The sequence below is a fragment of the Diprion similis genome, chromosome 3 (genome assembly GCF_021155765.1).
Source record: "Diprion similis isolate iyDipSimi1 chromosome 3, iyDipSimi1.1, whole genome shotgun sequence".
Lineage (NCBI taxonomy): Eukaryota > Metazoa > Arthropoda > Insecta > Hymenoptera > Diprionidae > Diprion > Diprion similis.
This window is the reverse complement of record NC_060107.1, coordinates 8,885,271-9,018,253: the sequence shown is the minus strand read 5'-3', so window position 1 is coordinate 9,018,253 and position 132,983 is coordinate 8,885,271. Positions and strand designations below refer to the sequence as shown.

The 132,983-nt window shown below is 42.8% G+C and overlaps 2 protein-coding genes across 4 annotated transcripts; both read right to left on the bottom strand.

Moving 5' to 3' along the window:
* Positions 1-1,385: 1,385 nt before the first annotated feature.
* LOC124404408 (iroquois-class homeodomain protein IRX-6) lies at positions 1,386-57,045 on the bottom strand. Its single transcript, XM_046878504.1, has 5 exons — positions 56,799-57,045; positions 38,797-39,243; positions 35,823-35,932; positions 2,981-3,285; positions 1,386-2,385 (listed from the first exon to the last, which is right to left on the bottom strand). Exons 1-5 carry the CDS (start codon positions 56,835-56,837, stop codon positions 1,520-1,522), a joined length of 1,767 nt encoding a protein of 588 aa, XP_046734460.1. The 5' UTR covers positions 56,838-57,045; the 3' UTR covers positions 1,386-1,519.
* Positions 57,046-93,800: 36,755 nt separating this feature from the next.
* Positions 93,801-127,458, bottom strand: LOC124404284 (homeobox protein araucan-like). 3 transcript variants are annotated; one of them, XM_046878307.1, is made up of 7 exons: positions 126,848-127,458; positions 118,704-119,105; positions 110,595-110,728; positions 101,280-101,689; positions 97,772-98,696; positions 97,596-97,680; positions 93,801-94,023 (listed from the first exon to the last, which is right to left on the bottom strand). In XM_046878307.1, the coding sequence occupies exons 1-6, from the start codon at positions 126,893-126,895 to the stop codon at positions 97,641-97,643; spliced, it is 1,959 nt and encodes a 652-aa protein (XP_046734263.1). In that variant the 5' UTR covers positions 126,896-127,458; the 3' UTR covers positions 93,801-94,023; positions 97,596-97,640. The 3 variants fall into 3 exon arrangements, with proteins under 3 accessions (XP_046734263.1, XP_046734262.1, XP_046734264.1); XM_046878306.1 differs by having other exon boundaries at positions 97,600-97,680; XM_046878308.1 differs by having other exon boundaries at positions 97,600-97,680; positions 101,280-101,638.
* Positions 127,459-132,983: the final 5,525 nt, after the last annotated feature.

Sequence of the window (132,983 nt, the reverse complement as noted above, 5' to 3'; positions counted from 1 at the left end):
GAGGATGCGAAGTAAGTCTTTCCAAACTGGACAACAAATCTTTTTATTATAATTCATTTAAATAATTGACAAACAAACAGAAGAAAAATTTAAAAAATATGACTCATTTTACCTCCTATGTCTAATTTTTCTTTCATGCGACATCGCGATTGTAACTATGTAATGTACGGTTAGATTTCATTGCTGATTTTCAGACTGATTGTTTATCCTTGTTGTTAAATTTCTTACCTCGCACTTGTCCTCACGTATCGCAATCTGCCGCAGTGACTATTATTATTAAATCTTATGCGGGCATGTGTGGGTATATACTATATATGTACCTCCTTGTCATGATCGATGCAATCAATTGTATACATATATATGTATGTATATATATATACATATGCTATATATGTTACAAACATTGCGATAACAATAATAATAGTAATAATAATAATAATAATAATCAGAATCATAATCATAATCATCATGATGCACGAATTATGAATCAAATGTTGTTTCAATAATAATAGTGATAATAATATTGATAATGATAATTGTCATGACAATAAAAATAATGATAATAATAATAATAATAATAATAATAATAATAATAATAATAATAATAATAATAATAATAATAATAATGATGTTAATAATGTTACGGGTAATAATAATATTGTTCCTATTCTACATACAATACATATACACTGCTGGATTCTCGACCAGTACTCGCTACTATTTACAAACGCATAAATAATAATATTCATTATGTATAATATTTATATTTATATATATATATATTTATATTTAATATATATATATGTATAATATTTGTTGTTCAGTGTGAATTTCATTTCAATATTGATAATCGTTAAACATATAGTTGTATATAACCGCAGCTATGAGTAGTCAGGTATATATTAGGTATATATACGCTACAATTGTCGTACATTCTTGTTCTTTTCATTTTTTTTTTCGTTATGTTTTTTTTTTTTCGTCCGGCCGTAACGTTACTTATTGTTGTTATTGTTTTACTTATTTTCTTCCCTTTTATATTTCCATGATTATTATAAATTTATTCTAAAGTAGCCGAGATAAATGTCAGATGAATTACTGATAATGATAATTCAGGAAAATAGGGGGCGCAGGAAGGAAGGATGAATACACATTGCGTATATGGGATGGGGTGAAAAATTCTCTCGACGGTCAGTCTCTCTCTGTACACTAATTACAATATTTTGGAGTCTGTTATTGTCAGCCACACACTCTGCAGTCGTAATTATTAAAAATTATTTCTTTTTCTCTTCTTTTCACGCAAAAAAGTAAGCGAGAAAAAGAAAAAAACAAACAAACAACAAAAAGAAAAACAAAAACAACAAGAAAAGAAAAGAAAAGAAAAAAAAGAAAATAATAACAATACGATTCGTATCATTCGTCGCGATCTCCTCGAATTCGATCTCGCGATCCCGGAAGGTGAATCCCCTCCAAAAAACTCCTCTCAACGCTCGCCGAGACCAGGTCTCAACGGGTCTTCGGATCAAACCCTGCCGGGTGACTTGAGTTCCGTTGGGGGGATGCTGTTTCCGGGATGAGGGGACTGGTCGGAGCCTCCGGATGAGGCGGTGGAGGACGAGGACGGTGATACGCCGGATGTCGTCGTCAGGAGGATCCCAGGGCCACCCGGGCCCGGGCCCCCATTCACGGGGAAGGACTTGACGGCCCCGGAGGTCGAGGAAGACGAGGTTAGGACACTGGGGGCGCTGACTGCCGGCATGACGCCTCCGAGTCCCCCGAGCCTCGAGTAAGTCTCGAGTAACGACATGTCCCCCGATCCAAGGTGCGAGGCGCCGTAAAAGTTCCTGTAGAAGTCCGGATGAGGACGAACGAACTGCGAGCCAGGGTGCATCGGGTGCAGCGGGTGGTGAGCCGGCATTCTACTCGCCAATGGACTCACCAGCTTCCCACCCCCGCCGTAAGGCGAACCCAGGCCCTGCAACCCCTGCGGCGGGCTCTGCTGGTCCCCGTCTTTACTCGCCATATCCGCCAGCGACCAGATTCGCGGCTTCGCTGGGCCCCCGGGGCCTTGGGACGAGGCGCTGGTACTTGCGGGGAGGTGGTGACCACTTGGCGAGGTGCTTTCCGGCGAGGGGTGCTGCAGCAGACGACCGTGCGCGGAGGAGAGGTACGCAGGGTGCTGCAGCTGGAGGGGGTGCCGGGGTTCTCGCTGGTCGTAGAGGCATTCGGGACTGTCCGGACCGCTGTCCGCTCGCGATTCGCTCCATTCGCTCTCCGCTCGTCCACCCTGCAACCCTCCTGATACCCCGCTGCTGCCGTGTAACATGTCCAAACGGTGCGCCGGCCGCTCACCGTCCTCGCTTGAACCTGTTCCCGAATCCTTCGAGTCTATGGACAGATAAGAAAGAACCTCTAGGTGGTGCTTGTGTCTCGTAACGGAGGGGGGTGAGAGTTTTTACCCCCGAACTCGAAAGTCGGTCAAATTGTAATGCGATCCTGATAGGTTCGGCGAAATTAAAAGTCAAGTCTTAGATTGAAGCGCTGCTTGTGTTTATCGAAATTGCACTACTATATAATATCTATGATTTACTATTTGTGATATGGAATCGATTTTTACGAACTTTTCAAGCTCCTTAACGTTGTACTCTTATCTCTCGCGTTAAATATCACGCTTGGCGTAGACACGAACATTCATCTTTACTCACACTAGGAAATTGACTTTGCCACTACAGTACTTTCATTGATACATTTTCCTGAACTTTCTGACCTCGTCGAAATAATGTCCTTTGAATGTAACTCAATCCAGCCATGACAGTAGCTGCTTTAACAGAATTCGTTTGAAGAACTAAACAGAGAACGTTACACTAATTTCTGTTCAAACGGTGCTCGCGATCGATTCAATAGTTATTCCCGTCCGATATTTAGGGGGAGAAAGGAAACATTGATGAATTCTCGTCACTTTCGTCAGCAGGGTGTAACTCACCTAGTCGGTCCTTCTCGTCGACGCTTTTCCTGCCACTGTCATCGTCCTCGTTATTGTTATCCTCGTCTTCGACCCTGTTCCGGGGCTCCCAGGTCATTTTATTCTCCTTCTTGAGTCGCCTTCGGGCGTTGGCGAACCACGTCGATACCTGGGTGAGGGTCATCTTGGTGATGATGGCCAGCATGATTTTCTCGCCTTTGGTAGGGTAGGGGTTTTTCTTGTGCTCGTTGAGCCACGCCTTAAGGGTACTCGTCGTTTCGCGTGTCGCGTTCTTCCGCCTCGCGCCGTTCAGGTCCATGCCATAGCTGAAACAGACGAAACGGAGACGAAGGTGAAAATAAGCGAAAAGAGAAGGAGAAAAAACGTGGAGGGAATCTCAAGCTGCCTTGAGCTTTTCGGCTTCCATTGCAAACGCGCGAGGAGAAAAAGGGGAGGAAAAGTTATCCAATCACGGTGCTTGTAACGACCAGACAGTCGGACAAAACTCTTGCGGTTCTCTGCAGGGCGGAAATGCAGCGACCACGCAAAGCGAATCAAGGATCACACCACCGAGTTAAAAAGGACGAATCGGACGGTCGTCGTATTCCTGCTCCTGGCTTTCCTTAGGTCCCCGACGTCGCCCGGGAGCTCTCGCCTTCGGAGGCAGATCTCTATCTAACGGTTTAAGCTCCTTCCGCCCTACGACCCTCGCAGCACCGGAGAGACCCTCTAGGATCCCATTACTAAAAGACTAACCCTTATCAAAGATTAAACTTTGGTATAACTGCTGAATCGACGGGATTGAAATTAAATTTCCTCCCTCCGGACCCGCTTGTGGAAGGAAAAACCACTCTCTCTATGTCTCTCTTTATCTCTATCTCTATCTCTCTCTCTCTCTTTCTCTTCTCTTTTTCTCGCATTTATTTTCTTCTATTTCTCCCTTCTTTTTCCCCGCAACTTTCTTGCTGTACTCCGCTGGCCAGTTTCTTATTTTCTACTTCTAACCAGGAATCCATGGAGATACCCAGATAAGATTAAGATCTGACCTGAGAAGACCGGAAATGGGGAATAAATTTTGTACTGTTGATCATGCTTCATCGAACATTGCCTTAAAATTATAGAAGCTCGATTCGATAATATTGTTTTCATAATTACGCAGCTTTCAATTATTAATGAGGTTGAAATGGTGGAATGGCTGTACAGTAGAAATATAGTAGAAGATATTGAATTTCAACAAATCAGAAAAAAATAAAGAAGTGGAGAATAGTTGAAATGTATTCTCTTAATATAGAAAAAAATATATCCTTTCATTTATCGACTTTCTATATTTCGGATTTCAGTGAATTACATTTTTCTATCCTCGAAAATTCGATGTAGAGACTATAACATATACAACTGTAACACCATACAACTTAAATCTGAGATCGGTTGTGAACAAAAATCTGTTCTTCGCCCACATAAGATTTCTGAGACTGATCATCCACCTTCACCTCGCGTTACTAGAATGTTGGCTTTTATTTCCTCCCTTCCGTGGCACAGAGTCGTCTTCGTATAGGTACAAATTCAAGCATGCAGGCATCACTCGGCTGTGTTACATACGTAGGTGGTAGGTGGTGACTGTAGTGGCGGAAGTGGGGGTGGGGGCAGACCCGGGGGACGCGGCGGCAGACAGGAGATGGGAAATTAATAAAACTGTCACTTATCTGCCCTCCCGGTGCACGGGGGATCACAGCCGTTGAAACGGAGGCGCTAAACATTTCAATTTGGCGTCGGAGTCGCGAACGGCTTGCATCATGTGCGTATATGCTCTGTAGGATAGAGTCGCACGTCACTATCCGCCCTATCCAAAACGAGGCGGACGAAATGACGGAGGGATGAAGAGCGAAAGGGTGAATGGAGGAGAGGCGGGAGTCGGCTTAACTCGGTATCTGTTTGCCGGGGGCAAATGGCCTTCTGCAGTTATTTTAAAATTCAACCTAGCGTTGGAAGGGGAGATCGGATTAAAAAATCAGAGTGGAAGCTTGTTCCTCGTGATAACGGCCAGCCGCTCGACGCTCAGACTCCCCGACCCGGATCCTGGATTCCTTTTCACCAGAGCCGGAATTCCCTCTTCGGCAACGGATGCACATCGACACCCAGAACCCCCTTTTCTCTCATGCGCGAACTGATCGCGCCAAATGCTTGTTTCCATGGCAATTGGCGATTGCCAAGCCTCCCATCGCTATAGGAACTAACGAATCACTGGAACCGTCGCGTCGTCATCAACGGAGTCGTAAACCCGTTAGGCGGTGGTTCACCGAGCTCATCCTGCACCATAGTGCGATGCGCTCTGTCCATTTATGCAGTTGTTATCGGGATTGGAAGCTACTCGGATCACCGTGAAGTTCGTCCGATGGAACATATTGTTGTTATTCTTTCGAGCGACCTGGATTCCTGAATCAGACCACAGCCACTCGGCCCCTCGAATCCTACAGGTTTACACAAGCGGCCAGGATATGGGCAGCAACCTGATTCTTGAAGATTTTTCTCTCCTGCAGGCACAAGTTATAGAAGTAGAGGAAGAAAAAACGAAACTATCCCCAAGCGGAGATTGAATTTCTTGGCAAAAAATGAACCGGTTCGAGAATACGCAGCCTTGAGGTTTCCGCGGGACCCAACGACGTCCAGCCCCTCTAGCTTAACCGGATTTTTCGCCCCTGGTGGCACCGAACAGATACTACGTGCGATGAAGACCCGCGTGCAGTGACCATGGCGAAAATGTCCGCTGGACAGGTGAGAGACTCCGCCTCTCTTACACTTCGGTACACATGGTAACACCCGCTTACACCTCGTTACAGCCAGTTACAGAGAGGGGCATGATGGGGGGTGATATCCGAGTCGCCCCAGTTCCGACCAACCCTCGAGTCACGCGCGCCGCCACCTTTTATCGGAACAGCACGAAGGGTGCCACCCTGGCCACCTAACGTGCAGCCATTCGATGTACCGGTTGGCGCCATCTTTCTAGCTGTTTTCACCCGTAAGAGGACGCCCTGATGCTCGCAATCAGTCTAGCGGAACGCCTTTTGGCTCTCGATGTGTTGGCTGCGAGGTAAAGGCTAGTTTGTTACATGATTCCATTGAATTGAAACTTGTATTGGAAGAATTTGTACGCAGGTTGTACGTATTATGTGATATCGAACAGGATTTAAAGATTGCGTGGGTACTTCGGGTGGGAAATGTCGATTGCATCACAGTGCAACAATTTTCTAAAGCGGAATGTGATTAGTGAGTTTTACGGTACTATCGTGTCGTGGTCTTGTTCACTTGTCAATGATTATCTTAGCGTTAAATAGAGCTTGAGTGATACAAGGAATGTAAACTTGTATGAAGGGAAATTTATAGGAGTGCTTCGATAGTGATAAAATATACATATATTGCAATACTTGCCGTTACGACTAGCCACCTTCATGTATGGAGAGAAACTTATATGAGTGCTGTATGGTGATGAAATATACAGTGTGATTATCTATCGACAGAATGATCCGTCGTCTCCTATGGTTGAATTTGCATGTGCTACAATATGAGCGAATTTGTTTGCCAACATGAACCTGGTCTCAAATATTTTGACACTTGTCGATGGCAGTTCTGTTCAACATCGACAGCTGTCAAAATTAACCTGTCATCTGAATTTATAACTGTTGGTCACTCTGATAAACTACTTCTCTCCAATTTTAGCGCATGTGCGTTAAATTGTAGAAGACGACGATCCTTTCTGTCGATAGATAATCACCCTGGTATATTGCGCTGCTTGTTATTGTGACTATATCACAATATAGTTATTAGGTTACTGTGACCTATATGCAATGAGTAAGCTCTATTGTTAGAAAAACATTGCAATTTGGGTACTTAGTATGTATATTTCGATTCGAAAATTCGAGTACAATATGGTATACCGGTCCTGGGCCTTTATTTTCTATCATGTTCGTTACCCAGAAACAGAATCAAAATTAGGAATTAAGCCATCACAGTACATTTAATAACCTCATTGAATTCTTGAAAGAAATACGATCAAAACGTCGAAATGGATAACAAACAATTGCGATAAATTAATAAAGTATCCCTTTCGGAAACTTACGTTTATCAAGCACGTGAGGGAATTAATTCCAACATTATTCAAACGCGTCAGAATTTGAAGCAAAGAAATGTAAAGTGGTTACCCTGATTTTTGTGATTTTTCTCCTCTACCTATTCAGAAAGCCGGTGCTAATTTCATATTTTTCGGCTGTAAGTTTTAATTCTGAGTTCGCATGGAGTCGAGACAGTCCGTGTCGAATTTCTATCGCAAAATTACGTCGATATAGCATCTCGATCAATTGATTAGAGCACTTTCTGGAAACCTCAAAAACTGGAGCATGAAAATAATATCCTTTCTTTTTTTCAGAGTGAAGATTTTATCGTCTCAGAACCGATTGCAATGATGCTCTCCAGACTTATCGGACCCCAAGAAGTTCAGGAGAGGTATAGAAACCGTCGCAGGAATAACGGTTGGGGACTGATGGAAGAAGCTTGGCATTTTTCGGCTGTGGCTGCTGATCCGCTGTTCGCAGCGGATTCTGACTGAGTGCAATCGGTTCATCGTGTTAAAACGTCGATATGATGCATCAAACAATTTATTCTGACATTATTCATAATTATCAAGATTTTCGACAAACATTTCGATGGGGATAGCGTTACTTTCTTGGGATTTTCGGAACGGAAAATTTTTCGTCTCAGAATCGATTCGTTGACGCTTTCCAGGGTAATTGGACCCTCAGTGACCCGAAAAAGACGTTTTTGAGCAAAAAACCTCTTAATCTATTCAGACGACTCTTCCAAGGCTAATTAGACCTGAAGGATTCGAAAACATGCGTTTCAATTGTCGTAGGAGCGTGAGCAAAATGAATACAGAGAAAATACTGTGAAATTCTATTGTCTATTCATTTTCATCCAGGGTACATGTAATAGTAGCAATACAATATGACATGATATATCGTATCGTGGAAAGGTGCTCTGCGCTTGTACGCAAACCAATACTTGGATCATACTTACTAACTACGATAATGACAATCTAATGTAATATTGTCAATATTCTGCTTGAGATAATATATATTGCAATCCGTTGTCCTGTTACAATAGTCAGAATTAGTATGTACGTTCAATGTTACCGACGAATATATATTTTTTTTTTTCATTTTTGAATTATTTAGTATCTTATTACGTAATTACATTAGAACACTCCGGTACTTGTAGTAAAATTGTGGCATATTGAATAAACCGCTGAAACTTGCTTGCTGTGTGTTTCTGATTTTTCTTCCCTACCATTCTGAAGTCCTAGTGCAAATTTTATGTATTTAGTTGTCACGTTGAATACCCTCTTGGCTGATAAAACCCTCAGTGGGGCGGGAAAGACATCAGTGGGAGCAAAGCTCCAGTCGCAGAATACCTCCAGAAACAATAATTCGTTCTTTGGTGCTGACTTTTAATGCGTTGCTACAAGCGTACTAGTAGTGCGTTTGATCAATTTCGCTGGCGATATTACGTCAGAATGGTGCCTCAAACAATTGATTGCAGCACTTTTCGGAATCGTCGGCATTGTCGCCGGAAATCCAGAGCCTTACTTTTTTGCTCATTTCCGGAGCCAAAAATTTTTCGTCTAGGAATCGATTTGTACGACCATTTCTGGACTAATTGGACCACCAGAAACTCAGAAAACAAGGCAAAAATAGCGTAGGATCAACAGCAAAGAAATGACGATCGAAATCCTTAGTTTTTCGGCTGTAACTTTTCAGCTGTTGCTCGCAGCGTATTGGAACACCGCCTAATCGATTTCTCTTGCAAAGTTACGTCGAGATAGTGCCTCATTGAATTGATTGCAGCACTTTTCAAAATCGTCGGAATTTTCGCCAAAAATCCAAAGGGGTTAGCCTTACTTTTTTGCTCATTTTCGGAGCCAAAAATTTTTCGTTTTGGAATCGATTTGCACGACCATTTCTAGACTAATTGGACCACCAGGAACCCAAAAAACATATCAGAAATAGCGTAGGATCAACAGCAAAGAAATGACGATCAAAATCCTCAGTTTTTCGGCTGTAACTTTTCAGCTGTTGCTCGCAGCGTATTGGGACACCGCTTAATCGATTTCTCTTGCAAAATTACGTCAAAATAGTGCCTCAATAAATTGATTGCAGCACTTTTCAAAATCGTCGAAATTTTCGCCAAAAATCCAAAGGGGTTAGCCTTACTTTTTTGCTCATTTTCGGAGCCAAAAATTTTTCGTTTTGGAATCGATTTGCACGACCATTTCTAGACTAATTCGACCACCAGGAACTCAGAAAACACGGAAGAAATAGCGTAGGATCAACAGCAAAGAAATGACGATCTAAATCCTTAGTTTTTTGGCTGTAACTTTTCAGCGATTGCTCGCAGCGTATTGGGACACCGCCTAATCGATTTCTCTTGCAAAATTACGTCAAAATAGTGCCTCATTAAATTGATTGCAGCACTTTTCAAAATCGTCGAAATTTTCGCCAAAAATCCAAAGGGGTTGTTAGCCTTACTTTTTTGCTCATTTTCGGAGCCAAAAATTTTGCGTTTTGGAATCGATTTGCACGACCATTTCTAGACTAATTGGACCACCAGGAACCCAGAAAACACGGCAGAAATAGCGTAGGATCAACAGCGAAGAAATGACGATCAAAATCCTCAGTTTTTCGGCTGTAACTTTTCAGCTGTTGCTCGCAGCGTATTGGGACACCGCTTAATCGATTTCTCTTGCAAAATTACGTCGAAATAGTGCCTCATTAAATTGATTGCAGCACTTTTCAAAATCGTCAAAATTTTCGCCAAAAATCCAAAGGGGTTAGCCTTACTTTTTTGCTCATTTTCGGAGTCAAAAATTTTTCGTCTTGGAATCGATTTGTACGACCATTTCTAGACTAATTGGACCACCAGGAACTCAGAAAACACGGCGGAAATAGCGTAGGATCAACAGCAAAGAAATGACGATCAAAATCCTCAGTTTTTTGGCTGTAACTTTTCAGCTGTTGCTCGCAGCGTATTGGGACACCGCCTAATCGATTTCTCTTGCAAAATTACGTCGAAATAGTGCCTCATTGAATTGATTGCAGCACTTTTCAAAATCGTCGAAATTTTCGCCAAAAATCCAAAGGGGTTAGCCTTACTTTTTTGCTCATTTTCGAAGCCAAAAATTTTTCGTTTTGGAATCGATTTGCACGACCATTTCTAGACTAATTGGACCACCAGGAACCCAGAAAACACGGCAGAAATAGCGTAGGATCAACAGCGAAGAAATGACGATCAAAATATTCAGTTTTTCGGCTGTAACTTTTCAGCTGTTGCTCGCAGCGTATTGGGACACCGCTTAATCGATTTCTCTTGCAAAATTACGTCGAAATAGTGCCTCATTAAATTGATTGCAGCACTTTTCAAAATCGTCGAAATTTTCGCCAAAAATCCAAAGGGGTTAGCCTTACTTTTTTGCTCATTTTCGGAGCCAAAAATTTTGCGTTTTGGAATCGATTTGCACGACCATTTCTAGACTAATTGGACCACCAGGAACCCAGAAAACACGGCAGAAATAGCGTAGGATCAACAGCGAAGAAATGACGATCAAAATCCTTGGTTTTTCGGCTGTAACTTCTCAGCGATTGCTCGCAGCGTATTGGGACACCGCCTAATCGATTTCTCTTGCAAAATTACGTCGAAATAGTGCCTCATTAAATTGATTGCAGCACTTTTCAAAATCGTCGAAATTTTCGCCAAAAATCCAAAGGGGTTAGCCTTACTTTTTTGCTCATTTTCGGAGCCAAAAATTTTGCGTTTTGGAATCGATTTGCACGACCATTTCTAGACTAATTGGACCACCAGGAACCCAGAAAACACGGCAGAAATAGCGTAGGATCAACAGCGAAGAAATGACGATCAAAATCCTCAGTTTTTCGGCTGTAACTTTTCAGCTGTTGCTCGCAGCGTATTGGGACACCGCTTAATCGATTTCTCTTGCAAAATTACGTCGAAATGGTGCCTCATTAAATTGATTGCAGCACTTTTCAAAATCGTCGGAATTTTCGCCAAAAATCCAAAGGGGTTAGCCTTACTTTTTTGCTCATTTTCGGAGCCAAAAATTTTTCGTTTTGGAATCGATTTGCACGACCATTTCTAGACTAATTGGACCACCAGGAACTCAGAAAACACGGCAGAAATAGCGTAGGATCAACAGCAAAGAAATGACGATCAAAATCCTTGGTTTTTCGGCTGTAACTTCTCAGCGATTGCTCGCAGCGTATTGGGACACCGCCTAATCGATTTCTCTTGCAAAATTACGTCGAAATAGTGCCTCATTAAATTGATTGCAGCACTTTTCAAAATCGTCGAAATTTTCGCCAAAAATCCAAAGGGGTTAGCCTTACTTTTTTGCTCATTTTCGGAGCCAAAAATTTTTCGTTTTGGAATCGATTTGCACGACCATTTCTAGACTAATTGGACCACCAGGAACCCAGAAAACACGGCAGAAATAGCGTAGGATCAACAGCGAAGAAATGACGATCAAAATCCTCAGTTTTTCGGCTGTAACTTTTCAGCTGTTGCTCGCAGCGTATTGGGACACCGCTTAATCGATTTCTCTTGCAAAATTACGTCGAAATGGTGCCTCATTAAATTGATTGCAGCACTTTTCAAAATCGTCGAAATTTTCGCCAAAAATCCAAAGGGGTTAGCCTTACTTTTTTGCTCATTTTCGGAGCCAAAAATTTTTCGTTTTGGAATCAATTTGTACGACCATTTATAGACTAATTGGGCCACCAGGAACTCAGAAAACACGGCGGAAATAGCGTAGGATCAACAGCTAAGAAATGACGATCAAAATCCTCAGTTTTTTGGCTGTAACTTTTCAGCTGTTGCTCGCAGCGTATTGGGACACCGCCTCATCGATTTCTCTTGCAAAATTACGTCGAAATAGTGCCTCATCAAATTGATTGCAGCACGTTTCAAAATCGTCGACATTTTCGCCAGAAATCCAAAGGGGTTAGCCTTACTTTTTGCTCATTTTCAAAGCCAAAAATTTTTCGTTTTGGAATCGATTTGCACAACCATTTCTAGACTAATTCGACCACCAGGAACTCAGAAAACACGGCAGAAATAGCGTAGGATCAACAGCAAAGAAATGACGATCAAAATCCTTGGTTTTTCGGCTGTAACTTCTCAGCGATTGCTCGCAGCGTATTGGGACACCGCCTAATCGATTTCTCTTGCAAAATTACGTCGAAATAGTGCCTCATTAAATTGATTGCAGCACTTTTCAAAATCGTCGAAATTTTTGCCGAAAATCCAAAGGGGTTAGCCTTACTTTTTTGCTCATTTTCGGAGCCAAAACTTTTTCGTTTTGGAATCGATTTGCACGACCATTTATAGACTAATTGGACCACCAGGAACTCAGAAAACACGGCGGAAATAGCGTAGGATCAACAGCAAAGAAATGACGATCAAAATCCTCAGTTTTTTGGGTGTAACTTTTCAGCTGTTGCTCGCAGCGTATTGGGACACCGCCTAATCGATTTCTCTTGCAAAATTACGTCGAAATAGTGCCTCATTAAATTGATTGCAGCACTCTTCAAAATCGTCGAAATTTTCGCCAAAAATCCAAAGGGGTTAGCCTTACTTTTTTGCTCATTTTCGGAGCCAAAAATTTTTCGTTTTGGAATCGATTTGCACGACCATTTCTGGACTAATTGGACCACCAGGAACCCAGAAAACACGGCAGAAATAGCGTAGGATCAACAGCGAAGAAATGACGATCAAAATCCTCAGTTTTTCGGCTGTAACTTTTCAGCTGTTGCTCGCAGCGTATTGGGACACCGCCTAATCGATTTCTCTTGCAAAATTACGTCGAAATAGTGCCTCATTAAATTGATTGCAGCACTTTTCAAAATCGTCGAAATTTTCGCCAAAAATCCAAAGGGGTTAGCCTTACTTTTTTGCTCATTTTCGGAGCCAAAAATTTTTCGTTTTGGAATCGATTTGCACGACCATTTCTAGACTAATTGGACCACCAGGAACCCAGAAAACACGGCAGAAATAGCGTAGGATCAACAGCGAAGAAATGACGATCAAAATCCTCAGTTTTTCGGCTGTAACTTTTCAGCTGTTGCTCGCAGCGTATTGGGACACCGCTTAATCGATTTCTCTTGCAAAATTACGTCGAAATAGTGCCTCATTAAATTGATTGCAGCACTTTTCAAAATCGTCGAAATTTTCGCCAAAAATCCAAAGGGGTTAGCCTTACTTTTTTGCTCATTTTCGGAGCCAAAAATTTTTCGTTTTGGAATCGATTTGCACGACCATTTCTAGACTAATTGGACCACCAGGAACCCAGGAAACACGGCAGAAATAGCGTAGGATCAACAGCGAAGAAATGACGGTCAAAATCCTCAGTTTTTCGGCTGTAACTTTTCAGCTGTTAATCGCAGCGTATTGGGACACCGCTTAATCGATTTCTCTTGCAAAATTACGTCGAAATGGTGCCTCATTAAATTGATTGCAGCACTTTTCAAAATCGTCGAAATTTTCGCCAAAAATCCAAAGGGGTTAGCCTTACTTTTTTGCTCATTTTCGGAGCCAAAAATTTTTCGTTTTGGAATCAATTTGTACGACCATTTATAGACTAATTGGGCCACCAGGAACTCAGAAAACACGGCGGAAATAGCGTAGGATCAACAGCTAAGAAATGACGATCAAAATCCTCAGTTTTTTGGCTGTAACTTTTCAGCTGTTGCTCGCAGCGTATTGGGACACCGCCTCATCGATTTCTCTTGCAAAATTACGTCGAAATAGTGCCTCATGAAATTGATTGCAGCACGTTTCAAAATCGTCGACATTTTCGCCAAAAATCCAAAGGGGTTAGCCTTACTTTTTGCTCATTTTCGGAGCCAAAAATTTTTCGTTTTGGAATCGATTTGCACAACCATTTCTAGACTGATTCGACCACCAGGAACTCAGAAAACACGGCAGAAATAGCGTAGGATCAACAGCAAAGAAATGACGATCAAAATCCTTGGTTTTTCGGCTGTAACTTCTCAGCGATTGCTCGCAGCGTATTGGGACACCGCCTAATCGATTTCTCTTGCAAAATTACGTCGAAATAGTGCCTCATTAAATTGATTGCAGCACTTTTCAAAATCGTCGAAATTTTTGCCAAAAATCCAAAGGGGTTAGCCTTACTTTTTTGCTCATTTTCGGAGCCAAAACTTTTTCGTTTTGGAATCGATTTGCACGACCATTTCTAGACTAATTGGACCACCAGGAACCCAGAAAACACGGCAGAAATAGCGTAGGATCAACAGCGAAGAAATGACGATCAAAATCCTCAGTTTTTCGGCTGTAACTTTTCAGCTGTTGCTCGCAGCGTATTGGGACACCGCTTAATCGATTTCTCTTGCAAAATTACGTCGAAATAGTGCCTCATTAAATTGATTGCAGCACTTTTCAAAATCGTCGAAATTTTCGCCAAAAATCCAAAGGGGTTAGCCTTACTTTTTTGCTCATTTTCGGAGCCAAAAATTTTTCGTTTTGGAATCGATTTGCACGACCATTTCTAGACTAATTGGACCACCAGGAACCCAGGAAACACGGCAGAAATAGCGTAGGATCAACAGCGAAGAAATGACGGTCAAAATCCTCAGTTTTTCGGCTGTAACTTTTCAGCTGTTAATCGCAGCGTATTGGGACACCGCTTAATCGATTTCTCTTGCAAAATTACGTCGAAATGGTGCCTCATTAAATTGATTGCAGCACTTTTCAAAATCGTCGAAATTTTCGCCAAAAATCCAAAGGGGTTAGCCTTACTTTTTTGCTCATTTTCGGAGCCAAAAATTTTTCGTTTTGGAATCAATTTGTACGACCATTTATAGACTAATTGGGCCACCAGGAACTCAGAAAACACGGCGGAAATAGCGTAGGATCAACAGCTAAGAAATGACGATCAAAATCCTCAGTTTTTTGGCTGTAACTTTTCAGCTGTTGCTCGCAGCGTATTGGGACACCGCCTCATCGATTTCTCTTGCAAAATTACGTCGAAATAGTGCCTCATCAAATTGATTGCAGCACGTTTCAAAATCGTCGACATTTTCGCCAAAAATCCAAAGGGGTTAGCCTTACTTTTTGCTCATTTTCGGAGCCAAAAATTTTTCGTTTTGGAATCGATTTGCACAACCATTTCTAGACTAATTCGACCACCAGGAACTCAGAAAACACGGCAGAAATAGCGTAGGATCAACAGCAAAGAAATGACGATCAAAATCCTTGGTTTTTCGGCTGTAACTTCTCAGCGATTGCTCGCAGCGTATTGGGACACCGCCTAATCGATTTCTCTTGCAAAATTACGTCGAAATAGTGCCTCATTAAATTGATTGCAGCACTTTTCAAAATCGTCGAAATTTTTGCCAAAAATCCAAAGGGGTTAGCCTTACTTTTTTGCTCATTTTCGGAGCCAAAACTTTTTCGTTTTGGAATCGATTTGCACGACCATTTCTAGACTAATTGGACCACCAGGAACCCAGAAAACACGGCAGAAATAGCGTAGGATCAACAGCGAAGAAATGACGATCAAAATCCTCAGTTTTTCGGCTGTAACTTTTCAGCTGTTGCTCGCAGCGTATTGGGACACCGCTTAATCGATTTCTCTTGCAAAATTACGTCGAAATAGTGCCTCATTAAATTGATTGCAGCACTTTTCAAAATCGTCGAAATTTTCGCCAAAAATCCAAAGGGGTTAGCCTTACTTTTTTGCTCATTTTCGGAGCCAAAAATTTTTCGTTTTGGAATCGATTTGCACGACCATTTCTAGACTAATTGGACCACCAGGAACCCAGAAAACACGGCAGAAATAGCGTAGGATCAACAGCGAAGAAATGACGATCAAAATCCTCAGTTTTTCGGCTGTAACTTTTCAGCTGTTGCTCGCAGCGTATTGGGACACCGCTTAATCGATTTCTCTTGCAAAATTACGTCGAAATAGTGCCTCATTAAATTGATTGCAGCACTTTTCAAAATCGTCGAAATTTTCGCAAAAAATCCAAAGGGGTTAGCCTTACTTTTTTGCTCATTTTCGGAGCCAAAAATTTTTCGTTTTGGAATCGATTTGCACGACCATTTCTAGACTAATTGGACCACCAGGAACCCAGAAAACACGGCAGAAATAGCGTAGGATCAACAGCGAAGAAATGACGGTCAAAATCCTCAGTTTTTCGGCTGTAACTTTTCAGCTGTTAATCGCAGCGTATTGGGACACCGCTTAATCGATTTCTCTTGCAAAATTACGTCGAAATAGTGCCTCATTAAATTGATTGCAGCACTTTTCAAAATCGTCAAAATTTTCGCCAAAAATCCAAAGGGGTTAGCCTTACTTTTTTGCTCATTTTCGGAGTCAAAAATTTTTCGTCTTGGAATCGATTTGTACGACCATTTCTAGACTAATTGGACCACCAGGAACTCAGAAAACACGGCAGAAATAGCGTAGGATCAACAGCGAAGAAATGACGATCAAAATCCTCAGTTTTTCGGCTGTAACTTTTCAGCTGTTGCTCGCAGCGTATTGGGACACCGCTTAATCGATTTCTCTTGCAAAATTACGTCGAAATAGTGCCTCATTAAATTGATTGCAGCACTTTTCAAAATCGTCAAAATTTTCGCCAAAAATCCAAAGGGGTTAGCCTTACTTTTTTGCTCATTTTCGGAGTCAAAAATTTTTCGTCTTGGAATCGATTTGCACAACCATTTCTAGACTAATTCGACCACCAGGAACTCAGAAAACACGGCAGAAATAGCGTAGGATCAACAGCAAAGAAATGACGATCAAAATCCTTGGTTTTTCGGCTGTAACTTCTCAGCGATTGCTCGCAGCGTATTGGGACACCGCCTAATCGATTTCTCTTGCAAAATTACGTCGAAATAGTGCCTCATTAAATTGATTGCAGCACTTTTCAAAATGGTCGAAATTTTCGCCAAAAATCCAAAGGGGTTAGCCTTACTTTTTTGCTCATTTTCGGAGCCAAAACTTTTTCGTTTTGGAATCGATTTGCACGACCATTTATAGACTAATTGGACCACCAGGAACCCAGAAAACACGGCAGAAATAGCGTAGGATCAACAGCGAAGAAATGACGATCAAAATCCTCAGTTTTTCGGCTGTAACTTTTCAGCTGTTGCTCGCAGCGTATTGGGACACCGCTTAATCGATTTCTCTTGCAAAATTACGTCGAAATGGTGCCTCATTAAATTGATTGCAGCACTTTTCAAAATCGTCGAAATTTTCGCCAAAAATCCAAAGGGGTTAGCCTTACTTTTTTGCTCATTTTCGGAGCCAAAAATTTTTCGTTTTGGAATCGATTTGCACGACCATTTCTAGACTAATTGGACCACCAGGAACTCAGAAAACACGGCAGAAATAGCGTAGGATCAACAGCAAAGAAATGACGATCAAAATCCTTGGTTTTTCGGCTGTAACTTCTCAGCGATTGCTCGCAGCGTATTGGGACACCGCCTAATCGATTTTTCTTGCAAAATTACGTCGAAATAGTGCCTCATTAAATTGATTGCAGCACTTTTCAAAATCGTCGAAATTTTCGCCAAAAATCCAAAGGGGTTAGCCTTACTTTTTTGCTCATTTTCGGAGCCAAAAATTTTTCGTTTTGGAATCGATTTGCACGACCATTTCTAGACTAATTGGACCACCAGGAACCCAGAAAACACGACAGAAATAGCGTAGGATCAACAGCGAAGAAATGACGATCAAAATCCTCAGTTTTTCGGCTGTAACTTTTCAGCTGTTGCTCGCAGCGTATTGGGACACCGCTTAATCGATTTCTCTTGCAAAATTACGTCGAAATAGTGCCTCATTAAATTGATTGCAGCACTTTTCAAAATCGTCGAAATTTTCGCCAAAAATCCAAAGGGGTTAGCCTTACTTTTTTGCTCATTTTCGGAGCCAAAAATTTTGCGTTTTGGAATCGATTTGCACGACCATTTCTAGACTAATTGGACCACCAGGAACCCAGAAAACACGGCAGAAATAGCGTAGGATCAACAGCGAAGAAATGACGATCAAAATCCTCAGTTTTTCGGCTGTAACTTTTCAGCTGTTGCTCGCAGCGTATTGGGACACCGCTTAATCGATTTCTCTTGCAAAATTACGTCGAAATGGTGCCTCATTAAATTGATTGCAGCACTTTTCAAAATCGTCGAAATTTTCGCCAAAAATCCAAAGGGGTTAGCCTTACTTTTTTGCTCATTTTCGGAGCCAAAAATTTTTCGTTTTGGAATCGATTTGCACGACCATTTCTAGACTAATTGGACCACCAGGAACTCAGAAAACACGGCAGAAATAGCGTAGGATCAACAGCAAAGAAATGACGATCAAAATCCTTGGTTTTTCGGCTGTAACTTCTCAGCGATTGCTCGCAGCGTATTGGGACACCGCCTAATCGATTTCTCTTGCAAAATTACGTCGAAATAGTGCCTCATTAAATTGATTGCAGCACTTTTCAAAATGGTCGAAATTTTCGCCAAAAATCCAAAGGGGTTAGCCTTACTTTTTTGCTCATTTTCGGAGCCAAAACTTTTTCGTTTTGGAATCGATTTGCACGACCATTTATAGACTAATTGGACCACCAGGAACCCAGAAAACACGGCAGAAATAGCGTAGGATCAACAGCGAAGAAATGACGATCAAAATCCTCAGTTTTTCGGCTGTAACTTTTCAGCTGTTGCTCGCAGCGTATTGGGACACCGCTTAATCGATTTCTCTTGCAAAATTACGTCGAAATGGTGCCTCATTAAATTGATTGCAGCACTTTTCAAAATCGTCGAAATTTTCGCCAAAAATCCAAAGGGGTTAGCCTTACTTTTTTGCTCATTTTCGGAGCCAAAAATTTTTCGTTTTGGAATCGATTTGCACGACCATTTCTAGACTAATTGGACCACCAGGAACTCAGAAAACACGGCAGAAATAGCGTAGGATCAACAGCAAAGAAATGACGATCAAAATCCTTGGTTTTTCGGCTGTAACTTCTCAGCGATTGCTCGCAGCGTATTGGGACACCGCCTAATCGATTTTTCTTGCAAAATTACGTCGAAATAGTGCCTCATTAAATTGATTGCAGCACTTTTCAAAATCGTCGAAATTTTCGCCAAAAATCCAAAGGGGTTAGCCTTACTTTATTGCTCATTTTCGGAGCCAAAAATTTTTCGTTTTGGAATCGATTTGCACGACCATTTCTAGACTAATTGGACCACCAGGAACCCAGAAAACACGACAGAAATAGCGTAGGATCAACAGCGAAGAAATGACGATCAAAATCCTCAGTTTTTCGGCTGTAACTTTTCAGCTGTTGCTCGCAGCGTATTGGGACACCGCTTAATCGATTTCTCTTGCAAAATTACGTCGAAATAGTGCCTCATTAAATTGATTGCAGCACTTTTCAAAATCGTCGAAATTTTCGCCAAAAATCCAAAGGGGTTAGCCTTACTTTTTTGCTCATTTTCGGAGCCAAAAATTTTGCGTTTTGGAATCGATTTGCACGACCATTTCTAGACTAATTGGACCACCAGGAACCCAGAAAACACGGCAGAAATAGCGTAGGATCAACAGCGAAGAAATGACGATCAAAATCCTCAGTTTTTCGGCTGTAACTTTTCAGCTGTTGCTCGCAGCGTATTGGGACACCGCTTAATCGATTTCTCTTGCAAAATTACGTCGAAATGGTGCCTCATTAAATTGATTGCAGCACTTTTCAAAATCGTCGAAATTTTCGCCAAAAATCCAAAGGGGTTAGCCTTACTTTTTTGCTCATTTTCGGAGCCAAAAATTTTTCGTTTTGGAATCGATTTGCACGACCATTTCTAGACTAATTGGACCACCAGGAACTCAGAAAACACGGCAGAAATAGCGTAGGATCAACAGCAAAGAAATGACGATCAAAATCCTTGGTTTTTCGGCTGTAACTTCTCAGCGATTGCTCGCAGCGTATTGGGACACCGCCTAATCGATTTCTCTTGCAAAATTACGTCGAAATAGTGCCTCATTAAATTGATTGCAGCACTTTTCAAAATCGTCGAAATTTTCGCCAAAAATCCAAAGGGGTTAGCCTTACTTTTTTGCTCATTTTCGGAGCCAAAAATTTTTCGTTTTGGAATCGATTTGCACGACCATTTCTAGACTAATTGGACCACCAGGAACCCAGAAAACACGGCAGAAATAGCGTAGGATCAACAGCGAAGAAATGACGATCAAAATCCTCAGTTTTTCGGCTGTAACTTTTCAGCTGTTGCTCGCAGCGTATTGGGACACCGCTTAATCGATTTCTCTTGCAAAATTACGTCGAAATGGTGCCTCATTAAATTGATTGCAGCACTTTTCAAAATCGTCGAAATTTTCGCCAAAAATCCAAAGGGGTTAGCCTTACTTTTTTGCTCATTTTCGGAGCCAAAAATTTTTCGTTTTGGAATCAATTTGTACGACCATTTATAGACTAATTGGGCCACCAGGAACTCAGAAAACACGGCGGAAATAGCGTAGGATCAACAGCTAAGAAATGACGATCAAAATCCTCAGTTTTTTGGCTGTAACTTTTCAGCTGTTGCTCGCAGCGTATTGGGACACCGCCTCATCGATTTCTCTTGCAAAATTACGTCGAAATAGTGCCTCATCAAATTGATTGCAGCACGTTTCAAAATCGTCGACATTTTCGCCAAAAATCCAAAGGGGTTAGCCTTACTTTTTGCTCATTTTCGGAGCCAAAAATTTTTCGTTTTGGAATCGATTTGCACAACCATTTCTAGACTAATTCGACCACCAGGAACTCAGAAAACACGGCAGAAATAGCGTAGGATCAACAGCAAAGAAATGACGATCAAAATCCTTGGTTTTTCGGCTGTAACTTCTCAGCGATTGCTCGCAGCGTATTGGGACACCGCCTAATCGATTTCTCTTGCAAAATTACGTCGAAATAGTGCCTCATTAAATTGATTGCAGCACTTTTCAAAATCGTCGAAATTTTTGCCAAAAATCCAAAGGGGTTAGCCTTACTTTTTTGCTCATTTTCGGAGCCAAAACTTTTTCGTTTTGGAATCGATTTGCACGACCATTTATAGACTAATTGGACCACCAGGAACTCAGAAAACACGGCGGAAATAGCGTAGGATCAACAGCAAAGAAATGACGATCAAAATCCTCAGTTTTTTGGGTGTAACTTTTCAGCTGTTGCTCGCAGCGTATTGGGACACCGCCTAATCGATTTCTCTTGCAAAATTACGTCGAAATAGTGCCTCATTAAATTGATTGCAGCACTCTTCAAAATCGTCGAAATTTTCGCCAAAAATCCAAAGGGGTTAGCCTTACTTTTTTGCTCATTTTCGGAGCCAAAAATTTTTCGTTTTGGAATCGATTTGCACGACCATTTCTAGACTAATTGGACCACCAGGAACCCAGAAAACACGGCAGAAATAGCGTAGGATCAACAGCGAAGAAATGACGATCAAAATCCTCAGTTTTTCGGCTGTAACTTTTCAGCTGTTGCTCGCAGCGTATTGGGACACCGCTTAATCGATTTCTCTTGCAAAATTACGTCGAAATAGTGCCTCATTAAATTGATTGCAGCACTTTTCAAAATCGTCGAAATTTTCGCCAAAAATCCAAAGGGGTTAGCCTTACTTTTTTGCTCATTATCGGAGCCAAAAATTTTTCGTTTTGGAATCGATTTGCACGACCATTTCTAGACTAATTGGACCACCAGGAACCCAGAAAACACGGCAGAAATAGCGTAGGATCAACAGCGAAGAAATGACGATCAAAATCCTCAGTTTTTCGGCTGTAACTTTTCAGCTGTTGCTCGCAGCGTATTGGGACACCGCTTAATCGATTTCTCTTGCAAAATTACGTCGAAATAGTGCCTCATTAAATTGATTGCAGCACTTTTCAAAATCGTCGAAATTTTCGCCAAAAATCCAAAGGGGTTAGCCTTACTTTTTTGCTCATTTTCGGAGCCAAAAATTTTTCGTTTTGGAATTGATTTGCACGACCATTTCTAGACTAATTGGACCACCAGGAACCCAGAAAACACGGCAGAAATAGCGTAGGATCAACAGCGAAGAAATGACGATCAAAATCCTCAGTTTTTCGGCTGTAACTTTTCAGCTGTTGCTCGCAGCGTATTGGGACACCGCTTAATCGATTTCTCTTGCAAAATTACGTCGAAATAGTGCCTCATTAAATTGATTGCAGCACTTTTCAAAATCGTCGAAATTTTCGCCAAAAATCCAAAGGGGTTAGCCTTACTTTTTTGCTCATTTTCGGAGCCAAAAATTTTTCGTTTTGGAATCGATTTGCACGACCATTTCTAGACTAATTGGACCACCAGGAACCCAGAAAACACGGCAGAAATAGCGTAGGATCAACAGCGAAGAAATGACGATCAAAATCCTCAGTTTTTCGGCTGTAACTTTTCAGCTGTTGCTCGCAGCGTATTGGGACACCGCTTAATCGATTTCTCTTGCAAAATTACGTCGAAATAGTGCCTCATTAAATTGATTGCAGCACTTTTCAGAATCGTCGAAATTTTCGCCAAAAATCCAAAGGGGTTAGCCTTACTTTTTTGCTCATTTTCGGAGCCAAAAATTTTTCGTTTTGGAATCGATTTGCACGACCATTTCTAGACTAATTGGACCACCAGGAACCCAGAAAACACGGCAGAAATAGCGTAGGATCAACAGCAAAGAAATGACGATCAAAATCCTTGGTTTTTCGGCTGTAACTTCTCAGCGATTGCTCGCAGCGTATTGGGACACCGCCTAATCGATTTCTCTTGCAAAATTACGTCGAAATAGTGCCTCATTAAATTGATTGCAGCACTTTTCAAAATCGTCGAAATTTTCGCCAAAAATCCAAAGGGGTTAGCCTTACTTTTTTGCTCATTTTCGGAGCCAAAACTTTTTCGTTTTGGAATCGATTTGCACGACCATTTATAGACTAATTGGACCACCAGGAACTCAGAAAACACGGCGGAAATAGCGTAGGATCAACAGCAAAGAAATGACGATCAAAATCCTCAGTTTTTTGGGTGTAACTTTTCAGCTGTTGCTCGCAGCGTATTGGGACACCGCCTAATCGATTTCTCTTGCAAAATTACGTCGAAATAGTGCCTCATTAAATTGATTGCAGCACTCTTCAAAATCGTCGAAATTTTCGCCAAAAATCCAAAGGGGTTAGCCTTACTTTTTTGCTCATTTTCGGAGCCAAAAATTTTTCGTTTTGGAATCGATTTGCACGACCATTTCTAGACTAATTGGACCACCAGGAACCCAGAAAACACGGCAGAAATAGCGTAGGATCAACAGCGAAGAAATGACGATCAAAATCCTCAGTTTTTCGGCTGTAACTTTTCAGCTGTTGCTCGCAGCGTATTGGGACACCGCTTAATCGATTTCTCTTGCAAAATTACGTCGAAATAGTGCCTCATTAAATTGATTGCAGCACTTTTCAAAATCGTCGAAATTTTCGCCAAAAATCCAAAGGGGTTAGCCTTACTTTTTTGCTCATTTTCGGAGCCAAAAATTTTTCGTTTTGGAATCGATTTGCACGACCATTTCTAGACTAATTGGACCACCAGGAACCCAGAAAACACGGCAGAAATAGCGTAGGATCAACAGCGAAGAAATGACGATCAAAATCCTCAGTTTTTCGGCTGTAACTTTTCAGCTGTTGCTCGCAGCGTATTGGGACACCGCTTAATCGATTTCTCTTGCAAAATTACGTCGAAATAGTGCCTCATTAAATTGATTGCAGCACTTTTCAGAATCGTCGAAATTTTCGCCAAAAATCCAAAGGGGTTAGCCTTACTTTTTTGCTCATTTTCGGAGCCAAAAATTTTTCGTTTTGGAATCGATTTGCACGACCATTTCTAGACTAATTGGACCACCAGGAACCCAGAAAACACGGCAGAAATAGCGTAGGATCAACAGCGAAGAAATGACGGTCAAAATCCTCAGTTTTTCGGCTGTAACTTTTCAGCTGTTGCTCGCAGCGTATTGGGACACCGCTTAATCGATTTCTCTTGCAAAATTACGTCGAAATAGTGCCTCATTAAATTGATTGCAGCACTTTTCAAAATCGTCAAAATTTTCGCCAAAAATCCAAAGGGGTTAGCCTTACTTTTTTGCTCATTTTCGGAGTCAAAAATTTTTCGTCTTGGAATCGATTTCTACGACCATTTCTAGACTAATTGGACCACCAGGAACTCAGAAAACACGGCGGAAATAGCGTAGGATCAACAGCAAAGAAATGACGATCAAAATCCTCAGTTTTTTGGCTGTAACTTTTCAGCTGTTGCTCGCAGCGTATTAGGACACCGCCTAATCGATTTCTCTTGCAAAATTACGTCGAAATAGTGCCTCATTAAATTGATTGCAGCACTTTTCAAAATCTTCGAAATTTTCGCCAAAAATCCAAAGGGGTTAGCCTTACTTTTTTGCTCATTTTCGGAGCCAAAAATTTTTCGTTTTGGAATCGATTTGCACGACCATTTCTAGACTAATTGGACCACCAGGAACCCAGAAAACACGGCAGAAATAGCGTAGGATCAACAGCGAAGAAATGACGATCAAAATATTCAGTTTTTCGGCTGTAACTTTTCAGCTGTTGCTCGCAGCGTATTGGGACACCGCTTAATCGATTTCTCTTGCAAAATTACGTCGAAATAGTGCCTCATTAAATTGATTGCAGCACTTTTCAAAATCGTCAAAATTTTCGCCAAAAATCCAAAGGGGTTAGCCTTACTTTTTTGCTCATTTTCGGAGCCAAAAATTTGTCGTTTTGGAATCGATTTGTACGACCATTTCTAGACTAATTGGACCACCAGGAACTCAGAAAACACGGCAGAAATAGCGTAGGATCAACAGCGAAGAAATGACGATCAAAATCCTCAGTTTTTTGGCTGTAACTTTTCAGCTGTTGCTCGCAGCGTATTGGGACACCGCCTAATCGATTTCTCTTGCAAAATTACGTCGAAATAGTGCCTCATTAAATTGATTGCAGCACTTTTCAAAATCGTCGAAATTTTCGCCAAAAATCCAAAGGGGTTAGCCTTACTTTTTTGCTCATTTTCGGAGTCAAAAATTTTTCGTCTTGGAATCGATTTGTACGACCATTTCTAGACTAATTGGACCACCAGGAACTCAGAAAACACGGCAGAAATAGCGTAGGATCAACAGCAAAGAAATGACGATCAAAATCCTTAGTTTTTTGGCTGTAACTTTTCAGCTGTTGCTCGCAGCGTATTGGGACACCGCCTAATCGATTTCTCTTGCAAAATTACGTCGAAATAGTGCCTCATTAAATTGATTGCAGCACTTTTCAAAATCGTCGAAATTTTCGCCAAAAATCCAAAGGGGTTAGCCTTACTTTTTTGCTCATTTTCGGAGTCAAAAATTTTTCGTCTTGGAATCGATTTGCACGACCATTTCTAGACTAATTGGACCACCAGGAACTCAGAAAACACGGCAGAAATAGCGTAGGATCAACAGCAAAGAAATGACGATCAAAATCCTTAGTTTTTTGGCTGTAACTTTTCAGCTGTTGCTCGCAGCGTATTGGGACACCGCCTAATCGATTTCTTTTGCAAAATTACGTCGAAATAGTGCCTTATTAAATTGATTGCAGCACTTTTCAAAATCGTCGAAATTTTCGCCAAAAATCCAAAGGGGCTAGCCTTACTTTTTTGCTCATTTTCGGAGTCAAAAATTTTTCGTCTTGGAATCGATTTGTACGACTATTTCTAGACTAATTGGACCACCAGGAACTCAGAAAACACGGCAGAAATAGCGTAGGATCAACAGCAAAGAAATGATGATCAAAATCCTTAGTTTTTCGGCTGTAACTTTCCAGCTGTTGCTCGCAGCGTATTGGAACTGCGATTAATCGATTTCTCTTGCAAAATTACGTCGAAATAGTGCCTCGTTAAATTGATTGCAGCACTTTCCAGAGTCGTCACAATTTTCGCCAAAAATCCAAAGGGGTTTACCTTAACTTTGTTAGTGGCCAGAAAATCTTTCCCTCCAGAATCGTCTTGTGCGATCCTTGCCAGACCAATTGGACTTCCAACAAGAAACACAGCAGTGAACTCACTAAGTGAAGACCAGCAGCAGTTAAATTATATCGTGATTGCGGAACAAAAAGTTATTCACCGGCGGATCCACCTGTATTACATTTTCCAGACGAATTGGACCCTGAGGACGAGAAAAAGATACGAAGCAACACACGGGACCAATAGCACAGACATGACGAATGAAATCTTCCCTGTTTTGGCCGTCACTTCTAATCCTGTGCTCACAAAGGAAACCCGTCGTTCCCAAAACTTCGCACTCCAAGGTATGTTTTTTTCTGATTACATAATCTGCAAGCGCCTTTTTCTATTGGCTGATATCGAGACAACTTATAAATCTTTATGGAAATATTGCATTACATTGTTTGGTGTGACTCTTTTCGCAAGCAGAAGGCCCAGGGTTACTTCTACCGAGTACTAAACCTGAAGTTTGTGCGACTTGAAAAACTGTCCTCATATCTAACTGACTGTTGTTTCCACCGATAAGTAGACAAATCCCATAAAAATTAACTCAATAACATGGTTTATAAACAAATTTTGATAGCCTCATCAAATTGTCATATCGTACAGTATGATGTACAGTCATGTTCATCAATAGGTTGCGAGTGACTTACTAATTTTTTGTTCGTTAATCTTTGAAAAACAAAAAGTGATTTGGTAGGGAAAATAATTACACCACCAAGATTGAAACGATAAAATTTTGTTTTATTTACTTGAATCCAAAGATCACACAATTTGTCAATTAAATCACAATCCAAAGTCATTGTCAGTCAGGGTCAATGGTCAGTAACAAAGACATACCCTCCATATACAGAGCTCATAAAATTTTTGTCACACAACTATCAATAATTATTATCTACGATCACACATACTTGTAAATAACATAACCCATCCCACTATCATCATGAAACAACGAAGTGACGTAAAAAAAACTTCACACATGTCTGCTTAACATTTTTAAGCATATTTTCGAAGAAAAATGCAACAAGGTTCACGAATCCCACTATATCCAGTCGTGTCGGCTGATACTTCCGTATAAGTTAGTCATTGGTGATGCGGACACGAAGCCCATCTTTCCCGTTAGTCTGCAAATGCGACAGCATCGGGTACCGAACTTTGGTGAGGGGGATGCGACCCCAAAATGAGCGTGCGTGAGTGAATGAGTGAGTGAGTGAGTGAGTCGTAGAGAAGGTGAAGAACGGAGGTGTATTTGTGGCTAATGACGATACGGCGTCGTCTCGGTCGGGATACATGCATGCACCGGATCCCCGGGACTCTGACGTCTCCCACGGATGATCTACGGCCGTTTAATGACCCGGTTACAGCAGGGGATGCTTTTTGTACCGGTCCTGGGGAGGCCGCAAGGGTTAACCTCCACGCCCGGTAATGCAGCGGGCGAACAGTCTAGTCAGTCACTCAGTCACTCGGTCGTTCGAAAAGTCAGTGACACATTTCCGAGGGCGTGGCCGATCCGGGGACATCATCAGGACCCGATGTCAGACCTGTGGATGACAAGCTTCTGACAGCGGGCAGTCCGTCGACGAAATCTTGGAGACGTAGCGAATGCCTTGGTCTCCACTTTCCATTCGGTTAAGACGAAACATCCACGAAGATGCATCTTGTACGAGGCGTCCAAAAGTTTTACTCCATAAGTTCCAATCATCGTTATTGTGCAATAACGATTTTTCCATGATGTTTCGTTGCGTTAATGTTACCAACTTCAGCCTTTTCATTTCCCTAGTAGGTAGTCCAAGTCTGGGAGGTTCGGATTCCAACATGCACGTCGTGTACCTCCGGGTCTCATTAGATCCGAAGGTCATCCCAACCGGTGCCAAAAAACGCTGGATCTTTATGTGCATTGAATGAGCATCACGGAGATGGGACGACGTCAGGGGATATGCGTAAGGTCAATGAAGAGATTCGCAATGATCACTTACCGCTGTAGTATGAATCTGCAACGTGATCAATAAAGATCGATACAAAGCTGTGCGTAAATGTTCCCCAACCACTAAGCACTAGTGAATCATTCATGCCCGCGACGGGCCGTGAATGAGCATTGACGAAAAGATATTTGACAGACTTAAAAAGTCAAAGGTAGAAACAACGATTGCCAACCTTTCGTAATTTCATTGTAAACTCGAGTTGGGTCAACATCAGTTTCGCTGCAACGAGAAGCCAAACGAAACCCTGCCCATAAGAGCTAAGCAGGCATGTAATCACGCCTACACATATAACACCGTAGTGTTACACGTAGCTATAATATAAGCTGCGGAAGGCATGACGTCGACGCAGAGCTAAGGAGACGACGACGACTGTCCGAGGCTTACGATTATTACGCGTTGCACATATCATAAGAGGGACGAACGGCAATTGCCGAAGGCGATGTATAATACAATACGATATAATACTCGCGGTATGTACTGCACAGGTACAAAGCGTGTATTGCACGTGTAAAAGGAGCTGTCGTGTCGTCGGTTATTGTCTACCCTATATGTCCCCGGAAGTAGGGCCAATCCGCCGGAAAGACGAGACCGTTAACCCGCGCGATCCCGACCTCGCGACCGCGCATGCCGACGTGACTGCTTTCATTCGTGTGCGTATATACGTACACATATGCGTATACATATACATATATATATATATATACATACGTATCCACTTTTTTTGCTTTTTCGTCATTGCCTCCTTGTGCGTCTGTATGTTAATCCGCCCCTCTTGCCCCTTTCTCTCTCTCTCTCTCTCTCTCGCCCGTCTCGCTGTTACCGGACGTCGGCTATAACACAAGCATTAATATGTGTATGAATGTGTTTATCGGTGTCCAATTTCTTGTACTTCATTTCGCACCGCGAGGTGTATGAGGGGGCATCGTATTTATTTTAAATCAGCAAAATTTGACCATTAGTAGACGAGATGTTCGGCGTATGTGTGTATATTGCATATGCCTAACGGATTGTAAGCAGTGTCATGGAATTTTTACCTTTTATTCAATGAATGCCGATTCATTCAAGAATATGACTTTTTTTTGTAATACGATGTAGGCTATGACCGGCGCTAATCCACTGCGATTCACCTTTTCAATTTATTGTTAGTATACCAGGCTTGTGTTACTATAGCTTCAAGAATATCATAAGACAGCTTAGCGATGCGATTTGCACAGCGTACGGTACGATTGTTACGAAATTAATAAGTATGGGTATGACGATTCATCGGTACGTTCGAGCAAGGAACTGTACATTCGTATTTTATGAATTACTTTACCACAATATTGCCTCATTTTCACAACACACACTTCAGTCAAACCTTTGGTAATAGCCAGAAAAAAGTCGAGTAATTTTTTGTTCGCGTTAAAGAGATAATTTTCATATGGGTAATTGAATAACAAAAATCATTACCCATTCGTTGATTAATAATGAATAACGTTTCAAATGCCAGCTACAGAATTGAAAATAAAAAAAAAAAAAAAACTTTTTGCGCGATGTTTTTTCAAGCAATTTGTTTCTAATGATAATAACTTAAATTATATCGCAACATTTACTCTCGAGTATTGAAAACCTATCAGTACTCTATCAGAAATAGAAATAGCAAAAGACCGCAAAGATGTATGTTGAAAAATTGATTGAATATAAAAAAAAAAAGGGTTTCAAAATAGGTGGTAAGGATACTTACCAGTATGACTCAAGGGGTCAACAAAGCGTATCGTCTAATGAAATCGGACCGTCGCGGCGTCGGGCAGGCGTCGTCGGAGGCATTACAACGTCGTCGCATTAGTCACCTGTACCGATTTCAATAAAGGCACGTGTTCGCAGTACGAGGGGCGGCACTTTGACGTGATACGAATGCCCAAGGTTCGAATCCCAGCTACGCGTGTCTTCATCGGCGGGAGATTTCGAGGAGGAAGGGCTCGTTTCGGACGTCGAGTTCCGGTGTCGGTGCCGTTTCCGAACCGGTGCATGCACCGGGTAGGTATAACTGCCATGAGCAATAGCTGCCGACGCGACGCTCGCGACTAGTTCGACTCGGTGATAAGCACCTCCGGACCGCTGTACTACGCGATCGCTTCCTTGCATACGAATCAGGCGTGCCGATCGGCGGAGGAACCCCAGGCAGTTGTCCATACCTAGGGAACAACCGGAAGTGCGTCATGTCTCGAACGATTCCTCGAGGCTACTAAGCCGACGCCACGAAGATACCGGCGACGAAGTTCTGACTGCTGCATTTCCTCCTGATCCTTGAATTACCGATTTTCTTACACCTGTTTGCGACGTGATTATTCTGATTGTCTAATCAGACAATTGGAGAAGAGAAATTGTCTCTTGAATATCTGTATCGGTATTATTATTGTTCATGGTTTTACAGCACGAGATTTTATACAGTTTAATTTTTCATTCAGACAGATAATGTTGTTGGAGAATGTGAACAGTTTGTTTTTTTTAATTACCAATTTCGTCGAGGTAAGTCAGTTTTTTAAATAGTAACTTTATTAGACGACGTTTCGCTACTGGAAAAATTACACAATTGGTATGTCTTCGTTAAAATGTTTAACTTGAAATTATAGAGAGCTGAAAAATTGACATCAGATTTACAGTATGTGTACATTGTAAATTTCAAACTGGATTACTCGTGTTATAAAATTAAAAATTTGCGATGTATGCACACTCTAAGTTAAAGGTCAATTCTTTAGCTCTCTACATAATTTCAGGACAAACATTCTAAGGAAAACATAAGAGTTATGTAATTTTTATTATGCCCAACGGAAACGTTATTTGGTGGATACGAAGAATGTTAACACTTTATCTTTTTTTTAGTAAAGATTTATTTTCAGGTTACTCGAAATCTCAGGAAAATTAGGATGATTCAAGTTCAATAGAATGATGATGAGCCTCATTTATAAGATCATTTTTCACATGTGTTTCCTTTTTCTCGTTTTTTTTTTCTGATTTGTATTATTTAACACATTTTCATCACGACCGAAAATCTTTGACTTCTACAATGCCACGAGGTTGAAAAAATAAAAAAACGAAGTGAATTCCACGTGGAGTTTCTCAGCCTTCGTAATCAGTTCCGCTATACGCATGAGCCCGCATCAGGGATAAATAAATAGTGAAAATAGAGTTTGAACAGAAGCCACCATAAAAAATGTACACACACATATCATACGTACATACGCAGAAAAAGTATATTCTGAGGTCAGTCAAGGGTCGATTATCTACTAATTTATTGAAATGTTGACGTTCCCGGTTATACCGCTTATCTTGTACGTAATACGCGTGAATTCATTTTCTTTCGTGTCGTGTACCTACGTGTGTATGTATTTATATGCGTATGTAGACAATACATATAGTGTAATATTTTTTCGTCTCTCACGCGAGTTGTACGGCTCGGTATATATATATATATATATATATATATATATATATATATATATATATATATATATATATATATATATATACATATTTTATGTATGCACCTATGTAACATGAGCAAAAAGCAGCATGTATAATAATACGTGAATGTGAAGGTTTCACGTTCATGTGCATATCGCGTACAGATACATACTTTATGGGGCGAGCTGTTGGCGATAACCGAAAGGGATAAAAAAAACAACGGTAAAAAGGAGAGTAAACGAGAGAGAGAGAGAGAGAGAGAGATGTACAGAGCTCAGGGGGTAAAAAATGGTGTATCAGTGTGTATCACATGTGTAAAATAGGCGCCGGTCCTAACGATCAAGTGTGTATATATGTGTATACGTATTACGCATGGACACAAGTAACCAGGGAATGAATTATGGCGAGTTAATTATTTCAATACGATTCGAGATAACGTCGTCGAGTCTCCGATAATAACCGAGGTTAGAAAGATATACCTAATAAAGAATCAGGTGTCTACACGCTTCGTCGATTCTGCTTGTATGAGTCGTTCTGCAACATACCGCGTATGATTTTCCGACACGGGCTCATCGGGCGTCCCATCAACCCATCTATCCCTCAGGCAGCTCGCTGCATTCTAGGAATCTATCTGGAAAGGCTTGAGATAGCGGCTCGACGCCTCGACGCCGTTCTCAGCTCGTTGACAAACAACGAAATAATTTAAAACCCGAAGTGACGGCGCCTCATACGTAAATAGAATCGGGTTATAGAGAAGTGGAGAGACCGACTGACGGGAAACTCGGAGAACTCATTTAGCTCGTTGTCTCTCCTCGAGTGCCCGACTCCGGCTTTTCCTTTTTCCAATCCAAGATCGCTCTAATAATCCTTCCTTTCTTCCATTATCCACGAACAAGTATCGCCGCTATTTTTAAGGACAATTAATCTTACAAGGAAGTCAAAACCGCTGCTGTCATTTTTTGCATAGCAATCGTGTCATAGCCTCGAGCAATGAAGCACGTCGGCCTGACCTGGGAACGGAGTCACCGGAGTTAAGAAGCCAATCAAGAATCGCACGTAATCACGAAGTGCAGAGTCACGGATTGCGCGCACCTTAACCTACAAAACTCGTCGATCCAATACGGCTGACAAAAATTTAAAATTCCATCAAATACGGTTTTCGGGGTCGCTGATTGGATTCGCTATACTAAATTTTCAAAATCTCATTTCAGATTCGTAATTAGTGACCCCAAAAACCCCTGGACAGTTGTTTCTCCGGATTCGATCGGGTTTGAAATTTTCATCAGCCATATTGGATCCGCCATCTTGAATTGTTAAAGCCTGTCGCGTGACTAGCCGATTCGATAATATAAATATAGTCCGTGAATATGTTCGCAAAACTACATACATGCATATATACTACGACATTTTGCCATTTGAATATGGTAATCGCACGGATTACACGCGGCAAAACTTTATCCAGGAAAATCGATTCCAACTTGTCGTTGGAGACATTTTTGTGGGGAATTTTAAGGGATAGTAAGAAAAGTGGGGGTTTCGATTCACGAGGTATTTCAACTTGCGTCGAGCTTTGGAATACAAGACTTTTTTACTGACAAATGTTTAGTAAAAATGGCGGCTGTGCGACTTGACGTTTGATTAAAATTCAAGTCGACTAGTTACTAGAGCTGTAACTTGGTTCGAACAAGCGTAGGTATAACTCGGTGACAGGAAGTCAGTGGAGACATTTAGGTTCGCCGACTGAACGTTTGATGAATTACTTATCACATTAAATTTACCGTAAACATAGATTAATAGATGAAAACATTAATTATTTCTCAAGTGATTCTTAATTTGGTCATCAGTTTTGCATATTATCGCAGATATTTAATTGTTTCCATTTACAATTTGCAAAATAAATTTCGTGATTCTTGAGAGGAAATTAGGTCCAAAAGTTCAATCTTAGCATCTGCCAAAGTCATCTTCCACGAAATATATATATATATATATATATATGCAAATGATCGAATAATGTTCATGGAATCAAAAGTCGATATCAGAATGTTGTTTTGAATCCGAAGTAATGAAGATACGAAGGATGAATATTTCGAATCAATGAAATTAAAATTATCTTTTAAACGACTCAAGTTTTACGTTAATCGCAACGAAGCCTTCGTATTTAAATTGAGTGTAGCTAATGAAGTGTACAATTAGTCCAAAAACCTAAATATAAATATGAATCAGCGGGTAAAAGCATACGTACGATTATTCTTCCAATATCGTTTTCCCGACGAAAAATTATCTTTCAAACACGCCTGCAACAACCAAAGCTATTCTGTATCCAGCAAAATTGATCATGCACTTGAAAGAAAAAAATCATTTGTCAAAGCAAAAATATTTTTCTCATTTCACATTAACATGTAATACAGCAAAATATTCGCCCCACATCGCTAGTTGCCTTCTCCAAACTCATATAAAATGGTAGCCGCGATGGCCTTAAACACCTGGTTTTTCCCGCGATGAAATCGTGCTTTCCGCCTCGAGGCGGTCACTCGGCGACCGGGGCGACAAATTTAATAGGCAAACTCTAGAAACAGGCAGGTTTTTTCAGGGCGATATCGAGGAAGCGGGCTAGTTCAGAGATGGAGATAGCCAAGCAGTCAGCAGCGACGGACAAGCGGACCCTCGGACTTTGAGGTGAAGCGAGAAAGGAGAGGATAATGGGGGACGGTGGAGGAGAGGAGAGAGTATCCGACTCCCCGAGTATCGGGACGATCTCCGGGTCGAGTTTTTATGGTTTCCTTTCTCCTCGAGCCGGCCCCATCAGGGCATTACCGCGTCCCAACCCGAAACCAAATCCGAACTCCAGAAGGTAATTCTCCCGACGTAGAACCGATCTGCTCTATTTAACTATCCTAGTCTCGCCGCTTCCAACGGCGATCAATCGATCCGTCAACCCGAGACGTGCTCACTGCATGAATTTACACATGCACTGCAGGAAGCGGTAATCCTGTTTCACCCTTTCAGGTGCCTCCCGAATCGCACTTCTACTTTGCACCGTTGGAGACCAAAGTCGTATTGTACAATCGAAAGGGTTACTTGGGGAGCTGCGATGTCTGCAGGACGTTACATAAAGTGGATCAGGCTATTGTCGATTTGCGAAACTCGATGCTCGGACACTCCGTGACGAATTATTAACGTGTCAATGCTCGTCGTTGAGTGTAACTCCTTGTTCGATTGTTTTTGTTTTCTTCTTGGGCTAAGATATATGTTCTTTTTTAAGGTGTTGATCATTTTTTTTCGGGATGTCTCACAAATCAACTTCAAGTAATTCAAAAAAAAGATTTTTTCACATTTTTATCTCAAATCTAACCTCTTCCTTCGATTAAAAATTTCATGATATCTGGTAAAAATACTCGATTGGATTCAGCGTACCTACTGAATTTTGGAAAGAGTTTCTTCTCCAGATTCGATCGAATTTGAAATTTTCGTCTGTCATATTGGATTTACCATCTTGAATTTTTAAAATGATATGCGATATATTCAATGTTCACGATTTTTTCCATCAATCTGTTTCTAACAATTGTAATTTACTCAGTATATAGTAATGTTGTTAAAAAAAACCTGTTTAGTGAACATTAGTGTTAATTTCTGACGTGAGAAAAAATTCACATTATCTTGTGTGAATTTGAGATGGAAATCTTAAAAAATTATACAATTGTTTTCCGAATTATTTGATGCTAATTTGGGGGGAAGCCCGGAAAAAACTCATCGACACCCTGAATAAGGACTACCCTAACATATATGCATTCATTTATCAAAAAATATCGAGGTTGAAAGTCTGGCCTAGAATTTTACTTGCCAATAAATTACAGTAAGTAACGAGTGGCCATCTGTATATTCCTCTTCAAGCCTCGTGTTAATAAATTCACGTTCGTTCTTCACAGCGTTCAGTATAGAAGTTGGGAATTGTTCTTGAGAACTTATCTCATTTCTCAATGACATGTATAGACACTGCGGTACGGAAAGCATGTGAAAAATTATTCGTTACGTCAAAAGGAAAATAGGGATTGAAAAATTGTTTCTGCTACACAGTAGAGTACAGGTAGAAAACTTTTAGTTCCTCTCACGTAGCAAAGCAACTTCGAAATGTCGGGTTTAAACCTCTTTCCGCCTGATTAGCAGGTTGAACACAAAGTTTGAATTTGAGTCGGACAAAAATCGAGATCATTACAGCCGTTTTATTTTGGCGAGGGTAGAGATACCGGGGGATAATAGGCGACGAGAAGATCATGAAAACAGCGAAAAACTCACCCGTTGAATGGGTAACCGAAGGCCGCGTCGTAGGGATGATAGACCGAAGGATAGGTCCATGCTGCAGCCGCTCCAGCTCCGAGGTTTTCTTTCAACTCAAGACCAGCGGCCTGAAAGCAGGAAGCATAGAAACGTTGGGAAAATCGGTGAGGAAATTTGACTAAAAAATCGGACGGTCGTCGAAACGCTGAGCAATAAAAGGAAATAAAAGGACATAAAAGGACATAAAACGGGGCCTCGATTCCACGTCTGCGGAAAACCCTGCGGTTTGTTTTACGCGTGTGGACGCGTGTACAGAAATGGTAATTACTGTTGTATGAGCACCGTGTGCGGTGCATGTTTGCTTGTTTAACCCTTGAACCCATCGTGCGTGGATTTATAGGCAGCCGTCGCCTTCGTCGCGCCCGGCGGAATATCTTAGTTAAACTACACGATTCTACGGGGCGTTCGACACATAATGCGGGAAAAATTATCTCGGAGAAAGTATTTATGTCATGTTTCTATCAGCACGCGCCCACCCAATGCTATCAATTCTATCGCCTTGCGCCTTCGTCAATTTATAATACCTACGTAGCAGTCTAATATCTTAAAGGCCCACCTTTAACCAACTGTTACGTATAAGCAAGAAAAAATGAACTCAAAAAAATCTCGACTTATTCAAATATTTACATATTTTTTGACGATGCGTTTTTGTGTCAAGACGGAATTCATTTTTCAAGTTAGATCAAGTTTAAGTTCAAGTTCAAGATCAATCAGTCAGTTCGATTCAAGTTGAGAATTCAAAGTCAAGTTTGAAGTTTGGTTTGAAATGTGATCGAATCGAGTTCGATGTGAAATTATATTTAAGCCTGAGATTTTCGTTCACTTATTCGATATCGGTTTCCAGTTATTGCAGAGTTACGTGAACGGATGATAATATTTTTGTGTCATTTTTTACATACTAATTCGAGTTATAAAATAAATTAAATGAGCAAAATTGTTTGGAATGAGCCGATCGGTTGACGTTATTACGTGTACTGAGAGAATTGATAGTCTTATAACAAGTGTAGATTGATTTGAGTGAGAGACGAGAATATTTTATGCAATATAATATAATATAAGATTATCTGAGGAAAAAACACCGAAGCTACGATTACTTTATCTTTTTCAGATGTTAACGCGACGATGTGCATTATTTTTACTATTCATTTCCCATCTCCAGCATATTCATTTCAATAATCTAATAACAAACGTTTCGTTGTTAATTGCTTTAATTGCCGTATCAAGCCAAGGTCCAAATGTTACAAGCGACCGATATATATAACTTGTGATTCAGTTGCAACCGATAAATTTTGCATATAAAACAAGACAGTATAGTGTAATAATAGGATATTGAGTATGAAAATAATCTCCGGTTTATGAGTATCATCGGTTACACTGATTCTCCTCGACAATATCTATTCACCGACAGTTTATACGTATTATGTGATGATGGTAATAAATTAACAACCACCGTGAAGATCTGCGACGAACGAGTACGCGAATTACGATTAGAACTAAGAAAGATGGGGCCGTTTCTGTAGGCCTGCATTATACAGCCGAGGTTATCGGACCACACAACGCGTCTTAACATATGGCAAAATATTGGGTGCCCAAATATATTTAATTCGTGATTTCTTGTTGATACGCAAAAATTAATCCTGATCGCTAAAAATGACTTGCAAATAAAAATAATGCCAATAAAACGTCAAAGTAACCGAATGACTCGGCAAAAATTGCAAAGTTTCATATCAATTACAATAGAATTTTTCTCAAACAATGAGTGAAAAAAATATCGTTTTTTTTATGGTGATTCATTTCATTCTAGATTTCTGAAATTCTATTTAATTAGTTGAATGTAAGTCATTTCGTCAGAGGTAAAAAAAACAAAATGTCCAAGTTAAATCGATCTTGTCTTACTACCGCTGTATGAAATTATTCACTTGACGATATTAAAATGTTTCTACTATCAGGTAATTTTATACAAAATTTCCTTCGCTCACATGAACGCTTCTGAACAGCCAATTTTCTGGCACAGCAAACTGCAGCCGAACCAATTCTCGAAGAATTGAAATCGAGCCAACGATTGAATTGGAACTATTTTGCTGGAAAACAGTAATTTGTTCAATTCTGTATATATAGGTATTATTGCTGATGACCGACGGGATAAAACGAGTTTTATGAACAGTTGAAACCCTGCCTCGCATCGATAATTTTTTTCCTATGTCTGGTGAATAATTTATTATCCTCGAAAATAAACGTGGAAGAGTGAATGAATGTATAGACTCTCAAACTTTTCAATCGAATAGGAAACAGTTTTGATGAATTTAATGATAAGTTAATCTAACAATAAATCACGTCAGGTGTCATGTTTTTTTATTACAATATTTTTGAATCGAATCGATGAAAAAAATTTTACTAGAATGTACAACTCAGTAATTAAATTTCGAGAAATTCATTTGCAGGTATTACCGCATAATTACTGCCAATTCTGGCAATTCTGGCTGATTGATAAATAACTTTTTAGTCAATAGCTTTAAACAAAAACCTCAAGACTTATATTTATCAACGTAAAAAATACAAAATCAAACTCTCTATACCTAGTAAATGAAGATTTGGGTTATTATTTGACGTATAAAATGAAACTTTATATTTCTAAATATAGACTAAAAAAAAAAAAAAAATCATTTCCCTTTGTTGACCTATGATTGATTATAACATTTGAATAAACCTTATTTAAATGCAAAACTGAAGTTTATTTAATTGTTACGTACAATAAATGTTTCGGAAAATAGTCAATCGTTCTAGTTTCTATACAAAAATAAACTTTGTCAGATAAAACTATATTTTCTTGTCTAAGTTACGTGGCAGAAATGAAAATTCAACATCTGCTACCCAGACTCAAAATTCGCGTTGATCGCTCATAGATCGGTGAACGAAAGAGAAGGCTACTCACCGTGGGGGTGTAGAACGGCGCCTGGTCAGCACCGAGTCCAGGGAAGTATGCCGCCATCCCTTCGGAGGCGGCTGCGGCGGCGGCTGCGGCGTAGGGCGCGCTGTACATGGAAAGGGCGGCGGTTGGAAGGGCCCCGAGTCGTTGGTAGCCGCCAAGGAGGTCGTACTGGCAGGAACAGACGGTCTGCCCGGTCAGGGGGTCGGTGAAGATGGGCCTTCCGGTATCGCAGCATCTTCCGCCGGCGGAAGGAGGCGCGTGAGATGGACTGACGGAGGCGGTCGGACTCCCAGGTGGCCTGACCACCGCACTCGTCACCGCCATCCTGCCTTGCAACGAGGAATTACCTACTGCGCTCCCCAACGAAGAGACGCTGCCGCCGCTCAGGACCGGCGCGGATGCCGGCGACGGAGAAGTCGAGGATAGCGAGGGTGTGGCTGTCACAGGGCACTGAAATGCAAAAATACAAACTACCGTCAACGCACAATTAATCGACAAAGTTAAAGCGCTGATACTTTTAAAACTTTTAAAACTGAAATTTGTGAATAAGATGTGATAAAAGTAAATACCAAGTTCAATTTTTTAATGTTACAGTGTATCCGCAACGTTGCGTAATGTCAGGATAGAGTTGTTATTCAGCGAATCTGTTCGTTGTTGTTTGAATTGTTTCAGTAAACTGTATAATATAAGTGAAGAGAAAAATAAAGTTATAATTTGCACACATAACTGTTCTTTCAAGTAATTCTATACTTTAATATTTCGTTGTGTTATAAATGTTAATAATTTCAACCTCACGACTCTTTCAAGTATTTCAGAATTCTGGGTTTCGTGACAAAATCAATTACTCTGAAATTTAGTAAAGAAGTTCAATCGAGCATTCCGCATGGTTTCATAAATCCTTATCTCGTGCATATATATATTCTATATACCGGGACCATCTCTAGAAACTAAACAGGAACTGCGCATGCGCCAGATGATTCAATTTCATTGGTCAGCGAAATTGCCCCGCGGAGTAATTTTCGTCAGCTAACCAAGGCGACCAACGTACACGAAATGTGACAAGGCTCTGAATATCTCGCGCGTAAAGTAGCGTATTGAGGTTATGTTGATATTTATTCCTACTTATCGTGAATTTTCTAAGAAAAGTGTCATTCAGCAATACCGTAGTTGATATTAGCAGATATTTAATCGACACAATAAAGGCGTCAATGGAGAAACAAATATCAAAAGCTACAGAAATTGGATCAGTTATTTATTGAAAGAAGAAAACTGAAATTAAATGTGGAACGTCATCAACGAGTGGGAGTCTAGACAAACTGAGGCAGGTAAGTAAAAATATTGTTTATTTCAAACAGATTCTTTATTTACATAAAATTAAAAATAAATGGATTGTTGAAACCCAGTAGAAGGTTGCTCCAGAGTAGATTTGTTACAGTGCAGTGCTCCGGAAGCCAGTAATCAGTGCCGATGAACATGAAATATTAAAATAAAATCAGTAACAAGGAATAAAAGAAATAGTGTATCTTGAAACACAAAGCTTAGGAGTACAAAAAGTAGCAATTCGTTTTTCTGTCGCAATTTATTGAAAATTAGTGGTATCCAAAACAATTAGAAGCTCTTGTCTGATGATAATATCTTTTAATATTTTCAGGTGGGAAACAACCATCATCGAAGCGAGACTAAAGTTGTCAGGCGTTGAAGCGTGTAAGTAAATTTCTGATGCTATGATATTTGCATATTACAATATTTTCACATGTATTCAATGATAAAATTCGTTTGTTCTGACAGACTTAAAGTTTCAAGTTTGGATAATAGGATGAAAATCATACCTTACCTGATGGTCAAAACGTTTTGGTGGCTAGGACCCTAGTTTCTCGATTGGTGCCACCGTTCCAACCATCGAACCTGGTTGTTCCGTTGTTCCATTAGACAACAGGTATCCGAAGGAATTTCTTCTGGTCATCGCCACCTTCTGAACATCAGTCGTGGCAAAATTGAAGAGCACGACACGCTACAGATCATGGTGTTTGAATATTCCATTATTTTAGATCTATCGAGCCAATAGTAATAAGTTTGTTATTCAACAATTGCTGCTAACTAATTTTACAGAGCAATCATTCCGTGCACCATTGTAATCCAAGCAGTATTATTGGTCCACATTATTTTTCAAATTTTATTATCGGCAGTTTTGATATTTTATTTTTCACTCTCTTGGTATTCAATTCAGATGAATAGTGTTTCAAGTGTTAAATCAGATTCCAAGGATGAATTTTGATGGGTAAACTGAACCAATCTCAATCTAAAAATGTTGGATAACTTCAGTTGAAAATGTCTTTAAAGTCAATATTAATCGACAGTATCATCTGACTAGCTAGTTGCAGCTATCATCCGTGCTTGAGCCTCGTTCAACCCCAGCAAGGTCTAAGGAATGCATTCACTTACTAGTACACGTTACAAATGATCACTTTGTCTACAATAGGACTTACTTGCTGGCTAACTTTTTTATGATGAATCTTTATCAGGGAGTCATCCGGTAACTTATTGAAAGCTTGAAACCAGATTCAATTTTATACTCTTACAATGGTCCTTCATTGAAACTGAGAGTTTGTGAATCTCCATTTATTACAATTAATTCTGCATCCCATGTTAACACTGTTCGAAACAAAAAATCTCATCCTAAGATTGGAAATGGAATCTGCAATGCAAAAGTTATCTAGTGGCACAAGTTAAAAACAAAGAACCTTATAACGGTTTCTGCGACAGAGGGATTCCTTCCGGACATTCATGTTACTGGATGATGTTCGGAGCACTATGAACAAGATATTGTATTGGATTTAGGTTTGAGTAGATATTTTCATGAACTTCAGTGAAAATTAGATATTCATTTGTTTCAAAGGAACAAGGGGTACAATGTTGAACCCGATAAGTCAATATTTTCATATGAATGTTCTGAACATTACTCTAAAACATGATTATCCTTAAAGTTAATTACTGAGGCACATTTTGAAAATGTTGATTTTTAACTTGTGTCACAGAATGTTTCTGAGTTTTACTCTTGGGATTAGATTTCTTTAGATTAGATTTGAAATTGAAAGAAACCGTAAGATCTACAACTTCCTTTTTCAACCAACAAAAGTGGCCGATGATCTCTGCATGTGTCATGAATTGAATGGGAAGAGAAGACATCAGCTAACAGCAGAGATGCTATTATTTTGGCTGTATTTTCTGTTGAAAGAAAAAAATTTCATTGTTATTCTTAATGTATGAAGTAATGAAAATGATTGAATAAATTGTCCCCACCTACCTGCTTCGTTTCTTCCAAGCACCCAACATTTGAACAGATTTCTTGTTTCAATCGAATAGGACGAATTTTCAAAGAGCATCAGCATTAAATTCCGACCGTTCTTTGAACAATCAATTTTCAATAACAAATGCTTCCCAAGCCTTTCCGAGTGACTATCTGAATGACTTGAGATTCTAACCTCAAAAATGCATGTGAACTACATCGCCGACAGAAACAGAGTTTGACAGCAGGGTCTCGGGGTGGCCAGACTGCACGGACGGCGGATTTAAATTCGCGCATGCGCAGTTCCTGTTTAGTTTCTAGAGATGGTCCCGGTATATCTTGTAAAAGCTACCAAACGTTATAAATGCAAGATCAAAAGACATACGAGAAATAAATCCTTCTTCTTCGCAGTTTCTTTGCAGTATAATAACGGTGAAATTTTTATCTCTTTGATTCAGCAAAAACAACTTTCAGCCGCAAATTTAGTACGAAAGTATCTCCAGCTGCCAGGAAACATTAACGGAAAGGATCGAATTAACGATTATGGGAAATGAGAAGTAACCGACGAGCGATCGGAAGTGATTTGGATAAACTATGTAGACCGGATGATCACCGAGACCGGCGAAGAACCGTTCATTGACTGCCGACTGCGAATCCGCACTCATGGCAGATAATCCGTGACAGAATTGCTTAGGAATGGCGAAGTTAAAATCGAACTATTACATCCGGATCTGAGATCAAATGACAGAGAGTGATAATTAACAGCCAGGGATGCATTCGGACCGGTGTATAATTGGCTATAATTTAGTATCTTGTCGAAAGTGGCCTAATGCAGTGTCGAGAACAGGTATCATATTATAAATACGTGTCCGCATATCCACACAACTGACGTGGCTCAAGAAGTGCCGGCTTGTTATACCGCTGAAATACTAATTCATTCCACTGCTCGGCCAGTCACGATTCGGAGACAGGAAGAAGCCTGGCATCCAGTCGTAATCGACAACATATTATTTATGTACACTTGACTTACTGCATTCTCTCGATACCAAATTAGCGTTCCGCATTTAAAGTTTACATATGACATTTGTTGATGATAAGTTTTTTAGTTAAAAGTATCTAAAAGCTTTTGCAACTTGTTTTTTTTTTTTTTTTTTTTTTTATGCACAGACTGAGAACTTGTTTCTTCAGAATATGCATGTATGGAAGTAATTATTTCCTTTCGCAGAACAAGACGAAGGATGGAATATTAAAATGTTCGATTCCCAAGGAAAATCTTGACGCTTTTTTAAACCAAACTAATATGAGGCACTGCAATGAACTCAGTTGGAAAACTTATCGGTACCGAACATGTTTTTTCATCATGGATCAAATATTTTCAAAACAATTTTGCTTATTCTTTTATAAGCTAATCAGAATTCCGAAAATCCCAAACACAGGTAATGAATAATAGAAGAAACGTTCGAAAGTATTAAAAATTCGTTAGACAAAAATGTTCGAGAAGAAACAAAAGGAACCGCAAGTTTCGATCATGAATGCAAATGAATTTCTAGAAGTTGCTGCAAGATTTGTGAAACAGCTGGACCGCTACTGGTTCAGTATACCTACCTATTACTCCACAATTCTACAGTTCCAGAAAGAAGTTGGACGTGAGATGGAAATATGCCATTTGCCCTACGAGTTACGCGTTGGTCCCGAAATCCCGCGGGAGCATCTTTCGTCTCGCGTTATAGGTAGATGCAGTAAAACGCGAAGAGTGAGCGGACGGATAATGGGCTTCATAGGAGTGCAGTTTGGAAGAAGGCTGCAGTGTGCAGGACGCGCGAACGAAACGCAGCTGCTTTTGTAAAAGCTGCACGTTGCAGGCTCACAGTGGTTTCAGAGCGCCGAGGTGACAGGCCCTGGCAACTGTCAGGAGGAACCAAAGTCGGACCCCCTCCCTCCCCAATGGGGTGAATGAGCGTCGGCAAACCTAACCCAACATAACCTTAAACCCGGGCAAATATAATACCTGGGCTCATTAATTCCATATCAAACACTAGGGATAAATAGATTAGCAGCTTGAGTGCCTTTCGCCTACGGCCTAAACAAACCCCGATCAACCCCGTGAAACGCCCTCTTCCCTGGGACACCGGGAAGACAATCCATCCATCCACATCCATCCATCCATCCATCCAGCCACCCATCCATCCACATTTGCTCGTTTGTGTTTCCCCCGACATATTGTCCGCTGGTTGTGCACACACGAGGCCAGATTCTCGTCCCTCATCCATAGTGTGTTCGCGTTATGGTTCCGCCGCGTTAATGCGTGTCACTAGGTGCTGGTTTTTGCTTACTGCAAAATTCGAGGACCAACTGTCGGCCGAACCGAGCCCCTCGTGTTCGATTCGAAATTCAGAGACCCAGGACAAAGAAGCTTGGCGTCGATTGCCTCGGACATCACCTTGTAACAGCCATGCAATGGCGGTGATAATTCTACCCGAGTACTGTAACTTAAACCGTTTCAAAAGTCTAGTTATTTTTTTTTTTTTGCTTCTAATTTCCAAATACTTTTGTCCACCGTATAAATATGTCAGTAATTTAGATAGCGTAGCTCTTTAATTACTCCAATCTCAGAATACTTGACTGACATGCTCATGATGATAAAAAAGCTTGAACTTTGGCGTGGCCGTTCACCCCCAGGAAACCAAGTAGTTATTTAGTGATTTCCAATCGTGTTGAGACCTGTTGACAATCGACGGACACAACGTTGCATTAGCTAGTGAATTACTTGTACGCAGGAAGTTGATTGAATTGAATGGAAATGATTAGCATTGCCGCGTGGAGACGGTCGTTTGGACAGAAAAAATGACGCTAATAATTCATGAGACTAACGATAAGTTATAGAATATAGATGGGCGCAGTCATCGGGCACTGCACTTGTAACTTGAAATGATCGAATCGGCTCTTCGGAATCTAAGATCTTCAGAATATCTCCGAGCAAAAAGAATCAACGCCGAGACAATTAGCGTCTGAAATCATCCGGCTTGCCTAAAACAATTTATCTACATCTCAACTTATATAAATCTAAATATTTTTGTATTGATACGGAGGTATAAAAATCGTCCATAAATAGGGTACACAGATTTCTACACATCAATTCCCCCTCGACTCTAAGAGATGGATACATTCGATTACTGCGGCATGATCCGAAGCATTTTTCTTGTTCCGTCCATCATCACTTCGTTTTCGTTTCTCTTTTTCTTCCGTCCACTTCGAAGATGCAGCCTTTTATCGCCTGACAGTGAGTATAACCTTAACGATGTATGTATACATATACCGGACTCGGATAAGTACTGGAATTCATTAAATTGATCGGTGCTTTCAGTGACACAGATGTAATTGCGGTTAAAAAATGACGATCGACTCCATAATTATCACTAACACTCGAGCCTGCATTGCGAAAACAGCGAGCAGGTATCAGGCGTCGCTTTATACCTACCTACCAACATATGTTATGTCCATCAAATCGAAAATAAAATTAATGGGCTTAACGGGTCTGACTTTATCGCGACTTTTATAATGTATGCGCATACCGTATAATGTCACAGGTACATATATACATATACACATATACACACACATATGCATATGCATATATACATGTACAGTGAATAGTAGAGACGCACAAGAGATCTCCGGTGATTCTCTGCTGCAGCAGCTACGCGGTGACTCGAGTTAGTCGGTCGGATTATAAGCTCGTTTCACACGTATGCGCGGAACATCCCTCCTCTCTGCGGGATATCCGTAAGTGTGTGACGATTACACACAACCGTCGTGCGTTAACCCGAGCCCTATACGTGCATGGATGCATGGTGCAGGGCAAGGGGGCCAGGAGGTTGAACGGCGGGCCGCAAGGTAGCGCTGCCGCAGATAAGGCCCAACGCAACTACGTCACGCAGCGCAGCGAGTTACGCCTCTGCAATCGCATTAGCCACCAGCTAAGTAAGAAAAGCAATAATTATTCTAATGAGCGTGTATACGGCGCGCGAGTTGCAGAGCGGCGACGAGGTATAATCGACGCTAACTTTAGCCGCCTCTGCATTCCCGCTGATCGCTTTTTCATACTCCATTTTTATTTTCGCCGTTTTTTTTACACCAACGACATCTTTTCTTTTTCCTCTTTTTCTTTTAATCATCTCATTCTTGCACAGGCTGCTACTAATTGCTCCTTCCCGCCTCAACTGTAACTGATCAGACCCCGCGCACCTTTACGTGACTTTGCTCGCAACGCAACGAATTTCTTCTTTTTCCTTCTTCTCTAGATGTAGATGTAGATGTACGTCGTACGTGTAATAAACTTGGAAATGTCACTGGTGCAGCTGCTGTCATCGCCTGCAGCTACTTATATTGGAATAATGTGAAACGAGTAACGGACGCGAACATATTAAACGACATATGTGTATATATATATATATTTATGTACATATGTAAAAACTGCGCGATGCAGCTCACCTTTAGCGTGTTACCAATGCCCATACCTATTTCAGTTATTTCCGAGGACCGATATCAACCGGCGATCTTTAGCAAATGAGCCTCGCCTCGTCCTGGTCACTCTGAGGAGTGTTTCTTTCAACGAATGATCTACAGGGTGATTTAGCTACAACGGAAACATTTTTCGTATCTAAGAATTCCATATTGGCAATCTAAGTAATTTAAAGTTATCTTTGAACGATTAATTAAAGATTTTTTTTGTTGAATGTATACGATAAACGGAGAGTTGGAATGTTGGAGTAGTTTTCAGACGATGATTTAATTAAGTTTTGGAAAAAAAAAAAAATGATCACTCTTAGCACAGCTGATTTTTTTTACTCACTTGTTAATTTTGTTCAATTTAGTTTTTGCGAAAGCTGTTTAATTAATGTTAGATCATATTGAGCCTTAAAAACGTTTCCGGTCTATCCGAATCACCCGGTAGATGAACCAGCTAAAACCTCGACTAAAACAGACAACCGAAATTTATACCCACCATTGCCAATGCCCACCGCAGTCTGACCTAACCTGATCTAAGCTGACCCAAACTATCACATGGATCTAACAACCTCCAGCACCGATTTAAGGATTTAGAGCAAGCTGTTGAAAACCAGATCGTTGAAAACTTGTGTCTCTAGAAAAACAGCTGCTGAGAAGTGCACGAAACCGCTCGCCACTTCAGAGAAAATTATTTCCACGGCATAAGGTTTATTTTACTCCCATTTTTTGCCGCACATTTCTGTCTGTAAATATTAATATGTAATATTTTCCAATATTCATATTCAGGTTCAATAAATATTACTTGCCAAATATGTTATCATATTCCTGCATCAAACCTACCGGAAAGTTATGTATATAGTTCAATAAAGATTTTATTTCGCACGAAACAATACAGTTTCAAGAATAAGATCAACGTTCAAAAATCCCACGATAGTCGATCATTGATATTTTCCAGTTATAGTTATCTGAGTATTTCCGTTGTCGAGTAAACGAACAACCCGTAAAACGTTGAATAATTCCACCCCGAAGCCTGAGAAAAAGCAGCGTTTTTTTTTTTTTTTTTTTTTTTTTTGTTCTCTCTCAAACACCCTGAGTATACACATGTAGGCAAACTAAATTCTGTATCGAAACGGGTGTCACACACGGGGCATTATGAGCAGCGTTACGCCAACATCAACAACGATTAATAATCCCGCGAAATGGGCCCTGGGCCCCGTTTACGCAGGGTCATCTGTGCACACAGACGGAAGAATAAGCAGTGTTTGCCCTCGAGGCATTTGTCACGCGTGTCCCGGGCCCGGAAGAACCAAGTGGGACCCGTTCGATCCTTCTTCGGGAATTATGCACACGCACGAAGCGCGCGCAGAGTGTGAGTGAGGCCCCGATGCGGTGGGCCTCATCCCCTCCCCCCATCAATAAGACACCAGGGTGCGCCACCCGGTTACCGTACCGACCGAGTAAATATTTACTCGAGACCAGATTGATGGACCCCCTCGATTCGTTGTGCTTTTCGGCGAGCATGGGCTCCCTGACTTTTTCTCTTTCTCTATCTCTCTCCTTCTCTCTTTTGGGACCTCAGAGGAAGCGACGCCACTCACGGATTTCCCGTAAAAACTTCTGAATAGAAAACGAGTTTCGAAGTATACGGAGAGCCGCTTACGTTAAGCTGGATCATCAATTTTAGAAGATATTTTAAGGTTTTTGTTTGACCAACTAATCGCGTAAGTGCCACCGCGGCTTCGGGTTTTTTATTCTCTGCTCATTGCTGCCCGTTTTCAACTACTTCTGGTTATAATTATTCATTATCATTGACGAAATAACTTATGAGATCCATTTTATCACGAAGTTGAAGTTAATAACGTTATCGTGCCTGAACGAAGTATTAAATAAAAAAAAAAAATGAATTGTTTTGGAAACTACAAAATGACGGAATATGTTTAGTATACGAAATAGGAGTGCATGTTGATTTCGCATAATTTGAAATAACGAATTAACGAGTCTTCCTGAAATAGCATCGTTACATTAACCTCACGAACTTTAAGCTAATATTTTAACACGATAAATAAAATTTAACAGCTTCCTTCTATTTTTATGTAAAAATTTTATACGTCTACTTACAGTTCAAGTTTGACGAGGTTAATACAATTGAAAAATGTTTACTACACTTTCTTTCTATAGTAAATTAAAAATACGTAACAAATGCACGTATTATACGTACATAAAGTACCTACTTAAAACTACCATTTCACAATTACTGACTCTCAAAGTAATAACAGATTGTATAAAATAATTTTCATTCTCTTTGCGTTGATTTTCTAATAAAAATTAAGTCTCTAGCGCAGCCTAGCAGAGAATAAAAAGTTGAACGATCCTCGTACAACGAGGATAATTATAACAGCTTGAATGACAGTAGGACGCAAAGTGCAGCAGCTCTGTAACATTTGATACGACTATTTCCGAGTATAAGTTTATACGGGAGTAGTATTCATCAGCGAAGAATAAGAGAGAAGGCTAAGGTGGAGAGACTGCAGGTTTTTATCAGCAGTTAGTACAAAGTCATATCCGGTATGGATTGAAATCCGAGAGTAACGCGTCGGTGCCTATCTTCATTGTTGCATCGTTCAATGTGTCGCATGTCCAATGAGTGCGCGCAGTCTGCGCAACGTTTTAGCTTTTGGCGCACGGGTAACGCCGTGTTTACGCTCCGCGGCTACCGGACCCGACATGTTGGTACGCCTGCATTTATATCAATGCGTAGCACGTAGCTGCCCGCTTCTTTTCCTTCTCACGTTACGTTTTAGCGTCTCTTGCGAATTTTTACACAGAATTCGCCGAATTCATCCGAGCTTAGAGTTTAGCCGGAGGACACAATTCTGCTGTTAAGAATTCCGATTTCGCAGTTCAGAAGTCCGCTATTTTGGGCCGATTATTTGAAAGGGTGAAAACGAATTTGGAAGATTGTTTCAAGATAAAATCGATTTCTCAGTCAATATACATTCTCCCGTGGTATCTTTGGGACGCTACTCACCCGTCTGGGCCAAATAAAATCCCACAAGAGTTAATATCACAACGAATAACATTCATTAATGAATAATGGGCTCTTACATTTTTTCATATTAAGCGTCTCATTATGAATTGACGCCAGTTGGCGTCGGCCATAGAAGGTTGGTTATTCAAGAGGACATCTCGTACTCAAATGTGTCTAACTTGTCCATCGGACTTAGTCTACCTATTTTGCATTCAGGTTATAACACTTGGCTCAGGTCCTTCTATTCTACCGTGCGCTGCTAGCAGTTGAAATATGAATAAAAAAAGAATAATCCAATTCGTTGAAACGAGTCAATCCAACCATTGAACCAAAGATATTGGAAGGCTTTAGCTGATTGTGAGTTTACCGCGGACTAATAGCCAGACCCTTGACTCAAAAGCGATTCTTAGTTTTTTGCCGGTCAAGAGCCAGCCGGCGGACTTGTCCAAGATAGTAGAACGAAGACAAAGAAAGAAGAGAAAAACCATCTAGAAAAAGAAGAAAACGCGCGCACATGTGTGTACAACATACGTCTCAAGAAGGTTCAACCACTCACACGTCGAGGCTGGGATTCTCCTCTGATATGCACCGCGCTGACCGCGCAGCGCTTGGCTCTTGGCTTTCGACCTGCAAGTAGTCGCTGAGTAGCGAGGAACGGGGCCTGAGGGGAGTTTGCAGGATGAAATTGGAGTGCCGGAAGTCCTCCGTGTGGCTCAGAGTCGCGCAACCGTCAACAAACAGGCAAGAACTCTCGGTACTGCGGCTCCGGACCGCCTGCAGCGCGTGCAGAAGACGATGATACATTTATAACATTGTTACATTTCGCACATGTGGCTATATAGTTCTCTTTCCTCCCGCAGCTGCATTCCCGGGTACAGGATTAAGGGGGTGTCATAGTCGATTTTAACATTGTCACACATATCTTCAGATATCAAAGTCCACGTATTTTAAACGCAAAAAGGACTTAACAGCCCCGTTCTGTATACAATTCTGAAAAAAAGACTCGAATACATTTTTATGTGGTGCAGAAATAAAGAGGTGACGCGAAAACTACGAATATACTATTACGATTTCGTAGTTTTCGTGCCGTTTCTTTATTCTTGCATCAAATAACAATTTATTACATCGACCAGGGCAGCCACTTAAGGATAACGATAGTCTAGACTGATTGTAAGACCGGGATTTGTGTTCGTGATTGTTAAGCTTTAGCGATACGAAACAGAGAAAATTAAAAATTGTCAAAAAGTGAGAGAGAGTGAAGTTCGCAACGTTAATGTAACGGTTCATTTTTAAAAACAAAAATTATTTTGCACGTTTAGACTCGTCTCAAATTGAGTAATAAAAACTACGGAAGCAAACTTTTGACGAGTGTATACATATATTTTTCCATTGTTTTCAGGCATTAGAAATATAAAAGTAATAAACTCAACCCAGGCACAAACGCAATTTTTTTTTTCATTCTGACGTGTGTAATTCTTATATAGAGGGAGTAAAAATTTTGGAGGATCACGATATCGAAATTTCAGAAATTGAAATCTGTTTCATACAATTCAAATTCCGAAGCTGTGATGAATACCAAGCTTGAAAATATACGAGGTTGAAGTTAGTGACTTTATTATCGTAACGAAACCTTGAAAAAAGATCACTATTTTCTTATTTTTACAACCATTTTTAAGGACACTGCAATTGCAAAATATGATTATATTTCGTTTTATTACGGTTTATTGAATTTCAAGCCTTTCAAAAATTTTGAAATCTCGGCTTCTCCTTGGCACGAATCGCGTTACGATAACGTCACTAACTTTAACACGACGAGAATGCCATGTTCGAAATTCTATTACACAAGCCTGCAGCAAATCGGTAATCTGGGGCTGATTTTCGCGCCAAATTCGACAACACGTTTAATCAAGAAGACTCGTCGCGTCGGTCGGTCACGTATGGAGCGCAGCGCGTTGCACGCATGCACGCACGCACGCACGTATTTTCGCGCCAGCGGATCTGACTCAGCGCAGCCGACTCAGCGACCGCCTTCGCGGATTTCTTCGCACTCCCTCCGCGATAACTTAACGCTGCGCGAATAGTGCGCATGTGTGCGTGTGACGTCTTACTACATGCGTAGCCTGCGCAAATGCGAATTGCTAAATACTATCAGCGGCTTGAAGGTAGTTGAGCGTGTAAGTTGTTGCAGGAACACGCACAATGATACCCGACCACTTTAGACGACTAGGTTCGCGCATTCCGAAACCCGCGGACTGCGATATGCCATTCATAATTGCGACTGAATTTATCGCGGCGTGTATAGAACACAAATTCACAACTCGGGGTTTAGTACCTCGATTCTTGTGCGAGTTTTTCATGAACCAAAATCCACGATTTTAACCCTCCGTCGTTCAATATGGACGATATCGAAATTTTCGTTGTTTAACAATTTCTAATAATTAAATAATGGAAAATTTCGCGATGCGAACTATTGGAATATTAACTAGGCCCTGAAACTGATCACCTGAATTTTTTTGAAACTCTTTCAAAGCCCTTAGCGGGAGAAAAAAAGCCCAGGACGAAATCGTACATGTTAACCGACAACATCAGTAAAAGAACACACAACAGGCGGAGGGTTGAATAATTTTGGATTCCGATTTATAACAAATTTCTCTGATTATTATTCTGAATCGCGCTAAGCATTTCCTTATTTCACATTAAGCGTCATGATCAAAAGATTTTTCTGCAGAGGAAACAACTTAATTATATGCATATCACCTCGTCACTGACTCTAAAAGAAACTCCTGAACCAATCAAGTCGCAATTAATAAGAAAGAAAAAAGAAAGAAAGAAATGTAAAACGATAAAAACTACCGAGCAGTCTGTTACGCTACCGTGTGTCCCAGTTTTGCGATAAATGTTAAAGTGGTAGAAATCTGGGATGTTTATGCGAGTGACAAGTTTTCTGGTGACATAAAAAAAATCCTGTTAACATCTAATACATGTCAAGAAAATAAAAAAAACTAGATATCTACTATGTGTTATCTTATTCATTTATTTATTTTCTTTTTTTTTTTCTTTCTTTAATTCTTGTGATCTAGATCGAAACTGCTCTATATTGAGAAAGCTTGTTTTAAAATGTTTTACAACGAGCGAAATTTTATCAGGGATTTAACACTTAACGTTACACACACAACATCACTGCACCCCGCTAATTGAAATAGATTTTTTAGACGGACAGTATTAATGATAAAAATTACACACAACAAGGTAATGTATCTTCAAAGAAAAGATATTATACATAATTGATAACAAAATCAAGGTCCGCGTTAATCTCGGTAGCCATGATTAAAATTCGATTCTGGCCTTTTAATTAAACCGTTATAACGCGAAGCGATTAAACTGCTGGGGGCAGTTTCGTAGAGCGTCGTGTAAACTTGGGGACGCAAACTCGCCCCGAATTGGTGCTATTTCGAAACACTTGCAATAACGTATAATAATATCATGCTCGGGCACGATTCCGGCGTTACAGGAACCGGCAGAAGCATGTGTAACACGGATGTGCAGGGTAGGGACGAAGCGCACACAACATTGTCTCCCATCCCGTCTGCGGTAATGGAAAATGCGTGTTAGAACGCGGTGCGTACGTACTTGAGTGTCGTACGCGGGTTAACTTTCAATTATATACAAGGAAATTGTTGATCGAGCGACTCTGATCGGCCGGAGCCGTCGTCGTTCTGGCAAATAAATAAAATTTCGAGGGGAAAAAATGGAAGAAATTGAGTAAAAAAAAGAGGAAATGGAATATACCAGTCACAGCGCTTTCCCAATACGAGTGTCAATTATTGTAAGACACGTTTCTTCGATTCTCGTTTACATTCATCAACCATTCGAAACGGCTTTTTGTACAAATACCGAGTTCCGTGAGCGGTTATCGGAACCGAAAAAAGTAAAAGACACCGAACACGAGTTTCTTACTATTTCGAATTTTGTCCAATATGTTTTAACGCAATGTGAAGAAAGCCAAGCGGACGACGATCGAGCGACGCTTTTTATAACTCCTTAATTCGATAGAGTTGCAATTTATATATATCATCGTCGGTGTTTCCAAATTCGAGCCAGACAAATATATGAGAATTAAGTTCAGCAGCGGTTGTGGAAGAATCTGTTTTCAAATTGTAAAGATACTGAAAATTAAAGTAGTGTACTTTTCTGCAAGTGAAAAGTATAAAGTATTTATATGAAAAAACATTTACTACGTAATATCGATGTGGACCAATAATTTAATTATTTCATTTTTGTACTGTTTTCATTGATCAATTTTGGAACCAAGAATCGCATCCGTGTACGAAATTCATTCGCACTCGGTACAATGAATTTACTATAGACACTACTTTGGTGATGTTACAAACAAAATTCTTCCCTTTATTGGACAGTGTATGCAATAAATTTATAACTTATATTTTACAGTATTTACAATAATTATAGCAACCGATGGCTAAACTGCTTGTGTAATTAATTAACCTGCATGCCGAGTGATCGAATCACGGGTGATTTTCGAAAGTGGACTTTAACCTGATAGAATCGTCAACCTCTTGCTTGGAAGAGAGACTTTTTACAACTGAAACTGAAGTTTGAATGTAACTTCTCGGTAATTCGTGTGTTCTGTATAAACTTGAACAAATTTTATCCGAGGTTGAAGTTCGTAACATTTGCGTAACGAAACATTGAAAAAGGTCACCATATATCGCAAGTTTAGAATTAATTTATCTGTATGGTACAGAATGTAAAGTATCCTCCGCTTCACTTGCACCGTGATTTATAAAACTTGTTATAATAAAAATAAAGAATTCGATACAAATTCCACACGATTTTTTTCAACGATTGCGTGATTCTGTGCGTGCAGGTTACATGGCAACATAATTGTGCGATTAAGACACGCCATTTTGACCCTGAAACTTTCATCACTGCACAGACTTCAATTATTCAGCTTCGTATGCAACTTTCGTCATTAACAATCCAGCTGTTCGTTGGCTCTGGTTCCGTACTCACCGCTGCTACATCCTCCCAAGAACTCGACATCACGCACGCACGTGTGATGCGTTGGCGCAATCTCTGTATATCATCTCGAGCCGGACTGATGACAGATAAACTGTAATCTCCGCGTCCAATTTGAAACGCGTGTATAACCCATAACTATAACTCACTCAATCCTTCCCCCGCTTTCCATCCCTCCCGATGCTCTAGGATACAGGATTGACTCAATTTGCCAAGTCGGTGATTACGCAGAAGTTTTTAACAAACGTGATCGTCCTTTTCTTTTTTCTCTTGTCTCTAGATCATTTTTTCCGTAAGATCAAGTCGGTGAGACGAACAACAATTTGAAGGAACAGTGATTATCAATTGGCTCTACAAAACACTTGGAGAACCGGATAAGTCGGAACTAAAGTGGGAATAGATTTTTCGACTGCCGCAAGCATGATGCATATCAATTATGAGTGTTGCAATAGAAAACCGATGACCTGATCCCTAGACTTTGTCGTGAAGAACTACGGCGGCGTTACGAGGTTGGAATTTTTTTTTACTCCTCGTTATAACACTCCAGAATGCGAGACACCACCGAGTCTCTCGATGATAAAAGCGTGAATTTATGATACACATTTAATGACTAGATATCGTCGCGTCCAGGGAAAGTATATGTTGGGCATATTGCATAAACAAGCTTTCTATAGATACGACGAGAAAGTCTACGAACTATTATATTTTTCAGATACCAAGGAACAATTTTCAATACTGTACTCTACTAAGCTTCCCACATTGGAATGATTGGCAGGTGCATAATAAGTTCTGACACAAGTATGCACGAGATTTGTTCTATTTGTTCGAAACTGTAGCAAAGTGTACGAGACTGTAGAGTACAAGATAGTCGTCTAGTATTTATCCGCAGCATTTGTCTCTAGTTTTTGAGAGTCGAAGCAGAATTGCAGGATCAGAGATGCTGCGCCAAGATGAGGATGGAATTAGTAAAATAAAAAGTCGTTGACCGAAATTCAGTAAACCGTGACAAACCAAATAAACTTTTATTTTGAAAAGCCAAATCCTTGAAAGTCGTTCTAGAACAACTGAGATAAAGAAATGATGATTTTTTTCCTCGTGTTTCGTTACACCAACGTCACTAACTTCAGCCTCATGCGCCAAGCGAATAACTGGAAGATCGCATGAGCGTACTTAAGATACGCTTCGACGCAAAGCGTGCACGTGCGACACTGAATTCCGACAATTTAGGCCTACCATTGGGCAAATTCGATGAAAGTGTTTCCCTCGATCGTTGGTTTGCGGGGAACTAACGCACTTCGTGCGAATCTCGAGACAATAGCAACTAGCAATAAGCGATTATCAGAGCTTTTTTCACCTTCCTTGTAACTCCCGGTAATTTCACATTCATTTGCACGTTCGCTGGATTTAGACTGGCTGAGAATCGACCTAAAATTGTGTACCGAATAAGCAAATTGCCAATACGAGCTTCACCAAGCGAGCTTTCGATTCTTCCGCCTAATAACCCTCAACTCCGGTGTAAAATAAATTTTTCCTAATCGTTGCTAATTCTTATTTGCAACTATTGACAATAAAATTTATGCGAATTTTTTTTTTCTCTTGGAAAAAAGATTACGAAATTTTTAGAAATTCTTCGAAAATTATGCCGAATAAACGAAACTCACTAGAACTCAATCCTCGAAAGTGACAGGTCGAATAACGATCGTCGTTCATCGAATTGCCGGTTTGTTTCGCGCTTCGCGCAGTCTGCAGCGTGCATTCTGCATCTCGCTCGCACCTGCACCATAATATTTTGTGTGGGTGTGATCACGTGGCATTGAATAGCGGCTGGTGGTGCAGTCTTGGAGAAGAAGGGCGGATTTCTATGATCGGTATTTCCTTAAGAATTTGAAACAGGACTGGATCACGATTCGTCTTGACTAAACTTTATCCAATTTCTCAAAAATTTTCGCAAGCTTCGAGCTCCACGATACGAATGAACGATCATCCCGACTACTACTCACTAGCGAAACGATCGAAACGGGTAAATCGCTCCTATCATTCGGGGGCCTGAACGTCACGTGCGTGCGCATTGGCTGGGGGTGCAGGGTGAATGCACCAACGTGTGTAGGCATGCATGCGGTGCATAACCAAGTCACTCTGACTCACCTGCAAATTGGGTGATCCTCTGAAGGAGAACTGTGACATGTTGTGTCGGCCGACTATGGGCCGTAAGTAGTGAAACACCGCTAGGCTAGCGTCATTCTTTTTTCACTTCGCGGTCGTCATTGCACAGTCCACTGATTATATATATAGGTAGTAGGATAAATCACACTTCACACACTGCGGTAACCAACCAACCCCTTTTCTCCACCTTGTGTATGTACGAGGGGTCGGTTCGAAGAACGTTGCACCTTTGTTTCCTGTATATTATGTGTGTATATATTTGTATATATATAGGTATGTAGGTACGTGTATGTATGTATATGTATATGTATACTTTTTGACGAATTAGGAAAACGCACAAGGGTGTGATGCACCTCGAATTGATCGAGAAAACGTACACTGTTAATACGTCATCGTGTATCTGACTCGTCGCCCAAGTTTCGCCTTATAAACTTTCACATCCGAACCGTGATCGGTGATAATAAAATTCTGGAAAACTGTGTCATCGTGTCAAACTTTGAAGTTCACTGTACAAACTGCACTTTCGATCACTGAACGAATGAACTCGGACAAGTATCCGTCCCTTCGGTCGCGTTGCATACGTAACGACGTACGAAGCACTTGATTAGAAAACCCGAAAATAACCGAACAAATAAAGAAATAAAGAAACAAGGAAAAACCGATCTTTTTATCTCCACCCTAATCGACAACCACTCGCAGCAGTGGAAACGGCACTGACATCCAGACCAGCTGTTGGGGCCGGGCGGCTGCTGCTGCTCCAAGCGTGGTTCGTTGCCGGGGATAAACTGGCCGGAGGCGATGATTCGTGGAGCGCGTAAGTCGGGTGGCACTTTTAACGCGAGTCCGGAGTTGAATTGGTGTTGAGCAGGGCGGCGGGCACCGATGTGCTGCACCGGTGGCTGAGGTGCGAGGCGCGATGGATGGCTGGGTGGCTAACGCTTCGGCTCTCTCTCTCTCTCTCTCTCTCTCTCTTACTCTCCCTCTTTCTCCCTCTTTATATCTCTCTCTCTTTCTCTGTCGTACAGCCGAGCGGTGGCACGGCTGCTGAGCGTCCCGTGCGTCCCGTGCTACCGCCACGCGTGTCGCCGGACTCGGGACGAGATAGGCAGGTAGTGCGGTGTAGCGTAACTCCGGAGCACCGGATGACGTTCGACGGAAGGTTACGGCGCGGTGGTGGAACCTGCAGGAGCGAGCGGCGAGCGAGCTTCTTGCCCACCTTTCAGCTCTCTCCTCTCTCCTCTTTCTCGTTCTCTCGTTCTCGTTATCGTTTCCGTTCCCGTCCTCACAGTGCGCGGCGGTGGTGTCACGGTGGTAGTGGCCAGGTCGCGCTGTCGGAGGGCAGTTGTCGCCGTGGTTCTTTTCTTCCTCAAAAGGGGGCGATTTTTCCCCCCCGAAGTGAGCGAGAAAACGATAAAGCGAGAGCGCGAAACGGCCGCTCGGCCTTCCCTCCTCCTCACTCGGTGGGAGGGGCCTCGACGTTTTGCCCCCGGTGGTGGGGGTCGGTGCCACCTCCGCTGTGTCCCGAGCGATATATCCCGTCCCTCGCCGCGGCCTGCAGGAGTAGATGAGTCGTCGGGTGGCGAGCAGGTAGCCTCCGACCGACGGTGCAGCTCCGACGCGGCAGCCTCCGACGGTTAGCGCTGGCTAACACGCGATGGTAAAATATGGACGAGGCTCGCCGAGCCTCCGGCGCAGTCTCCCCCTCCTCCTCCTCCACCTCCTCCTTCCCGCCCCCACCCCCTCCCGATCCGCTTCTTATCGTCGCGTTTTATCCGTCGGGCAAACCTCGCGCGATCTCGATCACTGACGCGAGCTCAGCGAGCGAGCGGCAGCTACGACGGTGAGGCGCTGCTGATGGTGGTGCTGCTGCTGCTGCTGCTGCTGCCGGTGGTGCAGCTGGTGCCGCGCTGAGTCGAGCCGATCTTCTTCCCTCTTCGTTCAGTTTCGTTTTGAGCAAGGCGGTGGGGATGCAGTTGTCGTCAGCAGGGACGCGCGACGAATGGTGGGGGAAAAACTACACGACAACTTTAGTTCGATAGATAGCCGAGCCGAGTTTCAGCCTCGGCGGCGCTGCTTCCTTGCCGCTCTGACTTCTTGCCGGTAGTTTGTACACCGTCGGTGTCCCCCCGCCTCATCCTCCTTCCCGCCCCCTTCCCCCTGCCCCTCCACCTACTTCTCGCCGACAAACGCGACACCTCCCACCTACGACGAACGTCTCGCCTCTCGGACACGACCGCACACTCCGACAAATCCCCTCCCCTCTCGCCCCCGTCACGCTTCACGATCCCCTGCGCCTCCGACACTTGACCACCCTCAACCCACCGACCCACCCACTCGACCCTCCCCCCTCCCCCTACCGCCCCCCTAGAGCAAAACGTATGATTGCCGCCGACGGTGCGTGTGCTCCTGCAGCTCCTGCAGTGACGACGAAAATGACGACGAGGCGCACGCACCACTAATTTATTATCGCAACGTCTAAGGTGGTTTATCACCCCTTTTCTCTACCTTGTTCCTCTCTTTTTGTGGAGGGAAGATGTTAATTCCTTTACACTATGTTTTAACCTGGTAGTTTTAAGTTCGTCGGTGATTCTCGAAGTTAAAAACCGGCAAAAGATGCTTTTATCAAAGTCAAATCTTCGTGGACCCTCGCGTATACCGGAAGCGGTGTGCTTCGATGTGCAGTACGTATACGAAGCGATCCCGGGATGGGTGCGAATGCGACAGAGACTTCGGAGCCACTAAATAACATGCAGGGTCGCACTTAGGCGGCAAGCGGCGGGCGAGCCCTGGTGGTGCGGGTGCGGGTGTCGGAAGAGGCGGCGATTCGAGAACGTTTGTACAGAGATAGAAACAGATCCAGTGGCGAAAGCGACGGAGACGCCGACGGCGGCGGGTAGGTAGGAAGGTGAGGTAGGTATAAGGTAGGTACGGTAGCGCGGCAGTCGACACTTTCAACAACGTCGTGAAAAAGTGTTGCGCAGTTCTTTCGCTATCATGCCCAGGTTCGCGTTCGCTTGTCCGACGGGTGATCCCCGTTTGCGCGGGGGCGGTAAGGGGAAGTGGGCCAGCGGTGGGGGTGAAAAACAGGCGGGCTGCGAACCGTGAGCGCTATTTTTCTCCTTCCGATGGGTTGTTGCTGCAAAGCAGGGGGAGAAGCGGCGGGAAGATCTCTCGCCTGCATCCCCTGATGTGTGATATCCTCTCCCCCTGCTCCCCTTCCTTAGCGATTTATCGTTGTTATTATTATTTCCTTTTCTTCCACCCAGCGGCGCATATGGGTGAAGGGCGAAAGGGGGAGCAGGGGGAGAGGAGAGGGGATGACAAACGAACCGACGAACGCGGGACCGAACGGATAAATAGTCGGAGTTCCCTTTCCCCTCCGCTCCAACGAACCGTGATTCTTTCGCCGTCCCCCTTCCTGGCCGTTCGTACCTTCGGTTTTCAGCGTTTTTTCCCCTCCGTGGGCGCGGACAAAGTTTGCCTCGCCCCGCCTCCTTGCGCCCCTCCTCCGCACCCCCGACGACGAGGACTAACTCTCTCCCTCCTCTGAGCTGCCGTTTGGTCGCGATCCCCTTTCGGGGGATGTGCTACACTCCCGTATACGATGCCGGATGGCAGGACACGCATACACACGGATCCTCGCGAGGAGGCGAGGAACTCGAGACGGAACTTACCGAGATGTGAAACATCGGTGTCCCGTTTGTTAACACCAACCCGTTACATACACACGCTTATACCCCCGCTCGTGTTAAACTCCAACCTCGGTACCAACTCGGCACTCGTGTTACGACGGTGTATCGTATCCACCAAGCCTCGCTCTCGTATGCTACGTGTAGCTACACGGGGACCCGCTATGTACCCTGTGTATAACTCCCGACGGTGTGATGATAGCTACACTGTATCGCTATACGTCTATACCGACACCGAGTACCATACCTATGGCGGTGAGTACTTGTGGCTTGCCGAGAACCGTAGACGAGGTACACGGGCAATATACCGAATCTGCATAACGATCAGTTACAATTTCTCACACGCTTATGCTACGATATGATATGATATACGACTGCACTGCATAATCTGCAAGCTTCGACCAAATGGATGACATGCTTCTTTTCAGGAATCTGTGTCTCACAATTATTGTCTAGAATTTTAGTGTAGACACTGGGAAAAAAATTCTCCGACCACCCCCGGCGACCATCAAGTTCTACGAGATATCTACCTTTGGAAAAAAATGCCGATATTCTGAAACTCTCGTAGCTCAAAGTACGACGTATCGTCATTGTGAGAAACAATGTCGTATACAGATGTGACGAGAATTAACCAGCCAGGGGAGTAAGTCACTCGCATGGCCACAGCACGCGCTGGAATAAAGAGTCTCGCAGGTGGCAGCACGGGTCGACATAGTTGATCGTTAAAACCTCGTTGGCACCGTCGCGTCGGCGGGTGGGGATGGGCGGTTGGTTGGTACCAGTGGTGGGGGCACGTCACTTGGTGGGGGCCAGGGGGTGGAGGGGGTGGAGGCGTCGTAGGACCTCCGACGACTCAGGGGGGTCAGGGGAAGCGGAGTCTCATTGTCAGGTTGTGTGCGCCACTGCCCCTCTGACTTTGAATACATATGCGTGTGACGGCGCTTCGACAGGTCCGCCGGAGTGAGACGTTTTTAATAATTCGAAGGAGCGACTGAGAAGAGGTGCTTTCGTTCCTAGCCTCGAAGAGGTTCTCTGTGTTTTCGACAGAGTGCGCTACCAACCGTCTCCGTCTGCACGATCGCGCACCATTTTTGAAAGCGTTTTTTCACACGAACGCATGCCACATTCTGAGTCTTCTTGGGAGCACTTTGGAGGATTCTTTACTTCGTTTAACCATCCTCTTAGGGAATTTGGCCGAAATCCAGGGAGGAAATAGGTTCTTGGTAGAGTCTGTGTGGGTTTAGGATTTTTGTTGAATCGTTTGATGAAAGATGTCGAAAAGATTGTGTGAGAATCTACAGTTGATTGGAACTTCCGTTACTTTCAGCCACGCTTCCACGCCTCACTGAGGCTGCGCCTGCGACTGCGCTTTTGCTTCTTTTCAACCCTCTCACGCATTCGCCAACTCGCGCAGCTTACACATCGAAAGTAGGTTTACTATACACAGACGTGCAGGCGAGAGTAGGACAAGTTCGACTGCCAACTAGCGCAGGCATCTGCACTTCCGCAAGGTTCATGATCACGGTTTATTGCTGGTGTTTCACATGTGTCTTCAGGTCGAGCCTCACAGTTTTTTGATTATTCTTCATGATTCTGCCGGCCGACGCATCGACGGTGATGATACCTGAGGTCATTCTGCTGCATGGCTGACTAAATCTGTTATCGTTCTAGCTGAAAACATGAAGTCACCTCGATTACTAAAAAACTTCAGTGTTTTTTTTTCATCATTTTACCAATTGAGTCATATCCATGATTGGTAAACGATGAGAGTAGATAAGCCAGTTGAATGACATGCGCATACATTCACTCGATTTCAATACAATGTAGAATTTTACTGTACGACCGTTACTGAATAATATACTGTAACTGTTTTAATCCCTGTAAACAATTGATCATGATTTTACCCAACTTTCTTTCCGCTCGGAAAAACCTTGTTCGGTGATAAAGTACGATATTACTTTTTCACAGTTGCATTTTTCGATTCCTTTAATCGAAGTGATTATCCATCGTGAATTGATTGAATTTGTTAAAGTAAAGGTATGCACGGATATCAGCTGGCTTCAATTGTCATCTTCAACTTATTGTCCTTCCCTTGAGTGCCCACAGTCACAACGTCAGCGATATAACCCGGAGGGCGGCTCATAAATCAACTCTCCCATGTTAGAAACGAAGTGGGCCAAGAAAGGGGTTGGTTTATATGGAGTGAAGTGGACGGAGGAGGTGCGTGTAAGGCACGAAGTTAAGGCGTAAGGTAAAGGGGTAAACTTGAGTGATTAATCTCAGCGGATTGATAGGGGATGGGGACGTCGCGGCTCCACCCAGCTGGTTATATGCTTCCATAAATTACACCGAGGTATATATTAAGGCCCCCGGGGTAATTAATATAATTAATACACTCCGCATGTAACTCAGCACCACCGAGCGTGTATCAAGTTGTTGTCGCCACGTTTACACCGCCGGATTTTCGGCGCTGGTATATATATATATATATACATACATACATACATATATCCCTAATTTGCTCGCCTAGCGTACACTAATCACGGTACTCGCCCGATATGACAAGAGTTGGAAATGTACCGAGCACCGAGAGATCGTCAGCGAAGAATCATCGGCGAACTATTTATTTCCTCCTGATTCCTGCGATACGCCTTACGAGAGTGGAAAGATGTGCTTGCTCACCAGTCCAAACTACCCGTAGCTGCCTGCGCCTCTGCCTAAATTCAATATGTACTCAGATCGGTTCGATACGTATGCCGAACCTGTCCTATTATCTTCAAAGCGTCGAACCGCGGCTCGATAAGAGGTTCGAACGGAACAGCTCAATCAGGTTGTTACCATCGGCAACTATTATTACGAGATATGTCGGGAGAGCGAGTCGCTCGTGTCGATTTGATACTGATTATTGCTTAACGATCCGGCCTCTGATTACTCGCCAATTTAACGTCACACGCGGGCTTTTCCAAGAGCTGATCTGAACTGCATCACTACGCATATTGAAAACAAATTTCTTCCTTTATTATACCTACTTCTGAGATTTATCGTATGTAATCACTTCCCCTTCCACAGCTACTCTTTCACCTTCGAGGCAGCGCTCGATACACGAATCACTTGATACATTGGCGTCCTTGGTGGGCCGATAAGATTCTTTGGAATCTAAAGATACCATCGAGTCGCGCCGATGGTCACACCACCACTTGACTCAATTGTTGCTCCTTTTTTTCCTCTTATCATTCCTGAAATAGAAGTATAGTAACCAGTTTAGATTTTCGCACATTATTTTATAACCTTGGAGTGGAATGGATGAAAAGATTTTTTGTATATAGGCAGCTTCTCGAAATGGCAATCGGCTAATTTCTGAAGTTCATCTATAGGAGGGTATAAAAACACTTGTCTGATGGACACGCTATCCATACCTAATTATTCACGCGGAGAATCATGCAGCATCGTTGATGATTTGACGGGTAAATAACGGGCATCATGAGGGATCAGGTACCTTGTATCATAACAAGTAAACATTGAGCTGTGACGAACAGCCGAAACATATTGAAAGGAGGAATGGAGCTTGTTGAAGCAACGGGACGCGGCGACATGAAAGATCGAATTCGGCGTCTCGTGGTCGTCGAAAGGAAGTGGCGGTGTATCGCGCTAGAAAAAGGCGATCCAGCATAGCTTCGGCGTTCATTAATTAACCGAAGCGTGAGATTTCCATCCCTTGACCCCGACCGGCTCTCCGAGGATCTCGCCCCTTCTTCCCCGCTCCGTTTGATCTGAAGAGACGCCGACGCCGAATGACGAGATGCGAGTTGACGAGGCCACGTCCCTGCGCCGTTGGATGCGCCATTCGCCCTAAAACTCAATAACGCGTCCAACAATAAGAGTCCTTCGTTGGCCGATCGAACTGACCCACGCCGATCGATCCATAGATCCAGAACGTTCGTCACGCGCGGCGATTTTGCTCAAAGCCAAAATCGATAAAGTGGTAATCCGAGCAATCCAGCGTCGCGACGAGCGCCGCCATCTTGACCTCGCTTCGTATATTCCCCGGGTATCTATATTTATGTATAGGACCCAGGGCTGCACGTTCGTATTTGATGATCGCCTTATCGCGCTGACTGATATAATATACTTACACCTCAAAGCCCGGGCGCAGCTTTTTTATTACTTCTACCACTATACGTGTAGATGCTCACATTCACTTACGTAGAGATCGGCGGTGCCCTCTGTGAACGATCTCTGAATACGTTTGGATCTTTTGGTTTCTATCACACTGCGTTATCGCTCCCGACGAGTAAATACTCCCCTCCTTACCGTCTTCCATAGAAAACGAATCACCCACTGTTTCATCCTCGGACTAAATCACTGCTCATCACTGCAGAGTCAACCCTTTCATCGTGCCAATTCACTGCACCCCTTGGTATTCTCAATATCTGACATAGGCTCTCGCTCGTGCTGTATAGTATAGCTGGAAGTGACTTTACTCGGGGTGAAAGGGTTCGCAGTAACCCAGTCACCCCATCCACAGGGTAGACCGTACGTATTTATACTTATATAGGACAGAGCAGGCATCGATCACAGCCAGACAACGAATTACCCCAGTCCGTTGGTTTTATAAACTTTCCGGGTAGTACGAGCCGGTTACGTGCAAAGGTACAATTAACATTAATGCAAGGCAGGCTCACGGTATCACCAACATACGTAGGTACACGATGCCCCTGGGAACGGAGCGGCTGATAGCGATGATTTCTTGTATCTACTGTAAGGGCGGATTCTACGGCAGTTCTGAAAAGGAAAAGAAATTGAAAAATTTTGATACATTAGAAAACACTGCGAACCGAGAAACCGACATTTTCATCAAAAGTCAATAAAGCACCCGAAACCTAGTCTATACGAAATTTGTCCTCAAACGATCTGTCCGTTATCAATTGGTTGTATACACAAACCAGATTGTACTCGCAACTACAACGTGTATCACACAACATTTGTTCCGATCTGTAGATTGATTTCTACGAAACTTATCCGTACGTGCGTGCACGATGTGTTATACGTATACATTTGATTCAACGTCGCAAGGTTGAAACGGATTTACCGACCATTATCACTCACACTGGAGTTGAACCTCTCAATCTCCCCCATTTTTATATCTTCAAATTATTATAGGACTGATGTGAAATTGCAAAGAATACTTGTTCGTGTTCAAACCGCAGGATACTAAAGTGTAGGCAAATCATCAAATATAAGCGTTGAAGATTACATTTTTGGAAACCTTACGATAATGTTCCGATACTCTGATGTCGTTGTCACAGAGTCGTATTATGGCTGCAATCGATTCCCCAAAAAAAAAAACAAGTTTTAAACTCTCTATGGGGACAAAGTTTACAAAAATTATGCTATAATGGTAAGTATCATTTGCTCAGTTTGGCAGTAATGAAATGGTAACCTAGTTGTCTTCAACGGTTCCACCCTTACCCCGAATTGATTAGTAATCGTTTTCATCGTTGGCACAGGATCCATCGTGCAATCCTACAGTTACAAAAATGCTCACGTGTCACCCGTCCCCGATTCTATTCTCAAGTAATTATTGGCTTGTACTTTATAATCCACTCGATACACAATGTGGCGGTAAAATATGGATCAGAACTGAATTATTTTTTCTGATATCGCTAATTATAGTAAACACTAAAGATATTCTTCAACGTCTATCTAACGACCTACAACAAACATTCCGTAAAATGTCATTGACATAAAATAACCTGAAATTAGTTAATTAAGTACAATATTTGTGAACCTGGAACCATTGTATCTACTCTGCAACTCACCTCCATCATACGTAAATTCTTTGTTCATTCATCAATCGGCATACTCACGATTACAGAATAGCGTTTGCCTCGAGCATTACGGCTTTCCTGTCCGTCACATCTCTAGATCCGTACGCGACCCCTGAAGCAGCAAGAATTCTCCATCACAGCCCGCAGTTCCACTCCGCGATGAGTATAATCGAAGCACCACACGTGGATGGTACCGCGACTTAGGCGTGAGCAAGAAGAAGAAGAAGAAGAAGAAGACAGCGGAAGAGAAGAAGGAGGAGGATGAAGAGGAGTGGCATGGTCCCCGTTGACGAGGATGGCCGCGGCGTGATTACAGCGGACGCGTCTTACCTACCCTCGCCACCCTCGCCCTGGCCGATCCAACGCGTTCAGTCTTCGGCCTTTTTCTCACCTGGCCCGAGTACCGGGGTCCAATCGGGCCGTTCGGGATCCGAGCCACGGCCAATCCCCGCTGATGAATCTCTGGGTCCAGTCCGGAGCACAACCTCCTTTCTCTCGGCAGCCTCATTAGATGGCGACCCCTCCTCCCCTGGCCTCATTCGGCGCTCTAAAGTCCTCCCTCGATCTCATTACCTTCTTCTTATATACTCTGCAGTATGCAGTCGTGCATGGTCTAAGGAGAACCGCAAGGTCCGCCTCTTTCCGATACCTAGTCATGTTTCATTATTTCCCTGGAATCATTAAACGCCTCGAGTCACCTCCCACCTTCCATCTCCTACCTCCACCCCCCGCTGCACCAACACTTCTCGAAACAAAGTATCTACTTCCTCGTCTACACTTTCCGCGGCCAACCGATGTACATCAGTATTTGTGAGTTCCCGCCTTCCCCCCCGACGATGGATCCACCGTCTCCCTCCAAGGCCCTCGCTCGCTCTTTTTAATTCAACTCTCGACGGCAGTCCTGTGCTGCCCCCATGAAGCCAGCGGCTTTAACCGTAAACCTCAACAATTTTCCTGCCACGATACTCACGCCGAGCATACTTAATCCGACATCGACTCCTTTTTATTTGCACTAATATAATTACGACATCGGGTTAATTACACCGCGTTATTTACGGAAGCTCGTCAAGAGGGGTGGAGGTCAAAATACCATATTACCAAACTTGAACATGACGTTCTAATTAACGGAAGTATAAACACTGTAATTAATTCCAACTACATCCGAAGTTTGACCAGATCCGACGAAATCGCGAATTTCAATTTCGATCAACACCCGCCAAAAGCTCGAACCCTCGATCTTATCTACGAGAAAAGCTCCAGTTTATGTCTGGCGGATTCAACTGATGATACATATAAGAATTAACATATACACAGGACTCCGTGATTTGGGAGTGAATATTGTACATAGATATACAGGCAACAATCGGGATTGACATGGGAAGGATATTGTCAGGCACTAAGTGCGACGGGCTGCTCCTTGCGAGGCAGGATCTCCAATTACTCGTTATTGTCCGACGGCGCGGGCGGATCCGCTGATGCTTCTCTCCACGTGTCTGGCTATATACCTACGCAGGCACAACTACTTCGCGCTAATTGGAAGATTGTCAGCTCTGGGGCACACCAAGCCTGTCACCGTAAGTGAATTCCCTCGGGACAATCCAACCTGTGGCTCTCATCTCTCTCACTCCCTGCACCCCCTCTCTCTTTCGCGGCATTTATTCAGTGGATATGCATATTGCACAGTGTCGCTTATATTATTGTAATAAAACGATGCGAAACTTTTAAAATTTCAACTGTATTTTATCCCTTCTTATCGAACACCGGGCTATACACACTCGAAAATCGTAAGTGTCACTTGGAGATCTTGTCGCTTGTAGCCTAGCCCACCTGTTTATCGCCGACAAAGAAAATACACGAAGAGCAAGAGAATAAAAAATATCTAATACATTAATCAACAATCATTGTCGTTATATACTGTGACACGATGAGAATCAGATAAACAGATAAAGTAATTACGTGCTGAATCTCACGGTAAGATGTGAAAATTCGGTAGATTGGAGCTTGAAAGTGTAAAAAAAAAAAACGAACCAAAAAAAAAAAAAAAACTGGCTACGGTACAATGCATACGATACATAATACACGAGGACTGATTCGAAACTTGGATTTGACAATAGATTTTCGTCAAGGATTTAGCCTAATTGCACATCGCAGCTGATTTATAGTGGATAGCGATTTATCGCAAGTCTGAGATTAAAATCGAGGCTTTACCGCAGCCGATGCATGACCGTCGCGCGAACCGTGGTCGTAGGTATAACTTAAAACTCGCACACCGTAAGTACGTATCCCGTATAATAATAATCCGGAATAATCGCGGTACCGTATGATAATTAGCGCCCAAGTGTTTATTTTCGAATAAACGACTACACGCGTTCTGTAGCGAAAAGAAATATGGCACCGCGTCCACCGTCGCCAACCCGTACTTTATGCCTTATGCGCCTCCGCAGCTCCGTATAGTAATTAAGAATTATTGGACGGAACGCGTCGCGACGCCGGAGACCTGAACGGTGTACATCACGCGAATTTACCTACACATACGTATGACTTCCCTGCTCGGAATCGGACACGGACACCATGGTGGTTCGGTTTTAATATTATTCCGATGCAGATAGCAGGTCGCACTGGCCGAGAAACGCGTAACTCGAGTACCGGCTGTAGACCTGCAAACATTTCGATTTACCGCTCATCGTCTTTTCACTGGTCATTTTTAGGCACTCGTGTCGCTGGAACAGACCGAAATGTACCTACTCTGTGTCGCTGCAAAAAATGATTTACCGACATTATAATTATACTTATAGGTATAATTGTTTGGTAACATGAGAAAAAAGTTACAGATAATAATCTGCTAAACGTCGTATGATGAATCTCAACTAAGATATTACAAATTATGAACAAAGACCTTACGCTGGGAAACAATAAGCCATTAAATATAAGGCAGCTATTTATACTGGAATCTGTATCATATCACTACGACACCCTAAAAAAGTTAAGCAGTTTTAAGTAGGATGTAAGTTTGTTGTTGGTTTTTTAATTCAATGTAAGATATCATGCCAGCCTATGTTTAGGCAACAATGTTACTTCTATACAATTTTACCTGCTGGAGCTTCTACACTTGTAAATACTGGTATGAATAAATTACAAAAAAATTAAAAATGAGTTAATACTGGTCTAGACCTGAAATTTCATGTCTGTTTAAGTAAGGACGCAAATTACTGTTACTAGTGTACGAATACACAATTATATCATTGTAAATGATTGTAAGTTGCTTTCAAGAGTTTTGAAACCCTGATCAACACCGCAGTTGCAAATATCATGATTTCCCTCGTTTTCTTCATGCGTGATAATCAAATTTAAAACCGTAAGTGATCGATACTTCACAGGCAGCAAGGGAGGAGGAATTGCCAATGAAATGATTACGAATACTGTAAAATTGTATTTTAGAATAAACTGTAGGAAAATTAATTAATAAACTACATCTGCGAAGGAATATTATGAAGTAAACCATTTCTTTGAATCTAACCATTTCTCTTTTCTGGTGTTTAGACGTATCGATATTGAAAATTTTATTAAATACAATAACAAGTAAAAAGATTAAATTTTCAAACTTTCGTCGTGCAGTTGTTGTCTAATCTCGTATTTTCAGGCAAATACGTTAACCCAGTTTTGAATTTGACTCTGTCTTGATCTAATCGCTTTAGAATATAATTTCTATCATTACATTGTTCCGTAATATAATTCGATAAGGTGCCGCGAAGAACGTCTAATTCGTTCAACAAACTTGCGACTTTTGCAGGTTCTGCCGTCTCAGAATACATATAACAGCCTTTGCGTAGGCTAGGTGAGTTAAACTCGTTGAAAACTAAATGAATTATGCTTAGACATGTAACACAGTACCTAGACTGGTTTCCACCAGTCGTATGAAATCCAGAATCTAGATATTATGTTGCTCAAAGTTGCGCAAAACCGTGCAACTTAGTACCTATTTCCACGAGAAAGTTTCACTCTCAGATTAAATCCAGGCCTTGAATATAATTTTCTTTCACGTGTAGGTACGCAGTCCGTGTCCCGAATTTCCTCCATAAAATTGAATTAAAAATTCTTTCCCTGTTTTGAGTTTGAAAATACAAAAGGTTCGCGAGAGGGTAAAACAATAAATTCAAAAATAATTTTGAAAAAATTTCCAACGTCATTTTTCGCCCAAAAATCCCCGGGATATTCATTTTCGGCACCGAAATCTGACAACTTGCTTTTTTCACCCCCCGAAGAGGATTAAAAACGTTTTCGATGTCCCCGCGGGAGAAATACGCGAATGTATGTATGGCTAAGTAGACCGGCGCGTATCCGAACGGGGCGAAAACTGTGCCCAAAAAATACGCCTCCTAAACACGCAGATTCGGTTTTAACGTTCCACACTGCAGAGAACAACGGCGTGTTCTGCATCTCGCGAAGCATGTTTTGCTCGGCTTATGAATTTATCGAGGGGGACCATTCGTTAGACATTAGAGACAGGGAGGCGGGCGTGTGGGCGTCGAAAAAAGCACGGATTTCGTATGCGGGACTCATGCGTCCGAACATTCGGCCCTCGCCTCTTCGTTCCGCGATATTTGCAGAGAAATTAGGGAAAAGCTGCGGACAAGAGGAGGGGGCGAGAAGGAAGCGCGAAAAACTGTACAAGACGAAAGCTGAAGGGCTGGTTTTCGATAAAACTGGAAATTCAGATCGCTTCAAATGTGAGACGGTTGCAGAAAGCGGCTTATTACGGAAGAAACAGCGAGCAATTTTAGATTGAGTAATTTTGTTTATGTGCTGTTGCAGAATTGATTTATCAAGTTTGTTTCGAGTAATGTATGTTACGAATAAATTAAGTCCAGTTTAGCACAGTTGGAGTGAATTCGAGTTGACGTAGTAAAGAAAATTAAAATAATTCAAATCTGTTGAATGAAATAAGTATTTTCGCAGTCAATTTAACACCGAATAAAATTAACAAATATTCATTTACCACAGAGGTGTGAAATATTAAAACAAGCTACTCGTATATTAAGAAGATATTTATTACAGTCGCTGAATATAACGATATTCAAGCCAATCAAATCACAGGTGTATTAAATGGAATAAATTTGTCAGCCATTCAGCCGCATTTTAATCCAAACAAATATATCGCTTGTTCAGACGAAGCGGTGAGATTATCTGTGACTGAAAATCATCTTCTTAGCCGAAATATACGATGCCGAAACTGGAGAGAGTGGGATTGAAATTCTCAATTTAAAAAGTTGCTAAGGCATCAAATTCCGAATTTCTTGATGCCGAAACTTGGAGTAGAGAAATTAAACTTTGACGAAACATCAAAGATTTGAATGATCCGAAGCTCGACTTTTCAGAACTTTGCTCTATCGTAACTTGAATTTTCGGAACTTTGAGCCATCGACTTTCCGACCATTCGAAACTTTGTTGTCTCGTAAGAGTTTGACTTCTTTACTTCAAGTTCCGTTAACAAATAATTCGGAATCAAGCGCTTTCGGAACTTTTGAAACTTGGAACTTCACCCCGTCCTCATAAGCTGCGCGTCGCGTGTCAGTCCGAATGGTGGCTGGGCGCCAGGCATGAATGAATCGCGTTCCATGGCGAATCGAGCTTGCGATACCTGCGGGCCCATCGGGCCCTGCAGGTTCTGTATAGCTGGTCGAACACACGCCGTGAACGGCGCCGTTGCCTGCCGCCCGCTATGCGAACCCCTAAATCAAATTTGGGCTCGCACACACCAGGCTCAGAAAAGCACGCGCATTTGTGCAGACGACGCCTGAACTGTGTAAGGCTGGCGAGCAAAACCGACGTGTTTTGCCGTAGATGTGTTGGGTGGGATGTGCGCCTTGTTCCTCGTGTAGGCATCTGAAGATTCGTATTTTTCAAGTCGCGCTTATTTCTGTTTACCGACCATCTGAACCTGTTGTGATTTTATTAGCCGATGTACAAACCGCGAACAAACACCAAACCACAATTTATATAAATAACGGGCTTTGCGCGGTGATCGATGTCGAACCTCAGGTATATCGTAGTGTAGGTGGTACATATAGTTAATTTTTCCCTCTTTGCGAATACCTTTGGGTTCTATATAACTTTAAATCTAATTACAGCACCTTGCATAGAATCAACTTCAGAAATTTTGTTCAGTTATCATTTTGCTTTTTCCAATTTTATTGAATTCTTTATCACATACGTCACGAGTAATGAGACATCATCTATATTATTCCTAGTAACTCAAGAACTACTTAGGTACGGCGAAGCTGCTGGTCTTCGGACTTCTGCAAGGTGTTATAAATCCGTTTCAAGAAATCACTGCAAGAACGGAGTTTCCAACAATATATTTACTATATTTCGATTGCTATGATTCGGAACTCGGTAAGACTTCCTATCACCCAGTTCTCATCGTGAGTGTTTCGGTCTAAAATTTCACTCAACCAACTATCTTTCTTTCACTAGTGCCAAATTCCGTCTTGAGTTTCAAGTTCTTATTCCCACATAACCGAACTTTACATCTAAAATGTCCAGAAAACTCGAATATAAACGATGAGCGGTCGGAGAATTACAGACGCCAAAAAAGAACAGTAACAACAAAAGGCCAGAGGTAAATGAAAACGGAGGGCAGGGCCAAAGAGGTTTGGGAATTTTCTACGGAGGATGAATATCGGTGGAATAGAGCGCGATATCATGCAGCCTGGCCGCATGTGACGTGCCAGCGCCGAGGGGCATCCGGGGCCCCGACTCGTGCGGGTAACGTAAATAATATATTAATATAAGATACGAGTGGCGGTGGTTGGCAGGGCACCGGGAGGTAATGGATGCGAGGGCCTGCTGGAAGTGACGGCCCTCGCTGTTCCGCGCTGTTCCTCGGCCCTTCACGGTTAAATTCCTGGTTCCTCTCGCCGGACCCCTGGGGGCCCTGGCCGCTGTCACCACCCCCCGCCAAGACTCCGGGGCCTTAGGACCCCCGCGAGACTCGCCCCCTTCTTGCCTCGAAACGCTTCGCCTCGCGGCTCTGAACCGCGTCGCTGAATGCGCTGCGCCATATCGGTATGCCGCAAGTGCATCGACCATCTCCGCACGAGGAAACTTCGTCACATGACGGCTAAATTAACCCTTCGATTATGTCACGCGCTAATTTGAATGACTTGGAATTTCAACTATCCTCCGTACAATTTTTTATTACAATATCGAATAATTTTTCAGATAACTCGAGTATCAATGAATCCATCATCTTTCACGGAGAGAATAAGAGAGCAGATTTTACTCAAAACTGTAGGAAGAGAGGGAGCAAAATGTAGATTTTACCCTGTAAATAGTGAAAACTACTGTCTGCAGATTAAATTCTGCTAAAGTGATTGTAAAAATTACAGTCAACGTGGATATTATTTACCAAAAATCTTGATGTACTCCACTTTTCCTGTTGTTTGGAGAATATTCTGCTCTTCTCATCTCTGCGTGTTTTCCCTGGCTCATCTGGGGTGTAGAAATAGTTACATTCAAGTCCAAAACGTGCGCATCTAGAGCTTGGAGAGAATGAATTGATAGGGAAAACTGCACTTACAGTATAACAAGATCGATGGGCACTGATGGATATCTTGAGCTACTATAATGTTCCCGTTTCGTTGGTTATAAGGAGACGAGAGACCACCCGCACTGAGAGAAACGTATTGAACTATTCGACACTCGCCTGAGTTTGGCATTTAACCCTAACAATCATTGTTTTGCGGAAAACGTAGTGGCAGTGATGCAAATGTCGAAGTAACATGGAAACCTCTTTCCAAACTGAACGCGAATTGTAAAATAGTCGACAAAACAAGCTGTGCATTATGAAAGTTGATGCAATACTGCTTATCCGCAATCGGGGATCATAACGATCGGAAGACACATCAGCATCGATGATATCCGAAAGAATAATTAAGTAATTAGCAGTGAACAGTTAAAAGTTTTTTTTTCTGAAGTTTGTCCATTTAATTTGTGAATTGGTAAAAATTCACTGATTTTCAGTTATAAGTATTTCACTGGAAAAATCCAGTGTATATGAACTGACGATTAAGTGACTTTTCACCCATATTTCACTGATTCCGTTCAGTGGAACACTTATAACTGATTCACATTTAGAGAGTTTCGTTTGACTACGACTTCCGACTAAAGCACATTGACGGACCTTCAATGTGATCGAAGTGACACGCGCCTACTCTCTTGTTGATTACCAAGTGGAGAGACGCAATTCGCATCTTCAACAGCGTACCCGATCCGAGCGACCGTATGTTTGTAGAGTTGTCAAAACGTCAGAGAAACCTTCAACTCAATCCAGAGATCCATAGAGGAACTGAAACGTCAAGTGTAAAAGAAGAACTACCGTGCAAGCAGCGCACCGGTGCGCTTGTACCTGTAGAACGAGGCGTGAAAAATAAATAGAGTAGGTATACCTACCGAAGGCTGGCGAGGCGTAGATCGATCCTAATGACAAAGGTAGTTCGGTGACAATGAGTGATCTCCGTCACTCTGAAAATCAACACGATTAATTTCTGATCACCGAACGATCCGTGCCTCCGGGTCCGTTCTGACTGCCATTGGAGAAACTAGCGGGATGTATAAATTGGGCTCAGGTAAGGACGGAGGGAACCAGGTCCGGGTTTATCTGGAAATAATTACGAGGACAAAGATCGATAGTCGGAGCAGTTTCGAAGGAAGAAGCTGCAGCGGTTGGGTCCATCCTGCACGCGCGCTGATAGAATCGCCCGGATAGTTGAATGGTGCTGAATGGAGGGTCCATTGACGAAGGCCGGGCAATTCGGCCCCGACTTCTTCTCCTCTCTCCTCTCGCTCTCTCGCTCTCTTCTTCGGCCGGAGGACACGCCACTATCAACGCTCTGGTAGTTCTTCTGACCGCAGACCGAGGAGAGGATACAAGGCCCAAAAGACAGGCACCAAATCGTCCCCAGTTCTCTTCCAAGAAATCAAACGGCCTTTCCGGGACGAATTCCGAGATAAAAAGGGACTGAATGAATCAGGCTCAGCGCTTAACCTCACCTCGCTTTCGTTATTGGGATACCTCGCCGCAGCTTCCTCAGGAACGGATCATCAATTATCCGTACCGTCCAAATTACTGTACACATCAATTTCAACCTACATTCATTATCTCTGATCAGTATATGATAATGTGCCTTCTCCGCCACTTTCATGCTTCGATTTTCGTTCACGGATATGATGAATACATCGTTCAGCTGTAGGATGTATATGTGTATATATAGGTTTCGGTGTATCTCCCGGATTAATTGATCGACGATGTCACACTCGGTCAAACATCGCATCGCAAGTTCTATGATATTGACGAAATCGTTTGAAACTCAACTCCGCATGTTGTTTCCAGTGTGGTAGAACCAATGTACAAGAATTCGTCAAAGTTTATCGATAGAAATTTTTTCTCCCTATAGCTTGCATCTACCTGCAGTTGAATTGAAAACGGATTACGATTCGTTGCACGATTGAAGAACTTTTCTTCCGAACTATCGCTTGTTAATTAGAGAAGCTCGTGACTTTAGGACTATCACGTCGTGTTAATACCAGCGATTGGGACAATGAGACCAGGGGTTTACCTTTTGTCGCGAGAACACGAAGTGGATGTTACACCTACGCGTGATGCACGTGTCTGAGTCACTCCTTCGATCGCTCCGCATGGTGACCGTACTGCACACTGCAGGGTGCGATTAATATTCTGGTCTTTCCGCACCTCCGCGGCGCACGCCACCGTCTGCAGCTGTAATATGGTTGAGGTAAGTGGCATAAGTGATGGAAAAAGAGAAACAAGAAGAAAGAGCAAAAAAGCCGCTCCTCACTCTTGTAATATAATAATATCCAAAGACAGTTTACGCGACGTCAGAGTCCTGCACATTTGTAGATCTGACGACAGGAGGGTCACGACGTACGTTATGCAGTCGAAGAAGACGGAGACGAGGACGGAGAAGCGGAGTATATCTCGCCGATCTACGTGACAGGATGTCGACGACGCGACGCCACGTGCCGTCAGCGCGGGTGAGATGACACGTGCCACCGTGAGTAGTTAGAACGTACAGGTACTGTTCCTAGGTTCATTATGCTTCATCTCGGGCGCCCGGCAACAATGCAGACAATGCATCAAGGCGAGTATTTAAAACACCTGCTAAACGTGCACGCCGAAGGAACAATAGAACTGCGTCGCGACGAGAGTCTACGAGACTGAATCTTTCTGTCGGACTGACTACGCCTGGGGAAAACAGTCGGACAATGAATCGTAGAACGGGTCAGGACTGCCAAGTGAGGAGTTCAATTTTTGGGCTTGTCATGTGTTTTGCTTCACGTTTTATCGGAGACGAGGTAACCGCTGAATTTATAAACCACTCCGAAGTCTGCGAATCGCCATCGCCTTGTCTCCGACATGCAAGCAGGGTGTTTATGCATGCGGCCAGGTCCAATTCGTCGATTCGAAAAATGGCCGTCCGTCCCACCAGCAATCGTCACCTTTCAACATCCACCAAAGAGAAGAGGCGTTTTATTAATGCCACCGAATCCACTCCGCGCACGAAGCACGATTTCGTTCGCTGAATACAAATTAGTTTTGTATTGAAATATGGATAACCTGCAAGTTTCACCATCGCAAAATTACGGACGAAGCAGTCCGTCCACAAGACTCGCAATCGTTCACATGGTAAAACACTCAGCTTTCACTCTGAGTGAGCATCAAATTGCAATGTGCTTGACGATATTAGCTTTCCCACCGACACATGCCTGGAGCTATTATGAACAGCGTGAAAGAATGTCAAGAAGATCTTTTCATCGGTAAAACGAGCTGATAAGTTGTCTTCGCGCGAAGAAGAAAGGAAATGATGCTCATAGTTTCAGGGCTGGATCGTCTGATCAAACAGAGGGATCAATATCGTTTCGTCTAATGAAAATTTTGTATTCAAAACACTTGGGACAACAATCACGGTGTAAAATCAGCGCGCCTTTCGGGAATGCGTATTGTTTTGTTTAATTTTATTTTTTCATCCTCGTTAACCCGCGAATGATCGTCCCGAGGCAAAAACTGACGATAAAACGTGTTCTGGTAGTTATTTAGGCAACGCGGCGAGGTCTCGAAGAGACGAAAAACGAGCGGTCAGTAAAGAAACGCAGGGACGAGAATTGGGGACCACCCAAACGGACCTGGACAAGCGACCAGGGTCACCCTACTACTCGTTATGCATCTTAGATCTCAGTCCACCTCGGTCTCACCTCGGTTAATCTATACGAGCTTTTATTTAATTAAACGCCACCTTCGACTGCTGCAGTGCCTCGAACCCTTCGGTTTTTATTTTCATCCGCCTCTGGTTTTACAACGCGCCTGTGTCTCTCTGGTAATCATTGCTTATATACGATAAAAATTAACCAAAATCAAATCCACTTTGGAACACGATGAGAAGGAGAAAGAATTTCGCTTCAATTGCTTTATCGCAGTGCCGTGCGGAATCCCTAACAGCAGTTGAGGTAATAATTATTGGGCGGTAATAAAAGGTGAAAAGATTCGGAGCCCGAAGCCCGCGACAACCTGTTGAAATTTCGTCGCTTCGGTTGTAATTTCATCGGATGTAACCCACGAGCTTGGGACGACAGAAACGGTAATGACATTTCACGAAGAAGAAGAAGAAGAAGAAGAAGAGGGGGAAAAAGAAATAAAAATAATGTACAAACGTCGGATACTTTGAAGATGTTTAATAGCACTTGGAAAAGGATGTCCTCGCGCACCTGCGGCCACGTTCAGAGGTTATTACCTCGCACCGAGCAAAGCAATGGTTTGCCACTGGCTTATAATGCGGTGTCAAGTTACGATATGATTCGTCGTAAACAAAACTTTAACCGTTCCTGCTCACTCGTTCCGAGTACAGACAAACCGACGAATTATAACCTGAACCCCACACACGTGGGTATCTGGTTACTCGCACCTTCGTCATCCGGCTTGCACTATGTGGCGCACCCATCTAGTGGTCAATACAATCACTGAACGCGTACTTTGTGTCTCACTGGACAGGCTTAATCTGCTGAATTGTCAATGATTTTAAACAGAATTGTCAAACTCGATACTTCGTCGTGGATGGAAACAGCGGTCCTTCTACTCGACATATTGGACTCGTTAAACTATGAAGAAGGCTTGAACAACATGCATACTTTAGAAATCAGCAATACGTAAAGTTCCATGCGACTTAATCGTACATGAGCATTTGGAAGAAAAATGACGATCTTTGTTACAGCCAGATGGTCCAATCATTTCAACAGAATGTAATCAGCTATTTTAACTATAAAGACCAATGGAGCATTGAACACACTCGGCAGTGTCATCACGTTGTATGCTAAAAATATAAACTACTGGTGGACGTAGAACACTATCCTCCGTATATGAATACAGAGATAAGAAAATTGTTGTCAATTTGTCGTACATTATTGCGGTTCTTGCTGCGACACAAACGGCTCCGTAGTAAACATTTACGGAGCAAAGTCCAGGCGATTCATATGTAATCCGACATTTGTTAACACGCATGATTACGTCCTGGCATTGCTAAACTGTAGCCTGTGTACATGTAATATCGCTGGGAAGGATTGAAGCTGCCATGAGTTCCCGCCTTCAGTGTAAACGCGATATTTCAATTGATTATTATTTACTTTTTCTCTCAAACCGCACAGCGAGTGTAAAGAAACTGCCTGCAGGGGATGCTGACGAAGGATTTTTTGGGCCCGTCAGGCCTCGATTAAGTAACGCGATTCGACCCCCCAGGGAATCGAGACAACCAAGATGGCTTCCTCTAAGAAACATGGCTCGCCCATAAAAGCCTCGCAGACGCGGATAAGGATAAGCGACTCGGCTGTATCTCAAGCCTCGCGCGTTATTCTAACGATACTTTGAAGGTGTAAAAACGGCTATGATATAACACTTGTCAAGTCTTATTCGCCTTCCGAATTGTGCATTGGGCTTCGCAACAAGGCTTCAGTATTTATCCGTTAGATGGATTTTCGGTTTTGTCAAAAATTGCACGTACAGTGAAGAAAGCTTGGATATGTTTCGACGCAATAGCGGTATTTATCGACTATCTGATCGTATAAATTGACTCGCCACGTTGCTTAGATTTATACCCGTCATTGGCTTAATTAACATTGCTAAATAAGTAACTGATATACTAAACATATATATTAATTAATTATAAGTGGAGCGAAAGTTCTCGGAGAAGCTTGAAAATAACAAACACTGTTTGTCGAAGTTAGAAAATGAGAAAATTAAAATTGAGAACTAAATGATACCCTTAATATCTTGTATAATAAATTGTGCTGTTTCTTATCTAATTATCGCACGGTATAAGATATGTATGTACATTGAAATGTACTTAAAATATGGTACTCGTTTGCTGCCGAAGAAGCAGTGGAGACTTTGAACAAAAATGGCGTGATCGCACCAGTAAAATATAAAGTGCGGATTTCTCAAGTGCTCATATACGGCGTTATCTTTCAAACGACAAACCTCAACATACACTTTGTAATAAACAACACACACAGCTGTGCGGAGGTGGTTCAATCCGATGAAAAGCCAGGCCAATGAGCACGCTGGTAACTCTGCCGGTCATCAATCATTCTCTTAATCGCGAATGACAGCCCGATAAGTCAGATTCAATCGAAACCCATATCTACTTCATTTATTTCGAGTAGGTTGGTACACAGCCGGGAGGCAGACAGGCAGGCAGGCAGGCAGGTTAACAGATGAGAACACGTTACACATATTATCCAACCAGTCCTCATCGTAGATGTAGTACAATAATTACCCTCGTCAAACTCACAGGAATTTCAACCAATCGACTATAAGTGCAGGACGCTCCTAGCTCGTTGAATAAAAATCATCGACATGCTGTTCCAATTGAAGAGTGATTAGGAGTAAAAAAAAACCGAATAAGACTCGCCCAGCTTTCAATCCATTCAGCTAACGAGACGGGGTTCGTCTAATGCCAACCTCGATCAGGTCTGCACAAAGGTGCACGGGGGTATATCTCTATCAGAATGTGTTTTACATTAATACTTTAGTGTTTTAGTGGCGATTGTCGGACATTAATGCCACTCTGACTTGAGTGGCTAGGCTCCCAACTTTACAAATTTATACACTCCTCGGGACCGTCTGACCCGATATGATATCTACTGACCAAGAGCTGTAACCGCCCGGACCCCCGGTGCTCTCGGGGCTACATTTCCTCCTCCGAAACCCAGATCACGGTTTCCACTTTGCTTGCACACACCGTGAAAAAACGGACCCAAACCAAGACTACTCGCGCCAAGGTCCAAGTCTCGGGAACATTCGGGTACACTGGTTCGCAGATTCAGAAGCAGATAGTGTCCATGACGGTACGACGGAAGCACACTGCGTGGACATTACTGCCTTGCGGCACTTACTGGGATCACAAATCATGCGCATGCATCGGTGAGAGTATGGAAAGTGACGCGATGGCGTCCTGGAAGTATGCAACGTGCAAGTACAGCCAAGCTCGTTTGTCAGCGTTGAGCAAAGGTCAGATTATACGCGCACACAGAAAGTGGAGGAAGAGTGCGTTGCTCGTGGATTGAAGTGGTCTAGGCGACGATGCAGCTCTATAGTGCAGCGATCGTCTCCCTTAGCGAGCGATCGCCAGGTTGGCACTGCCGTCGGTCGGCGCGCTGGTACCAAGGTTGGTACCCCTGGAGCGGGTGTCATCGTTTATCTCGCGGTGGAGAGATCGGGCCCGCCGATACACCGGGACGTTTTAATGGCCGAACCATGTTGGAATTAACCAAAACAAAGACGAAGCATCAATTAGGCGACTTTTTCTTCCACTTCTTCCTCCCTGCGCTGCGCGTCGTCGTTCGCTCGGACGGAGAACCGCGCTTCTTCACCCCCTTCGCATCCCACGGCATCCAGAGCTCGCACCGTGCAAATTCCCCCGCCTGCCTCGTCACCCCGCGATCACAAACTCGCCTCGCCACTTGGCCAACGACTCTTCTCCCCCTCAGGTAGCAGCATTGTGTCGGATAATGGCTAATAAATTGCTGGCCAACGTCGGAACGTTTCGGACCACCGCGAATATGGTGCAAATATCCTCGCGCCCTGGCCAGAAACGCTCCGTCATTCGTTTCGACTCCCGGCTTACGGTGCCCAAACCGTAGTCCCAACGGAATGTCGTCTCTCGATTCATTACTGCAGGCAGTAATTCATCCCACAGGTATATGGCGAACTAAAACCTCCATGTTTACCTTTATTAGTTAAATAATTGCATCCGGGACGAGAGTTGCCGTCACTATCGATCCTAGGTCGGCGCTAATTCAATCACATAAAAATTTGCTCATGGTTTAAACCAAAGTTCGAGACGAAATGGATCGAGCGTTTCTTCTCATCGTCCCCGAGTTTCCAAATCTCGCGGATTTTCCGCACTCCTTGACGAAGACGAAGAGAAAACGTTGGGATCAGGGTTCGACGCGAGAGGTGAAGAAGAGGGTTCGCGAGGAATGCGGAGTAGATCGCATCTGGCTAGGCCTCAGGGTCCGTGGCGCCATCCCAGGGTATCGGTCACCCCTGGACGGGGAGACATCCGGTGATATTTCACGATCTTCCCGAGCGGACAACCTCTTTGGGAGGGACAAACAAATCATCGGGTCAGCATTACACGCTCCTTAGATCTGGTAGTCCTGAAATATTGTATTTTGGCACGAGGACGTGCAGGGCCCCTGCAGCAGGGTGAGTCAACCGCCCTCCCGGGAGTCCGGAGACCGTCGCCAAATAATTAACCTCGGTTACCTGCAGCAACGACCCTCTGAACTGATCGGCACCGATGTCGTCCTGAGATTACGCACCGACTGACGCCGGTGATTCCGGCGAGGCTTAAGAGAGCAGCCTTGACATTTGCGGACCGTGACGAAAGGCGAAAAACGGATCGACAACGGCCTCCCAGTCACTCCTCGGATGGAGGAAGTCGCGGGCACCGGAAACGCGAATGAGTGATGGATTCTCCCTCTCTACGGTCCAGGACAACTCGGTCCAGCGAACGAACGTCGGCGCAGATGCCGCAACTCCAGCCCCACTAATCACCATTGGTTTTAGATTATTCTGAAATAATGATCGCGCTTTCCGCGGTCTCCGGTCGGTGATAAATCGGCCCCAGGATCGGTGGTGACGCAACTGCGGCGACAGGGAGTAGACAAAGACTCTTCCAGGTGTGACTCCGACATCCCTGGAACGTCCTGTTCCACGAGCTATGGGTCGCGGCATGCGTGCGGCCCGCTTTTGACCGCCTAGCGGTGCCGAAAAATTCGACGACGAGGACGAGGACGAGGACCGACTCCTGGTTACGCCACCGGACGACCTGGCCGCATAGCTCGGAGTTCGGCATCAATGAAACGGTCGCGTGAATGAACCGCGGTCGCGTTGAAAAAATTCCGATCTCACGGTTCCAGGTGAATAGGGACCACGGACTATTCTAGCTCTCATTCCGTGAGTGAAAACTCGCCAAATTCCGCTCCTAGGAGGCGGGTGTAAATCCTCGACGATCCGGAGTCCGCGAGTCGGACACCGGACCTCCGCTCTTCGTGAGAAAATATTCCACTAATTTCTTCACAGGTTTTGGATTGCTTGGCTCGCTGGACCCGGTTACGCGCAAAGCATCGACGCCCCATTAGTCCGAAACAATCGCTCTTCGATTAGGTGGAAATGATTACTCGCGTACTACTGATCCGTTAGAATTCACTCCAGCCAGCACTTCAGGCACCCTTTAATAGCCTAGATATCAACCGACTTAATCAAGAATGCACTAGGCTACGCTTGCCTGCCTCGAGCAAATGCCCACGATTAAACAAGACGTCTTGCCTCATTTATTTCCTGCACAGTTAATGGACTCGCTTACAGGTAAATTAGAGAAAAGTGTGTCCTTCGTCAGAAACTAACTGTTGAAAATAATCTGACACGACGTGACATTTTTATTCTTCGTCTAACCAACTGCGCACGAACAAATTTATGGAGAATTGCTTATATTTTTTTTTCGATAATTGTAAGATGTCAAATTTCTCTGCATGAACAAATTATTCAGTAACCATCCAACACGTTTCATCCTCGAAATAACATGTTGATATTGTCAATTTTTGCGGAGGTATGTCTGTTCGAAGTATCCATAAAAGTATGGAGGGTATGGAGGTTTTCAACTGAAAAAGTATCCACCGCAAAGCGACGGATAGTGGATCATCAAGTAGTCACCAGAATGGTGTTAATCACTAATCAGGGTTTAGTCTGAACTTTGCGTTTATAGATGAAGTGAAGTATGTCAAAGTTATGGAGCTAGAGGTGATGCGAAACTTTTGGTATACCAAAGGCATCTTAATTGTACTCCACTTTATGGGCACTTTCCCATACACGGACGTAGTTAATAATATAAATTAATAATAGGTAATCCCTGAACCAAATCATGGTTGGCTTCGATAAATACTTGCAATGAGCAGAAACGCGCGTCCACTGATCACCTTCAAGTTCTACCTGCAGGTGAGATTTAAGTACCGACAAGGAATGCTTGCGCGATGCAGGCTGGGTACGATGCCGAGCTAATCACCACATAGATAACTCGAACGGCGTAGAGCTGTGTAATCGATACGTTTGCGAAGATATTAGCCGTTAATGAGGAAAAGCGAAGTGGGACTCCAGGAATTGCGAGGGGCTGGCCAAGTCGGCTGGCTGTCGGGCTAATCCCGGTACATCCGAGGCTGACTAACCAGCAACCCACCCCGACACTTCCCGCTTAAATGCTCTTTTGTTTTTCCCTTGTCAAGCTCGTTTTCGGGATAAATGCTCTCTCCTGGGAAGAGAGACACCGGCTTACCTGCGACGACCGGGTCCGACGGGCGTGGGAGACACAACCACCACCTACTTTGTACGCTTGGCAAAGAACCAAGAAAAAATAACACCCGAGTCAGAAAGTTTTCCAGCTAATTGCAGCCGTAGCTATATAACTATCGTGTTTCTACCGTTGCCAAAGCACCGAGCTCACACCGGAGACCAATTTGTCCGGAGCTTAGTGTCCGATCTGAAATCCTTAATCAACCAATTTTTTTTTCCCCCCCCTCATGATATATCGACTTCCTGTCGCAAGAGTATATACCTACTACTCCTCGTTAAAACTAAAACGGACTCGTTGCAAGTCGCGAACGGAAGTCTCATAAATTTTGGAACACTTTTATTTTCACATTAGCTGAGAACTTGAGTGGGGTTAAAATTCCACTGAAAGTTTTACACTGCTACTGAAAATGAGGAAAGGGATTTTCAATTTACCTTAATTCCTGTGAAGTCACTCCGGGTGATTGAAACCACATCTGGTTCCCTGACGTTTGTCTAGCCGTGTCAGAATAATTCAACGTAGTTAGTCACTAGTCGTGGATCGAAGTCACGTGAAGATCAAGTCATGGCAATTTGTGCCCAGTGTCAAGGGGCTTGTAGTTATAAATCACACACCAACTATTTTAAAACACATCAGGTACAGTTGGATCATTTCGAACAGTCTGAATTTATTCCGATTTATTCGAACACGCTTGAAATTTTATAGTACGAACTTATTCCAACATAATGCTTAAAAAAAAACAAAAAAAAAACAGAAGACATTTGGTACCACGATGAAAGACAAGTGTGTTTTATCTCTTCAAGATTCTGAAATGATTCCTAATGAGCGACCATGGTGACCTTATATGTAGACGATGTCAAGTTAGTGAAAAGAAATCCTTTGAATGAACTTTCATTTCAAGTATCCCGTAAGAACAAAGACCTCCAAAGTTTCCTGGGGTTAAAACAAACCGGCAGCGAATAATCGTCGCGGAGAGAAGTCAACTTCCCGGAAAAGCTGGGCGTAATTTTGTTTTAAAAGAAAGAGGGTAGAGGGTAGAGGGTAGAGGGTAGAGGGTCACGAACCAGCGGGCATAACTTTTCTTTGAGTTACCGAATGATTGCTCGTATAATTTAATTTAAGTTACGAGCGGCGATAGTGTGACAGTGATATCGCGTATAACCAGCGGCCACAAATCAATTAGAGTGTAGAGAGAGGCTGGGCTGGGCTGGGCTGGGTTGGATCTTTCGGGACGTCCGTATCACCTCGGCAGGGCGATAACTGTGTCGGTGCAGCGTGCTGTAAACATCTTTACTGCCCGATAACCGCACCACTACATCCTCCGGGAAGCCTATATATTCACGTGCCGTCTTATCTCGGTACCATTTTGTACCGTAGATTATTTTAATTATTGGTTCACTCTCGTTATTGGACTGCGAGAGGTGCGGGCAGCTCCCTCGAGGGATTCGCGGAGACCCAAGGTGACCAGCTCCGAGTACCAATTCTGGGCCCGCCCTGAGCTGCCCGGTTACATAATTTCCGTCCCGTTCTGGCCGGACGATCGGACCCCGCGGGACCGTAACGGGGCATTCCAGCGCAGCGAGGGGTCCGTTTGTTTCATTCCTGGTCCCGGGGTCCTCGGGGCCTTAACTCCTAGACGACGGACCCCCGCCGGAGTTTAGTGTTTGTTTTACCTCGACAGTCGTAGCAGCTGGATACCGACAAGTGCGTGTTAATAAAACGAAGACGCGTCGCGCGGTGCGACGACCAAACTTTCGTCGGCGTCCTCGTCCTCGTCGACGGCCTCCTTACTTCGGGACTCTCTTCCCGACCTCCAGGCGACGTCCCACGGCGACGACGATGCTCCGACCGGCGAGGATCCCCGCGCAATGCATCACCCACGTGCGTCGGTGCGCCCGGTGTGCGCCACCATCGGTATTAGTCACCGCGCGAGGAGGGCCCAGATACCAACTGCCGGGCCCAATTGAGTCTTTGCCATAAAATAAGCCGTAAAGGGCCGGCCGTCGAGGGGTGAAAGGGAGGGCCGGTTGCGCGCGCGGACATTCAAATTTATGATAATGCTTATTCCCGGGCCGAGACGGGGTTATCAATATGATTATTATTGTTGTTGTTATTATTGTCATAAAGAACGGAGATTTCATAAACGAAGGGAATCCAATAAATTTGGTCCCCGACCATCGTCGAGGGGTAAAACTAACGGTGCGATAATCTTATATGTATACACCGTGGCTCTTCGGTCATAATCCAGTCATGCATCACGCGGCCCGGGAGCTATCAATTCATAACTTGTTAAACTTCTTTTATGGATACTGGAATAACCGTGGGTATGTATTACTGGGAAAATCTCGTTTACACCTCAACCTGGGGTGTAAAGGTATGGGGCGGGGCTGAAGCTCCGAATTTGAAAAGTTCCAAAAGCACCGAATTCCAAATTATTTTGTGGCAAAACTTGAAGTAAGAAAATCAAACTTTGAAGAAACAACAAAGTTTCGAATGGTTGGTAAGTCGACGGATCAAAGTTCCAAAATGCAAGATTCCAAAAATTCAAGTTACGATAGAGCAAAGTTCGAAAAAGTAAGGTTCCGATACTTGTCGCGTACGTCATTCGGCTTTTATCCTACCCTGGGCAGTAGATCCTCAGATTCAACTATATCACCCTGGCCTGGACACCTGTTACGATATCTTCCCGCCACCCGCAGTGCAGTTTTCGAATCGGAAGAGAATCTCGATCGTTCTTCGTAAAAAGATCATTCAACGATCAACCACACTGATTGTCCATAATCATCAATATCGCATATCCAGATAATTATTTTTCCATCATTTTCATTCCAAGGATACGTTTTACGTATACCGACATTGAGAGGTAATAAATTACGACTCCTTCATCAAACCGCAAGTAAATCTTCGGATTTCTTACGAACCCGAGGAATATGAGAAGGAATATATATATACGTATACCCATACTCCATTTCGTTTAATTCGTTTTAGATACTACAGGGCACATCTTTATTTCTGCGACTACTCCCGACGCAGCCGTTCGAGATCGTGATGCATTAATGCTGCACCGGCCGCGGCGATCCTACAGTATAGACACGGTATAATAATTCTCTGGAAATGAAATAAGGCCGTTGTTAAACATCGTAGTCTTGTAAAGTTCAGTTGCTGGCATCCGTAGCCAGGCTCACGAGTATAATCATATACCTACATACGTATACGTAGGTAGGTATACCTGCTTTGTGCAGCTGTATAGCTACAGTGTACAGGAGATGACCGAGCCCTGCAAACTCGCCTTACCCACCACCGACATAGGTATACACCCTTCGTATTGCAGCTCAAGATTGGCCTTATAGCGGTCATGAGTTTATAGCCATGGCTGGTCGGTCGAAGCGGGATCAAACGCCCTCCTCGCTCTTTGTTTTAGAAGATTGTTGCGCCCGGCGGACTTTTGTTGCCCAATTTATAGTTGTTAAAATTTTAGTATCGGCAATATACGAATTCTTACAGGGTTCTGCCGACGCTGACGCGGTTCCGGCTATCCTCGGATCGACGAGGGTGGCGGGCCGCAGTCATGGTATAATCTATAAAGGTACCGCAATTGATTTTAAGGCCGTGTATAAGAGTGAAAACAGAACAACAAGAGAAAAAAAAAACAGAGCGAGGGGAACTGTAAATAAAAATAGCAGACCAAAACCAAGGAAAGTGGACTCGAAGCGCCATTTCTTTACCCGCGTACCTATAAAACCCCATAAAAAGATGAGGAAACCGTGCGGCTTAAGAAGTAACTCCTGCAATCCTACGAATTTCGATCCAAGTTCCCACTGGCTTTATCACACAACACTTGATGTCACGCGAGACCAAGTCGCGGTGAGCTTCCGTCGACCAACCCGGTTCGTAGTCGGTTCGATACTGAACTACGAATTTACGGCGTTGAACGGACCTCATAACGAATTCCGTTATCTCTTCAAATCAGAGTGAAATAGTGAAGAATAAGAAAATACGTTGTATGCGACATGGCTCGCTTGCTATCCTGGCTCAGGCACTAATGGCATTGAAGACCTTTGTAGAAAAGGGCTTTCGACCTTCTTAATGTATTGTAATTTTCTTCCGGTGTCCTAGGTCAATCAAGAACTAGAGTTTCATTTTACGTTGAACCCTTTGAAGGTGGCCCTTTTCAGAAGGGTGAATAGTTAATTTATAATCACAAAAATTGAACTAATAATTATAATATAACCGTCCAGAGGAAAAACAACTAATCATCCTATACTTGCATCAAACATACGTGAAATAAAGAGTGAAAATAAACGAGTCGTGACACAGATTTGAAAAATAAATCATGTTCGGGAGTGTATTGAGCCAAGTCATTATCTACAATGGTGAAAGAATAAGGTTAGGTTTACAGATCCTATCAATATACGTTCGATTACCAAGAAAGGACTTCAAGTTTTGTTCGAAACATTTTCACCGGGGTTAAAGACTCTAACTATTCATTGTCAGAGTCTTTCGGTGACATGTTGACATCCGCGTTTCAACAAAGTTCTCGGCAACCTCGATAATCGTTACCGGCATTCAAACGTGGCCGTAGAGACAGGAAAAGAAAATTACAAATCAACTAGAACGGAAAACCTAATGTAGACTAATTACGGACCTTTTCATCAACTGCGCGATTACCTGACAGTGCAGATCATTCGCCCGAAATTTAGAACGGAAACGACGAATAGGCGTCAGAATCGACAAACCAAGCTGTTCGATACGCTGATTGGCCAAAGCTTGATTAGACTTGCTTTGACTTGGAGATTCGTTCGATTTGAGTAGATCAATCAATTGGTGCCACGTGAATACATTAGCTCGACGTGGGCATAACCCGCTTCACCTATACTACGACATAATAACTATTATTCACGAGAATATCAAATCCACGTATACAGCTTGAAAACATAACATAAAAAAGTAGTTATCAAACGTTTTGGATACGCACAATTTATTTGGGTTAGGAGAGGTTAGAACACGGCGTACAACGTAGATGGGGTCATTTTGGTCCATGACGTTCTGTCTTGTGTTATTTTAACGAGACATTTTGTGGCGGGGTTAAGGATTTTGCTATATTTTATGGAGTATCATGAAGTAATTTGTCTTTGACTTTCAATGATCGACTTATTGAGTACACTAATAAAATGGATCATTAAAAAACAACTAAAAAATCTCAAACATAACACCTGTGATCCTCAAAATTATGTTTCGGGACGTTATCACGTGGAACCAATCAATTGCGTCGAATAACCGCAAGTATGGTGGCGAATAACGGAGGAGAAGGAGAGACTGACGCTTTGGTCGAGGCACAAATTGGACTTACACTAGTTGGCTGCACCCTGTAAACAACTCTTCTGAGACACGGCGGCGAGAGAAAGAGTAAGAATACCAGTCCTGAGTCCGTGGAAGAGAAGGACGAAGAACTGGATGGAGTCGGACATTAGAATACAATGAGTCGGATCCGGGCGAGCATTGTGCGCGAGGATTATTGCTGTCGCAATTGTTGCAAATCGGGGCTTTACGGTCGACTGTTATTCCTTTTGCACCCTGCGTGCAGGTTGCCGTTTATTATGACCGTCCTGCGCGGCTAATCGTTTATCGAAGAATGGACGGATAAAAATTGTGGTAAGAATCGAGGCGAAGTTTCGAATAAAATAACTACCGGAGGTGAAATTACTTATTTGGTATTAGGTTATTTTACTCATTTTTTATTTTCTTTTTCTCACCGTCGAGCTACCGCGCTTTCTTCTGGCTATATTTATGGGCCTGATCCTTTTCAAACTTTAATTTATACCCAAATAGCTAATAGCCACAAAACCACGCGGCGATGCATCACCTCTGCTCCTTCCTTTAGTTTACCCACTCGATTTATGAGAACGTGAGAAATTTCCTCAAGTTGCGGCATCTCAGAGATTCCGGAGAAGTTCCGTCCGAGAGAAGTTGTTTCGAATCGAATGCCGCGATTGACCATAAAATGATTTCCTAAAGAACAGGAGGCCGATTTTATAATTATTCCCCGCTAATTTCCAATTCGAATTTCAAGTTTTACCGATAATCCATCGATCGATTGACGGCTGACCTCGTTAGGAACGATCGTGACTACCCGTCGACACCTTCGCACCTTTCGAACCAAGTTACCCGGTCGTTAATTCGATGATTCCGTAGTCGAGCAAAGTGTTCACCATAAATCACCTGACGAACAGCCCGGGATATCGCAAATCCGAGTTTCGTACTTCGGCACGAGCTGAGAAGTGCAGTGATTGTCTGCTCTTGTAAGGTATTGAGCATTTATCTTCCGTTTCCTCCTCCACTTTCCATTTTTCATTTTTTTCCCACATATTTTTTACCCATGTAAACAGGCGACAACATTTTTTAATTTGAAAAGCTTTGTAAAGAATTCTCACAGTTTCAAGAGTTTAGTTTTACGAATATAGTAATTATTGAATGTCAGTTAGATTTTAAATTAGATTTTCTGAATAATTGAAAAAATCGAAAACAAACATAGTAAATATATGAAAACATTATACGATTTATCGATGCAGTTCTTTCGCTTGTATAACCAAAAATTTCCTTTCAAACGAGAAACACGAGAGATTTTTCTATATCAAGTTGGAATAAGAAATGAAAGGAAGAAAGATGAATGTTACAAAAAAAAATCGCTTCGAGTCAGAAAGAAATTAATTTCAATAAACACGTGAAACTTAATATTCTCATTTTTAATATATAATAATAATATAACTATATATCTATATTATAATATGAATTCGTAATTGTATTAGACAATAATAACGATAATAACCATAATGACAATAATAATAATAATAATAAAATAATAATAATAACGTATCGTTATATTGATATTAATAATAATAGATATATTTTTATCTATATTCACATTCAGAACTATTTACAAGACGTGTAGGTAATGATAATTTTTTTTTACAATCAAATTCACAATATATGATATAATATGTATAATGCATAATGTATAAGGATATAACCAAATATATATATATATATATATATATATATATATATATATATATATGTATATATAGAAACTATATAATGTGTATAAGTGTATCTGATCTTACGTATCGTATAGTATATCGCATAGTATCGCATTATATTCACAACAAATAGGTTTTACGGGTTGAAGGGCGTGGATGAGGGCTTCGGGACGGGGGAGAACGCAGCGGACCACCGCATCGAGAGAAAGAGAAAAGGAGCGGAGAGGAGAGGAGAGGAGAGGAGATGAGAGGAGATGAGAGGAGAGAAGAGAGACCGAATGCCCGTCTGTCGACTGCACTGACCCTCGAGCTCTGAGCTGGACTGAACAGCTCAGAGATGCTGGGCGCTCTCCACTCCTTTTCCCTTTTCCCCTCTCCTCTCTCCCCTCTCCCCGGCCCCCTCTCAAAACTCGACGGCACGACTCTCCGAGCACATATTTACAACGACGCGTTGCGTATTTCAACGATATTCCGCATTTTCTCTCTTTCAATTTCATATGTTTTCGTACATCATTATCATCTTCCTCTTTTTTCATATTACAGTATATCTTGCTTGGCTTCATTGACTTTAATTACCATGATTTTATACCAGATTTGAAATGTACAGATAATCTGAACCCACCCCACCCCGTCCCTCTTTGTTTTTCTCTCATTCGCGATCTCAACCTTTTGGTTATCTTCCCTTATATCACAGATACACAAATAAATGTATTTTTACAAAACAATGTACAATTTTTTCCTTTCTTGACGCACTTTTCTTCGCCTCTCTCTTTCAGGATTCGGTTAAATTAGCGACAAAATTGATATTCAGAAATTTACTTTGTTACATTTTTGCACCGCAATGAGAAAGAGAGAGAGAGAGAGAGAGAGAAAGAGAAGAAGAAGAGAAACGGAGTGAATGTCTAAGACAAGGAGAGAGAGAGAGAAAGAGCAAAAGAGTTAGGCGAAGAGATCACACTAAAATCAGTAATTATAATATAATATTATCGATAATAATTACAGTTTAATAATATATATCTACGTAACTTTTCAAATTCTGTTAGTAGGTACGGTGCTAATTGAAAAACCGATAAAAATAAAAAAAATTTCTTCAAACAAAACTGAAAACATCTAAAGATTGCTTTTTCAGCTCTCCCCAATTCTCTCGATTATCCCAATTTTGTAATTATAAATAGGGGTACAATACGAACTGCATAGCTGTACGAATAATCTATTGCGTTGTAACTGTGATGATCGATAATTATATATTGTAGATTATGTGTGAGTGTATGTATTTATTTCGAAAACAAATATGATATTTCTTTACTGCAATACCTGTTATAGTTTATTTTCTTTACCGGTTATTTGGCGTAAACAAAACGCAACGACGCTATGCGTTCCGCACATTAAAGTATATAATATTGATATTCTTCGCTATTAATTATGTATACTACATTCTCCACGATCATCACGATATACAAGTACATAAGAAATTTTTATATACGGAATATATCGCGAGTAAACGGCAGTGCGTATATACGTATAGATATTTATACTTCTTATATTGAATTAGAAATTTTACGATCGCCTATACAATGTTACTTATTAGGTACATGTTTATTTATAGAAATTTCATTATGAATTCAAATCTATAGGTAGGTGTAATAGCACGTATGCTCCGCGGAATAGAGGAGAAGTGGGGGGGGGGGGGGGGAGGCTAACGTATCGTACAGTCAACGTACGAACACGGCTTATGACCACTAAAATTTCATATAATATACGTTGATATATTTCAATCGCTGCGATAATAATCTGTAATGATGATAATAATAATAATAATAATAATAATAATAATGATATTGATAAATTCTAATAATCATGATAAACGAAAATGGTAAATATAATAATAATAATAATAATAATAATCGTAGTGACAATTGTGAACTATTTATATTTATCTTCTACTATGTATATTTTAATTAATTTTTTTTCTTCTTCTTTAATATATAAATATATATATTTATAATATATCTACATATATATATAAATATATACATTTATATATGTATATATATATATTTATATTTATATTTATATTTATATTTATATTTATGTATATAAATTCATTTATGGTATATATGATATACCTATGTGTATATTTGTTTATTCCTTCATTTATTTATATACTCTAACAGGTAGGTATTGTTAAGGGTGGGGGTGAGTGATCGTGCAAGTGACGCACTCTAAGATACACGGGATACACCGTCGATGATCTAGAATCTATTGACGTATGATCGGTGTCTATTCGTCTGCGGGGATGACCGTCGGTCTCTGATACCTAGGTACGTATTATATACAACATCATGAGGCGAGAAACTTGATTGGAAAGAGGAAATATGCAGGGAGAGAAACCCCGCGAAGAAGAAGAAGAAGAAGTAGAAGAGGAATACGAATAAGAAGATGCAGATGATGATGAAGAGGAGGAGGAGGAGGAGGAGGAGAGGAAGGCCAGAGGTCGGCGGTCAGGAGGAGGGGTTGGAGGCCACCCGAAACACGCTGCACCCCACGTAATTTTACGTGGTAGATATTTTAGGCGCGATTTGTCGCGCTACATTTAATAATAATGCACTTTGCCCATGCGCCGAGACGTCCTGGAAGGCTGCTTCAAGCTCGGTGTTCGACAGAGGAAACGTGTCAGCGTCTTTGCCCTCGAGGTTATTCCATCCCCACGAGACGATAACGACGATTCCAATTGTCCACTGAAACGACAAAGCAGAAATAACACGGTGAGGACGTGTGACGAAGACTGTGTAGGTACTTGAAGAAGGTCGTTCAAGTCAGCTTTTGCAACTTTCAAGACAAAACAACTTCCTCACGGAGGACAATGGCCGTTTTTACTTCCCCGGCATCTCTACAACTGCAGTTTCATACGACCATGCATCGTAAATTAATCCTAAGAAGCCACTGATTGTCTGACGTCATTAACGATATGGTTGATCAAGATTCGACTGTCAAACTTTCACGACATTAACCAAGATTCGTTAGAATCAAATTGAATTGTACAATTATATAATGAAACATTTTTAAAAGTTGAAAAACCAGCCAATAGACAATAAAGAATATTTCGCAACGCTTATTTTTGCAATTTCTTATTAACTAAACCGATAAAAAGACGTGACATTGTGGAAAACTTATATTTCGTGTGTATATGACAGATGTATCAGCTGTTCCGGAAGTTCTGTCAAGCATGTCGAAGCGAATGGGAAAAACGCGGAGGCTGCTGTCTGGACTCTCCCTAATTGGCAAGCTCTAGGATGACGGGCGGGTAACTTTTACCGATATCCCTCCCCCCTCAGTATCCGGATGTTCGTACCTACACGCGTTCACATGGCCGCGTAGCTGTTCGGAATATGTGTGATCCCATGGCTCGTATAGTTGCATAATTCGAAAACCCGTTCGTCTTGTGCGTTGGTATAAAAGCCGTGATACACGTGTCTAACTGTTAACAAGCGGGCTCGGCAGCTAGGACTTCTGCGCAAAATGAATGAAAAACGAATAGAGAGATGTAAAGAAGTGAAAAAGAAAGATGTAAAAAAATCCCCCTCGGGCCATCGGTTGTATATAACGACCTTTTATTCCTCTCTATCTATTTTTCTGTCTACTTCTGTGAGCAGTATCTTTTTCTTTCAACGTTTCCTCGTCTAACGTGTAGCTAATAAAAAATCGTGTCGTTCTCTCCGCAGGGTACGAATAGAGCGGATACCTATATGGCTGACAGCCAACGGGCTTGAGACGCTTGTTCAAACGGTACCTCGCCATGCCGCAGTAATTCACATAACAAAATGGCCGTCCATTCCTCCGGTACATGGGCCTGATCTCAGCACCTGTTGCATCGCTGTGCCCGACTTCCGCGAAACGTCCTTGTGTGTCTCTACTTCCGGTATGGTTACACGTTACGATACTGGGCTGATTTCACGGAGTAAATCACCAATCGAACGCTCTGCGAAACTCCGCATCAAATCACAATCGAAAGAGTTTTCCTCTTCTCTTCAGAGTGACTGGTGAAGTGAATTTCACTTGATAATCGAACGAAAACAATGGGAATAGAATTCATTAGTCATTTCTAGTGAAGTTGCTCGAAGGTATTATACCCGGTGAATGAAAATTCATTTAACAACTAGCGAGAGAGAAAGAGAGAGCACGACCAGCAGCAGCACCTGTTGATCATTGGCTGACGGTGTATCCGAGGTGTTCAATGAGTACTTTTTCCGCTGAAATCAACGAACGCGGAAAAATCTAAACGAATTCCGGAAGGACTTTTGCAACGGGTAGTTCAGAGACGGGGGAGGAGGGAGGACCACACGTTGGACGAGGAGTAGTCGCCTCCCTTGAGGGTCGAGGGGCTGCCGGCTAATGGCAATTAAAGATCCTCACGCTAATTGGCAATTACCTCGGCATCGAGGATTACTTTTTCAAATCCTGCTGGTGCCGAGAGGCTGCGCGGTTGCGCCGTTGGTCCCCCGGTTTCGTCCTGCGAGTGGCGATCGGCCCAAGCCGAGGCATCCCTGGGCCATGTAACCCGGGCACATATGTGCCGCGGTGTCGCCTATGTACGTAGGCACATACGAACCTTCGGGCGTCCGCTGCGTGGGCCCGACTCTCAACACTTCCAGTTTCGAGCGGCCGCCGGGCCCGAGGACGGGGTCCGAGGTGACGACAGCGAAAACTAGTTTATTTGGGCCTCGACTATAAATTAGGATCAGATCGCCAGGAGATAAGGGAGGCGGCTAACACCCGGCTGGACCGACGCGACGCGACGCGACGCGACGCGACGCGCGTAGCTCCTCAGTGCTTTCCGCTGTTATTCCAAATGCCATCCAAGCCCTCGCATCGTCCTCTTTCCTTTACCTATACCCGTGCGAAATTCCACCGCGATGCACTCACGCCGCCTTTCTACTACACCCGGCTGCATTCGCTCAGCTACGAACCCGGGATAAACTTTCGAATCCGGGAATTGGCGCTAAGAGGTCCTGCATTATTTCCATTTTATTCTCGGCTACCCGTCGTCTTGCAATCCTCCGGACCTTGCGCCGCCTCGTCCAAGCGTGGAAGAGAGAAAAACGCGGAGGGATAAGGAGATTTCCGTGTACTGTTCAACTTCCGGATATTCTGCACCTTCGTTGAACGTGTCCGACAGCAGACGTGGGAAAATTTCCAAGTCGTCAAATTGTGCCAGACATCGACCATTGAAGGAGGCGATTCTATGTTTTCGTCGATCGGAGCTTCGCTCAGCCCTCAACTATCTCCGTCGCTTCTAAAGTCGAACATTAATGGTTCGAAACAGCATTCTTTGGACCGTGATCACGAACACCTTAGCCCACGGTAGTGAAAAAAAACCATTACAACAGAGATAATTTCGACTTGAAACTGACGCACAAGACTCGTAATTTCATGAGACTTGACCAGAAAGATAATTATTGAAGAGTTTGCATCATCGCTTGTCGATCTATGAATCCCACTGACAGAAGTACATGCAACTGATGAAAAAGAAATGAAAAACGAAAAATGATTTGAATGAAAAGTATTCCACTAGATCTGTTGTAAGTGTAGAAGCCGAATGAAATGTGGTCCGAAAGGTTGTCGCCAAGCGGAGGCAATAAGGCGAGATGAATCTAGTGGCGGTGAGGCGATTTGCTGGGCGCATTGCCGCGATGCTAGTCGAAACCAGATTCGAGAGAGCCAAACGCGGGTTTGTGGTCTTCGCTCCCGTGGTGACTAGCAGATATGAGCGAGAGGAATCGAGGGTAGAGGAGATCGGTTGAAGCGAGAAGGAGAGCGCTATAGCGACGGAGCGGTGATTCCATTCAGCGATTGAAATCTCTGTCCATTTGTCACTGTCAAGAAGGTGGCGATAGTCGCTCTCCGCAGACTGCCCACGCGCTCGTGAAGCTCTCCTCCTCAACACGGGCCCCATCGATACATAACGTTGCGTTACTTCGACGCGAGACTCGACTAACGACCAATCGACCTACCGGATATTAATTCGTTATCGATTCTCCCGCACCTTTCGAGTCCGCTCCAGCTTGGTCCCCGAATCTCTTCTCTACCAGTGTTTGTACGGTTTGGGAACCGGACTCGAGTCGCATGTGTGACACTGACGATCAGAGCATCGAACAAAGCTTGTTGGTATGATTTTTTCTGTTGTTTTTAAATGAGGAAAGCCTCCTCCTTTTATACATATATATATATATATATATATATATATATATATAGAAGGAGCGAAATTGGGGTCGTCAATAAAAAGTCTATAATCAAGTAGGAAACTAGGTACCAACCTCTGACATGGCGAACTCCCGCATCTCGGACCTCGGAGAGTTTATACCGGCGAAACGAACCCGCTGCCCATGGATTGCGACCTGTAACAAATTGCAAGAATGCGGTTAGACTGAAGGGACTCCTGACTCCGTGCCGGGTGCGGTTACTGGGATGAAACGGTGGCGGACTCACCCCTTGTAGAAGGGCTTGAAGGCGGTGGTGGTTCCCTCCACAGGAGGAAGGCTGGCGGTGGTCTGCTGATGGATAAGGGAGTTCTGCGACATAGGCGAGAAGTCCTTGTGAGGTGAGTGCTGGAGCCGAGGGCTGAACCCGTTGCTGGCGGATCCGGAACTGGAGGACAGATAGCCGGCCGCGTGGCCTCCGGGGTAGTGGGCAGCCGAGTTGTTACTGTTATTGCCACCAGGGATGTACCCCCCAGGAGGGCCCTGGATCACCCCGTTGGGGGTGGCCACTTTCATGTTGGGTGGTGTTTGGGGCGGCGTGTCCGTCCCAACCTCGGGAAACCCCGCCGCCGCCGACGAACCGTTCGACGATGATCCCGATGAGTTTGGGTTGTAGTGAAGCTGACCGCCGGAAGACGATGAGAGGAAACCGCCGTACCTCGCGGCCGCGCTTGAGTACGGAGCCGTCGCTGCCGCCGAGGGGCTCATCGAGGCCGAGGACGGAAGCGCGAAGGAGGTCAGGCTTCCACCGCCCCCGCCCAGCCAGGGTTGCTGGGAATGGTGGTGACCCTGGGAGGCAGCGAGGTGACCCGGGTGCTGCTGCTGCGCGTAGTGTTGCTGGTGGTGGAGGTACTGCTGGTGGTGGGGGTGGCTCGGCGGCGGGGGTGTCTTGCAGGCCGCCGTGTCCGCGAGGGACCAAATCTTTGGCTTGGTGGCAGGTATGGGAACGCCGCCGGCGCTGCAGTCCGACTTTATGCCCTCGTCCTTGAGGTGCTCGTCCCCGACGTAGCCCTGGTGGTGGTGGTGGTGGGGCTGCATCGAATGGTGGAAGGAGTGCTCGCCTCGGCGTGGATTGTCCTCGAGATCGAGGTCATCGTCGTCGTCAAGGTCCTTGTCGTGCTGGAGATGCTCGGCCTTGACGTGCCTCATGGGTTCTGAAAACCGGAGTGGAGAAAAAACGCTTTTCAACTTATTGTCGAGACGGGTATATAGTAACGCTGGAGTAACGGCGCGCACGGTTTCCATCCCCCCGAGGGAAGAGAAAGGAAAAAAGAGAACGTCGGGAATCCCCGGGGCGCGAAAGTGAGACGCACGGGATATGCGTGTCATCGTAGTGGGTAGGGTGAAATCCCGCGGATGGGGAGCACGCCGGTTATTCCGTGCGGAGGGCGATGGATCCTGCAGTGCCGCGAAAAAAGGGAGTCGCTAGGGAATAACGGGATGAAACGGATAGAGGCGGGAGGGCTGAGTGTCGGTGGCAGCGGGGAAAACTGCGACCACTTTGGGGGCGCGAGAGATTTCGTAGAGAGAGAGCTGTTTTCTACCCCCTCGTCACCCCAGGCAGGGCAGCCAGCCTGCAGCCTCCGAGTCAGTCAGGGGTGAGAATTTCATTAAGAGGTTCGAACGAGTCGGCAGAGGGGTTTAGTTGATGGGTCGTCAACCGATAATTCCCAGGAAGGGGCTCGTCGCAACTTTGCTTTCGGCTTGGCTTGTTGCCTCGCTGTTCCCCTGACGCCCACACCCTTTTCCTCACCCTCAACGCTCTTATAAAGGGAACCTTATGGCTCCGCTAAATAGATACTGCCACCAACCACCGCCGCAAGTCCACAAGTGGCTCTTTAACTTTTGACCCTCTTTTATCCGTAGTTAACCGTATAATCTTCGTGCCATCCGATACACCCGATATTATACCATATCACCTAGACAGCCCAATTCTATCCCCCGATCATTGAAAAGAGTTTACATACTCTTTTTGAGACAAGCTTAGGTAATTCACTTTGGAAATTACTTGCCAGTAATACCTTCAAATCTTGACAAACACAACATGGACATAAGTGAATTAAATCTCACTTACGTTGAAATATAAAAAAATATCTACAGTAGCAATGCGAGTTCAGTGTTTCACGTAGCAAAACCAATTCCTAAACTGTCTCTTATCTTCTCATGACGGTATACAAACAGAATAAATACTAGTACAAATAAGGCTATACCGAGACACCTGTTAGGAAAAGGTAGAAATATTTCGTAAGAATGGTTCCGGAATGCTGTCAGCGTCCAACCGAATGGACGATCGAAGTGAATATTTGCTGAGTGAAAAGAAAAACCGAAAAGAGAGCTTCTTATACCAACTTGTGATTGAGAGTTTTGGGATTGGCGACGTCCGTCTCGTTCTAGATTGAGTCTTATATTGATAATTCGTGATTCGCAGTAGCGTAACTGGTCCGGAAAAATTCTATGTGAAATTTGACGTAGGTACAGTATCCATACGACTAATTGCGGTACGACATCTTGGAAGTCGAGAGCGGTCGCGGATTCGCCGCAGGCGATATGTGTCCCCGATCAAATTCCTGTGGTCCGAGTCAGGTGAGTGTCCGTAGAATTTCTTCGTTTAATTCATCCGCAGGTGGCAATACGTACGTAATAAGGAACAGCCGTGTACGGAGGAGATACACGTAGGTTGGTACCTACGTTCTGAGGCGAGAGGCGGGCCTTCAAGACAGTCACAAATTAACGAATCTTAATTATTTTACTGCCGGTTGAAAAATTTCACGCCTCACAAGACCGCCGCGCGGCGTTCTTATACATCCTTTCTAATAAAACGAACAAAGAGTTTTCACCTCGTAGCTGTCGTTAGAAGGAATAGCTAACCGCAGCTATAGATTGCTGGGTACAAGGTGCGATGTGAAAACGTCCGCAGCCGAAGCCATCGCGACGTGAACGTAAAGTACCGTCGAAATTTAGTCGCAGTTTATTCTCTCCGAGTTTTTGCGTAATCGAGAAAGAAAAAAAAGAAACAAAACGAAAAAAAAAAAACAAAGAATCCGAGAACTTAAACCTCGATAAAACTGATATGAATATAATTTCGAAAGAAACTTTACGAGAACCGGTTTTCTCTCGCGTTTGACTGACCGTGCCAGCCACCTCACGACCACACACTGCAATATAATAGTACCTATACACATACTGTTCTTAAATACTCCGATGAGGAAATGACTTCGGCGACATCCCCAGGTTAAGCGGCTCAAATGACACCTCGCATTTGTCCGACTCGAGCAGTCAAGTACAATAGAAATATCCACAAACACTTCGGGCTTAGGACCCTAGAATTTTTGTCCGACGACGTAAGAGGAGAAGAAATGAAATCTATTAAGAACATGAATCGGTGGAGTGGAAACCCCGAAACCACCCCTGTGACCGGTAACGGGTAAGATGACGGTAGGTAGGTAGGTAGGTAGGTAAAAGGGGCCGTCCATGCACTACGTCACCACTTTCGACCTTATTTTGCCCAAAGTTGGTCTTGTTCCAAAGTATCGTTACCTTTTCGAAGAAAGTTTCATCTTCAAATTCAAATGACACGGACAGTAAAGAAAGATCAGAAAAGTAAAAATTGTCCTTTTTTGCACCCCACCTCCCTCTCAGCGTTACCAACCGTAGGATTTCGCCTGCCCTCACCTCAAAAGTGGCAACGCTGTAATCGTGGACGACCCCTAAGGTATATCTTAGCAAAAACAACTCACCACCATCGTCGAGGGTTCGCCTTGCGTCATCGCCGACTCTGTCCCCCCGTCCGTCACCCGTCAGCTCGTCCTTTTCCTTGTTATCCTCGGAGTCGGATAGAACGGCGTCGTCGTCGTCGTCGGTCTTGTTCTTCGGTTCCCAGGTCATCTTGTTCTCCTTCTTTAGCCGTCTCCGGGCGTTGGCGAACCACGTCGATACCTGGGTGAGGGTCATCTTGGTGATGATGGCCAGCATGATCTTCTCGCCTTTGGTTGGGTACGGATTTTTCTTGTGCTCGTTGAGCCACGCCTTTAGCGTGGCCGTCGACTCCCTCGTAGCGTTTTTGCGCCTCGCGGCCAAATCGTACCCTGCACCGTACCTGCAAATACACGACCACGTTGACCCAGGCTGATCCAGGCTAAACGAGATTCTGCAATCGAAATCTGCAAGTATAATTCTCCCTGCCTAGGCAGCCGGGCTCCTCTCTCGCGCCTTACTTGTAGCCCTCGCGTCGAGGCTTCTATGCCTCTCTACGATACGTACGTTCGTACCCACTGACTATACACCTGCACACCGCCAGGAGGTATAAACGGCCTGTCAAACGGCCCAGGCCGGCAACCTCGGTTCGTGACAACGCTATAAACCCATAGATACCTCATTGTGACAAGATAAACTTTCACCTCAAAACCGAATAAAATAAACAGGTTTAGAATCTCTCTTTCTATTCTCTTTCTTTTCTACTTTATACACACGATTTTACTGGTGTTGTTAACGAGACCGAATCCTTCCAGAAATCCCTCGCGGTTCGCCTAACTCCTAATGTCTTTCGTCTCTGTCAAAGCTCTATCCGCTCATTTATCTGACCGACGATCCATTTATCCACTCACTCGTTTTTCCTAATTCTCTTACATATACGCATGCGTATACCTATAACACAAGTTCTGTAATTCAATCCATTCATCGAGAATAAGACGATCGATGTCAGACAAATCGCTTCTCTTAGAGCAGTAACGGCATAACATAATCTCGTCGCTCGAGTCATTTGAGCCGTTCAAAAACTAATCAACCGAATCACTTGCTGTGCCTCTATGACGTCGTACGAGAACAGTGGTGACACAAATATTCTTCAATGATTTTGACGCTTGTGATTTATTGAGACGCGTTCATGGCTATGCTTCTGCATATCTTAAGAGACCGGGTGAACCGTTACTTCTCTGACAATATTCATTTATGATTATAATCGGTTTCGAGTGACTAAAATTTCGTCGGTGCAGCTTTGGTCGGTGGGTAGGTAATATTGGGCATTAATTCAAGATCGGCTAGGCTGATAGACGTCGGATCGTTAAATTGTCAGTTTGGCGTAACGGGTATAGATAGTGAAACTCCGTATCTGAGCGCGATCCTGTCTCGGAGTTTTTGATCCACTTACCGAGCGATCGACGACCTTCTTACTTATTCAACACAAGGTATAAGGTAAGTAAGTTTCTCGTCAGGTTTTCGACGTGGATATTCGGAGCCGAAATTGAAGCGCGAGCGGCGAAACGCTTTCACATATTATCCAGGGCGACTGCATTCGTCATAACGTACGGATATGATATTCACCATTGCAAGAGAAAACTGCGATACGCTGAGCGTGTACGACGACGACGGCGACACGAGAGAAGTTAATTTCACGTGTTCATTGTCGTTTCCTTTTATACACCAGACTCGACAAACGGTATAACGTACATAAGTATAACATTTACGAGGATTGGTATAGCGGTTTAAGCTCCGTGATGATTATCCTCTGCACCATGCAGCGAGACAAAGAAGAAGAAAAAGAAGAAGAAGAAGAAGAAGAAGAACAAGAAGGAGAAAAAATAAGATGAAAGGAACGCTATTACGAAGAGAGAAAGAGAAAGAGAAAGAGAGAGACAGAGAGGGAGAGAGAACGAGCGAAGCTGAAGGATTTGGTCCCCGGCACCCGGGGTGAGAAGCGAGAAAATAAAAAGCCCGTTTCACCCCCTATTAAACCGGCGTCTATACGCCTTTATAGACGGGGAAAAAGGCGGCGGCAACGGTGTCATACAGCGCAGTGCGGTGGCAGTCCAAGCGTCGGGGCGTTAGGCCGAGAACCTTTCTCAGAGGCTCTGGTTTCTTCCAATAAAACCACCATCCGCGGGCCGCGGATCCGTTCGCTCACTTCCCCAAAATCGTCAAGGTATGGGTACATAGGAGAAGAGAGAGAGAGAGAGAGTCGTGAGGTGAAAAAAAGAGCAAAAAAAAAAAAAGAGAAAAGAATGAAATAAAAAAAAACACCCATCAAGAAGATGAAGAAGAAGCGGAGCAGAGAGATAGAAGAGGGAAAGAATACAGTCGATTGGCCGCCGCCATTATAGTTTCGGCTTGACCTGAACTCCGTGGAGAATCAACGATCCAGAAATAATAACATGGCTGAAGAGGTATCCACCATCAAATTCTCTACAGCCAATGAAACGGACACCCGTTTTCGTTAACCCTTCTTTGTTCATCTTCTAGCCCAGGATCGTTTCTTGGTTTCTTTTCCTTTTCACTTTGGAGAATGAGTAAAAAATCATACCGTTTCGAAAAGAAATTCGTCCTCACCGCGGATATGTGAGAAAAGAATGGTCAATATTGTGCGAGTTTTATCTTCAACGGTAAAAAAAATTAAGAATGAAAAAATACGGAGAACGATTTCAAGCCCCCGCCATTCCCTGACCGAAAAATCTTCCATTTCATCCAGAAATTAATCATCGAGCCTATAAACTTGTATCTGTAATTGTGGGCATTGTGGAACGCCATACGCGAACTAGAGTAGGTATATACTATACATATATTGGCTAATAAGGTGCTCGAGTCCTCGGCATATATCCGCAAGCTCCTGGGATATTGTAATAACGATACGGTGGTGCAGGTTGAAACTAGGCAGGGAGTCTCCTCTCCTATAAGCGATGTCGGATACGAGGTAGTGCCTATGCAGGGCGGATAGCAATAGAGCGAGAGCTTGCAAGCGGCGAAGCGAAGCTCTTGAGCGACTCATTACGGGCTTTGCATATGGCGACGTCAACCTGGAAAGGTTAACCAATATTGGCAGAGCGCCCGTAATTACGTCGCCCGCATCGTCGCTCGGTGGCTTCAATAGCCGCCCCCCACCCACCCCCCGATGGGCAAACACCCCCTCGGCCTCTGTGTAAGTACCCGCGGCCCTCGTACGTCGGATTCTGTATTCGCCTAGCTCTAGACGCGGATACGGTCTAGGCTGACTCCTGCATATCCATCGACGAGGGGTTGTTGTCCTGGCTTCCAACGCACGCCTCGTCCATCCGTCGTTTAACGAAGCGGACCTAATTATGTATCACCGGTATAGTCCGGTAGAAATAGGTCTGAACTCAAAACATTTGGGACGTGGTTGCATTTTTGTGTACAGCGGTTTTCCGACACTCAGGAACCGAAATATGAAGTACATTTTTGAACTGCGTATCCGACGCCTCGAGAAAACAGAGAGAATTTTCCGCTCTATAGGATGGTGGAGTCATTTATCCTCTATGGACATCAGTTTTTCAAGAAAACGCAAAAAACGTGAAATTTTGCTGTTTTCTGGAAACGCCTTCCCTGTATGGCAAATATTTTGAATTCGGACCTATTTTGACTGGACTAGTAGTACAAGAATTCTGATCTCTATGATCCGCAGCTGCGGTTTGGCTGCAGGTGTTCTACGCGTCTCGGTGCAGCAGCACGCCTGAGTGCTTGCGTTTATATTTATTATACCGGGTCTCGTACGAAAGCTGCTCGGAGTTGGTGAGTGTATTAAAGGGCGAAACGCCGAGTTATGAGGGTATTTTTTCGCAGATTTGATTCACCGCCCCCGCCCGCTGAACGTGTGTATATTCCTATATGCGGAGCCGAGGGAAGTTAGGGGCGGTATTATGGACGCGGATCGCGAGGGTGGGACTCGCTCGAGGGCTGCATGTGGGCGAGGGGTGTGAGAGAGCTTTATTCAATGCTCCAGGGTGGGTATACGCCTGAGCCACCCCGCCACCATCCCCCAAAATGTATCGAGTGCGCCACTCGGCTACGGCACTGCGCGGCAAACACCCATGGCAAAGCGCAATTCGGGCCCCTTATCAATTCTATTAACGTCTCCTTAATCCCTCGCCATTATCCCCCTCGCTGCATTAGACGAGTCTGCGATACACTCTTTATTTATGTGTACGTTACGTACATTTGTATACCCTGTATGTTGTGTAGCGGATATTACTTACACGCTCGCATTTCTCCGCTCCAAGAACATTTATTATTTTTGTTTTTACTAACAGTACAAATTTTTAATTTAATTTTCTTTGCCTTTTTACGAGAACCAGAAATAAATTTTGTTTTTTCTTTACGACTTCATATTTAAATCAATAAATTTTGACTCTATACATTGAAGTTTGCTTTTCTTTTTTTTACGTTGATAAATAAGTTTTGAAGTTTTTTGGTTGATAGTATAAGCAGCAGGTAGTAGGACGTTGAAATAAATAGGAAATTTTATTTAATAAAACTAATTTCTCTTCAATTAGTCACGTGGATATATGCTCATAATTCGAGTTGGCCGGAGTAATTAAACAATCGGTATAACCTCTGTGATTAATCATCAAACTTCTGTTGATTATAAGGATGATTCTTAATTGTTTCTAGTCAAATTTATAATTAACAGGGACTGGGATCATTGGTTCAAGTGACTGAATACCGCGGAGTGTAATCACTTTGAATTGATTCGTAGAAATAAAAATATCAGAAGAATAATTTATTCAACGTTTAGTTATCGCAATAGTAAATATTTTAACTGTACGCTCCTTTTCAATATTCAATAACACACGATACTGGTGAGCGTGATTTTTGTTAAATTTAAATACTCGAACGTTTTAAATTTGATTTTCGATCTCGCGATATTGTCATTAATAGTAATTTGCAAATTTTAACGCAATCAAACCTGCAAGAAGAATTGTTTTATATAATTATAATTCAATGGATCTAAGGTGTAACACCATTACGGGAGTTTGGTGATCAATATTCATCTAAAAGTCATCCGAAACTTGTTTGGCATTGAGTCTTTTGGGAGCAAGATCAGCATATCAGATAAATTCCGCGTGACTAGCATGAATTTGTTTTTAGATTGGAACGATACTTTAATTAAATGCGTATAAACTGACAATCTAATTATGTAAGCAAATGACGACGGTGACACGTGTATTAATGGTTGAATTAGCACCTTATTTCACGCATCTCACAAACTCTGTAGATTATAATCGCGACGCGCAACATCGCATCAAAACGTCAAAACAACTCGCAGTATATATACGTAGGTCCTAATGATAAATTTGCCAAAACTGCAATCTGATTGACGTTATATAAGTTCGTTCCAATGTTATTTTTTTTCTTTTCCTATTATACACCGTACAATCGGTCAACACGAATTTTCGACTGTAAATAAACCTGTTAAGACAATCGAATTTTCAATTCCAGCATCCCTCGCATTACCGAATCCTTCAACCCTTATCCTTGGATTTAGAAATCAAGCTAAGAGTTAGTTTGTCGTCGACTACTGTGCAAGAAGAATTAAAATACGGTTAAAGAAAGAGGCTTAATTCATCCGGCAGTCAAAACTGAAAGGGTTAGGTAACTATGAAAAGTTGGAGAACCCTGCCAGGGTGAGACAATGGATCAAAGCGATGGAAAGCGACGGGGTTTATACATCACCGAATGACAATGGTACGCGAGGTGAAAGGGGCGAGAGGGAGGAAACCGAGCAGAGGAATAGGAATAGGAATAGGAATAGGAATAGGAAGAGGAAGAGGAAGAGGAAGAGGAGTACGGCAGTATTATTAAGCAAGTAAATTAATAGTGGCTCGTAAAGGCTCAGTCGGTGGCGACGGTGAAACTGGGGTTGGCAGGGAGGGTGGATTCCGTAATAAACAATGCCTACCCACCACTGCACACGTTTGGGCGTACCAACACAGAGAGCTCGGCATGGCACGTGCATGCCTATAAAGCGGATGCGGAGGCGGAGGCGGCGTCGGGCAGGGTTGCCAACCGGCAAGTAAAGCACCTGTGAGAGCTGGCTGAGCGCTGGGGCGCCAGGGGAGGCCGGCAAAACCCCCGGGTGGAAACCCAATCGATAAACTCCGACTCCTCCGTGTCTATAGACACCGGCACCGTGGTACCAGCCGCCGATACGTTGCGTCGCGTTACGTTACGCGTTACGTCGTCGTATGGGTGTGCACCTACGTTGCGTTGCGAGGTTACGTTACGTCGTTGTGTCCGCGATGCAGCCGTAGATGCCCAACGGAATAACCGCCATTACTTCTACACCCACTCAACGCTCAACCGCCTACAGCCATTTTGCTTTTCGTTTGTCCTATCGTTCGCTTCCCTCCGATCGTATATACCTACGTATATACGTTGGTATACAGCGTGTAACAACCAACCAACCCTCCGATATTCCCGCACCCTCTTGGCCCAGATTCAAAATTGATCCGTTCGTAGAGCGACGAGGAGAACCAGAAATCTACTTTGTATATATAGGTGCTTGAAGCAACGAGATGACATATTGTTGCATTTTTTCTTTTTTTTTTTTAACTTGTAGAGCAGACTCGACGTGTTTAAACTTGCTTAATTTTTACTAATTTCTTGACAACGATACGCTGAAATTTACGTAGATTTACGATCAGGTATGACGACGATTTTTCAAACACGGGAATGAAAAAGAACGAATTTTAAAAACACCGCATGGCTTTCGCGTTCTTTCAACGCCGTCACGAGACTCGTATTATGAAAAACCTGTTACCTATGTCAAAGCCACGTCGTGGAGTTATGTCACTTCTGTTTACGATTGCTTTTTTACTTATTCTTTAGTTTTTTTTTTAAATTTTTTTTCTATTTTCTTTTCCACTTCGACCGGCAGAAAAAACCACAAAAAGCGGAAGTTGTACATCAATATTTGGACAGCGTGTCGACCCGACGAAATATTTAACTTATTAATCGTGAGATTTTTGAATTAGCATAAATCCACAACATCGCCCGCTCGTTCCGGCGGGTCAAACCTCTTGTAAAATAATTAATTTCTAAATGAATTATACGTTAGGTTTATACCTAGATGCTGTGTTTTTGAATTCTGCAAAGCAAATACACGATTCGAGTGTGTAGCTACTGATTACGAATTAGCGTTGCGAACAGAAGCGCGTCGAATTTTATTCGATTAATTGAATAAGAGAGAAGAAAACGAACTTGGCAGGAATTTCCAAAACAAATATTACAATCTTGTACAATAATAATAATAATAATTTCTTTCAAGCTTTCGAATTGGTCATCCATTTTTGATTGGATATCATTGGACCGTTATAAGCTTACAATTTGATTTAATTTCGAGAATTAAATTTGAGCAACAGTGTAGTATAATATTTCTATAAAACTAATATAATTGAAATGTAGGTATAAAAAAACACACCTAAAAAGTATTGGAGAATTCGTAACTGGAGTAAAAATTTATGTAAATAAATATCGAATTTCGATCAATTACGTTGGACCGATTGCGGCGTGACGTAATGTTTGAAAAAAAATTCGCGATGTTTTCCTCGGATAAACGTGAATCGCTTATCGATGTTGAAGTGTTTTTGGCGAGAGGATTGAATCAAGAAATATTATTTAGTTACTCGGGTCACCGCGCGTCTCTCTCTCTCTTTGGCTTCGACATGGTTTTTTGTCGAGACGCGACGATATTGCGCGGAGAACACGGAATGGCTTTCCAAAAAGTGGCTAAGTTTAACCCCGGCTTGCCAATGACTAATGAGCCGTCTCCCGACTCGCCTGTCCGCGTAAATCCACGCCCTTCGAGTTTCCCGTTTATTTTTGAGTCGGCGGCGTCGAAGATTACGCCCTGAGAGTCGACGGCCCGCCTATGTCGGCTCTCTTATCTCTCCTCCACCCAATTTTATCTCGAAATACCCAAAGCCATACCTGCAGCCTGCCTACCGAGGCCCCCGAAAAGCCGCGCAAGCCCGCCAATGCAACGATCCTGGTTGCCCAACTTTCTCCTTCATTCGAAAGCTGCCGCCCCACTTCCTCAAGGCAATTATACGTACGTGGTTTAAGTGTGTATGTAATAATAGCAGCATCGTCAGGCCCTTAATTAAGGGGGGGGGGGGAGGGGGGGAGGGTTATACGCATAATCAGTCGATACATATCGACACGTGAAGAGATCGGAATCGGCTATCGGAGACTAATTACCGTTGTAATTAATAGACGACGTCCAATTGAATTTGTTGATTAGTCAGCGCTACTCCTTCGGGGCTCAACTCGCGCCTCGGTTATAGGAATCTACTTACTTCGACACCGCGTCATCCTCGTGTTATATGCATTTTGAAAAAAAAAAAACAAGTTTTCTGATCGACACCCGGTAAGTTCTACAACCGTACATATTCGCTCGATCGTCGCTGGAAAACGGTTCGCAAACTTTTCCCTTAATCTTTTCAGCTTCCTTGTTTCCTATCGCATCTTTCGATTGAAAATTTACCGGAACTTGATCGAAGAAAGGAAATTTCTATTCAATAAAAATACCCGCACATTTTTTTTATAAATTATTCGATAGAATTCTGGCTTTACTTTTTGAGGTTACTAATTTTCTTCTTTAACCCTTTGAGTCATAGTGGTAAGTATTTTTACCACCTATTTTATATTCTCTTTGCGTAAAAACTTTATCCAAAGGGATTTTTGGAGTCGCTGACAACGAATCTAAAATAAGATTTTAAAAACTCAGTACGTCGAATCCAATCAGCGACCCCAACAACCCATGCATCGAGTTTTTATACCTGATTTTATCAAATTTTAGACTATCGTCCGTCATATCGGATCCACAATTTAAAATTTGTTACTTCTGATTTAAAATTCGCAATCAGCGACCTCAAAAACCGTGAACTACTATCGTGTTATAAAAATTGACTCATTGTCAGTACAATAACGCGTGACTCAAAGGGTTAAAGCGGCACCAATGGATCGTGTCAAGTTGTAATAACAAAAACTGGTGTTTTCGACTTGACTGTATCATGTATCTAAGAAAAAAAAAACAAAAAAAAAAAAAAAAGTCCTCCTCACCACCAAGCGTGCGTAAAGTACAATTCGAAAGAAAATCTTGACCACCTCGTTGAAAAATTCTAAACAAAAACCTCTCGCTCGTATATCTCTTTGGACCGAATGCCCAGCACTCAGCAAAAGGGACAGTCAGAGGCAGCAGGGTAGGCATGCCTTGGTGTGCATGAATATTAATTAAGGTGAATAAATATGCGTAATGCAAGACGTACCCGTAAGCGGCCAGGGTTGGATCGTAGGGATAGTAGCCTGTGGCTGCGGGTTGGAGAGCGGCGGTGCCCCAGGCGGTGCCCATGTCCGGCGTCATTCCCATCCCCGTCGCGTCCTTCAGCCCGTAGGGGTTACCCTGAAACACATTCAAATATTCATTTTCATTAGACCGCCGGACCGCCGCCATTGGTTATAGTGGTTGTGCAGTATTTTACACCTAGAGTCCGAAGGAGAGTGTAGGAGTCGCGTTGGGCGAATTCCGTTCGCTTGGTATATTAATAATTATATAATCGCGTAGGTATATTTATTTTAAGTTTATTTCTTTCTTTTTTCTTCCGTATTTTGGGAAAGTTTGTGCTTCAGATTTTGCCGATGACTGTTCACAATCACTACTGCGTTATTACTACACATTACAATACGTTTAAATCGAAAAGAAGTTCGTCGAAAGGAGAATGACGATAAGATAAGATAAGATAAATGGATTTTTAAGTACCGTATATACGGAAACTCTGCGATGGTGGTATTTCGAGGTAACAAAAAAGTGAGCGGACAAATGACGTCAGAAATTTGTTCGGAATAATTTACGAGCAACAGTCAAAGTGTCCATTACTTACTCTCCTCTGATTCGTACACAATAAAGCGACGCGAGACCGACACTTAAAACACAAATGGATTTTAACGGGCATCGATAGTTCAGGGTCTTTGAAACGATGAGGAGAGGCGTTGCGTTTGTCGTGAGTACCGTGTGAACAATGCTTATCGGGGACAGATGGAGCGTCTGAAGGTGGAAGAGGTGCAGCAGGATGATAGGAAAGAGGGGCGATATATAACGAGGAGCGAAAAAGAAGTTGAGCGATTCGATTTGTCCTGAGATTGATTCGATCGCTCCCGTAGCAAAACGTTCGAGCCGTGTAAGACACGGTTAGGTTATCTCGAGCGATTGGCAATATCGTACGGAAGAGTCGGAGGCTTTAGGTTCGTTCGCGCGATTAGCCTGGTGCGTGTAATATATAAGGAAACGCGTGGCAGTAAATCGTTGAGATTTATGGCTATAAGAGGACCGAGGAGACTTTTGAATAAAGAAGAGATGCTGCGGGGTCTCTGATTGTTGGCTGCAAGCTCGCTCGCGCCCTGCGCTCCGCAGGTAGTATACCGATAGGTTGGTACCTACGTAATCTAGAACCCCGGACGATTCCGTTCCGACTTTGGAACCAAAAACAGAGTGAAGAGAAAAAAAAAACAAAAGAAAACGAATGCAGACTAAAATCTGCTGCAGCGCGTCCTCAGGATTAGAACCTAAGGATGGAATCGAATTTCAGGATACCAGCACACCGCGACACTGGAAAAGCCTCGTGCGTAGGTAATCCTTGGGACCCAAGCGGTCGGTTCACTCCTCCGCTTTGGAACTCCTCGAGTTAGATTTGGGCATTAGCTAAGCATTAGAGACTTCTAATGGCGACACAATGGGTTATTATTAGAAAATGGGCCAGCTTAGGTCGCAGTCATGGCACCAACAGGCATCGCATTACACCGCGCGATTACCGACGGCATCCAACGCGACGCGACGCTGCTTGACCTGCACCTCAAACCTTGGCCTTCGATTCTTTTCATCCATTCCCCATTTCCAAGGCTTAGAGTAACCATCAGTCGTTATTACTTTATACTTCGAGGAAGAGTCTCTGAGGAATGATCTTATCATTAGCTTCAGATTTTTCCAATTAGGTAATAAGCTGGCTTAGAAATTGGAATAATCCGTGAGGATAGTAAGGAACATACGTGGATCAAAGTCGAAGACGTCTTCGACGGTGTCAGTCGATCACGCAGTGGTTCTTTGACAGTGTGAACCAGAAAAAGCAAATTCGTTTCCGAATATTCACACGTCCGTTTTCCCATTCTTCTTCTCACCAAAGGACAAGGGTCCTGGGCCAAGGACCGAGATATGGGACAGGCGGTTTTAATGGGTAACCGCGGGTGGTCTAGAAGACCCGACAAAGCAGCTGCTCACAACGCGATTTGGTAGTTTAGTAGGCATTGAAAACAATAACCGATCACGCCTCGACGCGTTAATAGATTGATAAGCATGCGCGTGGTTCGGATGAGATGATAAAACGAATTGCGGTCTCTCTTTCTCCGATTCGGTCCCACCTTGCATATTCTGAAAACAATGATCATGGTTGTGATCGACGTGTAAAGGGGTGAAACTCGAACGCTGCTGGGACGAGTTCAAGACTGTAGTAAAAGAGTTTTCAGTTCCACCTCGCGGTGAAACACAGTCATTTCAACGAAGTAGGTACGAAGAGCACCATAAAAACCAAATGTAGTAGGTGCCTATAATCAACGGTTGTATCTAAATGTTTTAAAGAATCGAATCGATTCTCCTTCTACCTGATGGTTTGTCAATTTTTAAGAGGGTCAATTTCTCAGTGTACCTATGGTGCGAAGGGCGATTAGGTATGTCGGTGCACCTTTTTGCGCAGAGGTGACGAGAAGTAGACGAGAGTGAACGGCAAAGTCGAGGTAATCGAATTACCCTCGTGAAGCCGTAGTCCTCGTGGGCTTGGAGTTGTTCCGTTCTCCGTGTGTTCGCAACTGAGTCCGTAGATGTCGCCAGGCTCTCCCGTCCCTTCGTGGCCCTTAAGCACAGTGGCCGTCAGACCAACCGGCATTATTTTATTCTTCAGACCCTGGGACCACCGAGGCCGTATCGCGCACTCTTATTGCGCTTGTTCTCGCTCTCTGGAGTTCGTTTCATTCAATGCTAATGCTAATCCGATTCTTACTAACCCATAACGCCCGTCATCGAAACTTGCCATTACCCCTCGAGTAGTGTAGTGTAGGTTGCAAGGTATGCCACGCACCGAAAGCATCCGGCCACGGATCTTCCCACGTCGAGCATTATCTGCATTGTCAAAGTCTCAGCTCGTTCCTGCGATGGCGCAACGAACCGAGATTAAGAAATCGCTACGCCATGTGGAATTTTAGTACACATATCGTATCTTCACGAAGATTTTACGCAGAGTTTTAACCTTTGTTTTATACCCTGGGGTAAAAACAACCCCACGCTTTTCCTTCGCTAATTTAAAGGACCTAATTCTAAAAGAATCGCGTCTGTGGCTTACATAGTTTCGAAAATTGAACTTTTAAAAAAAATTAACCAAAAAAATTTCCAGTCTAAATATCTAAAAGTTCATTTTTCGTAATGACTTTTGTAACTCGGGTACAAATGACCCCAGTGTGTTAGGTATCTGATTCCACAGAACTTTGTGAAACAAGGATTAAGCCAGTAGTTGTTCCAAACACGATTACCAATTATTTGAGCGAATTGCTTTCGGATTCTATTTATTCGCGAACTAGAACTCGACCTGAAAACTTGACCGCAGAGTCTTTATTCTTCTCTATGAGAGGCGATTGGAAAGAAACCTTGTCTCATGTTCCGTGGAATTGACATGGACTTAATATCCTAACTTGAAAGTACATCTAATGGACGACATAAATTACACGAATGGTCACTGTTAATTTGAATGTGTACAACAACGTGGAATGCATAACAAGGCGGGCAATTATTATCGCAGAGTAATAATTCACAACCGCGTGTATATTGGAACAAAAACAATGGCAATAAAATAAGCACACGCAAGGTAGTAAGTACAATAAGATAATGCGCCCGACTTCGCTAGTCATGCACACTGAAAATAGACCACACTAATCATGCGGTATTGTATTACATCCAGAATGATGTATTGGCTTATTTTCATTGGTGTAGTCCTTCAATTAAGCAGTTGAACACGTTTTTTACGCCTTCTAATTTCTTCTATACTTGTTATTCAACGTGTTCTTTTTCTTTTTTTTTTTTATACCAACCATATCAATTGAGAATTGTAATTACCTATAATCCTGACAAAAAATAATAATTTTGAAAATTTACTCTTTAAAAAATTTTCAAAGCACTAAAATTGTCTGCGATATTTTTTTCGAGGTCTTATTCTAGTTGATTAGCATTTTAATAATTAACTTATTGATCGAATGATACGAATATATTGAAATAAATGAACAGAATTTTCGCTTTGTAATTTAAAACTGAGTTTTACAAAAAAAAAAAAAAAAAAAAATTAAAACCGTGTGATAGGATGGGCTAAAGTTAATCCTTCCCGCTGTATCATCGACGGCTCAATTACGTTGTTGTTGTTGTTTTTTCCTAAACGACATGAGATACTTTAATTAGAACGCTTTGAATGTGCAGTTGAAGCCGCAATACAGCGATAATTGTGTGGCGAACGCGAGTCGCGCGAATCTCCGACAGATCTCGATCGATCTGGTTGGTAGGTTTTTTGCTCGTCTCTGGAAACTCGTAGAATTGTATAATAAAGCAATGGAGGTACCTGAAACACCGGGATTTGTCGCACGGTTAGTTTCTTCTCAGTGCAGTAGGTATATTATATTACATCTCCGTGAGCAGGCAAAAGCAACGGCCGTATAACATCGGGGCGAAAAAACATTAAACAAATCTTACAGGCGTAGAAGGGGGAGCGGCGGTTCCGCAGCGGAGAAATAAATGTATATCCTTCGAGACTCCCGTCATCCATACATACATATATGTAATATCGTGCCTCGGGTTTTCTATGGAACGCTGAGCCGAGCTGAGAGAGAGAAAAAGGGTCCCGTGGTTTCGCCTGCTTATACGTTATACCTATACCTACGGTACACGTAGGTATAATACATACGCGGAATCGATACCGCAGCGACGCGAAGCGACGCGACGCCGTTCGCCGGACGAACCGACGCCTTTTTCTCAGCCCCCACGGGATTCCACGTGTCGAGAAAAGCCGGGGGATGAGGAATGGAGAGGGAATCCATTACCGTAAAAGAAATTCTCGCGAATTAATACCGCCGGAATAATTTCGCAAACTAATCAAGAGCCTCGGTAGGATCTCGATCTCGAGTCGCGAACTTCGTTCTTGATATTCTGATTATTGTATCTGCAATCGACGCAACTTATTGGTAATAATTTCGGAGCAGGATTGCAGTTAACGTTATCCTTGATCGACATTTTATTTATATAATTTTCGCATTTGTTGTTCAGTTCATTATTGAAGGCATTTACAGGAACTTTAGTTGATTCTTTGCTCATTCAGAAAAAGTTTAAATAATTTTTAAGCCTCATTAGATCATCATTTAAATGTATCAGGGTGATAAACAGAGTGCAATTTTAACAGAGTGTAAAAATGTGAAAATTCATTGCGTACAAGGTTTATCACTTGATTTTTGTAGCATAGCATAAAAAATTTTCTAGAATAATCTACTTGCAAATGTTTACAAATTGTCACCGGGTTTTTTCAATAGCTTCATTTCAAAAGGAAATACATGATTTTTAAGAATCACGACCAAAAATGTACCGTTCTTTCAATATAAAATTCAAAAATATTATTATAAAATAATCAAGCCGACAACCGTTGTAAAAAATATATTCCGCATCGTATAAAATGTATTCTTTTTGTTCTCTTCTCATTGTACAAATAAATAGTTAAGATTTGAATATTAATTGGATCTCAAGAATTACAGAGAAATATACATACAGTGTATAATATGTATAATATTGTGTACTTAGGATCAAGATATCGGGTGTAATAATTACAGCCGTTTCAAGCAGACTAGAAAGGTAGCAACAACGGCTGGCTTGCCTCGAAATAAGTATATCGCCGTTTCAATGCGGCAGGTTTTCCGCTTCCCTTGATCTCTATTTCCGCCGTTCCATGAACAGCAGCTACTATACACACCCAGGATTCCCCCTTGGGAGAGATTTTTATCAGCTCTATATCGACAAACAATTCTCACGCCAACAGATGGTTGCTGATTTAATTTTTGAAATCGGGATCGCGTCGAGCGTTCGAATTGCCTTAGGCTAGAAATCCCTTTTTAGTTCTTTTTTTTTTTCTTCACAATTCTAGCAAACCATCTTATATATATATATATATATATATATATATATATATATATATATATATCGTATCCGTGAGCGATCGATGGGTGTTGACATTATTTTGATCAGTCGATCAACGTCAAATTCCTCAGTTACGCGAGAAAATGAAATTAAAATCAAGAGAGAAAAAATAAAAGTGAAGTAAAATAAAACAGGGTAAATAAAAATTCAAAGAGCCACCGAGAAACAGGTGACTCGCGGCTGAGGAAATGTGAGAGTGTTAATTTGATTGAGAATAGCCGGGATTCGGTTGGTTTTCAGTTCATTTGCTGCCTCAACCCGGGAGATCAGAAAAGGAGAGGTCGAGAGGAGAGACGAGAAATAGAGAAAAAGGTGAGCTTGTCGGAAGGTGAATTAATTGACAGCTCAGGCTAAAAGCAGCCAATTAGTATAATTATGTTGATAAATTCAAATTTAATTGGCCCGGCTCTCTTGCGTCCCGCGGAGAATCGGAATTCTGGCATCTATCGCAAAGGCATAAGGTTCATCTCGTTGCCCGCCTCGTTTCTTACAGCATTACTTAATATACGTAATATAAAGCACAGAGGTATCCTACAGAGAACACATTAAAGCGCACGTGATGATATTCCAGATCCTTAAATTGTGTGCCTGTATGTCGATGGAGATAGTAGAAAAAAAACAATAGATAATAATAATTAACTAGAAATAATCAGCGTGGGAAAAATTACGATTTAAAAAAAAAAAAGATTTAACCGATTACTATGTTTCACGTAGCATCTGAAATTCTGATATATTTGCTTTGCGCGATACTTATGCACAGGTATGATGAAAATATTTCTATGATTTAATCAAGCGAGAAAAGAATTATTTTTTTTTCGAGAAATTTCAACTGCACTGGAAAGAGACGTTGAAAAAAAAAAAAAAAAAAAAAAAAAAAAACCATCACACTCGAGTAAAAATATGACGACATTGAAATGTCACTGTGTCAAATTTATACGATCAAAGTTGTAAATGGCTAAATAGCAAAAAGTTAATAATAAAATTGTAAGTATGAGAGAAATAAAAAGTAAATGAAATCGCCGTATTATTAGCCAAACGCCTGTCGTCACGCCTATAAGACGCGAAGCGATAAATATTTTTGACCGCAATAATTGAGCGATTACAAACGGAAATAAAAATAAAATAATAAAGTATAGAACTAACGTAACACGTCCTCGGCACGAGGACAATCTTCAGGCGGTAAAGATTTATTAATTTTTGTTTCAATCTTATCTTTAATTCACTTTATTTGAACAACGTTGATGCGTATAAGTATGACATGCGTGAAGATATGTTTTTTCGGAGAATCGCGGAGTAATAAAATTTGCAACTTGACGCGATTTTGCTTTCAACTATAAGGTACAGACGCGTCGAGTTACAACCAATGCGTTGATATTACATTATAAACCTGTTGCCTCGTATTTCGAGCTATACTGGAAAGCAGATTGAAAGAAACTAATTTTTTAGTGAAATTCCATCACGTTTAATCGAACGATGTTATTCATTTCTTTTTTTTCACTACGTACATACGAAAGCTGCCATTTTCCACGTCAATTTTTTCACACATTTCTCATCGTCTCGCTTAACTATATCGACCAGTGCAGGATCTTTGCAAAAAGATTTCATTTATACGTATAACTTATTAAATCATTCACTTGGCGTATGCAAGAAAATTTCATTCGACTCGATCAAACTTAATTAGTACCAATAAAATCGCATTTTGCGTATAATAGATGTTTTTTTCGGTTTACCGATTAGCTGAGGGACCAAATTGAATCCTAATCAATCAACAATGTAGGCTACATATTTCAGGATCGCTTACGGATAGTTGGACCAGAAGCCTAATTTCAATTTGCGCAAGATTTCTGAACCAGTTGATAAAATTATACGACTGAAACGAGCAGCGAAAATTATTCTCCAAATTTTGTGAAATAAAATCCGAGAAAATTTGGAAAAACTAGAGAATTAGAAAGCTTTCCAAAATATTCTTGGGTAAAACCTCACCCAAAAACAGTGACATTTGACTCGACAAAATTTCGCTATAAATTACAATTCGCCGTGTTAAATTTCGGGCATAAATCGTACGTATCGATATGTGAAAGCCTCGTGTTCAATTGTCATAATCGGAACTTACCAAGGGTGAATAGAAGGCCGAGCTGTCCATCCCGATGGTAGGATAAGGCCCCTGGTCGGTGGTGGAGGGCGTGGGCGTCGGGTAGGAGGAGTATGACGTCGCCGTCGGGGCCAGCCTTGGATAGGCCCCCAGGGCCAGTCGGGCCGCACTGTCGTACTGACAGGAGCAGACCGTCTGCCCGGTCACAGGATCCGTCATCATCGGTCGTCCGTTTTCGCAGCATCCTGTGCTGGTCCCCGTCGATCCACCGACCGGCGTCGTCGCTCCACCGGTTGTTCCGGGCCCGGCGCCCGTCGTCGTCGTTGCCGTCGATGACGGTGACAAGGCCCCGGGACTCAGGGCCCCGCCTGACGACATCGCTGGCGACGTCGCCGTGGTCGGTTGGCCACCGCTTACCAGGAGCTGAAACATAGATTGAAACATATATATTCGTTGCGGGCTTCCTTGTTTCACGTTTTAGGTTTAACATCGCTATGAAAAATTTCATTTTTTATAGTTGGTTTTAAAAATTTGGATAATTCAGTTCTCATATGGTTAACCTGTTATGAATTCAAATTTCTTTCCTGTCGTGATAATCTAGATATATAATGTTTCCGAAAAATGTAAAAAATGTTGAATTATAGCGATGAGTTTATTCGATTTTGTTTATTTTTTTACATATCTGTCATTTTGTTCATGGACATGAATTACACCGGGTATCAATTAACCCTTACGCCGCAGACTTGCTGAAACTATTCTGGGATAATCTTTTACTACGATATTTCAAGGCAAATCAGTTGTTTTCAGCAAAATGAAATTTCGAATATAACAAAAAAAGGAATTCATGAAACAACGACATTCCAGAAAATCTATCATTCTACTCAAAAAATCATAACTAACCCGATTTTCAATATTATTAGCTAAAAATTGACTGAGTAACGCTCAATTTTCTACGGTATTTCGTTATTTTTTATGTTTTCCACACAGAATTTACGGTGAAAATGTCGCGGGTTCATTTTGACCCCGGTGTACAGCGTGAGGGTTAATTTGGATCAAGCAGCTAAGAAGATTTAATAGCGCACACGCCGAAGAACCGCTTGTTAAAAAAAATCTTCGGCCATCGTTAACTTCAAGTCTGCACGTCATACCAAGTCAGCAATTACATAACATGGCCTTAAAAAATCGTATTAAATTCTCCGCGGCAATCTTTGATCAAACGAATATCTTTGATCATCCAAGTATATATTTGAGATCTTCTAGTTTCTTTTCTGGCGTTTTCTGGGTCGGTGCCATATTGTTGTCGGATTAAAAACACAAGCTTTTGTATTATGATCCTACGAATGCATAACATACCTACACAATCATCACCTTGTCAATAACTTTCAAAGAACAAACAAACAAACGAAAACTCAACGTCGATGGTATAGTGACTATAAATTTGTTTTTATCGTAATTAGTAAAAAAGAAAAAAAGGTAACTTCGCAGAGATGAAACCTGTCGGTCACTTATTACGATCATAAATTACTTGCGGTAATTGAAAAAATCGTTTGATATTATTTTTCCCCCGTTTTCATTTCAAGTATAATCTGAATATAAATCAGTGCATGCCGAGGGAAAAAAATTTATACTGTTGTAAAATTCCCAACGAAGATGACAATCTGTTTCGCTAATGTTCCACGAGAAAAAATGGCGCTACCTACGATACGTTTCGCACGTGGCATAAACAGGTCGCGGCGTTAAAATTCGAATAAAAAATAGATCGTTGATCTACGTCAGAGCTGGTTGCCCCAGGTTGACCATATTTAATGTCGGACAAAAATGAATATTCATGAAACTATCAGACCTGCACGAATTCTCGACTGACTAGACCATTTCGTAAACATATATGCTGGTTCATTTTTATGTCCTCTTTTAATTAATCTAATTCATCCGAACGCGCAAGGAACGTTACAACTTTATATTGGCAGTCTTCGACGTTATCGAGTACTCAAATTTATCCAATAACGAATGGCGATAAAGAAATCTATAAATTTTCCCACGACCAGCGCCAAATTGCCAATATGTTAATGATGCAAAACGAGCTTCACCATATAATAAACCTGAAACTAGCAGCCAGAGTTCGCAGTCAAACCCGTTAAATTTTGTGGGAATAAAAAAAAAATGCAGTTCCGTCTTATCCTCATGATTCTATGAAAGTATTTTGGATGCACAGTATTTCACAAAATTTTGATTTTCGAACTTCACTACCTTGTTCGAACGTACATTAGAACGTTTAGCTGCTGCCTAGAACCTCGTTAACGAATGACGATAAAAAATCTATTAATTTTCCCACGAGCAGCGCCAAATTACTGATATGCTAATGACGTAAAACGAGCTTCACCGTGATTTCCAAAATTATATTTATATCCAGAAAAACGTCGAACCTTAAAACGCGGTGAAACGCACGTGTAGAAATATTTCAGCAGAATATCGTGCACAATGTATCATAACTACACGTGTCTAACTATATGAAATAGCAAAAAGTAGCTCGCTGAGTACGAATAAGGGTTTATCTGCAGGTAAAACGGAAGCTCGACAATAAAGATATACACTGCAGTGAAACAGTGGCACGCAGTCCTAGGACAGAAGGTGCCTATTCAGTACTGATTTACTTGCCCTACACTCAACCCTGCATGCACAACCTGTGCCTCGTCCGAATAGATAACACTTAATTGTTGCATATCGGCAGGGCTCGGAACCTGCTACACAGTAGTTTAACGGCAGTTGTTAATTAGTGGAATGGCAAAAACCGGTACTTCGACGTGCCTGTAATTATTATATGAGTCTTGAGCGACAAGCAAGAAGAACTTACGCGTTACGGTGACGATGATTTGGGCTTAAGAAAAAAAGAATTTCTTCATTTCGTGAAGCAGGATCAACGACCAAAGGTTAGTTACGTTTCCCCCATGGATGCGTGTTTAACCTAGGTTTGTCGAATTTAACCTCTCATCATTTTTGTATCGCACTTCGATTCATTTTTTTGCGATATTGTATTGCAAGAGTTTTGCAAATTGAGTCAGTCACGATAATTTCGATCGTTTTTTAAGAAATAGAGGACTGATTTAGGCTCTAGGATTGCAGTTAGACGACTGTAACGTGATTTGATTTTTTAAATGGTCTCGATTTACTCCTAGGTTCGTTACTAGTTTAAAGGCTTGTATTTTCTACCCGTACGAAGATCTCGAAGTTTTTTTACAATTGCGAGGAGAAAAATTCCATTGATGATTTGTCAGTATTTTCTCGATAATTTATTAAGATATAATTTACTAACCTTGGAATGGTACACTTACTTTTTTTTTTACATCCAACTATACACTTGGGCACAAACGTATCCCGCAGGTTCGATCAAAATTATCATAGCCATGAATGGAGTAAAATTTTATTTTAAAATTCGAATAGTGTGTCAAAACTCGATCTGAAGGAGGAAAAAAAGATTTGAAATCACTGTGGGGTACAAACGTCCCCCAATGTACCATTCTAGCATTAAGATTGATGAAATTTCGATGTTATCGACTCGTCGTTGGTCTCCCATCCGGTTTTGTATAAACCCGACACTGCAGTATCGTGAAATTCACCGCGATATAATTAATCGTGTGAAAACGAGCTGGATGAATAGTTAGTTCAAAGGTTTGGAAGCCGCGCCCGAGTGTAATAAATTTCTCTATAGTGATGTTGCCATTGCAGAGGATGCGGAAAAGGACTCGATCCTTTCTGGCCTGGTAAAATAAAGGAAAAGGAAAAAGAAGAAATCGTAGAACAGCGAAACTCGTGAAAAAAATCACCACACCGAATGATGGAGATGAAAAAAAAACACATGAATAAATGCCTCGACTTTTACGCCCGTGTGTGGCGCGCACATTGGATTCTCACACACTGCCGCACCCCCGCTATTCATACCGAGCGAGAGAGAGAGAGAGCGAGAGCGAGAGAGATGACTCTGGACCTCTGCAGAGAGTTTCGGGATGGGTCCAGCCGCACACATGCGTAACACAGGCTCGAGTTTGTCCGTGAATGCGAGGTGAAATCGTAGTATCGGTGCATTGAAAGAGGGTTTGCGGAGTGTGAGTGAGGCTTTATGCATTCGCGGAGGCCGAGAGTGCTGGAGGGCCAATAGCCACGGTGAATATCAATTTTCGGCGCTTCTGCACCCCGAGGGCGAATAACCCCATTCATTCGGCAACGCGTAGATGCATGAGCCTTGGGGATGTTGATTATCCTCCCTAGTTGATATTTTTTCCCTAGAAAAATTTCCAAATGGACTAGTAATACGGCTCGACCTTTAGGTGATGACGATCGGCGTCATTTAGAACTTCAAATGATCTTTGATACTTCGTATAACCCCGAAAATCCTCTGAGTAACAAGCTTCGGCTAGAATCATCGGGTTTTGATGGTTTTTTTGTTTTTATGTCCGCCATATTGGATCCGTGATCTTGGATTTAGAAATTATCAAATTCTGACTTCAGATTTGTGATCAGAGACCCCAAAAACCATCCGTGGAACGAGATTCGGACCAGAATGTATATCGAGCTGAATACTGTGTGACTGAAAGGGTTGAGCACTTGGCGTTAAGTGCAAGGCTTTTGTTTCTCACAGCCGCGTAATTAACCCGCTATTATTATACTTCTCGCATTGTAAATCCTCGGAGTAACGTATCGCTGATCATTCCGGATCGAAAACCTCCGGATTGTATGCCACTCGATTTATAAAGCCGTCCTTTCATCTCTCGCAGCTCCTCTCGGTTTCGCTCAGACTGCAAACATCGGTGTAACTCGAGCTAATCCCACACCGCCATGTTTACTCAACAATTACCGGCTGAATCAGATCAACCGAGTGTGCGTGCGAAGAGTAAGACCTCACTTGGTGCAACAAGTCAATGGAAGAACTGCAACCTCAGAATTTCAATGCGCGAATTTTCTTCTTAACAGGATCAACTTTTGTAATCGATTTCATACTCGAAATTTCCTGAATATACCACTGAAATATTTTTTCTCAAAGTTAGAGCAGGAAGCTGTCGAGAAAAAAGTGGGAACCAAGATGGCGGCTGGCTGTAAAACCTCGAGTCAAAAATACGACAAGGATAATAATACTATGTGTGAAAATGCATACATGACGAACAAATATTTACGTCAGTTGAAACCGGATGTAAGATCTTGCGGAAGACTATCGGCTGATTTAGTGAGACAGACTGTACCGGACGTTTCGACTTCCTCTGTAACGTGAAACGCGCTGGGCATTGATTTTTGGCAAAAAATATTGTTGCAGGTGTTTTCTCGCGTGTCCAGAAGTTCTTCATTAGAGTAAAAGTGGGCGGTTCGAACCGCAAGATCGTGGGGGATTTGATGCGAATAATTAACGAATCACTTTTCAGGCGTGTGATACGAATCGCTCGATGTGGGCAGGGCGAATTAAACGAGAGCAAATCCGCTTCGAGTTGGACTGATTGCGAAATTAACCCGGCTGTATTGCAGAAATAGTCAGCGGTAATTCGGTTAAATCCAACCAGTATGAAACGTATTTCCGTTTTCATCGTGGAAGGAAATTGAAGAGGTGCGTGTATACGTGAGGATCATCCACACTCTTGCAGGTATCGATAAATTTCAGATACGACAGTGGGAACAATTTAAGGATAATTGAAACGAAGCGGAGTGTCTGCCACGTGTTATTTCAAATTCTATTGCCCTGAAACCGGTTGAGACGATTCAATTAATTTGCATTTACGATTCAAATGTATCCTATATACATCCACCTCATATTATATCCAAATAAAGTAGGTTCAGTCGTAAGTTGGCAACGTTTATCGCACGCTATATCATCCACGTGTATAATCGCTTGAAAAATCATGTTCGATGACTATAATAAAAAGTTATCGCATCGAGCCAGGGAAAATAGATTTGGACCTAATAGATGTACGAACAGCGTGATTAACTCGAAGTATTGAGCGGACTAAACGCGCTGCTGGTTTCAAGTAGGTATATAACGTTTAAAATCGCTCCAAAACTGGATTCCTTACTCCCGTTATGCGGTTACTTTCAACATATTAAGCGAATAATTAGAAAATTCAAGCGATCAATTGAATTTGCTAGGTACATGAGCGATTTGCATGTCTTAAAGTTATACGAGTTACGAAAATTGATTTAACATTGCGTTATAGAGCACTTACTTCTGGTTCTTAAGCCAAAACGTGCAGGATAAAAAAAGAAATGAAAAATTTGTGCAAAAGACGAATTTAACATCAAGTATCTAACATTATTTCAAAACAAGTACCTAATCCCAAAATAATTTGTTTTGTTCGGGTTTAAACCGATCCAAATTCCAAACGCACATCAAGAGTTCATACGAGTAGTTACGTTCCTTGACAAATCGTTTCTCAGTTTTCTCACCATAGTTTTAAGTGACGGGTATAACGAAGAGTTTTGTCAGTCAAGAGAGAGAGGTTTGAAGTCAGGGTGGCTTTTGGTTACCAAATGTGGTAACCACGAGCATTAATAAAAATAAAAATAAAACAAACAAACAAACAAACAAACAAACACACCGGGATCGTTGCAAGGGCGAATTGGTGGGTAGAACCTTCTTCCAAACCATAGAGCGCCTGCGCCAGCGTCCCCATCCTTTCACCCCCAGCCAGCGTGCTTGGCAAATGCCACTTTTACACCCTGACCGTGGCGCTGGCACACCGGGTCGTGCACTTTCAGTTCGGAGAACTTTTCCACCGCCTGCTGTTAGTCCGCGAACAATAAGAGCAAAGTTTGCGGTGCAATATCAACTTTTCGTAAGCGCGATGGCGCTCAAACATAGCCTACACATATATATACATATTATGTACGCGTATCTACGTTATACTGCAGCCTGAACATTATTCGGCAAAATTAGGTTCTGTAATATAATGCAAACGCATTTAGATAGAACGTTTGCAGGAATATTACACGTGGCACGTTCTATTCTTCTAGCTATTATAGATAATTCGATAAAACACTTGCTTTTTATTTCAGACACTCGACTTGCGGGCAACTACGATAGGAAATAGACCTCGTGACTATCGTTATCGTATACGCAACTGCGTCATTTGAAAACTAATCGATGTAGGCAGATGGATAAAGCAATTTTAATTGTATTCTAGGCTCAATTTTGAGCGGTTAAAAACTGTCATCAATTACATTCTACCGAATATTTGGATTCGGTTTCTACTTTTCTTTTGATCGTTGTTGAAAATAATCGATCCTGAATTTATTCTTCATATACGAAACGAAGCTTCGATTTTCCTTAACGCGGAATCAAGATTCCCGCGAAATCCGTAACGCACGGAAAATCGGCAAGTACCAAGTATTGATCTCCACGATGAGGCGTGATCAGATTATCAACAAAACCGACGTCCGGGTGAACATAGCTGCGTGCTTGAAACGTATATCACGTTTATAGTTATAGATAAATTACACCTATTCAACCGTGTAGGTATAATATATGATCAGATAGCCGGAGTGACGGTTTCGGATTAATTTTTTCACCGCAATGGCAAATCACGCCAGATAAATTTTTCCGTCCCCTCATTCCTGTGATGAATATAGTACGTCACACCGGACGGAGTATCACGCGATGATCAACGGACACTAATCGTCAGACGTGGCAGATCGTTCGAGCAAAACGTTATCGCCAAATTGACGATGAGCCGAGCGTCGTCATATTCGATGTTCGTCGATCTCAGAGAAGCGCCGCCGCGTGAAGACGGAGATGAATCTCAAAATGATTGGCCTACTTTCGGCTTTCGCCATTCAAGTTTGGATCGAAATTTACACCGTCGTCCCGCCAGCGACGGCCGACGGTTCAACGGGACAGGTGAGTCGTCGTTAAACGCGCGCCGCCAGAAAAACGATCCGAATGTCAAACTGCACGTGAAGTTATTAGGTCTACTGAATTTTTCACGGATGAACCCTCGTCCGGGTGAGAACATATATATTTCAGGAAAAAGCTTTACCGTCAATCCAAGTACACGCACGGTTTCACTTCGACAATTTGAATCACAATTAGCGTGCTGGCTGGTACATTTTGATCGTTATAAGTGTACAGCGGCAAAGTAGAGAGAGATAGAGATAGAGAGAGAGGTAAATGTATATGTGCAATTTGTGTTTACCTGCGAGGCCGACGGATATGAGTATCCGAACTGCGCGTAGGCGGACATAATCGTTGAATATGTGCAACCGGCAGGTCAGGTTACAATTAGTCCGAGTTATTTATAACTCGATGCTTTTGAACCACACAATTACAATTTATATTACTTCTTTTTTTTTTTTTTTATATACAATGATATAAAAAATATGATGTTTCCACCTGCACGCACTAATCACACTGTCACAATACCGGAGAATACCGTCTTCTCGTCGAAACGACGTACGTACCGATTGGACGAACAAATAATAAAATAATATATAACGAGGATAACAATACGACGTAACAACAACAAGGAGGAATCCGTCCTCCTTAATTCCAACTGGCAGTAGACGAGCGCTGCAGGCTGCAGATGAATATAAGAGCCGATCTCCAGATTATAGCCGTGGCTTTTCGTCGCAGAGATGATGTTTTCCGTTGGGTGGCCACATGCTGGTTCGGTCGCAGGCGAGGCCTCCCTTCACCTACGAAATTACAGCCCGTCTTCGAACCATCGATCGTGTTTGTACGTTTTATCACTTTAGTCCAAGCTGCGGAGCAACTGAAACCGCACAACGATTACCGCACGTTTGAGCGAACACACAACAACGGATGGTATAAGTCAGCCAGCGAGTGGTATGATAAAAAAAAAATTAAAAAAAAAAAAAAAAAATTTTGGATCGTCGAAACGATCGCCGAGTTCCATACGCGGTGGTTGTCGGTGCGTCGGATGAACGTAGCGTCGCAGAACAACGACGATAACAAAAACGAGGGTGAAAAAACAAAAAAAACAAAACCACCTCGCGAAAACAAAGGAAGGCTTAAAACGTGGAGGAACTAACTAGGATATTCACTGGGTCGTGGGACGGACAGTACGGACAATCGGACAGACGTGTAACAAGCGATTAGTTATAGACAGATAGAGTTCGTTCGTTCGTTCGTTCCGTCCCCTGCTCTCAAAGCCCTCCAGCCTGCGACTGACTCGCTTCCACCCACACCACTTCATCCGCTGCCACTCCACCACCACGTCCTGGTCCCCCCTCTGGCGACGAACGCCGAAAGCACCGGCCCCTTCCCGGGCGAAGTGGGCGCGGCCGATCTGCGCTGGCCAATCGGCGCGTGAGCGCGTGGTCACGTGGTGCGCAATGGGGGCGGAGTCGCGCCGCGCGATTGGATGAGAGCCTCGCTGGGGGGGCGTGGCGCTCGCTGGCCACGCCCACGGAAAACGGCACCTTCTTTTCTCTCCCTCTTCATCGGCCAAGGCGCACGGCTTCGCCGAAGCGAAGACCGGCCGCGGCTCTTCGTAAAACGACGACCCACACACCCCGCGCGGTGCGACGGCCCCTTCACTCCATCCACTTCACTCGACAGTAAACATCAACGGCAAACAAGGAGAAACGAGAATGTTTACGCGAGTCGACTCTTGTCAACTCGACGGCAAAGGACTTGAATCTCTGCCGTTTTCCTTTCTTCCTATATGTACATTCATCCTAACTCACTATTTTTTCTCGCACCGCTCCACGGATGCTGATGCTCCCTCCCTGCCTCGACCGATCCCTCAGACGACCTCCTTTCCGACCGATTCACTAAAAAATACCCATTTCTTTCGGCATGACATCGGTTTTCGTATACACACAGCATATATCTGCTCACGAACCTCCAACAGACCAGCAGCCTGGTCCGAGCTAGACTTCGAGGAACATTTTTTCTTCAATTTTAAAATTTGAAGATACGAAGAAAAAAAAATGCTAGAAAACGCTTCAACTGACCGGTCTCGAGGGTGTCCAAATTTACAAAACCTTCCGCGACATCGTCGCAATTCGTCGGTCACCAGTCAGTATACAGTGTAAGAAAAACACACTACCGACGACCCAATTTCAGACTCCTCGATCAGCGCGACGGAGGCCGTCGCTCAACGTCACGCACGCAACGAATAGCCGAGCTGCGTTGAGTTTGAAACGCGAGTTAGACGACGACGTATCTTTGACTTCTAGAACAATCGGAGGACTTGATTAAGACTTGTATCGTTGGCGGGTCATTCGGAAGGCGAAAGTAGGCATGGTGGGTCATAGAAACGGCGCCTTTGAAGAAGTTTATAATAATCAAGGTTTTTTATTTTTGTCGCAGGGCGGTAATAAGTATAATGAGAACGTGAGTTTCTAGCGCAGGTAGGTAATAACAAGCGATATTGCGTAGCCCGCACACCTTTGCTCAACGACAAATCCAGATATTATGTTATTGCCATGGTTATTAAGTCGCCTGGTTCACTCTCGCTTGGCGGTGATCAATCTCAATTCATAAATTGGAGTATAATTCTCCCCCGGTGTATTATACACACCCCCGTTCGCCTCCTTTCGCCCCCATCGCGGTTGTAGCGCCCAATGCTTCCGCGCACTTTCGGGTTGCCGGGCACCCCGTTCCACCTCGCAACCAACCACCGCCATTCGATAACAAAAGTGCTCATACCTGCCCATGACGGCGCGGGCGTTAACGACGAGCCTAGGATGATGGCTGGCACTTTGTTACCAGCTAGTTTCACCTTATTAACGACTGCGTGCACAGGTTCCCACTGAGCAACCCCTCCTTTTCACACGCATTTCCCTGCAAGTCCCCCATCTGGTTGTAGGTCCCCGCAGATTTTCCACGTACACCGCGTATCTGTCTATCCGCGAATCGTATCTTATGGAAATTCATTTTATAAGCATATAGCCGCAGGTAGTCTGGGCATTAAACGAGCGATCGTATTGTGTATACCTACGTATAACCTCTAATTAACGATGTAGCACGTAATTGCGAGCACTTATCTTGAATTTCTTAGTCGGCTAATCGGGTACACCTGTTTATACGCTGTGCAATCTGGCGTCGGGTATACCTACTCGCGTATTTAAATGCTCGTGCAAAAATAGTTATGGCAGGCTTAAGTGGCACCGCGGTTGAGATTGGAATACCGTATGTATGTATACGTGCGCGTACACATGTCTCTCGACATTATAACCCTGTCATTTATTTTTTTCGATTTTTCACGAGTCTCCTCTTTTTCGGTGGGTATCTTCTTCTTTTTCCCTTCTTTCACACACTCAACCTTCCGTCAGATCAAGAGGCCGTGCTCGTCCCGTCTCGGTGTAAATCTTGAAATAAACTCAACTTTACGAACTCGTATAAAGTAAACGAAGTGGGCCATAAACCTAGGGGAATTAGGTACTTTTTCTGTTCAGTTTATTTTCCTATATTTTCCATCCCGGCTAGTAATATACTTAACGTGTCCGCCCGCGGGCAAACGGACATGCTTAAAGAGAGGATACGACTCCTGCTTTCCCTTTGATTTACCATCGTTGCGAGTATATGCGCCGTCGCAACTTATATTTGTCACTCTGTACACACGTAAGAATAGCCACAGCTTGCATTTGTGTGAACGAACCGTAATCATCGAACGAAAACTCTTCAGGCCACCCTGAGCCGACTATTAATCCATAATCATTGACAAATTATAAGCAATTAGCGTGGATCGATATAAAGACGCACCGACGCGATCCAAGTGCATAAATTGGGTGAACTGAACGGATTCGACTGACAAAATTCAACATTTCGCAACAAACACGCTAATCGAAGCCACACCTTCGGTGAACATTGTGATTATGTAATACATCGTTGTTGAACCAAACCGCGCATAAAATCGTCCAGAATGAATTTACGACGTTTCCAGCAGGTTCATTCATGCCATGAGCCGACTACGATGATCTCGTTGACCACCGGAAGAAGGTCGAACCTTGCGGTGTGGCGACCACGCGACGTAGTGTGCTTCACTTGGGCTGATTGAACTGTCCCAGATAGAATTACCCTGGTAAATTTGCGAGGGTAAGATCTGAATGGAATGCCCCGGAGGCTTGCATGCCGAGGAACCCTGTCAGCTAGGTAGGTGCCTACTACCTACGTAGTGCCGAGTTTCCGGTGCAACTGGCGACTAAACCTCATGCCTCTAATAGGATTACCCGACAGATCCGTAAGTGCGCCCGGACTCCCAGGGCCAGATAAGGGCCCTTGCGGAAGGTACAAGCGCGGACGGTAAATAGGGTCTGCATGTCGACTGTGGATGTCCGGTTCCCGCAGACCACGAGCACGATGGTGTGGGTACCTGGACTTGGGGGCCTAGGATGGCAGAGGGATCGTCGAGTACCCGAGTATGATTTACGGCCCATCCAGTTGAACCAGCCCTAATAAACGCTGGGCGGTAGAGTGAAGCCGGTGCGGGTTGCGAGTCCACCGCTGACCTGTCAATCGCGCCCTCGTCCTAAACGGCCATTATACCACCCTCTGGATAATCCAGTTCTTTGCAAAACTGTTTTTCTTGCCCGTCAGAAAGTGACCGATGCCTGTTCCTCGAGACGATACCTGCACTGTGGATCGGCGTTGACTCCAGTCTGGCCTCGCTTATCGCTTCGCTCAGGAAGTAGTCACCGTTGTCAAAAGACAAAGTATTTCCTACTTAGCTTTCTCCAAAATTATCCATACCGATTACCATCTCACCCACGCTCGAACCTGCGGCACTATAGTTTGCTCTCTGATTTCTGACTTTGATTTATTGGAAGCGATATGGATCCCGGTCTCCGGATATGCCGCGTATTTTTACTTCGCAACGAAGTGCCTGTAAGTATCGATGCTGGAATAATGGAAGCATTAATTCGGGATTGCGCGTGATCAGTAATTGCAAAAATTATACCTAGTTGAGGTTTTACTCTTAGTTGAGTGAGCCCATCGTAAGTGCAAAGTCTGCCGGCGCTGAGAGTTCATCTCTGATATTTGTCAAGCGGTCAGGCATCTTGCCCAACGTCATAAAATCATCCAGTCCCACCTACGGATGCGCAAGATGGCTGTGAAGTCTGGTTTTACGGTAATTTAGGTTCCTGCGTCCTCCATGTTCGTACATGTCCATGTTCCTCAAGCAATATGGTAGCCAATGGGCTTTCGTGTTGCTTCACTTTTTCCTCTTAAAATAAACCAGTGCCGCAGCAAACCTTGTCGGTATACTCGTGGTACCTAGACTGCTCTCTTGGCAGGAAAAAATCATTTCCTATGACCAGCGAGGGCCATTGCCTTCACCACTTTGCACTGTGCAGGTAAGTCAGTCGGGTATATAGATACATAACCACACACGCACACTCTGGTGTTCCATTTCCACGGAAAAAGTGATGTAATATTCGAAGGAATTTTTACAGTGGCCTCTAAACGCTGCGTGACAAAGTCCACTGAAAGTCCGGTGATGAAAATTTTCTTCCCATACGCCAATATGAAAAATATTTCAACAAATCTGTATCATTTTCCATGTGTGAAAAAACAATGGTTCCTGGTTGTCCGATCCATTCGATAAATTGATAAAAGCTTTGAGGACACTTTTGGTGTTTATTACCGCTTGTTATTAACAAATCTTAATGTTGGGTCAGAACTATACACTTTTCACTGTGAATCGTTGCTGCCGCAATTGCAGCCTGTGCAGCTACACATACAAAGTTTGAAAACAGGTTCAAATTCTACTTCGAAACAACTTCTCAACGTATAATCTCCGTAGGTGACTATAAAGGTATGTGTCCGGTGATGCGGTCGTTTGCATGCCGAGTAAAAGTTAAACGATTATTCCACCATGGGACCGGAGCATCTCGTTACGATAAGGACACTTAATAAGATCCCCGGACAGTCCGTCTCTTGAAAGTCTCTCTCTGTTTTTCTCTTATGTCCTTCTCTCTCTCTCTCTCTCTCTCTCCTACTCCCTTTCTCTGTGTATTGCTATAATGTGTATCCTCAGGCTTAATTTCAATTTCCATCGATGGTGCCTGACTTACTGATCAAGTTTAACTGTTCACCCTTATTAAGATTTTACAATATCCTAACCTCGTCTGTTTATATATCTTTTACTACTTTGTTGATTTTATTTTTATTAATATTTTACTTCTATATCACCGGTGTTATTTTATTTGGTTTTATTTTATTGATTATTGATAAATTTGAAGAAAGTTTTTTTTTTCATTTTTATTTTTTTTTTTTGTTATTCTTTCCCTTTAATATTTTAATTTCTATCACTCTGCTATTGCATGCTGAATTCCATATTTTTGTTAAATTTTGCCTACCTA

What these genes read in the sequence shown, in the direction of transcription:
- LOC124404284 (XM_046878307.1), bottom strand. Translation starts at nt 126,895, where the DNA reads ATGTCCGCCTACGCGCAGTTCGGATACTCATATCCGTCGGCCTCGCAG. An exon ending in CGGCCTTCTATTCACCCTTG is followed by an intron (nt 110,729 to 118,703) that starts GTAAGTTCCGAT and finishes AATGTGTTTCAG; the next exon opens with GGTAACCCCTACGGGCTGAA. An exon ending in GCGAACCCTCGACGATGGTG is followed by an intron (nt 98,697 to 101,279) that starts GTGAGTTGTTTT and finishes TCCGGTTTTCAG; the next exon opens with AACCCATGAGGCACGTCAAG.
- LOC124404408 (XM_046878504.1), bottom strand. Translation starts at nt 56,837, where the DNA reads ATGTCACAGTTCTCCTTCAGAGGATCACCCAATTTGCAG. An exon ending in TTCGGTTACCCATTCAACGG is followed by an intron (nt 3,286 to 35,822) that starts GTGAGTTTTTCG and finishes CGTCTGTTTCAG; the next exon opens with CTATGGCATGGACCTGAACG. An exon ending in CGACGAGAAGGACCGACTAG is followed by an intron (nt 2,386 to 2,980) that starts GTGAGTTACACC and finishes ATCTGTCCATAG; the next exon opens with ACTCGAAGGATTCGGGAACA.